Source organism: Castor canadensis, chromosome 4, assembly GCF_047511655.1.
Source record: "Castor canadensis chromosome 4, mCasCan1.hap1v2, whole genome shotgun sequence".
Taxonomy (NCBI): Eukaryota; Metazoa; Chordata; class Mammalia; order Rodentia; family Castoridae; genus Castor; species Castor canadensis.
The window spans coordinates 164,863,213-165,007,391 of record NC_133389.1 but is presented as its reverse complement, the minus strand read 5'-3'; the positions used below and the strand labels follow the sequence as shown (position 1 = coordinate 165,007,391).

General features: G+C 45.0%; 2 protein-coding genes and 1 long non-coding RNA gene across 9 annotated transcripts; 1 reads left to right on the top strand and 2 right to left on the bottom strand.

Moving 5' to 3' along the window:
* Positions 1 to 85,787: 85,787 nt before the first annotated feature.
* Positions 85,788 to 92,954, bottom strand: LOC109701010 (uncharacterized). 6 transcript variants are annotated; one of them, XR_012447379.1, is made up of 8 exons: positions 92,370 to 92,593; positions 92,188 to 92,242; positions 89,735 to 89,758; positions 89,548 to 89,589; positions 89,331 to 89,441; positions 87,223 to 87,363; positions 86,320 to 86,453; positions 85,788 to 86,079 (listed from the first exon to the last, which is right to left on the bottom strand). It is a non-coding gene; the product is annotated as an uncharacterized lncRNA (long non-coding RNA). The 6 variants fall into 6 exon arrangements; XR_012447376.1 differs by lacking the exons at positions 89,331 to 89,441; positions 89,735 to 89,758 and adding an exon at positions 92,776 to 92,954 and having other exon boundaries at positions 92,370 to 92,491; XR_012447378.1 differs by lacking the exon at positions 89,735 to 89,758 and having other exon boundaries at positions 92,370 to 92,591.
* Igfbp5 (insulin like growth factor binding protein 5) lies at positions 89,456 to 110,923 on the top strand. Its single transcript, XM_020186370.2, has 4 exons — positions 89,456 to 90,559; positions 104,500 to 104,729; positions 105,229 to 105,348; positions 106,485 to 110,923. Exons 1-4 carry the CDS (start codon positions 90,226 to 90,228, stop codon positions 106,614 to 106,616), a joined length of 816 nt encoding a protein of 271 aa, XP_020041959.1. The 5' UTR covers positions 89,456 to 90,225; the 3' UTR covers positions 106,617 to 110,923.
* Positions 110,924 to 117,477: 6,554 nt separating this feature from the next.
* Igfbp2 (insulin like growth factor binding protein 2) lies at positions 117,478 to 142,892 on the bottom strand. 2 transcript variants are annotated; one of them, XM_074071679.1, is made up of 4 exons: positions 142,871 to 142,892; positions 120,894 to 121,123; positions 120,287 to 120,427; positions 117,478 to 117,971 (listed from the first exon to the last, which is right to left on the bottom strand). In XM_074071679.1, exons 2-4 carry the CDS (start codon positions 121,065 to 121,067, stop codon positions 117,807 to 117,809), a joined length of 480 nt encoding a protein of 159 aa, XP_073927780.1. In that variant the 5' UTR covers positions 121,068 to 121,123; positions 142,871 to 142,892; the 3' UTR covers positions 117,478 to 117,806. The 2 variants fall into 2 exon arrangements, with proteins under 2 accessions (XP_073927780.1, XP_020041962.1); XM_020186373.2 differs by lacking the exon at positions 142,871 to 142,892 and adding an exon at positions 142,160 to 142,692.
* Between the last annotated feature and the right edge of the window lie 1,287 nt (positions 142,893 to 144,179).

Here is a 144,179-nt window from a genome sequence, read left to right as displayed (position 1 = left end):
TTCAGGAGTATTTGGCAGGTGACTGAACAAACTATGGGCTTTCTGTTGTTGCTGTTTATAAAGTGGGTATCGAGGAGCCATCAAAGAGAAACTGCCAAGAAGTTAACACTTCATGAGTCAGGTAAGAGTCATGTACACAATAATCCTCCCTCTTGGATTTTCTGGAAAAGAGAAGCAAAACTTGTTGAGCTTGAAGGGGGTGCAAGCTCATCTCTCCTGCTAATAAATGTTGGTCCCTTTTATCCCTCTTTAACCCATACTTGCAGATTTCTACGTCTTCCACTTCCCTAGCCTTTTCTTTTCTCTTCCCTGCTTGGTAATTAGATAATTTTGTACAATTTGAGAAATTAGTAGTTGTTACTTATTTATTTCCCCTGGTTTATTTACCATTTTGGGGTTTTGGTTTTTTTGTTTTGTTTTTTGGTAGTACTGAGAGTTGAACTCAGGGCCTTGTCTTGCTAGGCAAGCACTCTGCCATTTAAGCCATACTCTCAGTCCACAATTACTTATTTTCAAAGACTTTCTAAGATAGAAAGAGAAGCCTCATTGTCTCCCACTTTACAAGGAAAGAAAGCACATTGCCTAGGACACATATGGCAGTGGCTGTAATGAATTTGAGTCCAACCTCCTCCCCAGACCCTACCTAGCAACTTACTTCTGAGATGATGAACCCAAGCCTGCTTCGGTCCCTTGGATGCATCCAGCCTAGCACCTGTGCTCTGAGTTTTGTTCCTCCTGCCCTGGATGACACAGAACTGACCTCAATGCTCACTCTGTCACTTTTGTGGAAAGTGGTATTCCATAAGGTTTTAAAGCTGGGTCAGTTAAAGAGGATGGTTAAGGCCCTACGTGGGGCAGCTCTGACCCTATTCTTGATGTAACCACAATACTCGAAATTTGCAAAAATGTTGAAGTTCTAAGGCAGGTTATTTGGTAGCTCTTCAATTCTTCCCTCTCTCTTCAACATCAGCTGAGCACATACCTCTCGTGCTCTTATTCCACCATAGTGTCAAGCTCTCTTCCAAGTACAGACACATGTAGGAAATCACTTCCTCATCCTGGGTAATCAACCCATCTTTTCTCCACTATCCAAACACCACTTGATACATTCTATATATGTATGAAAATAGCATAATAAAACCTACTTAGAATTGTTAAAGGGGGAGGTAAAGGAAGGGGTAAGAAAGAGTAATATAGATAGAATGAATTTGATCAAAGTACATTATATGCATGTATGTAAATGCTTCATGTAATGAATTTATGGTAATCGTTTTTTAAAATACCACTTGAATTTCTACTTCTTCCACCAGTGTTTCCAAACATATTGCTTTTCCCTCAACTTTCCAAAGCACTAGTTTATGCCAGATCTCTCGTTCTTGCCTCATCCTTCCAATACTTACAACTCAGTCACGCATTTCCTACAGTAGTGGGCATACTGGGTGGCTTGCATTTGTCCTTCCAAGTTCTCTCCCCAACCTCCCCCATCCTGCTCAGAGCCTCAGGAGTCAGCCATGTAGACCATGTCAAGGGGCTCCCTTACCCTATGGCATTTCTTTGTATCTGGCCATGGGGAGGCACCATTTGGAGGTCAAAGAGAATGAAGAAGGTGAAGTCTGAGAATTAATTCCCCCAACTTGCTGATCATTTGGACTCCTCTACAAAAGGTTGCAGTCCCTATCACCTGGTCCTCTTCATAGATTCACTGCATTCGTTTCCTGTAGCAGCTGTAACAAATCACTACAAACTTGGTGGCTTAAAAACAATAGGAATTTTTTTCTTAACAGTTCTGGGAAACCAGAAATCTAGAATCAAGGTGTTAGCAGGGCCATGTTTCCCCTGGAAGCTCTGAGGAAGAATCTATTCTCTGTCTCCTTCAGCTTTTGGTGGAGGTCAGCATTTCTTGACTTGTGGCCTCATCACTCCAATCTGTCTCTGTGATTGGTCATTTTGCCTTCTTGGCTTTTGTCGATTCAACTCCCCCTCTGTCTTCTCACTGTACTTGTCACTGGATTTAGGGCTCACCTGGATTATCTAGGACACTCCCCTCAAGTCAAGATGCTTAAATTCATTAGCTCTGTAAAGACCTGTTTTTCCAAACAAGGTTCCAATGACTAAACCATGAGCATATCTTGAAGAGGGTAGGAAGCACCTTTGAATCCTCTCTGAGTTCCAGCCACTGTTCTCTCTCCTTGTCGTTGTAGGCCCAAGGGTGGTGATGCCATTTCTGACCCAGAAGCCATGACCTTCCTTTCATTGGGTTCCCTTTATCCTATGAAAGCAATCTCTTCATTAAGTTCTCTTCCAATGATCCAGCTTAAGTGTAAAGTCAGGGTCTGTCAGGTCTCTGACTGATACAGGCATCTTAAGGAGAAAGGCATCAAGGAACAAGCATTCTGGCTGAGGCCACGCAGCCCCTATGGTGACATAAGGGAAGTACAGTTTTTCTGGTGAGAAAGATACAAACCATCAGAACAAGAGCTCTCGGGGAAGGAGCCCAGAATTCAGGAGCAGCATCCCAGCAGGAAGAACTCAGCCTTGTATAGCCATCCCTCCCAGAACTCAGTCACAGATGTGAAATGCAGACATAGAACTAGAATGAGATTAGGTTCCTTTCCGACCCTTTCTGTGATGAGGGATCCAATTAAAATACAGAAGTCCTCCTTTATCAGAGATTTCATTTTCCACACTTTTAGTTATTCATGTTCAGAGAAAAATTTCGAAAATAAACAATTCATAAGTTTTAAGTTGTGTGACATTCTGAGTAGTGTGATGAAATCTCAAGCCATCCCACTCCATCCCACCCTGAATGAACCTTATTCCTCCCTCCAGCATATCCATGCTGTAGACGCTACCCAGCCATCTCAGTTACTGGATTGGCTGTTGTGCCATCATACTGTGTTCAGGTAACCCTTATTTTGCTATAATGGCCCCAAAGCTCAAGAGTAGGAAGTCTGGCAATCCATATATTCCAAACTGAAGCTTGGAATACATCTTAAAACATCTTTTAAGTGAAAAGATGTTTCCTCTCGACTTAATTTCAAAAAATCATACACTGAGGTTGCTATGATCGATGGTACAAAATGAGTCTTCTAACCTTGAAATTGTGAAGAAGGCAAAAGGAATTTGTACCAGAAAACAAGTGAATACAAAACAATAAGATATTTGGAGAGAACCAACTTCATACCCAGACTCCAGTTTCTTTTGGGATTTTTTTAGTGATCTTCCTGGTAAACTCCACCAGCAATCAGCAAATTCTACTAAGGCAACGGAGTTTTGCTCAAATATTTCCATCTCCGTGCATCCTTAGATATAATAATTACAATTGCTATCACTAGACAACCCCATTTATTGACCCCATCTACCCTGCCCCCAAAACTGAGCTAAGCATTATACATGGAATCCACAGGCTGGGAGTAGCAAAGTCTATATGATCCAGCCCCTAACTAAGAGGAATGAACTGATTTTTTTCCCATCTGCAATGGAATGATAGCAAATTTTTCTTGTATTTTTCCTTGCTACTATCCAAAGATCACAGTAAGACAAAGAGAAGCTCAAGAAGAAAGATAGAAACCCGTGTCAGGAAGCCTCCTTTTTCCTAGCCACTGGAAGCTCTGGCTGGAACATTCCTTGCCTCCTGATGCAGGGAGCAGAGATTCTATATCATAGGTTCACTGATAAAATCCTTGGCAAACAGACCAGGTGGGAGTGGGTGGCCCAAGGTAGGATTTTTGGCAGGAGGAATGTAATAGAAAAGAAAGAAACAGGCATGTGTTTCTGGTCCTGTCGAAATACTGTTTGTACTTCCAGCTCCTTCTCTTTCATACCTCACCCAGCCCTATCAGAAGTATTGTATCCCACATCTTTTCTGTGGCTTCATTTTTACAGCAGCAGACAGCACAATACAAGATATTTTGAGAGAAACTCCATTCATATAATTTTCATTACTATAGCATAGTGTTATAATTGTTCTATTCTGATATTAGTCTTTGTTGTTAATCTCTCACTGTGCTAATTTACTAGGTAAATTTACCATAGGTATGTGTGTAAAGAAAGAAACAGTATACAGAAAGAAACATAGTATACTATATGCAGTTTTAGGCATTCACTAGGGGTCTCAGAACATATCCTGCATAGATATAGGGAGACTGCTGTTCTCTTTACCCTGCTATAATTGTTTGTGATAACAATTATAGAGGGCTATCAATCTTTTATGTATAATAATGGTGCATGTGTCTAAAGTAGAGTACAAAAATGTCTATCTTTGCTGTCAAGAAGTAATCCAGGCTGACCTTATAACTTGCTTTGGCCAACAGAATGCAGCCAGAAGCAACATCACCACATGTATTTCAAACCTGGGCCTCCAGAAGTTTTGCATGCTGCCCCTCACTTTCTTGGAACCCTGCCCCTGCCACCTGAACAAGCCTAAGTTCACCTTGGGAGGATGAGTGAGTATGTGCAGAAAGGCTCCTATTACATAGGCTATCATTGGCCAGCCATCTGACCTACCAGCCAGTCCACAAGCACTTGGACAAGCTTAGCCAAGATCAGTGTTGCCTGGTCCAACTCAGCAGGATGGCACTGCTGATTTGCAGACTCCTGGGTGGCAATAAAGAAATGCTGTCTCCTGTCACTAACCTAGGAGGTAGTCTATCATGCAAAAACTAAACTATACAATGTCCAGCGTCAACTATGCGAGTGTCAAAGGGACTGTTAATCTTGGATCTCTCTGTATCCCTCGGTCACTGATAATATTTCTGGAATGATTCAGATTTTCTGCCCAAGCTCATAGAATAGAGTGGCATAAAATGGAATGCCATGGAACTCAGACATTGGTGAAGGGTGGAGCAGGAGCAAAGCACCCCATGCATGCAATAATGTCACTCCTTGGCTCTTCTCCACCTCCCAAGGCACAGGCTTGGGAAAAAGGTTACCTGATCACCACCGCCTTTGTCTGTCAACTCACATCGCACTGGATTAATCCCTGCTCAATTTCTCTCCCACCTGCCCCCACCCCATCCCCAGTCTGGCTGCCCAGATGATGTAAGCAGTAACCAATCTTGCAGCCAGTGCAGTCAGCTGGCTGGCTCACTTCTGTGTCCATTAAGGGAAGGCAGACACTTTAGAAAGAACTGGAAAATATTACTAGTCACCCACTCCACTCAACTCCCCATCCCCCACCTCTGCCCCAGTCCATGCCCCTCAGCGACACACACCCTAACCCCAAGAGACCAGAGCTGGAAAGTCCTGAAGCCAAAGAAAGAAGAAACTGGAATTATAGCCCTGAAAGCCTCATGGGCTGAGCCAAGAGACTTCTTCGGTCATGAGAACCCTGGTAGAGTTCTTCGGGTAGAACATATGCCAGAAGAAGTCTCTTTGGGCATGAGTCCTGCTAGAGAAAACAGATATCTGGAGAGCCCTGCAGTTCCCTTCCCCTATCCCCACACCCTCTGCTCCAGGGACTTGACCAGTTAGTACCAGTGAAATAGGCATTATAGGGTCAGAGTGTCAGCATCAATGGTGGGGAGGGACCACACAGAAAATCCTTATCACAGAGACAGGTGTGTTGGAATATACTTGTTATCCTAGCACCAAGGAGGCTGGGGCAGAAATATCTCAAGTTGGAGGCTAGCGTGGGCTATACAATGAGAAGACCCTGTCTCACAAAAGAAAGAAAAGGAGAGAAGAAGATTCTTCACCACTTATTTGAAGTTGGCATGTTCCCTTACAAGGACACATTGGGACTCAAGGTCGATGACCTGAATAAATATGAGCAGACAGAACCTGGTCTGCTTGCTGAGTTTAGGGTTTTCAAAATGTTCCAATACCTCTATTATTTCTCCCAACATTTAATATAAGTATAGAGAATCTACCATTGAGGAGTCAGCCCTTTCCACCTTGGAAATGTCTGCTTTTGAGCATGCCCCACAAAGATACAGTCACAGCCCAGGCTGGCCCCTCAACAGCTGTGGGGTCTTGCAAGCCCTTTATCTTTCTAGGCCTTGCAAATGAAAATGCATCCCTACCTCACAGAGTTGCGAGGTAAAATAAATTTGATAATGTCAACTAAACCTGGTCACACAATATCTTACAAAAAATAAGTACTGAATAAGAATTCTCTGTACTTTGCACAGTTTTGCTATAAAGATAAAACTTCTCTAAAACATAAAGTTTGTTTTTTTTAAGTTCTGAACAAATGTAAATTGAATGGATGCTTGTAAAAGTTTAGATTTTAAATGTCCCCCAGAGGCCCACTGGTAAAGATTTAGTCACCAGTCTGAGGCACTATGGGGAGGCAGTGAAACCTTTCAGAAGTGGGACCTAGTGGAAGGAAGAGCCCATATTGTAGGTGAGCCCTGCAGGGAATATTAGGACCCCAGACATTCTCTCTCTCTCTCTCTCTCTCTCTCTCTCTCTCTCTCTCTCTCCTCCCTCTTACTCTCCTTCTTGCCTTCCTTTCTTCCTCCTTCCTTGGTTTCTTCCCTTTTTTAATCTTCCTTTTCTGATCACGAAACTGACTTCAGCCATAGAAATATTTACATAAAGAATTTTTTAATATAACAAAAAATAAATTTTCCCATAAAATCTTTGTTCCCTTAGAATTTTTAAAGAAAGTTCTTTAAGGACCTCTCCTTTTATAGAGTACACAGTTCATTCATAGAAACATTGTCAGAATGTTGAAAGATCATGTCACCTGTCACCCTGAGTGCTGCAAGAATTCTGTCCCAGTCCATTCAGTCATGAAGCTGATTCAACTTCTAAAATCCCCTCCACCACCGCCACCACCACCAAAGAGCATTCCACAGCCTTCCTCTTCTTGCCCCATTCCGGTGCTCAAACCCATCTTCCTTCCCCGCCCACCTGCACTCCCTTCCGGAGCACCTGTTGCTACAACAAAGAAAAGCTCAGGGTTGAGGTTTCTGGGTTTGTCCAGGTGATAAACTGAGTCCTTTCAGAAGAGATAATGCCATTTGTTGGTTTAGCTCTTTTCAATCATCAGGGAAGCTCTGGGTGGGGAGAGGCATTCAGAAAGCTTCATGGATATAAAAGGTGATTGTCTTTAAATGGGAGACCTGTCACTAGGCAAAGCATTCTGCCAGCTGACTGGCAGGCAGCCTCAATGCTAAGTGCACCAGGCAGGGTGGGATTTGTGTGGCTCTGGACTCAGGCAGCTGCAGGTCTCGTACAGGGGACAGGCCTTTCTCTGTCCTTCAGAGCTAATGAGAGAGGCCCCAAGTCATACTGCACACGGGACTTTGTCAATCCTGCCTAAGCATGAACAAGTCAGGTTGATGTCAGACTCTTGAAAGTCGGGTCTACAGGGACTCTTCAAAACCCAGATTTGAGAACTGTGGACACAGCCAACTTGAATGCTTAAAGATTGGGGTTCAGCTCAGACTTCTATTAGGCTGGTTTTGTTATTCTTGAGCAAGGATCAGCAAATGTTTCAGGTAAGTGACCAGAGGGTAAATATTTTGGGGTTTGTGGTTGCCTCTGTTGTAGCTACTCAACTCTGCTATTACAGTACAAAGCAGCCATGGGCATAAAAAATAAGCATGGCTGCATTCTAATAAAACTTTATTTTTGGACATGGGAATTCGAATGTCACATCATCTTCATGTGCCATAACATATTATCCCTTTGGGTTTTTTCAACTATTTAAATAAAAAAGTCATTCTTAGTTCATGGTCTGTGAAAAAAACCAAGAGACTAAAGATGGGGATGCAGCTCAGTGGTAAAGTGTATGCTTAGTATGGGTGAGGCCTTGGGTTTGGTCCCAATCACCATTAAAAAAAAAAAGTCGGGAGAATATAAAGGTTTGCCTCATAGTCCATAGTTTGTCAACCTGTTTTAGAAAGTCTTGTTTGGGAATGAAAGAATTATAGTAGGATATTGTCTGATACATTGCTCCACAAAGAGTCTTCAAAGAATAACTATGATTAACAACTTGCATAAACAGTACTTTAATATTAACAAAATCCATCTCTGGTCTTTTTCAAGACCCACTATAAACCAGGCATGGTGATACACACCTGTAATCCCAGCTCTTGGAAACTGGAGGCAGGAAAATCCCAAGTTCAAGGCCAGCCTGGGCTACATAGAGAGACCCTGTCTCAAAAAGCTAAAAACAAAAATCAAAAAAAGAAAAGACCCATTATAACCCTACGAATTAGGTATATGAATATCTAAATGAATTAGGCATATCAATATCTAACTGAGAAAATTAAGGGTCTGACCTGACACAGCCAACAGCATACAGTAACTAGGAAGACCCCAGTTCAACTGCAGTATTCCACCTCAGAAGGCAGAGTTCTTCCCACCACATCCTGGAGGAGCTTAGAGTGGGTGATTGATTTTACCAAGAATTTATGAGGACTTTGGAGGCAGCAGGTGAGGACAGACAACTATGCAATGGCACAGTAGCAGGGAGTCAGGACCTCCTGGTGGCCTCCTGTTTTCTTAAGACTATGAACACACAGGAAACCAATAGGTAGTTTTCCCATCAGGGCTGACCCTACCCAAGGACACAGAATAAGCCAAGTTCCTACAATGGGGTGTGATCAGCCAGCTCTGATCACCATGGCTATTGCCTGGATGCATAAACCTCCAGGAGGTCAGCAGGTTTCTCTGGAGACTCCAAGGTCAGCCCAAGGCTTTTCCTGGATGCCTGACCCAGGAGCATTTCCATGGTAGAGTAAAAATGATACCAGGCACTCCTAAGAGAACGCCCTACCCCCAAAACATTCTTCTACCTATTCGTCACTTCCGCTATATGCCATTGTTTACATAGTCACTTGACACGGGATGCAAGTATGAGTTCCTGTGCCACACTGTGGTCTGACTTTTGACCAATCACTTCCTGTGTCCACAGTTTGTATCTGTAAGATGGAGTAGTCACAACAATGTGGCAAGGTGTTAATGAAAGGATGTAGTTTATGTAGCATCAGATGTTGCAGTAGGATCCCAAGAATGGAGTTTCTTTCTCCTGGAGTCTTCACTTTATGTCTCCTGGTCCATGCTGTTCTGCCTGTCTAGGATGCCTTCCCTCTACTGTCATCTTTCTGGGACATCCTCCCTAACCTTCCACCTGTTATATACACATACCTTCAGGTAATCATGCCCTTACAGGACAATGTGTTGAATTGTCCCCTCCCAAAAAAGACACATTGAAGTCCTAACCCCCAGCACTCAGAATGTAACCTTCTATGGAAACAGGATCTTTGCAAAGATAATAAAGTTAAATGAGGTCATTAGGATGGGCCTTAGTCCAATATGACTGGTGTCCTTATACAAAGGGACAGAGACAAAGAAGATAATGTGAAGACTCACAGGTAGAAGATGACCATGGATGCATCTCAGCCAGGGAACACCAGGGATTGCAGGTCAACACCAGAAGCCAGAGGGCAAGGAGGGAATCTGCCTAGCAGCCTTCAGAGAGAGCATAGATCTGTTGACACCTTGACTTTGGTCTTCTAGCCTCCAGAACTACCAGACAATGCACTTCTGCTGTTTTAAGCCACTCAGTTTTTGGCAGTCCTAGGAAACCAAAACAAGCACGCTCTCATTTGATATATCTCTATTGCACAGAACCTTTATTTCCATGCCTAAATCTTCTGCAAGGTTGCATGCTCATCTCTGCATCCCCAGGGTCTTGATCTGCTGATCTGGTGGGGGGCCTTTGGCCACTGCTCCTTGAACTGAATTAAAATTAATTTGCCCTGCACTCTCTGAGTGCATGTAACAGTTTGTTAGTTTAGTTAAGTCTATAAGAACTTTTTTTTTTCTACTTCATAACCTATAAATGAAGGTTTCAACTAGGAAATGCTCAGTGGTCAGCCCATGGGATCTGCTCCCTCCTGAATTTAGAACTATCTACCCCCAGTTCTTTCTCTTCGCAAGCTGAGCTGGCTGCTGTCTGGACATGGGAAACCCTCAACCTCTGCTTCCCAACTGACCTTCCCATCAACAAATCCTTTCACCTTAATGCAGCCAAGAAAAAGGTGGAATGCTCAAAAGTAACTTTTATCAAGAGAAAAGGGAAGCCAAGGGAAAAGAAGCATAGAAGCAAGCACGTCACATGGCCCAGTGTTCCTATCCTTACATAGGACAAGACCACACACAGGGTACTCGACTCCAGTTCCCATCCCCATGCATGAGCTAGGTGGGACCTTAAACCAAATTGTTCATCATTCTAACAGCCAAGAGAAAGTTTTGTCCTCTGTGTTGCAAAGTCTGATGGGCATTTTAGACACTCCTAGACCTGTCTTCTCGTTCTCTGTCCAGGCATTGTTCCCTTTCCCTCTGGTCTCAGACCCCTTGCAATGCATTTGAGCCCCTCTGTTTCTTCTGCTCTTGGCTCTGCTTTGCTGATATGGAAAGGCACCCTATCCCAATCTAGCTGGACAGTCCTTGCCTTTCCAAATCTCAGCAGTTGCCAGCTCCACAGAGCCCCTCCTTCCATTGGCCCCTTCTCTGTCTCCTGCAATTGCCTGTCACGTGTTCATCAATGATATACTAAGTTTAGGTCTACCTTCAAATGGTTTGTTTTCATCCTAAGTAAAGGAAATGACCTCACCTATTTGTCCAACAAATATGCATTGCTATTATGGGTTGAATCATGTCCCCCAGAAGACTTTGCAGTCTTAACCTCTGATACTTGCAAATGGAACCTAATTTGAAATCTTTGCAAATGATCAAGTTAAAATGAGATCATTAGAGTGGCTCTGAGTCCAATATGACTGGTGTTCTTAAAAAGTGCAAAATTTAGACACATGCACATACAAAGGAAAGACAATGGAGATACAGGAAGAAGACCATCTACCAGCCAAGAGACATCTGTGGCTCCTGGAAGCTAAGAGAAAAGAATGGAACAAATTCTCCTCCACCAGCCCTCGAGAAAACAATTCCTCCAACACCTTGATTTTGGACTTCCAGTCACCATAACTGTAAGGCATCCTATATCTGTTGTTTAAACCACACAACTTTTTGCAGGGGGGTGGTATGGCAGCCCTAAGAAACAAGTACCCACTATGAACCAAGTACCTTCATTCTAAGATCAAAACTTCACATCTTCATGGAGCTCACATTCTAGGAGAAGACAACAGACAGGAAACAAATAAAAGAGCAAAGCATCTATAATATTACAATGGAAAAAAATAAAGCTGAGAAGGGAGTTAGTGTAGGGCAATGAGAAGGGCTGCAGTAGGAAACAGAATGGCCAGGGAGGGACACTCCAAAAAGGTCCTGTTGGAGCAAAGACATGAGAGAGGTAAAGGAAGGACACAAAGAAATGCCCATGAACTTGTAATCCAAGTGAAGGAAGAATACTGGGTGTATTTGTATGACACAGCACCCAGCTGGGGGTCAAGCAGGACTGGAAAAGACAGTTGGAAAGGCCTCTCTGATGGTAGGGCCATTTGGCCTTTGCCTTACAGCTTTAACAGCCTCAATATAAATGTTGATACTCTCACCCGCACAACGAGCTGATTGCAAATCTGAAAAAGACTCTGTCCATGATAACTCTTTATCAATAAATCTGTAATTATCTGGTGAATTGCACAAGTATGTTTCATTTTTGTGCCAGGGTGACAAAAGTGTTAACTCAAAACCACTTGTCATTTAAATTATATCATGATGTTTATATCCTCATTTTGTCATTTTCCCTATTTTCAGTCAGTATCAAAGTCTTCAAAAATAAGATGCAGCCTCTGCCCTGGAGAAGCTGGGGTGTAGCTAGGGAAGAGGGTTGTATAAGCAAATCACTCAGTGGCTGAGTGTGGTGGCAGGCACCTGTCATCCCAGCAGCATAGAAGGCATACACAGGAAGATCATAGTACCGGCTGCCCTTGGCAAAAGCAGGAGACTCTGCCCTGAAAATAACTGAAACTAAAAGGGCTGAGGGTGTCGCTTAAGTTGTAGAGTGCCTGCCTAACAAGCATGAAGCCCTGAGTTCGACCCCTAGGACCACAAAAAAAAAAAAAAAAAGACAAGCATTCGACATAATGTGTAAATACTCTGAGAGGGGCTTAAGAGAGGTCTTTGGAAGACTTTTAACATTCATCCTTTTTTAATTATTTTTCAGTACCAGGGAACTTGAGGCAAAATTCTATATGGACCAGTTGGTCTTAGGCACAATGATACATCCATTACTTGCTCAGGTGTGGATTTAAAGCACAAATCAGTCCCATCTGTGTTCAGTCCCCTCGGCTAAGGGGAGCGTTCCCTTACCCATGATCACTTGGGAGTCACCTTCTTAAAAATAGGCAGGCGCTGTTCAGCCGAGGACAGATGCAAAGTCCTAAGGCATTTCTGTGTAACACATCCAAGAACGCAGCTGTATCCTCTGAGCTGTCTCCAGAGAGCTGCACTCCCAGACTTTGACCAACCTCCCCTTGACCTTGTCATCTCTCCTTTCATTTCATCCTTTCATTCTTCTTCTCACTGCCAAAGTCATCAAGCCATTTCTATAACTTGCCTCCACTTGGTCACCACCCTCCCTGCCCTGACTTACTGTTCCTGCCTGTTGCTGTCTCCAGAAGTCTGGCAGAACCCTGGGCTAAGCCATCAAGCCCATAGGCTTCGTGCTTCAGCGCCTGCTCTCCTTGCTCTGGCTGCTGTGAGTGGCACCATGAACCACATCCTCCTCTGACTTTCCAGATGAGCCCCTCCTCCAGTTCTGCATCCGTCACCACTGTTCTCTTCTTTGGCTTCCCTTTCTTCCTCCCTTTCAATGTGGGCATTTCCTAGAATATAGTCGCTTCTTTTTTACTTGGTTGGTTGGTTGTTTTTGTTTTGCTTGGTTTTGTTTTGTATCATTGTTTTGTTTTGTCTCATGATGTAGCCCAGGCTGGCTTGAAACTCATGATCCTCCTGCCTTAACCTCCCAAGTGATGGTATTATAAGCGTGTGCTACCATGCCGGCCTCTAGTCATTTCTTAATCTACCACTCTCCCTCCCTTGCAAATCTAACTTATTCCCATGGCTTTAATCTTCCATTTTATATCAATTGCTCAAAAACTGTAGCTCCACAAAAACCAAGTATCTACTCATATTTTTGCTACTACAAATCAAATTCAACATGTCTCAACTGAACACACAATCTCACTTTTTAAATCATTCTCTTCTCGTCCTCTAGTCACGCTAACACCACTCTCCTTGTCATCCTGACCTAAAACTTTGTAAAAATATTTGACCCCTCACCTGTCCTAAGTCACCTGTATTCAGCTGGATGCCTCTTTCTGTGAAATCTGCTTCTCGCTGTCCATAGCTGTTTATTCTTACTGCCACTGTCCTCTTTCCCCAGGACTGTATGAGTAGTCATTGCCTGCTCCTCTTGCCACTGCCAGGAGCCCATTGTACACATAGCCCTTTTCCTCCTACATGCTCTGCTTCTATCACCACCAGTTCTTAGCCCAGATATCCTCAGGGAAGTCTTTCTTCCACTCTCGCCACAACCCCACTTGCGGCTGCTCCATCCAGATGTGGTCTTTACTTCCTCTGCCCTTGAACTTGGCTGGACAAGACTGTGTGATGGCCTTGAGGAACAGAGTCAGTAAATAGGATGCTACAGCCCTTCTAAAGCTCTGTGAGGAAAGACTACAGCTTTTTGACTGTCGTGGGCTGTTCACCCTTGGAACCCAGCTACCGTGTTATCAGGAAGTCCAGCCTACAGAGAAAGCCAGAGAGAGTTCTAACAAATAGACACAGCTAAGGACTGAGCTGCCTGGCAGCATCACACGCAGACACCTGAGAAGACAGCCTTCAGCTGAATCCAGGTACCGTCATCAAGTCACCACCAACTTGCAAGTCTTCCAGCTGAAGCCCCAGACATTGGGGAACAGAGAAGCCATGCCTGCTGTCTGCCCAAATCCCTGACACACAGAAAATGTGAGCATGACAAATGAATGCATTGTGCCCCTGGATTTGGGGAGAATTTGTTACAATTTGATAGAAAACCCAACCCATCGTTCCTTCTCTGAATGGTGCCTCCCACTGCCCTAGGATCCAGTCTGAGATCTTTGGCTTGGACTCGAGGCCCTCAACAATCTTTGTCCTTATTTGTCACCCTCTAGAGGAAACAGCTCCTCCTCCCCAGCTTCACCTGCATCCTTTTCCCTTTCTCCATCACTCTGTTCTCATCATACCCATAACTGGAGTAACTCACAGCACAGTCTCACCAAGTTCTCATCACCACTTAGGACTCAGTCATCTACCCCTCTTCCCCAAGCCTCTAGGAAACTCCCAGGTAAAAAGCACCCCCCAACCCCTGGAATGCAGAGCTGTCAGTGTCTAGCTCTATTATTTTTTAAATTATTTTTTAAATGCAAAAACCAGGATCACTGATCTTACAGTCATTTTTAATGAACTGTGCTTTTACTTTCATGAAGCATTTTTAGAAAGAAATTAAAACAAATGCACTCACTTCATGATGTACTTAACCAACAGCGTTCACTACAAAGTATAATCCTAGAAACCTCATAAAGTAAGTCTATTATTATCCCATTTTACAGATGAGGGAACTGAAGCTTAGGAAGATTAAGTAAATTGCCTTCAGTCCTACACTTAATATTTGCTGGAGCTGGGATGCAAACAGATCTTAATCACTGTTTCACCTGGTAATTAAACATGTACTGTCTTGTGTTGTGTTTTCATATTTCATGTTTTCCTTTTATAAATCAGTTCTTCATTACAAAAAGTCATACATGTACATGATAATTTAAAAGTGACAAATAGCACCAAACATGGTAGAAATGTAAGTCTCTCCAAACAAAGACTCTATTCATTCCCCTTTTCTAGAAGCAACCACTGTATTTTGTATGTTTCCAGAAACAGTAGATGCACATAGAAACATCCCTTTAATGGAGTATACTATTTACAACAATTTTTCCTTATAATATCTCCTGATAAGTATTCCATGTTAGCATATCTACCGATCTCTATGTTCTTTTTCTTGGCTGCATAATACTCCATGGCGAGACTGTATTGTGACTTATTTAACAAGTTCTCTGCTGATGAGCTTGTGGTAGCCATAAGCGAGAGAAAAATGGTTGGGAAGGGGGAGGGTTGGATGGAAAACTACAGTAAAATGAGAAGGGACAAGGCGAGACAAGCACTGCTAAAGGAGGAAGTGCCTGGTTCCCAGGTAAAGTGCAAAGAAAAAAGAAAGCTGGACTGGGGAATAGAAGTAAAAACAGAGGAGGCTCTGAATGCATTGTACAAAAGTGAGACCGGGGAGAAGTGAGGGGAAAGTGTTACTGGGCTGGGGGGGTGGTGAAAACTTGCTCTGACCTCTTTCCCAATGACTTCATCATTACCCCTCTGCTCTCTCCTCTCTTGCCAACCCCACCATTTTTATTTTAAAAAAGGACCCCACCCAAAGCAAACAAACATGTTACTATTTATTCATGCAGGAAGGCCTACGGACACAATAGACAGCAGCAGCAGCCTAATTAAATGAAATGGGGTAGGTGTAATTCAAGCCACCTCAGGAAAATATAATCTGCCACCAAAAAAAATTCCCACCGTTCAGACTGCAGGGAAATCAGACCAGCCTCCCTCCAGGTTCCCAAGCAGAAAGGCTGGGATCGGGGCAGCGAGACAAGAGAAGGTCAGTTTCTCGCCAGCAGTCTCCTCCCTCCCCTCTCAGCTCTGTGCACCCCTCTGACCCCCCACACCCCTCTGAGCTTGTTAACTGACGTATCAGAGCTGCTCCCTTTGTGGGCTGGATTGTTTCGCTAATTTGCCCATGGAAAATGGCTCGGTTCAGATTCCAGGTTAAGGCAACCACACACCCTCTGCAAATCCAGGCTTGGGATTGTCACTTCCAGACATACCTGCATCTCTCCTCCCCATCGCTTTCCTCCAAGCCAAGAAGGGACCTCGAGGATGCTCCACATTGGACCCTCTAAAGCTAAGAGAGGGGCATGGCACCAGAAAACTTCTCTACTGCCTTCTCTGAATTTAGACAGGAACTCTGAGAGCCACAGGGTGAGCGTGTCCTGGGTCCCTCTGCCTGAGCACCAAGGCCAAAGGAAACATCTGATTGCATTCTCTCACCAACTGAAGATGGGCTCCAAATTAGACCAGCCTGGTTCAAGCCTCAACTGTACACAATCTGTGCAAGTTTGGGCAAGTTGCTTAATTTCTCTTTGCCTTTAGCTCCTAATCTATAAAATGGGGGAAAAAAAAAATCCCTCTCCCAAATGAGAGCACCCATGTAAGAATTCTTGGCTGCATTGTGAGAATTTGTTCCCTTTCCCTGAAGAAAGAGTCCTCACCCACCCACTCTGGCCTCCCTCCTGTCTTCCCTTCCAGGGTCCAGTGTAAAAGCAAGTGACCTCATGCAAAGGGTGATTTATGGGTACCAAGCAGGCCCCCCACCTGTTCATATCTATTGCCACCACTCGCATGCCAGCTGTCAGAAACACATCACTCATGAGTCATTCTTCAAAGCCCTGAGGGCTTCGAAACCTGTTAGCCTCAGTGGCTGTCAGTCTTAGTCCCTCTCACTTGCAAAGGGGGTCAAGTGTGCTGCTGTTCTGTAATTGTCGCTCTCCTTTGCTGGGGGAGTGCAGGAATCATGGACCACCCTTAAGAACAGAGTCACACTGTGACTGTCTGTCCATTCTTAGCAGGACCAGAGAAGAAGGTCCACCGGCTTGAGGTTAGGATGTCTCTTCCTTCACTCCTCTCCTCCCCAGGTGGAGCTGGTCCCAGTCACTTGACCTTGCTTGAAGCTCTGGTTTCCAGCCATTTCATCACCTCTGGGCCCCTTCTCTGGATCCTCTCCAGGTTTCCCTTAGGCCTCTCGAGCTGCCCGTCAGTCAACACCATCATTCCAATTCCATGCAAATGACTGTACTCAGAGCAAGACAAGGGACTGCAGCTGGTCTGGCCAGGAGAGGCAGAGTATCCTGGGGAGATGACCTCACAAGCCCTCCCCAGGAGCTCTTCCCTTCCCTTTCTGCTTCCATGCATTTCTGGTGCCATCCAGAATTCTCTGGAATCTCTCAAAGTGCTTCCACACTTACTGTTTCCCAAATTCATGGAGTGGGAACAATAACTATCCCTCTAAACACAACTCTGTCCTCTTCTTAATTTCTGCTCTGCTTCATTTCCTAAAATAAGGATTGACTCTTGGTCACAAATACTGAGGAATTCCTACCACCTCCTATTGCAGGCAGCTCCTCTCCCTCCATGGCTGTGCCACTCCCCCCATCTCCCACAACGGCCTGTTTTGTGGTTTCCTGTGTTGCTAATCTAGGCACAAGTCAAGTAGCCTAAAATCCAGTAATGAGAACTTAAGGCTGGTTCCTAAGGGTGTTGGGGGCTCTGTATTTTTGCTTCAACTTTGCAGTTCTTTTTGGAAAATTTCAACTACTCTGATTGGTCTGCACAGTCCTGTTTTTGTTTATGTTTTTTGTTTTGTTGTTATTTTGGCCCCCAAAGAACTTAGCTGATAATTCACAAATGCATCTAACAAACATCCAAGCACCTCTCAGGACCCAGAGATAGAAATGGTTCTTATGCCACCAGACCAGAGACACACCCGTCCTCCCCTTCACACTCTGGCCCCTTGTTTCAATGCGCCTAACTGAAAGTCGGCTCTGAGAAAACCAGCTGTCGTGATTCCATGGCCAGTTACTCAGCAAATGCTAAAAACCTTCACCACCTGGCACAAGGAGGGAGGGAGAGACTGCACCCTGTCTTCCTCCCTCACTTTTTGTTGCTTGATCAGCTGAAGACAGGAAGAAAGCTTCGCAGTACACAGCCAGTGGAGGACCTTGATGAGCAAATAGCTAGCACTCAACAATCCCGTTGCTCCTTCCTGGATGATCAATTCCACAGGCATCCAAAACAAGCTGGAGTGGGAGGAGGAGAGCTTCAGCTGGGCACTGTCTTCTCAGGTAGGACTTGAATTGATGACAAACCAGGAGCAGCCCCAGATGAGCTCAGAGCTTGGCACTGAGCACAACTCAGTCTCCGGTGATAGATTTGTGTGTCTCGTCTTTGATGTTCTCCTTGCCCAGAATAGCCTCTGCCCACCCTACTCCTGCCTCCTACCCACATCCACTGCCCATCTCCAGATCAAAGACTGCTATGGTGAGCAATCCCCGGTCCCCAGATCCAAAAGGCTTTCTGGCACCCCTGAATGCCTGCTCCAAGCACTCTGCTCAGAGCTCTCTGTGGACTCTTACCTCCCACTGCTGCCACAGAGCAGGCCAGCACTCATGATGGCACCCCTCTGGCAGCCACTGAGAGCATAGCTGCCTCTTTCGGCATTTGGAAAGTCAGAGGCACCCTGGCAGGGAGTCAAGACAGGCGGCTGGAAAATGGTGTCTTCCAGGGAAGACAGTCAGGAGGACTGATCTGTACAGCACATAGAGGTTCCAAAACCTCTGGAGAGAAACTAAAGGGAGGAGTGGGTAGATTTCCCAAAGATAAATCAGTAAGAGCAGAGAAATGATAAATACTCTGTGATCCCATTTTCCCCAATCATATATAACCCAGGAAGGTAGTGTTGCATGGAAGGAGTTTGAGACTCCCTCCAGGAATATGGGAAATTCACAAGTTCCAGTTAGATAATCCTCAGATCCTGTCTGAGGTAGAGGGCAGAGCCCAACTCAAGATAAGGAGCTTCAACTGAGGCCAATAGGAAAAGGGGACCAGGAACTAGAGAAAAGGTTAGATCAAAAAAAATTAACCTAGAAGGTAACACCCACGCACAGGAAATCAATGTGAGTCAATGCCCTGTATAGCTATCCTTATCTCAACTAGCAAAACCCTTGTTCCTTCCTATTATTGCTTATACTCTCTCTACAACAAAATTAGAAATAAGGGCAAAATAGTTTCTGCTGGGTATTGAGGGGGGGGAGCGGGAGGGGGGGGAGTGGGTGGTAAGGGAGGGGGTGGGGGCAGGGGGGAGAAATGAACCAAGCCTTGTATGCACATATGAATAATAAAAGAAAAATGAAAAAAAAAAAAAAAAGATAAGGAGCTTCTCATCTGAGAAAGTACAGAATCCTGAAATCAAAGTTAAGCAAACAAAACCAAACACAGATGGCCACAAGAGATGTACCATGGAGGTTGGACTGGTGAACTCCAGCACCAAGCTGCCTGTTTCAGATCCCAATTCTAAAACTGTAACTCTCTATGCCTCAGTTTCCCCACCCACAAAGAAAGGATAATAATACCTACCTCGTCATTTTGTTGCATAGATCAAATGAGTATATATATGTCATTGAACAGCTTTCCTTCACTGTTGTTTTTGTTGTTTTATTGACAAAAATTACCAAAACCAAAGTAGTTACAAGTAGAACTGGGTTGTCAGTGTGGAGACTCAAGAAAGAACTTCCAGGAGGAGTGAGAAAGGAGAGTAGGTTAAGAGATTTGAGAAAATCCCTAAGATATATTCTTAAAAAAAAAAAAGACACAAATATTTAAATATAATACTTTTATGAAAGGAATATTTGTAGAAGTAGACCCTAAAAATTGGTAAGAAGAATTTGGGAAATAAGATGATTAGGAAAAGAAATCTGCTTGTCACTTTAAGTTCTCCTATTTCATATAAGTTTCTGTCATGGATATATGTTTTTTACTTTAGAAAATAAGTAGTCATGTGAGTGAAGAGAAGGATAGATGGATGAATACATGCAAGTTTGCATTCATAAATGGATAGGTGGTGGGTGCTATGGATCGATAGATGGATGGATAGATGGATGGATAGATGGGTAGATAATGAGGAACAATCTAAGTCCACTATTGTGTTTTGGCTTTGGTGTGCCAGCAACTAGAGTGAAAGAGTGAGTCAACCTTGTTTCAATTGCCAGGAACGGTCAGATAGCTTTTTCCTCTTAGTAAATAAAAATAATAGGAACACAAAATTTACATGTGGATCTATTAGAAACCATCTACTCAATCTACCCAACTGCCTCCCCATGCTCACATGTCAGACCATTTATAAAGAAAGAAAGGGCAAGGGAAGGTGACCTGGAGAAGATATAAAAGTAGCACCAGATGGTGGAGTAGGGACAGGAGGTGGTAAGCGGGCCAAGTGCAGAGATAATGTCTGACAAATTGTTTCTCAACTATGCGTTCCCTCAGCACTCCACCTTGGCTCATTCTATCACTGTGACGAGCACTGGGAGGGACAAGAAGTGTCCCCTAGTAGAGAATCTTTCATGAGGATTGAGTACCAAAGTCTCAGGGAAAAGTCTTGTGTGGCCGGATAAGCATTTGATTCCCTCCATTAAAAAAAGCATACCACCTCTCACTAAGCCAGCACAGTCTATTTTAAGCCCAGTGTAGGAAGAGATCCGTTTCTTTGATTGTACAGCCTGTGAAGTGGTTGACCTGTGTTCAGGGGCTGTGATGTAAACACCTTGCATCTGGCAATTTGCTCCCATTGGGGTGCACTTGGGGGTCAGAGAGGCTAGAAGTGGTAACAGGTTGACAGCACTTATCTCCTGCTCATGTCACCACACACATCATTTTAACTTGACCACTCTCTTTGCTACTCTCTTTTAATTACATGTATTTTGGTCCACTTTATTTAATGTGATTCCATAGGTGCTCACTGCCTACAAATGAAATAAAGCACCTAACAAAGACAAGTAGGTAAGCCAGAAACATCATCCCTAGGGAGAAAAGGGCTATTAACATTTAAGGTGCCCTTGAATTTCTACTGCTGGAGTCAGGTGGAACTAGATTACAATAAGCCGTGTCAGGCAGAGACAACTAATGAAATGGCATCTTTTATCACTAAATATGTATGCTAAATGAAATCAGCAAATACTGACCCTTTGAACTGCAAGAACTTGAAGGACTTAGCCAGAGTTGCCCCAAAACCATTCATTCTCCTCCAGGAAGAAAAATGGAGGGAAAAACAAACTGAAAGCACAAAAGAAGTGTCAGGTAGGATCCTAGGATCTGGGTAGAACCACAGACAAAGGCAAGGACAATGGCTCCAAGAAGCACTAATTGAAGCAGCAGACAGGCAGATGAGTACTAACACCAGGCTTTGACACATGGCGCAACAGAAGTGCCAGGAAGAGGTAGTGACTGTCTCCCGAAAGGAGAGCCCAGGGAAGTGACATTTGGTTCAGTCCTTCTTGACTCCTTAACAGTATCTACTTCCGGGACACATCTGGTGCCACTGTAAAGCCATTTCTAGGCTGAGATAAGGAAATTTCTCTCTTGGGAGCTCTCCTAGTCACAGGCTGTCCACTCCTTCTCAGGCCCCAGCCCATTTCATTCTGATTATTTTGGAGAAGGGGAGTCTCACAAACTGTTTTCCCAGGCTGGCCTCTAACCATGATCCTCCCAATCTCAGTCTTTCATGTAGCTAAGATTACAGGTGTGAGTCCCCAGCTCCCAGCTACCTGTCTTCTGTCTTTGATGTGTGTTAAGGCTTAGGTTCCACCGGCCCTTTGTTCTGCTGTTCATCCAGGCAAGAGCACCTCAGGGCATCTTCCCTAGTGCCCTGTAAGCTTTTCCCTTCCTCCAGGCACCCTCCTCCCTGATTTTCATCCCTGAGAGGATGTGAACACATTCAAGCTGGTCCTCACCTCAAAGTTGAAAATGCATTAACTGAGTGGAGAACACCATAGAGACATAGCTTTCCAGGTAAGAGGACTCATGTGGTGTGTAGAAGTGCCAAGATGTGAAACCACATGGATGTTTGGGGGAAAGGAGCTGCTGTGTGGTTGGCACACAGTGTAGATGGCAGAGACTGATTGTCTTTACAAGGAAAATATGACCACCTTGTTCATTAGTGTTGCTAAACCGTCCATATTCCTGCCCTAATCTCACCCCACTCTGACTCTGACTCTGCATGCACACCCCATCAAATAAAGCCTTGGAGTTTGCTGAAATACTTTTGGTGTCAACAAATCATCCTAGAAATGTCAGTATGTCCCTGCTTGAGGGTGCCAGATTTATGCCTTCTCACCTGCCTATCATTCACCAGCTAGTGAGACCATCTCAGTGCCTCTACTATGCCAAGGCCACTCCTGCCTCCAGGCCTTTGCTAATACAGTCCAGAGCCTGGAAAGACAGAGCCTGCTGCTCCACAATTAATCCACCCTTTTGTGACCCACCTCAAATTCTACCTGCTCTGGGAAGCCATGTTTGATGATATTCCAACACTCTTCTCTCACTACCACTGCAAGGAGTTTAGCATTTTTTGTTAACTGTTTTATTAAAATTTAATTCACAGACCCTATGATTCATCCATTTAAGATGTACATTTCAATGATTTCTAATATATTCAGTGTTGTGAAACTATCACCACAATCAATTTTAAACATTTCATCACCCAAAAAGAAACACATAATAGCCCCCTCTTCCCCAACTCTCCCATTCCTTCCTTCTTAACCCTTCAATTTTGTGCAGCCACGAATGTACTTTATGTCTCTACAGATTTGCCTATTGTGGACCTTCCACATAAATGGAAGCATACTGTACGTGGCCTTTCTGCCTGGCTTCTTTCAGTTAGCATAATGTTTTCAAGGCTCATCCATGGTCAGTACTTCATTCATTGTCTGGATAGACCACATCCTATCTGTGTGTCAGCTGATGGATGTTTGAGTTGTTTCTACTTTGGAGCTATTGTAAATAATGCTGCTATGAACATTTGTATACAAGTTTTTGTATAGACATATGTTTCCCATTCCCTTAGTTGCATATACCTAGGAGTGAAATTGCTAGATCTTATGGTAAGGCTATGTTTAACCTTTTGGGAACTGTAAGATTGTTTGCCACTGTAAAAATGTCTGCACCATTTCACATTCCTACCAGCAACGAATGAGGGGCCCAATATTGCCATATCCTCACCAATATTTATTATTGCTGTTTGACTTTTTTTATTAGTGCCACTGTCAGGAGGGTAGAGTGAAAACTCATTGCAATTTTAATTTGCATGTCCCTGCTAGCTCATAATTTTGAGAATCTTTTGTGTGCTTATGGGTCATTTCTGTATGTTTTCTTTGGGTAAATGGGTATCTAGATCCTCTGCCCATTTTTAACTGGGTTATTACTGAGTGATAAGAATCCTTTTTATATTGTAGATATAAGTCCCTTATCAAAAATATGATTTTCAAAATATTTTCTCCCATTCTGCACTTCACCATTTCAGTTTCTTGATGATGTCCTTTAAAGCACAAAATGTTTCAATTTTAATGAGATTCAATTTATCGGCTTTTGACATTTAAGTCTTGTTTATATGCATGGGGTACTTTATCTTGTCCCAACTAGGATAATGATGGGGTTCATGAGCTATGTCCTCCATGTTAAAAGACAGAGTAGAAAGTGAACCAAAAGAAAGCCAACAAGTTAACCGAAACAGTAATAATGTTTTGTGTTTAGGAAGGCATCATTTCATGTTGAGAAAAACAGGGGTCTTAGAGGATATAGATCTAGGTTCAAATGCCAACTCTACCACTTTCTAATTGTATGCTTTGAGCCAAGTGACTTTATCTTCTCTAAACCTTAGTATAACAGATAAATAATAAAATGGGCATCATGGCTGAAAACGGTTATATAACAATTCCTACTTTCCAGGCTTTGGGTGAGGATGAAGACCATACATATGGAGGCTTAGTAGGAGCTAGCGCTTAGCGATAGGTAAAATAATTGCAATTATCTTCTTCTTGGATTTAAATGAACTCTATAGGATAAGCACCAGTTATCAGATGCATTCATAGGCAATGAAGCTTTTGATTTTAAAGATTTGGAATATAGAACCCTAACCTTGAAGATGTTGATTGCAAAAATCCCACAACACAGATTTCATCTAATAAAAGGAATCACTGGATCATCAGTTAAAAAGAGAGAGAGAGAAAAGCTTTCCATTTTATTCAACCTCTTCGCTTTTCAAAGCAGAGGAAAGAGACAACTTGCCCAAAGTCACCAAAGGACTGGAAAGTAGAATTTGCACCCCTTTTCAGTTTCCTAAGGTAGGAGTGTTTTGAAGTACCTTCAGGGTTGGAGAGTATTTTCCCTGGATGGATTATGAATCTGGTCAAACGTGGAAATTCACAAGTATTTTTGTTTTTGAATCTAATTTGATGTTCAGCAAAACAACCGGTGAAATATTGCTGATCTGCACAAAATCCATCTTCTTCCCTCCATAGAAGTCAGAAAGCATTTATTAATAAGCACATACACCTGACACCATGCTGGGTCCTCTGCAGGGGAGATGCCAGGCCCCTGACCTCTGGAAATGACAAGCTCAAGCAAAGGCTGGCTGAGCTACCTCTAGGCAGCCAGGAAGAATGGAGTGAGGGAGAGAGGAGGAGGTGGAGGAGGGACCCAACGCAGAAAAAGAGTGGAGATTCTGGTAAGGATCCATCTGGGAGTCTCCTAAGCTGCCTGGAGGAGGGAGCAAGTCTGCAAATTAATGAATTAGAGTCCTGTTTATAGTTCTCCTTTAATGCTAATCATTTAGCATGAAATGATTAATGGGTTTAAGTGCAACTTTGCCTCTAGACCAAAAAGTGTTCCAAGCTTGAGTTCTGGTTGAACCTGACTCCCTGGAGAGAAATCCATCAAATGCTAAAACTACTTTATTGCTTTTTAGACACCGATGGTGGCCTACAAGACTGAACGTTTTGAAAACATTAGCTTTCAATATAATTGCTAAATCAAAGAACACCCCCACACTCCCACCCACTGCACATTGCACTTCTCGGTATAGACCACACCACCAAGCTCCAGTGCTATTCAGGCAGACCCAGGGTTAATTCACTGAGAGTTGCTGAGACCAAATATATATGCAACTCCCTTCATAGGTGGCCCAGAGGCCTCCTGGTAGGAGGTGTGGTTTGCCAAGAGCAAACTTCAACCCCAAGTTCTGCCTAGTTTGTGAGTATAATTGTGGCAGTAAGAACTCAAAGTCGGTGTGAGTCTGGCAAGAGGAAGGTGGCTTTCTAGCGTCTTACAACTTTAACCTGGAAGGCCTGGGGTTGGGGGGTGGGTCTCTTTTTCCCTCGTCCCTTTACCATTCTTTTTATCTGCACATTTCAGGGTAGGAGGGGATCATAGCTCTTCCTGAAGCTTCACCACTCCTCTTCTCCAGCCTATGAAGTCCCAAAGTTTCCCGACTAGGAAACCCTGTAAAAACCAAAAAGAGAGCGAAACCCCTCCCCCGGAGGAAGGGCTGTTCTAGCCCAAAGGATGCCTGCCCCTCCCCCAGGCCCCGGCGCCTCTTCTCCCCAGGGCCCCCCAGCCGCACCGCCTAACCGCCCGGGGGAACTAAAACAAACAGTCCTTTGGAAAGTCAGTGAAAGGAAAGGGCTGAGTCAGGCCTTCTGTTTAAATAGTCCCCACCTGTTCCCTCGCCCTGCCTCCCCCTGCCCACCCTGTGCCTTCCCCCACTTCCCTTTCTCTTTTCTTTCCTTTTCCCCTTTGTTGCTCATTTTCTAAAGGGCAGAGTTGACAGCTCTCGCCTTGAGCAAAACCAAACAGGGAGCCAGCCAGGAGCCTGGTGCTGCTGACCGGCTCTCTCCACCCCTCCTCCGCCCCTGACCCCCGGCCTCCCACCCCAAGCTGCACGTGGCTGTGTCTGGCCTAGAGGGGAGGGGGAAAGAGGGAGGGGGCAGCCACAGCCTCCAGGTCGCCAGGCGCCTGGCTCCCAGGCCATGGCACAGCGATTCTGCCCAGGCTCCTTCTGCCACATTGGGACAGATGCCTTCGAAGACCATGGATGTGACAAATCACAAAGAAAGGTAGCCAGAGGGGAAGCACACAGAGCCTTTACTGACAGGACCCCTCTGTGGCCCTACAAACTTGATGTGTAAAGATAACATCTTGACATTGGAGGAAATTAATTCATTGCTCATATTCAAAATTGAGGAAAAAGCTTGTTTCCAAAGTGGCACCTTTCACGACACCTGTGAAGCCTTTTAGACCTCCCCTGTACCGCACAGAGTCATCTCTCCAAGTTCACTGATGGCTCAAGTAAGTCTTTTCTTTTTTTTAATTTCAGTTTCTATTTTGAGGAAATTGTAAATTTACATGCAGTTGTAAAAAAAAAATACAGACAGACCCCCTGTCGTTTTTACCCAGTTTCTTCTAGTGGTAACATCCTACGAAACTACACAGCACAACATCACAATTGTGATGTTGATATTTATAGTGAAGCTACAATACATTTCCAGCCCCAGGACCCTCCCGTTGTCCTCATAGAGATACTCCCACTTCCCTTCCTTCAGCCTTGGCACCCACTAATCAGGTCTTCATTTCTATAATTTCGTTATTTCAAGATTGTTTCTGTACATGTTTGTAATAATACAACTACATTATGGAACTTGGGGAAGGAGGGAAAGGAAAAGGGAATGACAGAGCATCAATATATTGTAATACACAACATCTGTGAAGGTAGAGGATATAAGGATATGTATTGAAAGCTGTTGAAAAATGGGGGTGAGAGGTAAGGGAGAGTAATGGAGGGGGTTGAATGGACCAAAATAAAGTATACTCTCAGGAGGGATACATTGAGAAACCACTTTGAACATCAACTTAGATATTAATAACAAAAGACAGAGCTGTAAAATAGGTAGTGTTGTAGGAGGTACTTGTGGGAGGAGGGTGAACAAAGGAGATTAAGGTGAGAGTATATGGTGGATGGATTTCGTGTATTTATACAGAATAGAGCAAAGAAATCTTTTGCAATTGCTTGAAGCGGGGCAGGGAGAAGGTCAAGGTGGAGAGACAGTGGGGTGATCTAACCAATGTACAATATAAGCCTATTTGGAATTGTCATAATGAATCCCCTCCTGTACAACAAATATATCCTAATACAAAATTAATTTAAAAAGAATATTCTATAAATGGAATTGTACAACGTGTAACCTTTTGAGAATGTCATTTTTCATTCGGCGTCATCCTCTAGAGATTGGCCCAAGTGGTTGCTTATATCAATAATTCATTCATTTGATGACCAAGAAGTATTCTACCACAGTTTGGTTAACCATTTATCTGTTAAAGGACTCCTAGGTGTTTTCAGTCTTCAACTATTACAAATAAAGCTATCAACATTTGTATTTGTGTCAAGGTGAGTCTTCATTTCTCTGGGATAAATTACCCAGCAGCCAGTTGCTGGGTCCTATGAGAATTGCAAGTTTAGTAGTGCACCTCTCACAACTTTTCTCTAAAACTACTCCTGACATGCTTCTAGGGGTGTTTTGGACTGGGAGATGAGCAGAGGAGGAATCTGGAAGTAGATGGGGGCCCTGAACACTTTGGTTCATAGAGCTGAATTGCTGTAATACAAACACACCCTGTCCTGTCACACACATTGAAGGTGAACCAGGAACAAGAACAAGTATGGTAGGCAAAATAATGACTCCCCTAAAAGGTGGCTACACCCAGGTTCTGTGAATGTGTTAAATTATACAGCACAGAGGAATGAAGGTTGCAAATAGAATTAAGGTTGCTAAAGAAATGACTTTGAGATGGGCCCCCCGTGTATTCACAGGAACCTTAAAAGTAGAAGGGGACAGAAGTGGATTATCAATGATGGGACTTTGGAAGAAAGCCCCAAAATATACAGTGTAGCTATTTTTAAAGATGGAGGGAAGGGACCATGAACCAAGAAATGAGGCAGCTTCTAGGAGCTGCAAATAAAAAAACAAGAAAATGGATTCTCCCTTCCCACCTCTGGACCTATTGCTCTAGACTCACTGGGCTTTGTCCCATCTCTCCCCCAGGGACCTCTTTCACCATCAAGGACTCTGGGAGCCTCAACCCAGCAAATCCAAACCTGAGCCAGCTTCACCCATTCAAAAGACTAGGAGTAAGTCTGGAAATTTAGAACATGGCCATTTACCAGGATTTTCATTAATAGAAATCATATAGCCTGCTCTGCAAACTCAAGGCAATTGGTAGCTTATTAGCATATTAACAAGCCAGGCTTTTTCCTGGCTTGTCACCCTAGAAAGTGTGAACCTAGAGTGTAGATGAGGAAGATCCAGAGAAGTGATTAACAGGACCCTTTCATGAGGAAGGACAAGACAGGTGACAATTCCCTAAATGATTAGTTCCCACAGAGAAGGGAATCTGAATCCCTTAAGGATTTTTCAACCTCTTCAACTCCATACAAATTACAGTAATTCTATGAGACCTACTGCCTTGAGAGCTTATCTGTGAGAGCATCAATCAATCCTAATCAATCAAACCTAACTAATATGCAAATACAAAACTATGAAACATCTGCCCCCAACACACACACACACTTTAAGTTTGATCCATTATTTTACATCTAGTTAAGCTTTGGCATGAAGCCAAGACTAAAAAGTTGATCTACATTTTAAGTCTCCTCTAATTAATGGTCTCTACCACCTAAGTCCCTCCCCTCACCTGAATATGGCATTTCTCATCCTAAACTGTGTTTTAGTTTTCACAAGGAGCTGTGAAAGAAGAATGAATGGATTGTCATTTCTCAATCCCCACCCCCCACCCCAACTGCAGCCCCTCCGCAAAGAATTCCAGAGATACAACTAAAAAAAAATTTCTGCTGGCCATGAGACTTCTGACACACCATGGATACCTCACTCACTCATTGAACAAATATGTCTTCTGCAAAAGCACAAGAAGTGTCACGGGGTTGGGCCAAAGACGGATGCAACCTGATACTGCAAGCTCCCTGACCAGGTGCTAGAGTAGGCCATCAACAACCCTGACAGACAGATGGGTCAGTGGTTCCCAACCAATGCCTCTGACCTTTGCAGGCCTGCCCAGGATCTGAATATGTGCCTTAGATATTTTTCTGCACCTGAGTATACACACTGGTAGAGCAGTGATGGTCCTATGACCCTTTGAGCCCACCGTATCACATAACTCAGTTTAGAATAGGATTCTCTTATCGTTGGTAAGAGAACAGAGCTGAGTTCCAAAGAAGTGGGCATATTCGGAGGACCATGTGGTACCTCTTGGAGGTCAGAGTAACAAAGGCCTATACTCGTAAGGATCAGCACACTGAAAGGAACCCCAGCAAGTCATGGGGTAGCAGGATGTGTTAATAAATACAGAAACACACTATGGACTGTACTGCTAAAATTACTGACTCGTTAAGGGTTATTAAGTTCTTTTTTTATTATTGTATATTAACTGTAATGAAGAGGTTTTATTGTGATATTTCCATGCATTCTTATAAGGTACTCTGATCAAATTCACTCCCTCTGTTACTCTTTCTTATACCACAGATACAAAAAAGGTTGTAGGGCTGGTGGAGTGGCTCAAGTAGTAGAGCTCGTGCCTAGCAAGAATGAGGTTCTGAGTTCAAACCCAGTGCTACAAAAACAAATAAATAAAATACAGAAAAGTTTGGAAAGTATCAGGTTAGGGACATAACCCAAACCCACTGACTTCACTTAAGCTTTTTTGTGATTTATCTATACCACCTTTGGAAGGTAATAATCACTACACAATGTATTAATGGCTCTCTAAAAAATTTTTTATTTATTAATTAACCACTGTATGCTTCTAGGAATGTTCTCTTCTCATAGGGCAAGTTGAAAATCACATCAAGTTTGGCCCTGTTGCTACCCTGAATACCCTTATAACTGTATGGACATTAACTCCTCAGCCTCCCTATTTTCAGGATAAGAAATTCTCTGAAGATGCAGATGTCAGGTCCTCCATGAGCTAGATCACAGGGTGAACCTCTCTATTATTTCTATTTAAGACTGTGTGTGTGCCACAGTCGTAAGGGGAGCAGAACAGTGGCTTCTGGTTTCATTGTCTCTGCCGAAGCTATGGCATGCTGGCTCTCTCTGCTGCTGCTAATGGCAGCAGTCTGCAAAGACTCTCAATTTCTGTTTTTAGGGCTGCAAAATTCCGATAAAAACTAAGGGACTCTTGCTTGACCCTAAAAGTCAAGGTGAAGCATTTCCCACTTCTCAAATATATGTAATAAATTTAACATATTTTGTTAATTACAAAAGCAATGCAAGTTCACTGTAGAAATTTGGAAAATAGAGAAAAACAAAGAAAACAAAACTCCCTCATATTCTCTGTATGTATCTGTATGTAAATATTTTAACATAGCTGTATCTAACTATATCTAACCTGCCTTCTTACTGTAGAGATAGGACATGAACATTTTGATAAAGACGTTCTTTTTGACCAAACCCTAGCCAGGCTTCTCCAAATCCTGAGACCTTGACCTTGGCATCTGTCCTTGTCAGACCTGTACTGCCCAGCTGCAGCAAGATATTGCTAAGTCACTTGAGAAAGTTGCCCCTACCCTTGATATCTGATGAAATTCTGTATGATCTCCCCTTGGTATCTGATCACCTTGACCTGTCTTCAGCAAGAATCCAGTCAAGTCTCCTTAGCCAGAATCTTCCTTTCCTTCTGATGGTTCCTCTTAGTCATTTTCCATTCGCTGATGTCCTATTGGATCCTGGGCTGTAATTTCCCAGTTCTCTGAGTTGAACACAGAACTGAGCTCAGTTCTATACAAGGTCTCTTTTCCCCTATTGCAATAGTTCTCAATACAATCTGTTTTTATCACTGTCACTACTGTCTAGCTCTTGTTTCCTCTAACAATGTCTCCTATCATTATACAGATCTTCTCCAACTTGATTTTTCATGGCAAGTGACATTCTATCATATGGGTATATCATGATGTATTAAGCCTATCTTTGTTATTGGCTGTTTAGTACATTTTTAATTTTTCACTACTTCAAGCTATCCTCTTAAAAAATATTGCATAGTGAATCATAATCTGTAGTCCATCATGGAGAATCAGTGAGTGACCAAGTGTATGGCAGTCTCACCCTAAAGTCTAGGCCTATATTTAGAACACTGAGAACAAATATCCCATGACTATGATGAAAATCAAGCTGGCCTCCCTGGGGAAAACAAGCCTGGGATTGCCAAACCATGGTCATTTTATTAGCCTGCCTGTTATCTTGAAATGGTCAAACAAGCCTTTGGATTAAGCACACTGTGCTTAAGTCATTCCCAGCTACACAGCTCCCTGACTTTACCAGGCTGGTTCCTCTGTCCTCCTGTGTACTTTCAAAAACATTTCTCTCTGCCTGAAACACCATTGTCCATCCAGAAAACACAACTCAAGTCTTCCCTTCTTGGGGAGAACTTTCCTGACCCACCAAATTGGGGATGGAGCCACCACCCCCAAAGGAATAGATACTCCCTCCCAGGACCTGCCACCCTGTCTGTGTAAGCCAGGCCTTCTCAGACCAGAATGACCTGACAAGGACGTAATCCTGAAAGAGGCTCTTCACTTGCTGTTGTGCCTCGAGGAGCCAGAAATGTACTGATTGTCAGGCAAGGTTTAACCTTAACTGTGACTCTCATCATGGTAAAAAGATTTGATGTGAAATGCAGAGCTCAAATTGGTTCTGCATTCATTTCACTAAAATGGTAACTTTGTCCTATGCAATGCAGCCCCAAGGCTGGAGACTCCTTTATCAGCAGCCAGTTCCCCTCTCTCTGCTCTAGAACAAACCTCAACTTTAGGAAGCAGGCTGTGCAGACATGGCCTTCTGGCCTCCAAGTTGTGCTCATGGTCCCTCCAATCCTTGTCTGTACATCTCCCATCTCCAGCTGTCAAGAGTTTGTTTTGAAAATCTGCTCTAAAAATAAATAAATGAACAAAGCCTTTCTTACTAGCAAACCATGCAAGCAGCTTGGCTCTGTTTGCACAGCCTAGCAGCTTTCTCTCTAATTGAGGCATTAGGATCTCAGACTCCCAGTGTTCTCTGCTACCTGTCTGGAGGATCATTTTAAATTCCTTTTGGCGGGAACGGGAAGTCCCTACTCCTAGGCTTGGCTAGAAATGGATCAATTGTTCATTTCTGAGGACTCATCGCTATCAGGAGCTTTTCTTTTTAACCGCTTCATGCCCACTCGTGGCAGATACCAGAAGTCCTAATCACACTGCCATTTAATTAAGAATTTCCATATCTAGCTGAGCGGATGGCTCACACTTGTAATCCTAGCTACGCAGGAGGCAGAGACCCTATTTTGAAAAAAAAACCATCACAAAAAAAAGAGCTGGTGGAGTGGCTCCAGGTGACTTCAACCCCTAGTACTGCAAAAAAAAAAAAAAAATTTCCACGTTTATGTTGGAGTTCCTGGAGGCCCAGAGCCACATCCTAACTCTTCAAATGCATGGCATTCATACCCCTCAAGATGTGTTTGTTAGATTAGATGAATAAATGAAAGAAGTAGGTAGATTTGTGGAGCATTCTGCAACAGAGAAGCTTGAGTTAATCACACTCCCAAATTCCTCTCTCTCTCTACTGTACTTCTGTCTTTGTGGGGTCACCAGTCATTACAAGTTAATTCCTTTCACCTTTTGGGTTCTTTCTCTGTTCCATTTTCTCACTGCTCCCCATGTCTATCCTCTCCCAAGCCCCCCAAAGTACACAAGATTTAAAGGATCCAATCATCTGTGTAGATAAAGTTTGTTCCTGAGATGATTTCCCAGCCTGGTAAAGTTGCCAGGTTCAGTCAGAGGCTGAAGAAAGACCGTGCAGACTGTGCTGGAATGCAGGAAATAAACAATGCCGAGAACAGGCCAGGCTTCCAGGTTGAGGTCCTTGGAGGACAGTTTCTCTTCAGCTGCCTCTTCCATATCATTTCCTTGAATGGCAGCTCCCTCCTAAAGTTCTCTAGGTCACACATTAGTGAGCCTTCTCTGCTGGGTGCCTGGGTTGCTTCTCACTGTCACCCCACAGCCATCTTTTTCATCAGAAAGCATCACATGATACACAGAAATCTAAGGGTTTATCCTCTGAGAGCAATGACTTTTGTCCATAATGGATCTTAGCAAATATCAGTCAGGTTATGCTCTATAACAAACCACTCCCAAATCTCAGATAATTAAAACAACCCAGGCTTGTTTTATATTTTAACCCTGCAGCACTCAGGACTTCCAGGACCCAAGCCAACAGGGCTGCCACAGCTCAGACATGGTTAGTGTCAAGTAACGAGGAAAAAGGGAACCAGCAGATCAGTTTCACATCAGTTCTTAAACCTAACAGCAAGCAATATCCATCACTTCCCCTCACATTCCACTGGCCAAGACGTGTCAATGGTCACACCTAAATTCAGGTAGATGGAGAAAGGTAAAGCTACTCCTGCCTGTGAACAGCACTAATGACCACCGCCTAGGGTGTCTTCTATAGGGCTGGAGCTCAATTAATCTGTATCTGACAGGGAGAGAAAGCATTTGCTTACCCCTGAGGGCAAGGGTAAAGAGAAGACCCTTATAGAAAGGAAATGAAGCATGCATAGAAACGGCAAATAAGTACTCAGTTGCTTTATGTAAGAGAAAGGTGGACTGGTCCAGGCATTCAGAGTGGGTAGAGAAAGCCTGGGCTCTGTCTTGAGATGGGAAAATAGAAACCAAAGGGACAGGGTTGTAGAAAGAGAGAGAAGAGAAATGGTAGTGGCTAAAGAGAGGCCTAGATGGTTAAAGAGGACGTTTAGAAAGCTTTGTTATGTGCTCTTCTGGCAGCTCCCCCTGCTTCAAGAGCATGACTTGTGGATTTTGAAAGTGACTACATGCTGAGGCTGGTCTTGGGACAAGCACAAAGTGAGGCCAGAGGCTGCCAACAAGACCCAATTACTGTCTGCAGGCCAAAGTCAAGTTTTGTTTTGTTCTATTTTCCTAATCTGACTCCAACTAATCTCTCTTTATCCTCCACTATATTCCAGCTTCTATCCAGGTACATGTGCTGAGCTGAAACCCATTGTCACAGGAGGGCTACTCGGCACCTCCACCCTGTGCTTATCGTCTCACCCACCTCGTAAGCCCTAGCTGCAATCACTCTTCCTCACTTCCCTGCCTCTCAAAGTCCTCCGCTCCTCTCAAGCTTCCTCTCAGAGGTCACCAATTCCCTTAACCCACCAAGCTGAGGCCTTCACCCTCTTTGGCTGTGGTCATCCCCTTCATGAAGGAATGCCACCAAATGGAAACTACTTGTTGACATGCTATCTCCCTTAAAAGATGCTAAGACCCTTGAGGGATAGTTCTTACTTAGCTTAACTTTTTGACTCCAGCTCCCATGACAGAATGGAGCACGAAGTGATGACCCAATAACACTTCTTAGTAATAACAGTGACATAATTAGGGCTGGAGGGAATATGACAGATGACATTAGCAAGACCTTATGTGCGAAGGGCTTAAATGCATCATCATTTTATCTGAACAACCACCTGAGTAAGTATCATTAATTTTATTTTACATATGTAAACTGGAGGCCTCAATAATAAAACCTAGAGGCCCAACCCTAAATCACACAGGTCTGGAGTCACATTGACCTGGGTTTGAGCACTTTCCTCTTCACTTAACTAACAGTGAGCTATTAACCCCAGGAATCAACTGCTTCCCCAAAGTGGTGAGTATGCACCACTTAGCAATCGGGCTGAGCTTTCAGCCTCAGGCTTCCTAACCATCTAGATGGTCTCTAACCCCCTAGGCCCCACATTTCCAGTCTCCCGAGTGTCAGGTCCAGCCATTGGCCCAGCACCAGCTAAGGGAATGTGGACAAGGTTGATGAACACCACCACAGCCTAGGATCATAAAGTCTTCCTGGATGGTCCTTTCCTCCCATCACCACTTCCACCTTGTGATGAAATGAGTCACTAGATAACTGGAGACTTCATGAAGCAGAGGTTCCCCAACCCAGACCCCCAAGCCCACCAGCTGCACCCCTCCTAATGAATGTTTATAGTGTGAAGCCCCTAGGGTTCTGGATGCTGATCGTTACAGCACTTAACCTATGCAGTTGCTGTTAAAAAGCTTGAAGGAGTTGCCTTTGGTCAGCAGCTGCAGGGAGAGGGCCCCAACCATGCTAAGAGCCGGTACTGCAGACGCTGAGGTGGGTTGCTGACCAGAGTCCTGATGAATGAGCTGGACACAAGATGAAGGGAGGCCAGAGAGAGTAGAGCCAAGGTCCAGTGAGCAGAGAGACAGGAGGAACAAGTAGCTCAGACTGTGCCTGGAGAGTCTCTGGGGGGGCAGTGCGGGTTGAGGGGAGGAACAAGGGCCATTTCTGTTTTCAAGGACAAAGTGAAGCAGCTGAGGGCAGCTGCAAAGAAGGAAGGAGTTAAGCCTCCTGACTAGTGTATGGCCAAGTGTGAGAGAAGCCTACATGGCTGACTGGGTAACAGGCCCAAGTTTTCATCTGCTATGTGGCCAAGTCCTTTCTCAAGTAGCCCCCAAGATCATAAGCTAGCATTGTATCACAGCAGCTGGCCACTCTCATTCTCTTTTCCTTCCTCTGGACTCTTCTCTCCCTGTCCCACTCTCCTACTCTGAAGTCACTGTATTAGTGAGAGATTGACAGGCCCCTGGAGGACACTCTAAACCTTCAAACTACTGTCCCTGTACCCACTCACACATATTGTACCCTACGTATTTGCATCTCAATACCCAGAATGCCCTGCCTGTCCACGCCAGAGCCCCTGGACAGCACTTGCCAGCGTCTGGAGCTGGGAGTTGGCAGAGCAGGGTGTGCCGAGGGCAATGTGTTTGCTCTCGTGCCAGCTGAAATTGGGAATGAGTTGCCCTGCCTGCAGCCATGGTCTCTTTGACAGAGTCCTACTAGCATGGCTTAAGCTGGCACATGGCAAAAAGAAACCCATATTCACTAAGAATCCACTTTTATAGCCATCTGACCAGCTTCCAAGGTCCCCACACTGCTTAGCAAGTCCACCCACCAGCACTGTATTTCACATTCCTGCTCGCCCCATTCCACAACCCAAGAGTGTGACCTCTGCTTACCATCATGGTTGCAAGAGAACCTTCTCAAACTGAGGTGGGGGGAGTTTTCTGAGCCACCCTCCATAATTTCAGGGTACAACAGCTTCCTCTTTGGGTTCAGAAAGGGCAAGCAACTTGCCAAACATCACACAGTCATGATAAGACTCCAGCCTCCTTCCCAGTGTCTTGGAGTTCCTCCAAGCAACTGCTTAAGAGGTGTCAGTTCATAGGTTCAGAGAATAATTAAGGGAAAGCCAATGATGCCAGGTCAGGAAAGAAGAGAGAGCCAACCACTGGGTAGAAGTAAGCACCAGGGAAATATCCAAGGGAAAAAAACAAGGAATGATGGTTAATGTGGATGGGGAAAAAGAGATATCGAAGATAAAGAAGAAAAGGAAGAAACAACAAACAAAACCCCACCTCCCTGTTCAACATCACCCAAAAATGGCTTCTTTTATGCAGAGTAAATTACGTGGATTTGCTCCAGCTCCTATAGAAACATCAAGCACTATTCCTGACTTAGGCACATATTTAAGAACTCAAGAATTCATTCATTCAGCTAAACCTACTGTACTCACTATGTGTCTGGTGCCATTGTGGTAACTGGGGACATACATTGACTGCATTTGTCAAGGTGGCCAGTCAGCCCCTTTCCTTTCTACCATATTTGAATGGCTGCTTTCCAGATGTTGGGAGTGCACCCCGAGTCATCCATGTTCCCTCTTCAGGGCAGCAGCAGCCCTAATGGCACCTGGATGAAAGTGGATTCTGGAGCCACACTGCTTGCATTCAAAAGCAGGCTCTGCTGCTCCCCAACTTGGGAATTTGGGGCAAGGGCCTCCCTAGCTTCTTCATCTGCAAAACAGAGCAAATACCAGGACTCCCTTCCTGGAGCTGAGATGAGAACTGAGTGAGTTAGCACATGTAATGCTCTGACAGTGGCTGATGCATATTAAGCACTCCATAAACATTAGCTATTGTTGCAACTGATCACATATTAACAAAAGTCACTGCCAAACCCCAGGAAGCACCCAATGGCTAGAGACCTGAGCAAAGCTAAATGGTTTTCTCAGGAAACTAGACCATGTATCTGGACTCCTTGCAGAGGACTCTAAGCAGATAAGTACAGGAAATCAAGCACTTACAACATCTACAGGTCAGGGAGTTAACTTGACTATTAAATGGCATTTGGTACTAACTTGGGAGAATTTCAAATTTGAACATATGTGTAAAAGGCCTGCTCCCTCCCTAGCTCCCAGCCACTGCAATGCTGGGGACAGAGGACAGGTGACATGGGCAGAGTCACAGAGAGATTTGGAGAGAGTGCTCTGGCCCAAAACCAGGAAAGGCAGAGGTCCTGATATGAGGTCAGTGTAACCCTAGCTCTTGAGAAAGGTGATAGGTAGCCATAGCTGAATTTCCACAACCTCAACACCACCCTCTCCTTGGTGTCTTCCCACATGCCCTCCCCCATCCCACCCCCCAGAGTGGGGTCAAAAGACAGAAGGATTTGGAGCACTGAGTCCCAAGTCTTAGGAAAACTCCTTTCTCTGTTCCCCCGGATTAGAAGATTAGGAGGAGAACAAAGGAGCAATTCACCAGTGGATTCTGCAATTCTCCCACGTCCAACTCAGCAACCACAGAGTTCCCACCATCTCAAGTGGCTAGAAAGAAGGTTGAGACCAGCTGGCTGGCCTCAAACAGTGCCTTTGTGCAGACGCCCCTCCCAGAGGCACTGTTCCACCTCCCTACGTGTGCAGAAGGGAGTGAGTGTGTAACTGTGTATGTGCGTATGTGTGTTTACATTTGTGGGGGTTGCTTAGGGGAAAAATCAGAGGTAAAGGAGATAAGTACTGAACCAGAAAATCTCCCACAGATCTCCTATTCAGAAAAATGCATGATTTCTACCCAGTCTTCCTAAATGCAGAGACAGACAATGGTCAGGAAGGATGACAGCTGTATGACGGTACAACCTAACCCATCTCCAAAAGAAACACACTGCAAGACATCCATTTATAAATTCCTGGAAAATTGAGGGATGACATCAGGACAGTTTCATAATAGGTACAATTTTGGTATATTTTTTCCAATTTTCTTCCCTATGCATCTTTTTACATATATACAAGTGTTATCATACAAGTCACACTTTCTCGACATTGCGATGTCATTTTTTTTCTTGCATTGTACCAAAAGCATTTTTCTGTCTTCTACACATTCTTCCCATCCAGGCTGATTATTAGATGAAGCCCAGTTTGAAGCTGTTGAAGAAGTTCAACATGATTCACAACTGGAAAGAAGACTGAAGTCACCATGTTTAAGCTCCTGCAAGGCCACTTCCAAATACAATATAAAAGGCAGTCTTTTCCATCGTTTTATGGTCCAAATAAAATAAGAGGAAATCAAAGAAAACTGAAGCTGTGAGGACATTTTTGCTGACTATAATAATAATTATAAATGATTAAAGTTCCCTGGATCTCTCTGTTCAGGGTGAATTATGGTCAATTCTTCCTAGATGCCAAGAGATACACAAAATGTGGCTGCTCTTACTGAAAACATTTAGTATTTGACAATACTTAATGGTTCTTCTCTTTGACTCCTGACTTCCACTGAAAAGTGAATTGACACATGTTCCCATGTCCCAGAGCCATACCCTCCCACCTCCTAAACATGCACAGCTTCCCTTCCTCACTTTCCCAAGCTTGGCATGCTCTAAGTGAGTAGCCTTAAGGGGGTCCTAAAAATATTGCTTTATCTCTGGGATTGGAGGTTTATTGGAAAAATGTAACTTATAGGAAGTGCTAACATCTTCTGTTTCTGCCGATACTTAGTTTCTACCTTCCTATTTTCTACAGAGAGATGCCAGAATAAACTTTAATGCTACATCTAAAGCAGAAGAATTGCATTGGGTAAACAAGGAAGAGTTGTTCTTAGATAAGACAGGTATTGCTTTGTCGAGGAATATCTCTGGAGAGGTGAAGGTCCACGTGAGGTCAGATGGTCCCTATGGAACAATCTTCCAACCTTAGATTGGAGGGCTAACACATCTTGCCACTCAACTTTGCTTCTGGTCCATAGGGCAGGGAAAGATTTACTAAGACCAAGAGGGAGAGGAATCTACCCTTCCTCATCTCTAGCCTCCACAGAGATATCAGCTGTCACCAGCTGGATCTAAAAAGATAAAAAACAAACAAAACCCTGTGCCTGTGGAATCTTAAAGGAGCAACCTACCAGTTGCTTTGGTATGGTCTTTCCATAACCTACAGAACACAGGGAAAAGAAAGATGGAAGTGAACCAAACAGGACTAGTAGCCACAATTTGGAAGGAAAAGAGCTGCTTCTCTTCAAGGTCAGTTGTCTAAATTGCAGGGAGGAAAATGAGGAATTGTTTTCATGGTTATGCAGTTATAGCTGGAGGTTTCAGGAACTGACTGGTGCCATCAGTTATTGGTGCTCTCCCCCTCTCTTCTTTGGAGAACCCTTCCTAACTCTGCTTTAGCTTCCTATCTGAGTTCTCAGGGCCTTCACTCAGCTGCCCATAAGGAAGTATCCTCCTGCCTAAGGATTGACAGGTGCTGGGGAGTTGGAGGAGGGCATTAAGCAGGATAGAATCATTTAATAAATGCTCATGCCAAATTAAAGAGTAAAACCAATGTGATTTCTTACTCACAGACCAACAAGAACCACAAAGATACAGTGTTCCAAGTCCTAAGCGTTGGTAAGTGAAAAATGGATGTTGTTAGAAGGAGTTGATAATTCTTTCAAGCAATTTTTCTGAAATTCCTAACATCTATGGCTTGGATATAGTTTTTCTCTCGAAAGTTCACATGATAGAACTTTGGTCTCCAATGTTGAGGTGGTAGAACCTTTAAGAGTAGAGTCTAGTGGAGAGTGGTTAAGTCATTAGGGTGTCACCCTCCGAAGAGATTAATGTAGCTCTTCCAGGACCCAGGTTAGGTTGTTATACAAAGAGAAGACTGAACGCTCCCTGGTCTCAGGCTTCCTATCTCACCCTGTGATCTCACTCTCTCACACATGCTCCCACCATGATGTCATCTACCATGTTGTGATGCAGAGAGATGGGCCTCATGGGAGCCAAGCAGATGGTGTTGTCATAATCTTGAATCTCTAGAACTCTGAGATAAATAAGCCTCTTTTCTTTATAACGTACACAGTCAGAGATTTTGTTATAGAAATGAAAAACTGATTAATATACCTCAAAGATTGTCTTGAAAATTCCTTCCTTTGCAGATGAAGACATCCAGGTTGTCAACCTAGATGGATTGCCCAAAGTAATGTGGCAAGTCAGGGCCAGAACTTGGGCTGCAGGTACTATCTTCTGAATCCAGATCTAGAGTTCTTTGCATTACTCCCAGCTGTCACTCATGGTGCATGTAAGCCTCTCTTCTCACCCCACCCCACCCCCAGCCTCACAGGGATTGCCCTCTCCCACACACATCCCACTTTCAGTGAGGATGATTTCCCATTACAGCTGCCCTGGGTGCTAAGAGATGGCCTGATGCCACAAGGTAGAGAAGCATACATAAAGGCAAGACAGCAACCACAGAGGCTTCTAGGGAAAGTCTTTGGGGGAAAATAAATGGCTGGGAAATAAAGGAAGAGCGATGACCTCAAAACATTCAGAATGGGAGCTATGGATATAGCTCAATGGTAGAATGCTTGTCTGTATGCACAAGGCCCAGGGTTCAATCCCTGGCACTGCAAGAAAAACAAATTCAGAATAGAAAAATTTAGAAGTCTATAGTGCTATCAGAGGAAAATCTAAGAAAGTTCTGCTATAGGCAGTCATTAGGCACAAACTTTTGTGCTCTCTACACCAAATCTTCCTTCCTTCTGCCTTTTTCTCTCACACACCAAACTCCTCTTGTTTTGTGAGTAACATTTGAACAAATCTAATGAGCATATCCACAGTGAGGCAGAGTGAGCTGATTGAAAATTCTGTCAGATTCCACAGTATATTAGAGCCAAAAGGAACCAGAGCATAACACTGACAACACAACCTGGAAAAATTAATTTTAAAAAATTAACATCTAGAAGCTAAGTAATAAACATCACCATCACTTACACTGCAATCTAAATAAACAATGCAAATCGAAGCCCTTAACAGCCTGCCAGGCAAATTGTGAGCTTTCAGAAGTAACTTGGGAGTCACTTCTGACTCCCTGTCCCTTCTCCGGAAAACTTGACCTACGTACGAATTTACAGGACTTGGTCAGATATTATTTCTTACAAATATCCTTACAGGACACTCTGCCACAGCTTCATCTAAGCCCACCCTTTGGCCACCCCAAGTATTTGGAACCTTGTCCTTTCTAAGGGGTCACTGTACTGCACTGGGTGCATTATCCCCATGATGATCTGCAGAAAGGCTCTCCTGCATTTTGAAGTGTGGTCTGCAGCCCCAGGAAGCATTGCCTCACCTCCAAGTTGACTGCTTGGATTCAGGTCTTCCACATGCCCTCAAGCAGCTGCTCCAAGTCTCTGTGTCCTTAATGCCTCCCTCCTTCAGGAACCTTACTCTCCTTCCCATAGGAAGAGGTCTCAGTTTTCTAACTCAGTCCTTTTTACCTGTCTCAGGTAGAGCTTTATGGTCAGTCTCAGCATTCTGGTCACCACTCAATCTCAGACACAAGAAAGGCCTTCGGTCACATGCGCAAGAGTGACTCTTGGATCCTCTGGTTCTCCTAACAGTGAGAGCTGTCCTAAGACAGTCAGTGGGAATGAGAAGAGGCAGTTTAAACCACATTGGATAAAGGCTCTTGCCCCACCCTTACAGTCAATGGTACCCATCATTATATAAGCATTAGATTTCCTTGGAGCTGTCTCCTGTGAACAGGCAGCCCCGAGAAGGGCTGCACTGGAGTTTACTTGCTATTCCAACTAATCAAAAGACTACCAATAAACTGCAGCATGCCCCAGATCTCACAGGTTCACTCTGATGCATGCATTCTCAATAGAGGCAAGATTGCTGTGAAATTGGATCATGGGGTGAAACATCTTAGCTCTTACAATGATTCGTGGTCTCTAAAGCTTCACAGTACATGAACAGACATAGAGTATATGGGGTAGGAGGGGAGAGGATAAAAAAATCAATGTCTACAAAGAGTCCTTACAGGAGTGATAATGAAAAAAGTTGACAAACACTGCTCTAAGGAGGGAAACAGGGGTGGGGGAAAGTTGCCAATCTTTATTTCTATGAAAATTATTATTATTATTATTATCATCATCATCATCATTATCACTGCCACCATCATCATAATTAAAATATGTGATACCCCTCCCCTAAGTTAATCCTCCTGACAATCTTAAGGGATAGGCACTATTACATTCATTTAAGATGACGAAACCAAGCCTTAGAGGTATTGTCCAAGGCCACACAGCTAGTAGCTGGCGAAGACATGATTCCACCTCAATCCTGTCTGACTCTGAAGTTCATTGTCTCAATCCTCCTGCATGGTGAGCTCAGTAAACAGGAGGTTAGCAGCAGAGTATTCTAAATTCTACCATCTACTCTATCAACCAAAGTCCAAGTCCAAGACTGCAAAGATCAGTCAGGTTCTGTGAAAGAACAAAAGATAGGCAAAGATCTAGGGAAACTGGATTGGGTTGAGTAGGGGATGAGAAGGAGGTAGACCTTCCAATCCTTGAGTCTGCCTCTTTTCCTGGTCTAGGAGTGCCAAGCCATTGGCACCCAGAGCCTAGAACCTGGGGCACAGAGAGCAATGAAAGGGAGGTGGGCACTGGTATGTGCTCAGCCACCGCTGCTGAAACTCCAACGTGGGGCTGCAGCCAAGCCCAGGAGATGGGCTGACCTCTATACAAACAACATTTCTCCGGGTGGTGCTTCTGCAAATATAAACATGGGCTCACCATGCGATGGGTTCAGCCAGTTCATGTAAACACCAAAGGGAGAAAAGAAGTCAAGGAAAAAATATGTTCCACAGGCCAGAGGAGGGTATGTAGCTTTGTGACTCTGAGAAAGCAAAATTGAGAGCTACAGGGTTCAGAATCCCCTGGTTCTGCTGCAGAATCACAAAGGCTCTTCCAGACCTCTGCACAGGGAGCCTTGACCCTCCTCACAATGTGGATAACCTTTTGTCAGGGGCAGCAGAGCCGCGTGTGTGATTGACCTTTCCTCTACAAGAAGGATCAGAAGCACATCGGGCTGGACTTTCATAGTCCTGAAGCAGCAGAGCCAACAGATACCAGAATTTCCTCACTGCCAATTGTCTTCTCAGAAGAAAGGTACCCCAAGTCATCTGCCTGAGCTTAGGAACAGCCGCTCTGCGTGGAGGCAGGAAGGTGGATAGAATGAACTTGGAAGAAATAGCACACCCGTCCTGCCTGCCCCTATTCCCCGACTCTGTTGTTTGTGCTGCCAAAGAGGATGCATCTCCCTGCTACCCCACATTATCTGTGAAGATGGCAGAGCAGCCTCTGTTGTTTTTGTAAATTATCCACACTGTGCTTGTAGGAAAAGGCAGCTCTCTAGAACACTTGCAAACACTATGCTCTCTTGTTCCAGAAAGTCTTGACAGAATTTCTTTCTTTCTTTCTCTCCTCTCTCTCTCTTTCTCTCTCTCTCTCTCTCTCTCTCTCTCTCTCTCTCTCTCGCTTTTCAAGGGACCATTGGCCACTGGGCCCCATAGACAGTAGGAGACAGGATACCCTGTGTTGCTCTCTGGGTCTCCCCAGTGTTTCCAGATGAAACCACAGAACTCTGAGGAGGCACAACAGTCAGGGTCAGCAGAGTCTCTCACTGTGAACCAAAGCAGGAGAAACTGATGCCTCTCCAGCCACACCCATTAGGTAGAATTCATCCAGGCAGTCTCAGCCTCCTGGGGCTCATAGGGCATCAGAAAGGTCATTTGGCCCACCTGAATAGAAGAGGGACAAGGGGCAGGCACAGCCTAGAGGAGACTCGAAGAAATATGGGTGGTATAAAGAGGGAATAAGGATGGGTAAGTTTCAATGTATTAGCAAGAACAAACGCTATATACCTTATTTTACCCATTTACTTACCTAATAGCACAGGTCAACATTCAGGATGCTCCTTATGGTCCAAATCAATAAGAGGTAAATTTCAGGACAATAGAAGATATTTGGGAGCAATCCAGTCCATAGACTCTAGCTCCACCACACCTTACCTATGTGACCTTGGCAAGTCATTCCATACCTGGGTTTTAAAATGGGATTAATAATAGTTCATATCTCCTAAAGCAGTTATGAGAATTAAATGAGTTAATATTTGTGAAGCACTTAGCACAGTGCCTGGCAGATAGCAGGCACTGTTAGCATTTGTTAAGCAAACACAGGCTCAAATGAATTTGCCTGGTATTCAGTGCCAAAGGGCTCCTCTCCCTATTCTTCTTTTATTCATTCATTTATTTACCTAATAAATATTTACTGAATGCCTACTATATGTCAAGCTCTGTGTTAGTATTACAGCTATAAAAATGAGCAAAAACAACCACAGTTGCCCACCATTGGAACCTCACGTCTGAATGTCCTTTTAATTGGCCTTTCTTCCAAGTTCCTCCAAACCAGTTCAACCCAGATCAAATCTTGTTTAAGGGCACACACCTCTGAATGCAGGATCCAGAAAAGGAAAATTATTTGTGGCTTTGCAGCTGTCCCAATGTTCATATGCAGGAGAGAAAGTTTCTAGAGTTACCAGAATGAGCCTCCGTGTTCACAATGTACATGATGTACACCACGTGTAGGGGATGGCAGGACCAGTACATTGTCTGATGTACCTGTTCCAGCTCTAACAGGCTTTCCTCTACTGCAGAGGCTAGACCCCCAAAATTGCATTACTCAGGTGCCCACAAGGCTAAGGTTTAGGGGTGGATGGGCTGTTCCTTGAGAATAAAGTCTAAGATTAAGATGCTGCTCCCAGGTGCAGGAAAAAAAAAAAGAAAAACGGAGTAGGAAGATAGCAAGGAGTAACTTACTAGCAAAGCAGAAATACACCTCAAGATGAACAGTTTGGACAATGACCAACTGCCTCGAAGCTATTAAGTCTTGGGATTTTTTATCAACTAAAGGAGCAGTGTCACTAAGTGATATAAAATTGGAACCCTCTGCTTGTGGCCCTCTCTAAATGATTTGGCAACTGCACAGTACCTGACCATCTATGGGAAGCAATACGCCAGTACTTCTGAGAAGATAAGGACAGGCGCCTGTGCATTGGATCCTCTTTGCCCTTTCTGGTTAGCACTGCCAATGGAAGGTCATTTAATGGTCATTACAGCCCTCAAGTTGCATGAGTGACCTTCATATGGGAAGTGTGCTCAGTAAAAAGATATAGGGTCTTTATCTTAACCACGCATCCCAGACATTAGGCCGTCTGAGGCTTCATGATTAGGCCTCCATGAAAGGAGAACAGAATCTTGTCACCTGGGACAATTCCTCGTTCCTTCTCATGTCTGCCTAGCTGCCTACAATAACAGCTTAGGGTGTGATTTGACTCCTTTTAGCCAGATTCACTCATTCAAGACTCTGATTTGGAATCAAGTTAGAGGACTGATATGCACTGTTCATTTGGCCAAAGATGATTGGAGCAGAGGCAGGTGGGCCTGGAGCAGCTATCTGTGGCTGTGACTCCTGCTTCAGCAGGTCCAGTGCTTCACAGTATTTGGGGGTCTCATTTATAGAATCTTTCTCTTCAGCTGTCTCAGTTGGTTCGTGGTGTATCTATATGCTTCATAAATCCCTTTCAACCTCCACAAACTGGAGTGGATCACGCTGTCTACAGCTAGAAGTGGGAGAACTCCAAGAAGAGCTAACCACTCCAGCAATCTAACTATGATTAATAACAAAGCCTTTATTTCCTAAGGTACAGGGAAAGAAGAAACGTAGTTTCCTTCTTATTTGGCCAGGAACAAGAGCAGGGCCAGGAGTGAGAATTCAACCAGCAACTCCTTGGCATTTTTCTTCATAGCTGGCTTTCCCCATTCACTAGGCTGAGAAAACATCTGGAATATTTTGGCTCCAGAGGTCATGATGAAATCCTAAAGGAAGAGATGAGTACAGCACTACATTCTTAACTACTCTCGCCCTGTCATGCAGGACCTCTCTTAAGCACACCCAGTGTGTCCCTGTCCTAGGGCCTTTGTCCTTGCTGTCCTTTCTGCTAGGAAGTGACTTTCTATCACTTTTCCCTATTCTATCTAATCTTCATCACAGATCAATTATTTTATTGACCGATCTGCTTATGTGTTTGTTATCCTTTCTTCCTCCATGAGAGCTTCAGCTTTTGAGGTCAAGCGCTCTGGTTTATTCACACAGGATGCTTCCAATGTAGAGCAGACCTGGCAAATAATAGAGACTTAAAACAAATTTGTTAACTGACTAACTTGTTCACTGACTCTAATTCCTTCCTAAGGACAGAGACTTGTTTGAGTCAATCAAAAAGGCCCAGTAGACAGACAGAGATGAATTAAATTCAAAGTACATCTCGAGAACAGAAGGGACTCATGGGTTAAAACATGGAGATCAATGGCAGGGAAATCCTTCTCCCCTGAGAAATTAATAAGTTAAATCAGATGGAAATAAATTTAATCTTCTCCTTCGCTGCTTATTATCCTAATTGGTTTAATTTTGTGGCAACTTCTCAGCATTCTCACAATGAAAAGCAACTCATGTTTCATTGGAAGCCCAGAAAGTAATTATCTTGTGGTTTTATTCTAATTCACTAACAAACACTCTTTGGCTTCAAGGACCCCTGAGAGTGAAGAAGTAAATAATGAAGATTAAAAAATTCTTTTTCCATTCCTTATGCTTATTGAAAATTTAAAACTATGATAGAGATAATTAGTCCTGACAATTATTGTCTGAAATTTAAAAAGTACTTTGTGTACCATGTGAAATGTAAATAAATAAATGCAAACACCTAAATACAACTGGCCATATTATATGTTCACCTGTAACTGGTTTCAAATATTGTTGAATGCAGCCTTGGCTTTATTCCAAAACTGGAGAAATCAAATTCTTTCTGATTATCCTAACTTGGACATAAATTCTCCCCAGGGCTTAACCCACATCTAGGGTACTTTGTATCTTCAGAATGGTTTTTCAAAAGATAAAAATTTAAAAAGGTCAAGGAGCTTCTAGCCAACTTCAATTTCTTTCTAGCAAGAGAGACCTTTGTTTTCTGCTTACTATTTATTGGAGAAAAGTCCAATTTGTCCTTAAATCTCCCTCAACTCCTTTCCTGCTTCCTCTCTCTACTTGCTGCCCCTCCACCCTCAGACAGAAAGTCAGAATTAGGCAAAGTTTTTCAGACTCTTGAGAATTCTAAGCCAAGAGGCATCTATAAATGTGCACAGAGTCACTCTAGCACTCCCAGGAAATGCCTGCATGGGTACACAGTCCTGTTAAGAAAGGCACTGGTGACAGCCCTTTGACACAAACTTAACGGGCAAGGACACTATTTAAACAGCAAGAATGCTAGTTTCAAAAGTCAGGCAGAGTGAGTCTGTACCATGTTTACATTCCTCATTGTAACCAAAATTATCTGCAAGATGCTTTGAAAGTCCTGAACAAAGTAACAAATCAGAGACCAGCACAATTGCCATCAGAAGGAAAAGGTACTGGAAACAGTCCCTGAGGGGCATAAGTGACTCCTTCTGTACTGGTGCCCTTTTCACTCTCAAGTTGCCCATAGGAGCCTCTCTGTCTCAGGGCTCTGAAGTTTAATCCTCCACTTTCCAAGCAGAGGGGCAAACTTCCCACGAGTCCATTCATCCAAACAGATGTGGACAGTTTGGTTTTACAAAGAGAGCTAGAGAAGCAGAGGAATGGGGGACTGGAGAGTATGGAAGGGTAAAGGATGCCACTCATAAAGTCCGGCTCTGAAAGAACACACTAGGCCCATAGTTCCATGACATCCATATTTTCTCATGTCTCTCATTCAGTCTGTATGATATATCTACATGTGGTAAGGCCTCCGTTTTGCACAACTGCTACCTCCTCGCCTCAATCCCTTCCTTCTTTCTTGATGGTTCCTTGGGCTTGAAGAAGCCCATCTAATTAGTGGTAAGGATTAGACACAATGTTAAAATGTGTCCAAAAAGGTTGGGACCAACATGAACATGCCAACTCCTCATTTTCCAAGTATCACATTGGTAAAGGGAACTCCAGAGGGAGGTAGTGGAGAACCCAACTCAAACTAGATGAAACAATAGTCTTCTTCTGTCACTAGCAATGCAGAGGTGGGGTGGCTTTCAACAATGGCACATCAGCAATGACACTCCAAGGCCCCACAATCTTTTCCTCTCTCCACCCTTCTATCCACAACTTCCATATTGTTCCTCACGGCTGCAAGAGGCTCCAAAAAATTTTCACACTCAACAAGAGAAAGTTCTGCCCCTGCCATGCGATATAAATCCTCCCATAATCTAATCTGATTAGGCTAATTTGGGTCACTTAGATGACCTATAACTGTTACCAGATTAGACCTGTGGTTTTCAAACTTCTCTTAAAATTCTAAAAATTATTGAAGATTCCAGAGAGATTTTATTCAGGTGGGTTGTATTTATTCATATGTATTATATCAGAAATTAATACTAGGAAGCTTTTTAATATTTATCAAGTCACATAAAGTAATAATAACCTCATTTGATATTGACAATGTGTTTGTTTTGAAAAATACTACATTTTGAGAAGAATTTAGTGAGAAGTGTGGCATTGTTCCACAGTTTTGCAAATCTCTTTATTTCTAGTTTAATAGAAGACAGCTGGGTTCTCATTTCTGCCTCTGTATTCAATCTGCTGCAATATCACATGACAACCAGCCATGGTTGTCTGGAAAATTTCAGTGTACCTTCAAGAATGAATGAAAGTGAAAAGGGCAAATAATAACTTAGTATGGAAGTAGTTTTGAACCCCGCCCCAACCCGCCCCAGACCCTTTGCAGTTACTTGAGGCTTCACTCTAGGCGAGTTGGCTTAGCATAATCGGGATTGCTCTCTGGACAGGAGAACAAACTGGATCCTGTTGAAAGTGGGAAGGGGTACTGGGTTTTAGTAGTAGCCAACAGCATCTCCTTCAAGGTACTAAAAACATGTAGGACTGAAGATGTAGCTCAGTGGTGGAGCACTTGCCTTGCATGCACAGGGCCCTGGGTTCAATCCCCACCTCTGCAAAACAAAACAGAACAAAAACAAAAACAGATTTTAAAAAAAACTGCCATATACTACCTCCTACATTTCATTTTAAAAGATCATTTTGATATCAAAAATATAGGATGAACACAATTTCATGATAAAAAAGTAGTGGTTTCCGAACTGGAGGTGTGGCCTAAGCAGTAAACTGCTTGCTTTACAAGCATGAGGCCCTGAGTTCAAACCCCAGGGCCACCAGAACAAAAAACAGTAGTGGTTTTGATTAACTATGTATCATTATAGGAAAAACTAACACTGGTTGAACATAGAGGAGAGGAAGAAGAATGCATATGTGTAGATGGTCTCTGGCTTGAGAAGTAGGGGAATGAAGATGACTTTTAACAAAACAGAAACAGACAGTAGCCTTCATACTATCCTGTGCCTTCCGTGGCTGCAGCCTCAAGCTTTCTCCCTATTAAATTACAAACACAAAACACAAGAAACCTGCATTTAGAGAAGAATCTTCAAAAGTATTTTTAATGGCAATGTAGTATTCCACCATACAGATGCACTACCATGTAATTATAATTACATGCAAGTGAAAAAAAAGCAAGACACCAAACAGGGTATGAAGGATGATTCCAGTTTAGGGGGGTCTAACTTGGTGCATTGGTATGAGTACATGCATGTGTATAAACTGACACAGGAGAGATAAAATGAGACCCCAGGGATGTGCTCGGTCAGGGTCTGGCTCTTTTGACTAGTTTAACTGAGTGCAGCTGCTAACTCTGCCAGCTGATGAGCTTTTGACAAGATAGGGGGATACTTAAGGGCCTGGTGGCTGTGGTGGGAGGGGAAGAGAGACTAGACAGGATCGTACAATCTCTACTAAGAATAACACTTTGGAGGAAGCTTATGGATGTTTAAAGTATGGCCAAGGATTTACTGTGTACTACTGCAAACATCTCCATCACCTCCCAGGAAGGCCTAGCATTACTCAGTAATGCTCAGGGATTGGTTTTGGATGCAGATGGTCTTCCTGATGACACAGAACAAGAACCACAGAGGCGACTGAGGAAGCTTAGTTATTTGTGAGTATAATAGCTAATCTAGATTGGTTGAGAAACACCTAGGAGAGTAGTAACCTCTGACCCTGTTTGTGAGAGCATTTCCATAGACAATTAGGCTTTGACCTAACAAATGGTTTTGTCCATTAATGGGTTCAATTGTAATATACCGTTAGGAGGCAGTGGAACTGTAGAAGGTAGGGCCTGATTAGAGGAAGTATGCAACTGGGTGTGTCCTCAGGAGCTGTGTCTTTTCCTGACCTCTTCTTGTTCCTGCCTATCTGCCATGATGTGAGCTGCTCTGCACACCCTCCCTGCACGACGGGCGGAGACCTCCAAAACCGTGAGCCAAAATAAACCTTTCCTCCCTTGAAGTTGTTTCTGACAGGTGTTTGGTCACAACAATGATAAAACTGACTGATACAATTAGAAAACAATAACAAAGATGATAATAATACTAATAACTTTTATTTCTTGACCACAGACTATGAACCAGGAAATACTCTAAGAATTTTACATGTATTAATCACTACATCTTCACAATTAAGGAATAAGTATTATGACTATCCATATTTCACAGATTGTGCAACTGTGGCAGAGAGTTCGTCACTGGGACAAAAGTCACAGAGCTGTCATCTGGATTAGCTCCTGGCTCGGAGATTTTTCTTTCAGCCTCCACCCTACTATGCCTCTCAGTAAATGAAGGAATATGCCTGCTAGAAACAAGAACAAAACCTCAGCCACAGAGTCTCTGAGGCATGAGACTGTGAATGATTTCTGTTTCCTTCTTTATGAATTTCCTTTATCTCCCAAATTTACTATAGTGAGCAGGGATTACCTTTATTACTTATTTATTTAGATTTTAATTTAATTTATTGTTAGAATATATCAATTGTACAAAGGGGTTTCATTGTGATATTTACAATATGCATATAATGTACTTTGACCAAACTCACTCTTTCTTAACCCCACTTCCTTTTTAACAAGTTTTGGTCGGTTTCATTATGCTATTTTTATACATATACATAATGTTCTTCTGTAATATTCACCCCCAACACCAACACCCTCTACTTTCTCCCTACCCCATCAGATTCCCTCCTTTTACAATCATGCCATATTAATTTCTTTTAGGTCTAGATTCAACATATGAGCAAAAAACATGGTATTTTCTTTCTGAGCTTAACTTATCTTGCTCAACATGATAATCTCCAGTTCCATCCATTTTTCTGCAAACAACATAATTTCATACCTCTTTGTGGCTGAATAATACTCCACTGTGTATGCAAACCACATTTCCTTTATCTATTCATCAGTTTATAATAATGTAAAAACACAATGAAAGTTTGAAAAGAATTTTATGAATCACCAATTACGTAGACATCAGTTACAACTAAGCAGAGCATGCACAAAAGATCTCTCTTGGAAGGAGTTTCCATTTGAATAAATAATAAATTCATAAATGGAAAGAAAGAGATTTCTCATTAGCAAGCAGGTTGAAAATTGTAAGAAGAAAGAGGAACTTGAAGTCATTCCACCACCTGCCAGTACCTAGACATAATTGCTGTGCTCCTGTTGTGGTTTGGATCCCCATGATAAAGCCCCAGCCTGTGGCACTATTGGGAGATGGTGGAAACTTTAGGAGGCAGGCCTAGTGAAAGGAAGTGAGGTCACTGGGGGCGTGCCCTTGAAGGGGATACTGAACTCTGGCCTATTTCTTTCCATCTCCTTGTTTCCCAGCTGCCATGAGGTGAGCAGCTCTGTTCTGCCACACACTCCTATCATGAGGTTCTGCCTCAACTCAGGCCCCAAAACAATGGAGCCAACTGACCATGGACTGTAGCCTCTGAAACAGTGAGCCAAAATAAATCATCCCTCACTTTAAGTTGATTTATCTCAGGTGTTTGTCACAGCAATGGAAATCTGACTAGCACGGTTTACCAAAGGAGCTTTCTGGAAAGAAGGGAATTTGGGGGATGGAGACTTCCAAATGTAATCTTACCCTATCTGTAATGAGATCATACTTTGTGTGATACAGGGTGGGGCCAGGTGACCTGCTGAATAGTGGGTAGCAGTTTATATGCAGTGAAAGCCTAAAAAATTTAAGTCTTGGCCTTGTCCATGTCAGTACCCTCCATGGTGCATACTCAATAAATGTTTAATTAATATGATGTTCATTTCCACAGATGACCTACAAAGAAGGAAAGAATTAAAACTGCCCCCAAGGAGGAAGTTTGGGAGGACATCCTAACTCTGAAACATGTGAAACCAAACCGCAGGGCTCCAGAAAGACTGAATCTGCCTCCCTGGAGATATTTCCCAGCATGACAGACTTCTGTCAGCATTAAATATGTGAAGAAGCAGAGGAATGGCCTCAGTGACTCTCAGTGACCTTAGTGCCCTGGGAAGAAGCAGCACACCCTAGTTAAAAACAAGCATGAAGAAACATCTCTAGTCCTGAGGTCAGGTCCCAGTTTCTAGGGGTTTTTAGAATTTCAGGGCATAATAGAACTTCAGGGACCTCATTGACCTGCAGATCCTACCACAGTGTTACCATCTGGTAACCTAACCTCCAGTCTGCTTCTGAGCATACCAGGACTGAAGGGTCTTACTAATCCCTAAAAACTCCCTCTTACTGACAGCTCCTTAGTAAGATACTAAGTAAGCCCTTCTGAAAATGTCATTCACATGAAGGACTAATGCCTTGATTTATCCCAGGATGTAGAATCTGGTTGATATTCAAGGTATAACATTCACAAGTCTCCACTCAGCCCTCTCTTGTATCCACTGGGACCACAGCCTCTCATCAGAATAACCCAAACCCCCTCAGTGAGTGCTTGTTGGGGACTTTTGATTCATTTCCTCAAGCAGCAATATTTCCAAATGAGACAAAACACCACTAACTCTGTGAATCAACTAAATCTCTAACTTTTCTGAGGCTCCATTTCCTCGTCTACAAAATGAGAAAATTAGATTAGTTGATCTCTCAGTGAAATCTAATCTAAGACCAACACTGCAATCCTGCAATTACTCTTACTAGTTATTGGCAAGTGGGCAGAAAGGAGGTACACAGGATTTTTGTGGGAGTCAAACCTACGCTCCAGGTAGAACTAGCCTTGACAAAGGCTGGAAATGGAACAGTGGGTGTATTTGCACTTGAGGGTTGGACAGCTGCCCAAGGGTGCAGGTACCCAGAGTGAGGTCATGTTTTGCTTCAGAACATGCTCACCTGCCCAACATGGCTGAGGTCAAGGTACTCAGAGCTCTTACTTAAGCCATAGCTGCAGAAAGCATGCCCTAGAACACAGATCCCTAGCAGAGGGCCTCCCCTTAGGCCTCTAGTACTCAGCATGGAAATCAGTACCTACCACATGCTAAAATATCTGTTGAAGATACTGTATGAGACAGCTCTGGTGGAGAAACCTATTCTGATTGGGTTTATGGATCTGCAAGTGGGAAAAGATCGAGAACTTACAACCAGTTTTTTAATTCCAATATATGGATGGTTTGTTGAAGCCATGGGTGGGAATATTCTGTTTGGGGGCAGTATAAGCATCATAAAGTCATACAAGTTTCTTTGGTTAGGATTAAAAAGAATTAACACTGGAAGATTTGGGGGAAAAAAAGGCAAATTACACAAATAAAAGCAAAATCCATTTGGGGAAATAGAGATTATTTTCTGAGCTGATATAGGTGGCTCACAGAATCAGAGGAAAAGAGGGTCTTCAAGTTTGAAAGGCCAGATCCAAAGCAGTCAGAATATTTGTAGAGCAAGGGGAAAAAACATTGTGGGGCTGGAGGCACGTCTCAAGTTGTAGAGCACCTGCCTAACAAGCAGGAGGCCCTGACTTCAATCCCCAGTACCAGGCAAAAAAAAACCCACAAAGCCATATTGTGATCAGGAGCCCTCTCATCCTGCTTATTCACTTCAACTAAGTCCCAGAGGAGAAAATGCAGCTGGCATGCCTTGGGGTAGGGAGGCACCTGTGCTTAGACAAGAACAGGTCACCTTTATTGATCACTCATGGGAAATTCTGTCACATGAAAGTAGAGTGGCATTATCAGAAAAAAAGAAAATATATGCTGAGCACCCAATAACCAATATCCTTTATCATTATGGAGTTTTACCAAGCCATCAGAAAGAAAGTGTTGGAACAGGTGACCCAAGGTGGCTATGCAGTCTCTCCTTTTGTAATTTCTAAGAAAAATCGTTTGCAAATCCCTTCCTGAGATTTTTTTTAAAACGGAACATGGCCTGGGAATAGGAGAAAAAGTCAGTAACATCTTTAGTTGTTCTTTCTAAATGTATAAGGATAGACATTTCAGAAGAACCAAGTGTTTGAAATTGTCTATTAGTGTATCTTTTTTGTGTGAGAGTGGGAAATCATGCTGTTGCATTTTTCGCTTTGTGGTGATCAGAAGGCAGGGGCATAATGGGGTGAGCTGTTGGAATAAGCAGCTTCAGGCTTAATGGGCAATGTCTAATTTATGTACAGATGTGTTCAGTGCTGCAGGTGCGCATGTCAAGATAAGCATCTAGGCGTGTGGACTGCTGCGGGCAAGTTGCCCTGCCGTTGGAGCACCTGGGATTACAGACTTGGAAAAGGACTCCCCATGCAAACAGCTGTCAGGAATGATGGATGCTGAGGTCTCAGGTAGGAGGAGGGCCTGAGCTCTGGGAACCTGTTGGAACTTAGTTCCATTCTCTTCATCCTTGACTCTCAGGGACTGGTGGTTGATAGTTCTTTCCAGGATGACTAGAGGACATCTAAGCCAAGACACTAAAGAAGAACAATTTAGGAATATTGGGGGTGGGAAGGAGTGGAAAAAGGAAGAGGCGGATAATAGTAGAGAAATGTAATGGGGCAGAGACCCAATGGGGGAAACCACAAGGTGATTTTGCATGTCAGAAAAGAAACAAGATGGTTTTCCTTTGAAACTATTATTGGACAAGTAATTCTGTTTTCCAAATGTAGCACTCATTGCCCTTCTCCCTCTTTTCAAAGCTGGAGAGTCTTTTAATAGTCTTCCCAATTTTTTGTTTCCCATTTAAAACCTAAAGGAGATTGGCAAATAAACATTCAAAATGTTAAGACCCACTGATACTATGTCCCCAAGTTTTGAAATAAATAACAGCAGTCTTCAGTCCTTACCAGATTGGAAGACATTTTTACATATACAATCTCACCTGGTTGTCACATCGGCCTGTGAAATAGATAGTATAGGCATTTTTTTTCAAAGATAAGAAAATGGTAATAGAGAAAATTAAAGTATAGGCATCTTTTTCAAAGATAAGAAAATGGTAATAGAGAAAATTAAAGTGTGTTCAGAAGGATGTAGATGGTGAGGAGCAAAGCAGAGAGGTGAATCCCAATCTTCTTTGTGCAAACTCAAGTTCTCTCCACGATACCACACTGCCTAAAATCTGTGTCCCTCACTGCTGACCAGAGGCAATCATGATTAACACTTGAGCAGAGGAAAGGAGGCCTAAACACCAGGGCTACTTCTCAGGATGGACCCCACTTCAGATGCTCCTCTGGTAGCGGGGTACCATCCCACCCGTCAATTCCACAACCATGCACAGAGCCAGTGAAACACAACTGTGTTGGACTGTGGCTGCCTCTTCTACCTTACTGTGTAGCACTTGGAATTTGGGTGGAGTGTGTCCCACCCCCAACTCCAAAGACAGTCTCAGAAGGGTCTAAACCAACCAAATAACCCCATCAATTCACCCCAAGAATTGGCCCAGGGATGAACAAAAACCCAAATTAATCCAATCAGCCCAAGCATTCCCCTGGGAGTCACAGTGATAGGTACAAGTAGACCCAATGAGAGTTAAGCACAGGACGGGCAACTTTCTAGATTGGTGACTGTTGCAGTCACACATGGCCTTGCATTTACGAGAGCTCCATAATCAATTTAATATCCTGGCTTTTCCTTCTTGAAATTCTTCATAATTTCAATGTGAGGAACCTCGCATTTTTCTTTCACATTGGCCCCATAAATGACATAACCTATTATGTGCAGGACTTTAGCTTGTTGGTTGACAGTGGGCAAGAACAAGGATGCACGTAGTCATGACCACTGTAGAGTACCATCTTACAACCATGAGATAAGCCAACCATGGGACTAAGCCAACATTTCAAGGAAAAAAGCACTCAGAGATCATGGGGCTCTGGCATCCTGGTTGAGCCACCCCTAAAGTTTCCCATGCAGTTGGACTTCTTGGTTTTACAAGCTAAGATGTCCTCTTCTTGTTTTAAGCAAATTTCAGGCAAATTTTCTACTATTTGCAATGGAACTCATTCAAATTGATACAATGACTAAGGTCAGTTGTCAGTGCAACAACTTAAGACACTTAAAGCCTTATCTACAGGGCAGGAAGGAATGACCTCTGCCACCTCCATGACATATTCTGTACTCCAGTCCCATTTGCTCTATAAAATTTGTTCTACCCACTCACTGTAACCCCTATAGGTCAACCCTCCTTCTCAACCAAATCAACATGTTTTTTTGATCACTTGCTTAGGATTTGCTCAGCTCTGAGCTGGGCTGAACATTTATGTGCCAATAGTGTCAATTTATTGTACCATTTGGAGCTGGACAGGACTTATGAGATTGAGTACAACAGCCCTTTCTTTCCAAATGGGGACAAAGCCCATAGGGAAACTGACGTGCCCAGGGACACCCAGGGGGCCAAGACTGATCTTCCAACCCCCAGCTGTCTCCACCATACTCTGAGTCAGACCCACCCAGGTATTTCTACCTTTAAAAATTAAGATATTTTTACCCCTACAAAAGTTGAAGAAGACACAGTAGCCCTGCCAGTGGTAAAGAGCAGTACATAAAACTCCTTCCACCATCACCAAGACTTAGCCTTCACTGGACATTTACAAATGCCAGAATCTTCCCTCTGTCCTGTCGTGATAAAAACTGCTTTTAACAAATCCTGTTGGAATTTAATCATTTGTACTGTGGTATTTAACTATGTGGAATCACATCTTGAGTTCTTCCACTTACTAACTCAAATCTTAGGCAAGCTTTTTTCAATATCTCTATGGCTCAGTTTCCTCCTCAGGAAAGCAGGATGATAGCTCCTCCCTCAGAAGGGAGTAGGAAGGATGAACAAGTTCATGAATATAAAGCATGGGAACAGGCCATGCATATAGTAAACGCTTAATACAAGTTAGCTGTTATTAACCCAGTACCAATGGCCCACACTTGTAATCCTAGCTATTTGGGAGGCTGAGATTGGGAGGATCACAGTTGGAGTCCAGCCTAGACAAATAATTCACAAGACCCCCATCTCCAAAATAACCAGACCAAAGTGGACTAGTGGTGTGGCTCAAGCAGTAGTGTGCCAGCTTTGCCAGCACGAAGCCCTGAGTTCAAACCCTAGTCCCACCAAAAACCAAAAAAGTTAGCTGTTATCAAAGGAGGAGTTTTTTAGGCCCCAGGCCCAAACTCCAGGTGTTCCACATGTCAAGTCTGGTCACATGCCCCTATAAGCCAAATAAAGAAACAGAGATATGGTAAAGGGCAGAAAAAGGGGATTTCTTTTGTGGCACGGGCAGCCATGGGAAGAAAGCACTTCAGTCCACCTTCAGCCATCATCAGGGTACACATATGAGCTTTAGGTATAAACAGACAAAGAATTTGGGTAGGGAAATGTAAGAATAAATGGTTAAACAGTCCCAGTCACAGGTGCAGACTGGCTGTCCTTGTTTGGGATGGGTTTGGGAGAAATTGTTATTGTTTTAGCAATCCGGTCTGGATAAACAGATCACTGTTGGCCAGTACTGTCCTGAGGAGGCTTTGCTATTTTCTTCCTTGAGGGCAGTTTCCGCCATCCATCCTTGTAAGCAAGTTATCAATCATTCCTGTCCTTCCTAAATTCCAAGGTGATTACCAACTGATGTGCAGAGAGAACAGCTCAGAACAAAGAACACAGATACAAAATGGAGGCTGGAATGCCAAGCTTTTCTCCTGCTTTTAGTTAATTTATGGGTCCAAGTAAGGGATCAGTGCTTTTCATCAAAGCCAGCTTTTATGAACTTGTTGCATTATTACCATCCTCAGACTCTCCCTACCATATTGCTTGTGGGTTATCAAGTACATTGCTCCTGGTTATTAAGTGGATCTTAGTTGTTTGCGGATGCATGCTTTGTCCTCTCCCGAAAGCCTCTTCACAGCAGAAACCATGTCACAACTGAATTATGTCTTCTACAATACCTACGATGGGGCTCTGTCTGTACTCAGTGATTATACTCAGCAAAGTTTTAATTCATTGATCCACCTCCTCCTCTCCATCAGCTTCAGAAAAGCCTTGCTTCTGGTTTGCAAGATGTAGGAGCCAAGCCAGGCACCAGTGGCTCACACTTGTAATCCTAGCTGCTCAGGAGGCAGAGATCAGGAAGATCACTGTTAGAAGCCAGCTCAGGCAAATAGTTCTCAAGGCTCTATCTCAAAAAAACACATCACTAAAAAGGACTGGTGGAGTGGCTCAAGGTGTAGGCCCTGAGTTCAAACCCCGGTACCAAAAAAAAAAGAAAAATGCAGATGCCAACCAGTTAAACTTAAAATTGGCCAGGGTGGGAGTGTGACTCAGTGGCAGAGCACTAAACATAGCACACACACCCCAAAAAAATCTTTTAAAAATAGCCAGTTAAGGGAAAGTTCCAGACTCTCTTCAAGGTGCATGGGGGAGAGGGGGGAAGTTGGAGTTAAGATAACTGTTCTTTGTACCAAACACAGGTAGGATCAAAAAGAACAGGACTCAATTATATCTGAAGAGATTTTAGTTAGACATCATCAAGAGCTATCTGTATTGTGACTCTGGCAAACTTTCAAAGAAGGTTCTGGTGTTTTATGAAGAAAAGGTGGAGCCTGCTTTATTCCTTATGTGGTTAACATGAGGTTCTCACAGTCAAGTGGACAGACAGACATCTAGTGTTCTTGTGCAGGACTGGTGTCAATGCCCTGCAAAGACACCAGAGTCCTGGGACCTGAAACCTGGAGATCAGCACCTCACATCCCATCATATGCACCTGGACCCTGTTATCTAGGTCACAGAAGCTGTGACCAAGGCTACCTCTTTCTTTGCAGGGTGCAACAGGAGGGAGTGGTTTCGGGGCCAGGGAGGCAGGGATAAAGTTGTGAGGAATTAATGACATCATTTCTCTACAGAAATCTGAGCTCCTTGGGAGAAAGGTGTGGTGTAAATACCTGGCATTATTATGGTGAATCAGAATTTCTCCCCTTTCAATCCTTTCTACACCTTAGCACTCTTCATGATGAACCATTTCTAGGAAAAGAGAGCAGGAGACTTGAGAGATGATTTCCCAACCCAGTACAGTGTTTTGGGTCCCTTCAACAAAGCTTCCCAAACTTTTTTCCTTTCAGGGATCAAACGTCTCAGAGTAGCCAGGCACCATTCTGTCTAAACAGGAAACTCCCTATCCCTGACCCCAATCTTCCCTCTTTTTCCTCCCCTGTTTTATTTACCCTTTGACCTTATCATAAAATAAATATTTAATCTCATTTATTACCTGAAAATTATCTATATTTATTCCCTTTATTTAGTGGCAGTTACTTAAAAACAAAACAGCACTAGGTCAAACAATCAATGTGTTTGACTTTTCTACTTGAGTAGTCTTTTTTAATATTTAATTGAAGTAAAATTACTAATTTTTGCCCCAAACACCCTACAAATTTCCCAGGCCCTCTGTTTTTGGTCCTTCCTTCCCACCATATCTCTTCTCTGTCTGGCAAAATCCTACATTAAAAGCCTATTGCTGATGCCCCTCGTTTGTGACACTTCCCTGAGAGTTCCTCCCACCCTCTGCAGGCTGCACCAGCCTCTCTTCAATGTGCTCCCAGAATGCTTTGGGTGGATCTTGCATGGTCTTATCACAGCATGTGATTCTCTGAGTTCCTCTGAGAGCAATCAGTGGAGTTCTTCAAGCATGACTCTGGAATCACACTACCTGGCTTCACATACAGTCTATGATTTTCTAGTTTTGAGACCCCAGGCAAGTCTCATAGCTTTGCTCTGGGCCAGTGTTCCCATTTGATTAGCTTTTGCTTCTTAAGTTTCTGACTTTTAAGCAATACAATGCAATCCCTGGGGGATGGATATATAAGGAAGAAAAAGGACTAAAACAGAAGCATAAATAAAGATGGAGCTGGAGGAAATTAGAAGAAAGAGGGAGAAAAAGAGGAAGGCTTTTTTAAAAGGAAAGAAAGCATCATTTAAGAGTGGCGCATGCTGCAAACTCACAGTTGCTATGGGCTCAGGCTTGGGTAGGGGTTGATGTGTCAGCTACCATTTTGTTCCTTTATGCAAGGTCTCAGGCTGAAGCTCCAGGGCAGTGGCAGGATGAGGCATGAGCAGGCAGGTTCCATCCATCTGTCCTGGCACAGTGCAAAGTTTGCCTCTCAGGCAGAACCAGGTTTTGAGTCTAACCCACCCCTCCTCTACTGAGCCAGACCTGCTTAGCTTCAGGCTAGAAGAAGCCTATAGCTGTAGAACTTGGGCATCAACCTATCCTTTAACACACAAGTCAGACCACGCCACACCCTTGCTCTCATTGTTCCACTGGCTTTTCTGGTCATCAGGATATAGTCCAAAGGCCTTACTGTAGCTCTGGTCCCCCAAAACTTCTCTGTATTCTGTTCCTACCTGTCCTCCTCACTGTTTCTCAAATACACCACACAGATTCCCCTCTCATGGCATTGTACATGCTGCTCCTTTTCTGAGGATACACTCCTCCAGATAAATGCATGACCAGATCCCTCCTTCCATTCAGGTCTCTGTCAAATGTTGCCTCTGGGGAAATGTCTTTTGTGACCTGTTTATGGATGGTGGGCCAGCCACTCTCACCCACTTACCCTGCTGATTTAACCTTCATCACATTCATCTGACCTTACTTCTGTTCCCTATTTGCTTGCTGCTATGTTTAGTTTTGTCTTCCCCTGCTCTTGGTGTGCCCTGTGATTATAGAAACTGCATTTTGTTCATTGCTGCATCATCGGTGTTTGGCACATAGTAAGTGCTCAGAAAATAATTGTTAAGTAGAAGATGGAAGGAAAGACTCCAAGTCCCTCATTCTCAGAAAAGCTCCTAGGGTCCAGAGCAGAAAGAGCTGGTCCACTGTCAATTTGGCAGCTCAGGTATAGCAGATCCTGAATTTGCCCACATCATTGGCTCCCAGATGGAAGCTTTTGGTGCCAATTCATGCTAATTATGACCTAGGAAAGATCCCCTTACCCCCCCCCCAACTCATCTCCACATACCCTAGGATGGAGTCTACACAGGAATCTTAACCACAGAAAGCCCAATATATGAGGGCACCCTGTTCGCAGGTTGTTTCTGTCCTATTCCTGAGTCTCATCTCATCTCTCTCTCCCTTCTTACCTCTGACCCATTCTGAATATGAATGAAAAGGTGTTTTGACACACCAGGGCAAGATGAGTGCAGGCTGAGAGTGACCAGTCATGAACTTTGACCACAGGGGTAGGACAAGAGCCCCCTGGATTTAGATAAAGTGGTACTAGAAGACAGAAGGAATCCCTAACAACAAAGGACAGTCAGGACTGGAATGAGTGTACAGGGTTATAAAACATCAGAGTCCTGCAGAGATAAGAGAAAGTCACAGCTATTCATTTATGTCACATCCATTCAATCATTTGGCACATATTTATTGAGTGTCAACTAGAGTGCCACCAGTTTTAGTGCTAGTCTCAGGACAAGTGCTTGGGCAAGATGACCTGGTTGGCCTCTCATGAGCCCAAAGAGCCTGAGACCCCTTGTCTCAAACAACCTCTTTCCAGAAAACTTCTTCAACTGAAGTGCTCAACACCAGGACAGGAAGAATCCAACAAAGTCACATAAGTCAATCTTCTTCCTCCTCTCTGCTCTGCTTTAGTGACTTTGATAATAATGATGCATCTAGCATCAAGTCATGAATGCTGGGATACCTGGGGCCTCCATGGCTCATTTTGTCCCTCACCTTGACCCTAAGAGTAAGCTATACTTCCTTACTTCCTTTGTTGCAAATGTGGGTCATTTTTAGAGAATTTTCCAGCATAATTCATTCCACAGTCTCCTGTGTACAACATTAAGTAACCAGCAGCTCTCCATCATCAGGCTTCTTCTGAAGTCTAACCTCAAATTTTCCTACTCTATCTTTTTAAGTTCCTTTTTAAAATTAATCTCATTGATTCATCATAGACAATTCCCTGGCTATCTGACCACCTTCTGCACCATTTACAAAGAATACATTTAACAATTGGGGTGAGGATGTAGATCTGTGGTAGAGCACTTACCTACCATCTCCAGTACTGCCAAAGAGGAAGGATGGAAGGAAGGAAGGAAGGAAGGAAAAGAGAGAGAAACAAGCAAATGAACAAATAATCAGTCAGCAAATATGCATTGGCTATCAAACATATGCAAAAATCTATGGTTACTTTAGGAAGAAGTACAAAGAGAAGGCAAATGGAAGAATGGTGGGTTTGAAAACAGAGATCTAGGTTGACAATCCCAGCTTTTGATACTTGGCTCACTAAGGGCAAATCCTCTTTCTTGTCTCTGGTTTATCATTTGGGAAAAGAAATGAGCAATTCATGCTCTATCCATCTCACTGGGTTATTGTGAGGATCAATAAAAATTATAAATGAACAGGTGCTTTACAAACTGTAAAATTCCTTAGAAATGTGAGTTAGATGAAATATGGTATATGGAAAAATAATGAACTCAAAGCCACAGGGTTAAGCCAGGCCCAAGGGCTGATTTTATCACTTAATTCCCCTGGGACTTTGAGCAAGTCACACAACCTTAATTTCCTTATCTGTAAAAATGGCTTGTTGTAAAAATTGAGGTACCAAGCAGATAGATCCTCCATCTGTATCTGTTCATTCATTTGCAGTGAGGAGGGGACAGCAATGCATGCAAGTGAAGCAAGAAGAAATTAGAGTAGCAATGAATGCCTTGGTCTGACCATGCTTGAAGGGTCTGCCTGAGCAGTAATGAAAAATGAAACTGGAGGAACTGTGAAGAAGGAAGGGGGAGGGGAAGGGACAGACTAAGAAGTTTAGGCTCCAGAGAGCCATTTAAGGATCCATTGAGGGTTTTAAAGCAGGAAAATAATAGATGACATGCCTGCTGAGGGAAGTGGCTCAGGAATGGGGCATATTCTGAGTTGGAATACTCTGTACTCTAGGGCCAGAGGCTATCCTGCTGGGATGGAATGTGTGTGTGTGTGTGTGTGTGTGTGTGTGTGTGTGTGTGTGTGAGAGTGAGCCAAGGCCTGACTAGCACCAACTTTGGCATAGCCAGAGCTCAGAGCAAAACCCGATTTCTAGAATTTGAGCCTCATATTAATTATCTTTAGGTACATAACAAATTGTTTCAAGAATTAGTGACTAAACACAAGAATAAACATATATTAGCTCATGGTACCTGCAGAATAGAGATTTGAAAATGCCCTAGCTGGATAGTTTGGACTCCAGGTCTCCCACAAAGTTGAAGTGAAGATGTTGGCTGGGTTTGCAATCTCTCGTGGCCTGAAGGGGTTGGAGATGAGGGGAGTGGATCTACTTCCAGGGTGGCTCAATCACATGACTAGAAAATTGATGCTCGTTGTGGGCAGGGGGTGTCAGCTACTTAGCACATGAACTTCTCCATAGGACTGCTTGAGAGCCTTCATAACGTGATCTTTGTCCCCAGATTGAGTGTCCAAGAGCAAGCAAGGCAAAAGTTGAAATGTCTTCTTTGACCCTTTTTTTTTTTTTTTTTTTTTTTTTTTTGGTGGGACTGGGGTTTGAATGCAGAGCTTTGCTCTTACAAAGCAGGCACACTACCTCTTGAACCACACCTTCAGTCCTACAATGTCTTCTTTATGTCATTAATGTTTTTAGACTTAAACTCAGAAGACATATACCACCACTTCATGGCCTTGTACACTGACCAACACAGATAGTGTGGAAGGGGTCTACATAAGACAGTAATCAGCAAGAATTGGAGACCATCTTAGAGGTTTGTTGCCATGGCAGGGAGAGAATGATATTGAATAGAATAATCTTGGAGCCAAACAGACTTGGGTTCAAATGTCACTTCCTGTGACCTTTTCCGTAAAATGGGAATAAATATAACAGTACTAGCATCATAGGAGGGTTGTAAGAAGTCAGCCAGGTGACACACACAGAACACTCAGTCCAGCTCTAGGAATGGGACCATGTTTGGTATGTGCAGCTTTGTTTGCTGGTACAGTGGACAAGAAGGTGAAAGGCACCAACCATCCCTGTGGTAAGATGAATAATGCCCCCTATCCCTGCCAACGTATCCACGTCTTAATCCCTGGAATTTTTAAGGAGGTTATTCAGTAAAAAGGACTCTGCAAACATAAACCTAGGATTCTGAGATGGGGAGATTATCCTGGATTATCTAATTGGGCCCGATAATGTAATCTCAAGGGCCCTCATAAGAGGTAGGAACTAGAGACACAGAGGGGGAAATCTATGTGATGACAGAAGCAGAGGTCAGAGTGATGGGGCCAGGAGCCAAGAAGCCAAGATATGTCAGCAGCTTGAAACTGAAAAAGAGCAAGGAACAGATTCTTCCCTGGAGCCTCAAAAAAGAACCATTCCGTAGACACCATGATTTTAGGCTCACTTCTAACCTCAAAATAGTAAGAAAATAAATTTGTTCTATTTTTATCCACTAAATTCATAATAATTTTGTTATAGCAGCAAAAGGAAAGAAATGCAATCCTTTGAGGGTACTGACCCCTGGAGCCAATAGAAGAGACTAGATGAGGAGAAAAAGGATAAAGGGGGAGAAAGAGGCAAGAGAGGGAGAAGGTGCACACTACTGAACTGCTTCATGGACAACCCATCACCCTCTTGCAAGACAGAGTGGCAGCCCTGATTGTCTAGGCTCTGGAGCTATCTGAGTGAAAAGAATGGGTTCAGGACCCAAATGCAAATGCAGATAGAAAGTAAAGGGTAACAGTGAGTTTGAAAAACTTCAAACTCATTGGCCAGGCCTATGGACTTGACAAAAAGTACAATTATACTGACTGGTTCCCGATGACCTTGGTGACCCTGCTTCAACTCAGCATTCCGCAAACTTCCTTCTCCCCTCAGAAAAAGGACAGAGAAAAGGACCAAGAAACCATCTTTGGAAACCTGGGAAAGGCTGAAAGGAGGGGGAAAGAAGGAGGCACTGGTGAGGAGCTGGCCACTGACAGCTTGTAAAGAAAACATTTGTAGGCAGAAAAATGTCCTAAACTCTGTCACTTTCTGTTTTGTGACACCAAGAAATCAGGCCTCACCTTCTCCATCTGCCAAACGAGATTGTTATAAGGATTACACATGTGAATACACAACAGGAATACAGCAAATAATAATAAATGTTAGTTACTATTATTGGGGTCAATTTCACGTAGAAAGTGTTTCTTAAGTGTTTCCTATGTATAAGGCAATATAGATGCTAGATAGGTAAGAGACAGTCTTGGTTCTTCATGAGTTTTTGAGGGGACATTTTAGGGGAAACAGGCAGGTTTTCATGGGTTATACAGAATAGGCTAGAGCATCCTGAGATTACAGGGTTGGAGGAAGACAGATTTTATCCACATGGCCACTTTGAGAGTGTTAGCCAGATGTAAGGAAAGTAAGCAAAGAAAGTCTGCTCTTTCCTTTTCCACAACACCATGTTCCCAGTGATAAAACAACTGTGCTCATTTGGTGCTAAGATATCAATAAAATGATCCACATAGCAATGTCCCCATGAATATCACCACTAGCTCTTATTAGGAAGAACCCAAGCTTGGGAATCAATCATCCAGCTCTTTAGTCCAACTCTGACTGGTACACTCACATGCTGTCTCATCTGAAGAACGAGCACCCTTACTTGCAGACTTGCTGTGAAGATGAGAGCTAGTACGCAGAATGTGCTTAAAACTCCATAGACTCTCCATAAAAGAGAGGTATGGTTATTGGTCAGGCTCAGCTGCAGGGAGAAGCCCCTCACAACAGATGAAAATTAAATGACACTGAAGAATATCTCTCTTCCCCCTTGGCTTTGGCTGTTCGCCTGCCTAGCACTGCTCAGGTGTATGGTGCTGACTCTTACTCCATGCCAGACGTAGTTGATTGGATAAGTAAGAGAAGAGCAATTGCTGTCTGAGCCGCAGTGACAGCCAGAGCACCCACAGGATCATCTGCTCCTATATACAGCCACCTCCAGTGCCCCATCTCCAAGAGCTGTACCTACTGCTTACAGCTGAAGTTCTCTTTGGCACGGGATCTTAGCCTCTCCTGCTGCAATCCAGCTCTGAGTACAGAAAGAAGGCAGATGTGCCCTGTCACCAATAAAACTCACAATGGCAATAATGACAGCAGCTTATGTCTGTGCTCATTGTGTGCCACGGTCTATGCTGAGCAGTCCTCTCAAGGAGGTAATGTTATCATTATATGCCTTTGCTGGATTAGTAGACTGAGACATAGAGAAGTGAAGTAACTTGCTGCAGATGGTAAGCAGAGAATTGGGACTTGAATCTAGTCATCTGATTTTGGGAGCCCTGCTCTTCTCCATTAGGCAATGCAGACATACTGCATGTTGAACCTACACGTGGTATAAGAAAATCTTCCTCTTAGATGACCGTAGCTTCCACAATGGAAGAGGCAGCAAGAGCCCACATGGCAACTCTGGGTAGGATCCAATCAGACTGCCCTTGGCCTTGTACAAGCCTGGCCCCCTCCTTCCTCCTTTAGCCCCTTTATCCACTGCCCCCAACAAGACCTCTGAGGAGCTGGCCCCCAAATCACCAATAGAGAGAAACCTGCTTCAGCCCAGCCCTTCCAGCATCTCCAGGCCAGCTCCTAGGAACAGGCTTCTTGGCTGAGGAAACTAAAAACTTTTAAAGTTTTCACAAGCTCCCTCCCGGGCAGGGAATTAAAACAAGAAAACCGAGAGAGGAGGAGCCATGGAGAACCAAGCTTTCCCCGAACACTGAGCCAGTCTAACACGTCCTGAGGACTGGAGTGCAACAAGTTGCAACTCACCAAGAGTTCTTCCCCTCCAGCTGCGTCAACTAATTAGAGAAAGTTAAAAGGCATGGTTCAAACTTTTGGTGACAATGCAAAATGCATTGAGAGAAAATCTCTCAATCTCCTTTCTCGCTCTTCTCCATTCCTTCTCTCCTTCTCTTCCTCTTCTAGTTCCTGGCAATGTGCTCCCATGGGTAGGAATAGGTTAGTAGAGTGACCTGCACACACTACAAGAACCTTTCAGAGGTCATAGAATGAAATCTCTGCCTCTTTACAAAAAAACATTGCTCACCCATCAGCATCCTTGAGAAAAGATAAACAAATGGCATGGATGTCTCTTCCATGACATGCTTTCAAAAGTGATGTTTACCTCCACTGTACAGAGAAGGCTTACTGATCCATGAAGGCACAAAGAAGCCATGATTATCCATTAAGCCAGGCATGGTGGCATATGTCTGTAATGCCAGCTACTCAGGAGAATCACAAGTTCAAGGCCAGCCCAGGCAAAGGTCTCCAAAACAAAATAAAAACAAAAGGCTTGGGGGGGCATAGCTCCAGTGGGAGAGCACTTGCCTGGAATGCCCAAGACTCTGAGTTCAATCCCGAACTGGAAAAAAAAGCAGATAACATACTATCAATAAAATTATTGATTGTAAATAATTGACATTCCCAAAGATTATATCTGAAGGTCTTCATGAATGGCAAAATTTAAGAAAATGGAAATATCAGGGACAATCTAATCTAATCTACATCAGCATAGGTTTAAGGAAGGGCTGTCCAGCTGGAGGCTGACATCCCATCACTGTACAAATGAGAACACTGAGGCCAAAGAGTTATCATGCTTTACCTGTGGCCCTTAGCTAGACGGGAGTTAAAGGTGTGACAAAGAGAAGAAATGCCTTAGCAGAGTCTACCGAGAGCTGGATGGTGCCAGTAAATGGGAGGCCCAGGGAAGCTGGCAGATGTCCTGCCCCCCACTCAAGTCCTCCAGCTTGACCAAACCCAAGTTTTCCAGGATCTGGAGCCAGTATCTTGTTGGAGTCTGGGTAAATTAGACACAGGAGGGGCTGAATAGCCTCTCCCTGACCCATGAGGCCCCTTACTAAAGGAGAATGTGTGCTCCAGGATTTAGAAACAGGACCCGCTCATCCCCAGATAAGGTGCCCAAGAAAGAGGAGATTGATTGCTTGCCTGGGCACGACAGGATCACTTGGTTCCACAGTACGAGTCCTACCATGCAAACCGGGAGAACTTGCCAGAGTTGGAAACCTGTAACCAGCCTGCTTCCTCACTCCTGCCCTACACTTAACACTACTTAATCCTGGTTGAGTTCTCTGACAACTAGCGTCAAATGTTGGCAGATCTGTCTTGAACAGAAACATCTAGACACCAGCATTCCAGACCAACCAAAGAGCTCTGGGCAATCATTTGGACTTCACTGTTACCTACAATGCTGCTCTCTCTCTCTTCCTCCTCTGGGACCTCCCCTGAGGCTAAAAGCCCTGGTTTACCACTCCCTCTGCACAGTCCAGAGCCAGCTGCACTCTGTGGAGTCTTCATCCCTAGACCTGCCGAGGACTGACTCAAGCCCTGCCAGACTCCCCTGAGTCCTAGCCCAAAGCCTTTGCTTGCCGCACCCACAAAGCCCTTGCTGGATGCCCCCTTCACACAATAAAACTTCTACAATTTATTTTTTCCCAACCACACCTAAGCTTCTGTCTTTGTATTTTATCTCCTTCTTGTCTCATCAATGAGGAGAAAGAAAGTGTGATGAGAGCAGTCCTAAATAACGATAGAAAAAAAGACCTACATACTGCTCTAAAAATCATGGCTAGCTCATTTTTCCAAATAACCTAGGGGGAAATTTAATTAAGAAGATCAATTGGTCAAGTTTCGGGAGAGCCTTAGAATTTTCCAACAATCCCTCAAAGACTTGAGAAATGTTTGGAAATAGACAGTTAATAATTGTGCAATCTTATACGCTAATAAAAATGTGAAAAAAAATTATGCAATCATCCAAAAAACAAAGAAAATTAAAACACTGAAATGGCCTCTGACCCAGACAGTGATTCCTTTGAAGATACAGATACACTGTTGACATACATCCTCTTGGTACTTAGCTTCCTACATGCAAACATATCACATAACACCTCCACACAAACCTGAAGTTACCAGGGATCATAACCACCTCAGAATGAGGTACCAATCAAGGGAAAATACAAGACACCCAGTTAAATTTGAATCTTAGATTTAAAAAAAGCAAATAAGCTTTTCATATAAGTACTGTATCTTAAATATTGAATGGGACTTATATATACTAAAATCTGTTATTTATCTGAAACCCAAATTTAACTGGACATCCTAGATACCATGAGGCTTCCCTAGCCCTAGGGCATCTATCTTTCGGTCTCTGAAGAGGGATTCTCACTGTGACACTCTCCTGAGGAACTTGAACTTTGATCATTGTGAATTTTTCCTGTCTACATATAGTCATCTGAAATGGCCCAGTGTTGAGGATCTAGAAAGTAACAGACTTTTTTCAGGCTTTTCACCATCTGCCTGGCTCCCAGTCTCACTCAGGAATGTAATTCATGACTCAAAGGACAAGGGGGAAGGGGTGTTCAAACCCACAAAATGTCAAAGACCTTTGGCATCCCGAAAGGTTATTATCTCACCCATTCTAAGTTCTTTCTCCACTGCTAGTCCTGAGAGAGGAAGTCTGGGTTCAGGAAGAGCTGAAATTATTGGCTTTTGTAAAAAATTTAATTCCCAGTTGCTAGAAAAAAGTCAAAGAAATGATTCTGATTGCTTCTTCTGGCTTCTAAGGTAACATCACAGAGATTTCCTGGACAGTGGTGGTACTGTTAGCAGATCTGCTGCTAAAGGACTAGAAGAGTGTTTTGTGTCTATAATGAATGGCCCTTGACCCTGTATTCCATACAGACACCATGACCATAGGGGGAGTATCTTAGGACATCTCAAAATCCTTGCCTTGCTCACAGCCTGGAGAGCTGTGCACCCTTCAAATTGATGGGTTCTTTCTTAGCAGAGAAGAGAGATGATCTCCCAAGTCCCCAGGAGAGCTCCTGAAAGCATCTCTCTTGGGGCTTCCCCCTTCCTGGGCATGTGTGCACAAGACTCCCTCACATTTCTGACTCTGTCTGACTCTAGCTGGCAGCTTGGCAGTGAGCCTGTGATGGTAGGGAAGAAGGTATTCTCCCAGGGGTTCCAAAGCAACTCAGCTTATCCTTGTCCCAATAGCCCAACTTCCCAAGACTTCTCAGATCCAACAACCACCCCAACTGGCCCTTTCTTCACATTTATGAAAAAGAATCTAATTTGTCCAGCCTCACCCATCAGTGAACCTTCTGGGTCTGCCAATGCATCAGTCTCTGTGATAAGGCAGGGAGGGTTTGAGGCACTGAGGCTCATTATGCATAAACTGAGGCAGGACAGGCAATAACCAGCACACCTGTACAAAAGGTGGAAAAGAATGCATTGAGAGGGGAAGTCAAGGCTTTCTTTAAGACAGAGACCACTCTCTGGGCTGGGGCTGTGGGTCAAATTGTAGAGTGCCTGACTAATAAGCATAAGGCATTAAGTTCAAACTCTAGTACTGCCAGAAAAATAAAGGGGTGGGAGGAGAGAAACAGGGATAGAGACACAGACAGAGACAAAGAGAGAAGGAGAGAAAGAGAGAGAGAGAGAGAGAGAGAATTGGAGTTCTAGGTCAAAGGTCATGTCCATTTATTGGGCAGTATGATAAGTATTTAACAGATATCCTATTTCAGACTCCCTCCAGCTCTCTGGGCTAAATTATCTCTCTATCGTAGGAAAGAAAACTAAGGTCAAAGCACTGTGAGTGGAGTTCCTTTTATCCAACTCAGGTCTGTATGACTTCTGTCCTACTAGTATGTTTTCAGTCAGCCGTGGAACAAGGTTCCCCTCTGCAAATAGAGTCAAATGAATTGCAGCATTAAAGGGCAACCTACACTCCAAATCACTCTAAATAAGGAAGAATAGGAAGGCAGGGAGGGCTAGAGGGAGGAAAATGATTTGTTTTTCCCTGAGTAAATAGGAGAGTTGAAAGGTGGAAGAAGTTTGACCCGCCTGAGAACCCCAGGCAGAGGCAAAAGGTGGCAGAGGAAAATGGAATCCAAGGCCAGAGAAAAGCACACACTTTCAAGTAGTGATTTTGTTGTTGTTGTTCTTTGTTTCTGCAGCAGAAGTGCCTATTTACAAACAACCTGCAGTTGCTCCAGCAACAGACAGAACGAGGGCCCCGCAAGACCTTTGCAGGTCGAGTGTTTTCTATTCCCCCTACTCTCCAACATTTGTATTGTGAAGGAAGAGGGACAGAGGCCTGCCCAGACACACCACTCAGAAGCCACTGCAGAAACCCACATTCCACTTGAACTGGAAGGGAAGTCAAAGCCAGGCATGGTGGAACAGGTGCAAGGGACACCATAGGCTCTGCCCAGTTATGCCTGAAGGCAGTGAGGGTGGCAGAGAGCAAAATCAAGCCCTGAAGAGGATTCACAAGGAAAGGAAGAAGACCAAGAACAAAAAGGAATACTCAAAACTACAACACACACACACACACACACACACACACACACACACACACACACACACACAAGACCCAGAAAGAAATATAAGCAGAGAGAGAAACAGAGACCAGGGAGAGAAAGGAGAGCTGCCTTGTTTATTCTCATGAAGGACATCTGGATTTCTCAGTGAGATTCTGACTTGGGTCTTTTCCTCATTTTCCAGCTGGACAGAATGGTGAAATGCCTGGCAGGAGAGGTGCTATGAGTCAGCCACAGATTGGAGCTCAGTCCCTCTGCCCCTCTGCTCTACTCTTGCCAGACCACACAGCCTCCCTCTTTGTCCTGCCAAGCTGGCTTAGCTCACCATCCAGGTAACATACTTCAAAGGCACCAGGGTGAGCTGGGGTGGGCTGGGCCAGCCTCAGGACAGGAGAAGATTCCAAAAGGCTCCGGCCCAAACACTCCTCATCAACTTTCTTGAATGTCTTTCTCCCACCTCCTTCACTCTCCTCACACTTTGAATAACCCTTGGAAGTCAGAAGTGGAAAACCCAGTTTTTCACTGAGCCTGTCAACCTTTTCTGCACTGCAGGTCTGTTATTAGGAGGCTGACCAGATGTCAGCCAATGTCGAAGCACAGCCCTATAACACGCATCTATATGTTCTTCCCTGGAGTTTGTCATACTCTCTAGGACAATCAGAAAGACTTGGGGGATAGGGGTAAAGGACCAGAAAAATAGGACATCTATCAAGGTGTGTATATTGTAGCGATGCCGTTGGGTTTGGGTCTTATAGGTCCCAGACTAGTTACCTGCATCTTTCTTAAGACATCATCCTTGTGTCACTTCGTGGTAACATGTGTCCAGTCTCCCATGGAGGACTAAAGGTTGCTGTAATCAGGCAACATGTTTATCTTTGATTCTCTGGAGCACAAAGTAAAGCACAGTTTCTAGTGTGAAAATGATCTCATTCAATGTTTGCTAACACCGTTCACTTTCAAGTGGCATCCTCTGACTTGTCTGAAACACTACAGAACTTGAGAATCATGAAAATAACATGATGCTCCTCCTCTCCCAAGCTCTTTCTTAACAAGTACATTATTGCACGAATTTTAGCATTAGTCCAAAAATTCAGAGCCCAAGAATCATGTAGGATCCAAGTGCAATCTTGAACACATTATTTAGCCCCTGGAACAATGTTACTTTAAAGAACTTTCTGCTGGACTGGGGAAGTAAAGTTTTAATTTTATTCAGTTTTAATTAATTCTAACTCAAATGGTCACGTGTCTAGTCATTAGTATATTGGACTGTACCAACCTACAAAACCGCCTCATTTTTCAAAGGAATTTAGGCTAAGAACAGATTGCTGAGAGGGTTAAATGAGATCATTTCTGTAAAATGGGTGGTGCATTGCTTGACATATTTTAGGCACTGGTGGATAAAGGTCATTCAGTATGTTGTTTTTGTTAATGGTATTAGTATGGCCATCATTGCTATCATCCAAGTTGTAGTCAAAAAAGAATTTAGAACTCTTCCAGTTCAGCCCTATTAGAGTATTGGTTAAAAATCTGAGGATAAAACTATCATTGGTCTGTCAAGCATTGTGGTAATAGGGTCCACCTCTAACTTCAGGTCATAGCTGTTGACAAGCCTGCAAACCTAGCAAACACCTGTGACCAGCTAAGGGGAGACTACATCATGCTTGGGAAGTTCTTCACAGTTGAAAAAATATTAACTTACCAAAGAACGAAGCAAGGCCATTGCTAGCAATGATGGCAAAAACAAGGCTGGTGAAGTGGCTCAAGTGGTAAGAGTGCCTATCTAGCTAGTGTGAAGCCTGAGTTCAAACTCCAGTATGGTAAAAGAAAAAAAAAAAAAAGATGGCAAGGAACAATCCCTGTGAATTTTGGCGTATTCCCTCACTTAACTGGAAGAATCCTGGGTCTACTGTATGTAAACAGATACTTCAGAAGTTTTTGGTAACTGACCAAACAAAAGTAGATGGAAAGATGAAAGATTACAATGAAAAAGTGCACCAGTGTAACATAATAACAAAAAGACAACCCAATTTTTAAAAGGGCCATGGAAGCTGGACAGCATGATTTATGTCTACAATCTTAGCTACTCAGGAGGCAGACATTGGGAGATTCTAATTCAAGGCCAACCTGGGCAAAAAGTTCATGAGAGCCCATCTCAACCAATAAAAGTGTGGATGTGGTGGCACATAGGCACATGCCTGTCATCCTAGCTATGCAGGAGACCTAAATAGGAAGATGATGGTCCAGGTCAGCCCCAGCATAAAAAACAAGACCCTATTCCAAAAATAACAACAGCAAAAAAGTTTGGAGACCTGGCTCAAGTGGTAGAGCACCTACCCTACCTGGCAAAGGCAAAGTCCCGAGTTCAAACTCTAGTCTCACCAAAAGAAGAGGAAGAGAGCAATAGGTCTGAACAGACATCTTTCTGAAGAAGATGCACAAATCGCCAATAAATACATAAAAAATGCTTAGCAGGCAAACGCAAATCACAATCACAATGGGTTACTGTGTCCCACACAGTAAGATGACTATTATCAAAAAAGTCAGTGTAGGTATCTCCACTCCTATTCAACATAGTACTGGAATTCCTAGCCAGAGCAATTAGGCAAGAAGAAGGAATAAAAGGAATACAAATAGGTAAAGAAACTGTCAAAATATCCCTATTTGCAGACGACATGATCCTATACCTTAAAGACCCAAAAAACTCTACTCAGAAGCTTCTAGACATCATCAATAGCTATAGCAAGGTAGCAGGATATAAAATCAACATAGAAAAATCATTAGCATTTCTATACACCAACAATGAGCAAACGGAAAAAGAATGTATGAAAACAATTCCATTTACAATAGCCTCAAACAAAATCAAATACCTAGGTGTAAACCTAACAAAAGATGTGAAAGACCTCTACAAGGAAAACTATACACTTCTGAAGAAAGAGATTGAGGAAGACTATAGAAAGTGGAGAGATCTCCCATGCTCATGGATTGGTAGAATCAACATAGTAAAAATGTCGATACTCCCCAAAGTAATCTACATGTTTAATGCAATTCCCATCAAAATTCCAATGACATTCATTAAAGAGATTGAAAAATCTACTGTGAAATTTATATGGAAACACAAGAGGCCATGAATAGCCAAGGCAATACTCAGTCAAAAGAACAATGCAGGAGGTATCACAATACCTGACTTCAAACTATATTACAAAGCAATAACAATAAAAACAGCATGGTACTGGCACAAAAACAGACATGAAGACCAGTGGAACAGAATAGAGGATCCAGATATGAAGCCACACAACTATGAGCAACTTATCTTTGACAAAGGAGCTAAAAATATACGATGGAGAAATAGCAGCCTCTTCAACAAAAACTTCTGGGAAAACTGGTTAGCAGTCTGCAAAAAACTGAAACTAGATCCATGTATATCACCCTATACCAAGATTAACTCAAAATGGATCAAGGATCTTAATATCAGACCCCAAACTCTTAAGTTGATACAAGAAAGAGTAGGAAATACTCTGGAGTTAGTAGGTATAGGTAAGAACTTTCTCAATGAAACCCCAGCAGCACAGCAACTAAGAGATAGCATAGATAAATGGGACCTCATAAAACTAAAAAGCTTCTGTTCATCAAAAGAAATGGTCTCTAAACTGAAGAGAACACCCACAGAGTGGGAGAAAATATTTGCCAATTATACATCAGACAAAGGACTGATAACCAGAATATACAGGGAACTTAAAAAATTAAATTCTCCCAAAACTAATGAACCAATAAAGAAATGGGCAAGTGAACTAAACAGAACTTTCTCAAAAGAAGAAATTCAAATGGCCAGAAAACACATGAAAAAATGCTCACCATCTCTAGCAATAAAGGAAATGCAAATTAAAACCACACTAAGATTCCACCTCACCCCTGTTAGAATAGCCATCATTAGCAACACCACCAATAACAGGTGTTGGCGAGGATGCGGGGAAAAAGGAACCCTCTTACACTGTTGGTGGGAATGTAGACTAGTACAACCACTCTGGAAAAAAATTTGGAGGCTACTTAAAAAGCTGGACATCGATCTACCATTTGATCCAGCAATACCACTCTTGGGGATATACCCAAAAGACTGTTACTCCAGAGGCACCTGCACATCCATGTTTATTGCGGCACTATTCACAACAGCCAAGTTATGGAAACAGCCAAGATGCCCCCAGCACTGACGAATGGATTAAGAAAATGTGGTATCTATACACAATGGAATTTTATGCAGCCATGAAGAAGAACAAAATGTTATCATTCGCTGGTAAATGGATGGAATTGGAGAACATCATTCTGAGTGAGGTTAGCCTGGCTCAAAAGACCAAAAATCGTATGTTCTCCCTCATATGTGGACATTAGATCAAGGGCAAACACAACAATGGGATTGGACTATGAGCACATGATAAAAGCGAGAGCACACAAGGGAGGGGTGAGGATAGGTAAGACACCTACAAAACTAGCTAGCATTTGTTGCCCTTACGCAGAGAAACTAAAGCAGATACCTTAAAAGCAACTGAGGCCAATAGGAAAAGGGGACCAGGAACTAGAGAAAAGGTGAGATCAAAAAGAATTAACCTAGAAGGTAACACCCACGCACAGGAAATCAATGTGAGTCAATGCCCTGTATAGCTATCCTTATCTCAACCAGCAAAACCCCTTGTTCCTTCCTATTATTGCTTATACTCTCTCTACAACAAAATTAGAGATAAGGGCAAAATAGTTTCTGCTGGGTATTGAGGGGGGGGGAGCGGGAGGGGGCGGAGTGGGTGGTAAGGGAGGGGGTGGGGGCAGGGGGGAGAAATGAATCAAGCCTTGTATGCACATATGAATAATAAAAGAAAAATTTAAAAAAATGAAAAAAAAAAAAAAAAGAAATGACCCAAGCCTTGTATGAAAAAAAAAAAAAAAAAAAGTCAGTGTAGGGAAGAATGTGAACAATTGGAGCCCTCCTATACTACTCCAGGAAATGTACAAGGGTGCAGCTACTTTGGAAAATAGTCTAACAGTTCCTCAAAGAGTTAAACATAGTGTTAGTTACCATATGAACCATTCCTAGGTATATCATCCAAGAGAAATGAAAATATATGTTCACACAAAAACTTGTATACAAGCATTCATAGCAGCATTCTCAATAACTGAAATGTAGAAACAACCCAAATTTCCACCAAGTGATAAATGGGAAAACAAAATATGGTCTATACAATGGAATATTATTAAGCCATAAAAATGATTGATGGTATACTGATTCATTCTACATGGCTGAAACTTGAAAAAATGTTAAGTGAAAGAAGTCAGACAACATAATACCATATGTTATATGATCCATTATAAGAAAACTACTGAACAGACAAATTCATACAGACAGAAAGAATATTCCTCATTGCTTAGACTGGGGACATTAAGGAGATTGTGAGGAGAAAGCTAAAAGGCTCAGAGTTTCTTATTGAGGAGGCATAACATCTTAAAATTGATGATGGTGATTGTACAACTCTATAAATTACTGAAAGTCGTTGAATTATGTTCTTTAAATAGGTGGATTACATGTCTTGTGAATAATTACATTTCTGTAAGGCTGTGACTTTAAAAAGTACCCTAGATTTCTCAAATGGCATATGTTTCTCTTCCTGTTGTTGTCAACGAAATGCAGCTAAAAAAAGCCCATCTACTTACAACCCTACTGAGGAAAGTCGAGAAAGGAAATAGCAAATCCATTTGTGTTTCTTTTGGCTTCTTGGTTGATTGGAATTTGGGCACTGGCCACTAATATGAGAGTTCAGGTAAAAATGTACCCCAAGACAGCTGACTGTCTATTTAAAACCATGCCTGTAAGAACAACAGTTCTTACCTGGGTACAGGGACCACTTGGAGAGTCTGATGAAAACCATACTCACTGTCCACTCCCTGTCCCGTGTATGCAGGTAGTGTAAAGTAGTATCTCTCTCCCCTCCCCTCCCTTCCCTTCCCCTACTCTCTTCTTTCTTCCCCTCCCTCTTTCTCTCTCTCCTCCCCTTTCTCTCTCTGTCTGTCTTATACACAAACGCACAGGGGCAACATTCAGAATCAACTCTAAGGTCTTTACAGATGGCCTGGAATATAAACATGGATATCTAAAGTCTTGTTCTGAAGGCTTAAAGGATAGCAACATCATGCAGAGGTCGGGAGAGGTGACATGGAAAGCTGCCACCAGCGGTTATATGATCTGTACCCAACATACTTCTAACGCTAACACACCACTGCCTCCCTCACCCATGTGTGCTGACACCTCTGTAGGTTCTTTCCCTTCTTTGTTCCCAGTACCCTCTGTCTCTCTCTTTCTTTTGACCCTCAGTCCTTCTTTCCCACTTTTTCTCTTTTCTCATAATTTGTGCCAGAGAATATTCTTTTAGAATTCATTGTTCTTATTGAATATAGAACCAAAAATGATTAAAGTATCTTCCCCAGCCACTTCCAGATCATAATCATAAGAATACTTCATATAAATCCATGAAAATCTAAATGAATTTACTTATATGTGGTTCTCAACTCATTTTCCTAAATGCTGGACAAAAGCATCACAGTTGTGTCAGCATCACCACTGGCTCTTATCAACCTTGTGTCAAATTCTCTGGGCTCCTGTCTTACGTGCAGCGTTTGGCTGCATGCTAAGAGCATGGACTAGGTCTTATATGGTATGCATATAATCACCAGTCCAGAACAAAAGCACCTGTCCTCAAATGTTGAAATTAAAAGTATCTCCTCCTTTCTGGGCTATCCTCTTGTTTCCTTACAAGCCTTGGGCACAGATGATCTTCCTGCTGGATAGTGAGGAGAAAGAAGTGCAGCTTCAGAACATGCTGCATACCTCCCAGCAGCTGGTAAGGAAAGGGTTGGATTCAGAGGTATGAGGTCACTATGCTCCTGCCAGCTACCTTCTTCCAAAATTCTGCTTTGGAGTTGGCTTGGCAGACCCTGGGCCTGGCAAGCACATGGTTCTCGGAGAGCATCCCAAACACCTGAATCTACCTCTGCATGCTTTTCTGGTGTTTGGGCTAAGCCATATCTAGACAGTTCCAGGAGTCTGTGCTCCTACCCAGTCTGGCCCAGATGTTTCAAATGCTTATTTCCCCACACAGGTCCCCATCTCTTCCCACCTTGACATGAGGACAAGCTCTTGACTTCTTTCACCATGAAAAAATCAAACAGGTGCCCTTCACCCCCTCTTTTCTCTCCAGCCCCACCTCTCTGCTTTCTTGGGCAACTCAGGGAAGGACGTGGCTGGCTATCTACCCAGAAACAAGGCCCCTCTCGCCACACCAAAATATATCTCTTCAGTTCACTTCTTAGGCCACTACCTTCCTTCACTTATTCTCTCTCATCACCAGTTTCTCCACTTTCCCCTCTACTTTGCAGAAAACAAAGTTTATCTGTATTAGTCAGGATTCTCCAGAGAAATAGAACTGATAGGATAGATAGATAGATAGATAGATAGATAGATAGATAGATAGATAGACGAATGGATGGATACATACATATATACATATGAGAACATTTATTAGAAAAACTGGCTCATGTGAGTATGGAGGCCAGGAAAACCAAAGGTGTAATTCAGTCCAAAGCCAAATGCCTGAGAACTGCAGTTGGGAATGTAGGAGTGTTTTGGCATAATCCCCAGATTCTAAGGGGAGCCACAAGCTCTGATGTCCAAAGACAGGAAAAGATGGGTGTCCCCACTCAGGAAGAGACAGAGCAAAACACCCACTCTTTCTCACCTTCTTGTTCTTTTTGTTCCTCAATGGATTGCATGATGTCCCCCACTTTGGTAAGAACAGATCTTTTCTCAGTTCAGTGACTCAAATGCTAATCGCTGCCCAAAACACCCTCACAGACACACCAGAAATGTTTTACCTGCTATCTGAGTGTCCTTTAACCCAGTCAAGTTGACACGTAACATTAACTATCACAGCTATCTGCCAGCCACTGTGCATCTCCCTTTTCTCTTTGAAGTGCAATCTGAATATGGTTGGTCTGTGCTGATGACTCATGTGGCAGCTTTCGTGACTGTGTTCCCAGCAGTCCATCCACTGCCCCTCTCCTGAATTTGGACCTCAGCAACTGTCACTCATCATACTAAATCAGGCAGTGGCTTCTTCAAGCAATCTTATAGATTAGCACAGTGTTCATTATGTAGACTGTCAACTCAAACTGCCTAAAATCATAGCCCAACTCTTCTTCCTAGTTGTGTGGCCTTGAGTCAGTGCTTCAGGTTCTTCAATTATAAAGTGAAGTTAATAAATGTGTTTCCCTTATAAGGTTGTAATAACAATCAAATAAAATACCTCATGTCAAGTGGTTAGCATATAATAAGCTTTCAATAAAAATTGGCAAGCAGTGTTAATATTGCACTTTTCTTTCTTCTCTTAAAGAGTCCTAGATTCAAGAAAACAGGGACTCAGGCCCCAGTTCCTCCTTTCTTTTTCCTAATTCTTCTGTCCATACCTCTTGATGGTTATTTCTTTTCATCTCTTTGAACAATAACTTCGTTACTCAGACCTAGAGACCCTTCTCTGCGTGGTACATTCACTCTGGGAGTTGATGTTTTTGCAAGATTCCCACATCTGTGTCTCTAGCCCTGCTCTGTCCAGCCCTGCTGTCTTCTCTGTGCCCAGGGTGCTTCACTCAGATGTACCCACTCCATTCATTTTTTTCTTTGTGCTTCCTTAGCCCAGATCATCTGCCACCCACCCCATCCTGTCAGATATCCAAACTCTGGAGCCTCAAGGTCATTCAACTTCCACTGATCTCCTTTCCCAAATACTCACTTTAATTGGTCACCAAATTCCTTCTCTGTAGTTGTAAGGGGAGTCATCTATCTCCCTACTTACTGCTAAGGAATGTTTCAGGTCAATTTTGAGGTTGTAAAGAGAAAGATCACTGTAAATCTAACATTGTACCTGAAGCTGAAGAGCCATGTTTGCATTATATAGTCATGCATCATTTAACCGTGGAGATACATTCTGAGAAAGGCATTGTCAAGCAATTTTGTTGTGTGAACATCATAGAGTGTACTTATATAATCCTAGGTGGTATAGCCTACTATACACCCAAGGTGTATGTATATATGGGTGTATATGTGCATATACAACACACTATTGTGTGTGTGTGTGTGTGTGTGTGTGTGTGTGTAGCCCATTGCTCCTAGGACCATGACAGAGAAAACAACATGAGATTAAATCAAACACAAGAGAAAATGATGCAATCAAGAGACGGTAAACATAAAATGTTTAAAACTTTTGCTAGCATAGCATGCCATACTGCTTCACAATACAATTTTTTAAATATAACTTCACTCTAACAATAAAAAATATAGTAAATACATAAAGCGATAACTTAGCCATTTATTATCAGCCTCAAATACTGTGTACTATTCATAGTTATATTGCTTTACTTTTATACAACTGGCAGCATAGTAGGTTTGTTTATGCTAGCTAGCATCACCAAAAACACGAGTTAGTGTGGTGCACTACCCTTTCAGGATAGGCAATAGGAATGTTTTAGCTCCATCAAAATTTTATGGGACTGCTGTCATATATGCAGTCCCTCATTGACTGAAACACTGTTACGTAGCACATGGCTGCTTTTTAAATTCTGTCTGTGGGAATGGAGTAAGTAAATGGAGCTGTGTGGTCAGGGTATGTTGGCCATGGAGGGATGTTGTTCAAACTGAAGGATGGGCTCTTGGGAGTTCAATTGTATTATTCTATCTATACTTGTGTTTGCTTGAAATGCTCTACAATATATGAATTTTAAATAAAATTGAATAACCAGTCAAATCATTTTTAAAAAACGATGGGGAAGGGGAAGCCAGTGCTATCCTTATGGTTCCAATGGTAAATAAGTGAGCAGTGAATTTTAATTTCCTTCCTTGAACCCTTGTTTCCTGGTCCCAGTGGAGCCTGCATCCTTCCTGCTTCTTGCTGGGGGCTGTCTGCATTGCAACCCCTGAGAAAAGAGGCAGATGGGTAGATAAATACATACATACAAGGATGATGACAGTATGATCGGTAACTATGTATGTGATTTCAATTTTGTTTTTGTTTTTTGATGCGGTGGAGGATTAGGTCCAAAGACCACAACAGAGTTACTTACCATATGACAATTTATCTGTGGGTCTCTAGCAGGCAGAGCATGACTCCCTGCATTTCACATTCCAGTTCCTGCCAGAGTCCATGATTAAGCAACTCCTAACACATTGTCAAACCAGGAGCTATCTGACCCAGGTGGTCACATCTTACCTGCTTTCACAGTGGCTGTGAACTTGGGATTCATTGCATTAGATGAAGAAGCTGCATCACCCTTTCTGGACCAAATAAAGCCCTTCTACTGCCCCAGTCCATAGCTCCTCATTTTGACTTTGACTTTCAACCCCTAGAGTTAATATTGACACCACTGGTTTCTTCCCCTTCATTCCAAACTCCCAGTCCTGGCCACTATTCAGCCCTTGGAAGTGCCCAGAGTGGACTCCAACTATTTCCAATACAGACACCTCCTCCACCTGTGTGATTGGATCTCTAGTGGCCTCAGGGATAAAGAGATATAAAAGACTTAATAATCATCAAGAAGAGAAATTACAATGTTTGGTTTCTTTTGCTTTTAATAATTTGGTGATCTAGAAGAGATAACAAGGGAGAGAGATAGCCTGGCTACTAAGTAATCAAAAAACAAAAAAGGGGAGGGAGAAAGGAAAGAAACAGACTATTCTTTTACCCACAAACATTTGCAAGTATCTCCTGTGTGTCTGTTGCTATTCTAGGCGTGGGGCAACAAGAACATGGTGAACACAGAAGCCAAACTGCCTCCTCTCAAGGCACTTTCTTGCTAGACATACTCATTGCCTGCAAAGAACATAGGAATAGAGATGCAGATCTGACAAGTCTGGCAATAAAAATACCCATGTAAGATGGGCATAGTGGTTCATGTCTATAATCTCAGCACTTGGGAGGTTGCGGCAGAAGGACTGTGAGTTTGAGGTCAGCCTGGGTTACATAGTGAGATACTGTTTAAAAAAAAAAATACCCATGAAGGTGATTAAAGAGAACATTGTGACTAATAATAACTGCTTGAGAGGTTACTGTGCATTATGGATCAAATTGTGTCTCACCCTCTCCCCAGAATTCATATGTTGAACTACCCCAGTACCTCAGAATGCACCCCTATGCACTTAGAAATAAGGTACTTAACAGATATAATTGCTAAGATGTGGTGATAATGGAGTAGAGTGGACTCTTAAACCAATATGATGGGTATCCTCATAAAAGGAAAATGTGGACACTCAGAGAATCCCGCATGAAGATTGGACTTATGCTGCTTATGCTACAAGCCAAGGAACTACCAGAAGCTAGGGCGGTCCTGAAACATATCTTCCAGCACCTTCAGAGGGAGCATGGCCCTGCTAGCTCCTTGATCTTGTATTTATAGCCTCTAGAACTGTGAGACTGTAAGATTCTCTGTGTTTTAAGATACTCAGTTTGGGATACTTTGTTTTGGCAGCTTGAGCAAACTAATATACTACATAATAGGTATGGGTTTGGAGTGCTGTATGCTTTACATAGATTATCTCATTTAGCCCTAACAACAACCCAGTAATAGGTACTATATCCATTTTTCAGAAGAACAGGTCAAATAATTTGTTCAAAGATAAGTTGCTTTAATCAGAAAAGAACAGTAGTATTCAAAGCTGAGATTCAGGAAAATTCTCACTCCACATTCAACCTACACCAAGTAGGTAAATACCACATTTTCTCCTCTTCAATCCTTGCTCCAAATACATGTTATCTCTTTGGCTGGCTTGTTGAAGATGTCTCCATCCCATGATTGGTGGTCAAATGGTTCATTTGCCTGTTCAAAGTCTGCAGAAACTGGTCATTATAAATCATATATTATCTATACACAGTACCTTCTACCTCCTCCAATATACCTCTGATATACCCACACACACATACACACAGCAGCCATAATAGTACAGACTGTTCATGTTAGGTACATGTGTTTAGTTAGACTTGTCCCTCAGTTGGATGAAGATTCCTTATCTCAGCCTGTGAGTGTCCAGCCTAGAAGGGAGCTCTCTGAGGATAGGTCCTGAGCCTGTTTAAAAGCTACTAATTGCCCAGTTAAGTTGAGTAAGTCCGCAGTCTTATCAGCAGGCCAAGAGCTGGAGCAGAATCTCTGCAGAGAAACTTCCTGGAATTCTAGATAGGTGAGTGGTCTGGGAAAATGTGAACTCAACATTGGGTTCATGACAAATGTTTGTATTCCTTGTATTGTTTAGGAGGGGACATCTGTGACCCTGGATGAGAGAAGCAGTCATTGAATACCATTTATGTTGTCCTTGAATATGGAGCTATCCTGGATAAGAGGAAAATACAGTGACAATGGTTTATAGATATATTCTCTGAGAGCTTTATGGGAGTGTGCACTTGTTTGTGTGTTTCATTTTACCAGTAATTGTGAAAATTAAATGTATTTTAGTTCATCTGGATGACTATCTTTTAAGCTAACCGTGGAAGACATTTTCCATTTTTAGAGACATCACAGCTAAGTCACATCACTAGCATTGCTACATGTTAGCAGTCTAAAGAGTAGAAGTGGCCTTGATCCTGAGATCATGTGAAAGCGCTGAGTGAAGGCTGGGTAACACATTGCCATGTCACAAAAGTGAAGGTTTTGTGGTAGGGTTTTGTTTGTTTTGTTTTGTTTTTGCAAGTGATTTAAGGAATTTTCATGGGGAATTTTGATTATACCCAATTTTTGTACTGCAAGCTGACTTTAAAACTAACCACCATGTAAGACATGATTCCACTGTAGTTTAAAAAGTAGTGGAAGAATTAAATCACCAAGGACATCAAACGTGTGCATGCCAAACTCAAAAACATTGCACTGTAACAGTTAAACCATAATCACAGCAGAAGTATTAATCTATTTTCAGCAAAGCATGAGTCTAACACCAACCAACACACTAAACTCATGTTGTCATTGTGCATTTTGTTGGGTTGGTAGCTTTGGTTGACTTTATTTACATTTCTGTTGGGTTTTACCGTGACATATAAGCATGTAGAATTTAGACTTTAGTAGGTTTGCACAAATCTAGGTTATATTACAATTAACATATTTTAAGTCCAACAATAAGAGTCTGTTGGAATTTATTTTAAGAATCCAAAATCTGTATCTTATAACAATTTTCTGATGACTAGGAGAAAGGTGGCTTGAGGCAAGTCATCTTTTTCTAATTTACACAAATTTGCCCTGTGTGCTAGTAGCAGTAAGCTAAGTTTTACCTCCTCTCCCGCTGAACTGTGATGAAACCTAGATTCTACCAGGCACCGTGATTTTATTTGGCCTTGTCACAGTTCAAGTGCATCATATTCAACCTACATCAGGCAGTTAAGACTCTGTCCTTCTCTTCTTATTCCATTTTCCCACCTACCTCTTCTCCCTCCCTTCTTCATCTGGACTTACCCCTCTGTCTTTTAAATCACAACAAATCACTTTTCCTGGGTAATCTCATTTTCCAAAATTAACACAGCTTCTGAGCTGTCCATTGTAGGAACATGCCAGATCCCGTGATCCAGGAAGACAGGAGGGCTCCAACCCGAAACTGTATTTATGGAGCTCTCTCTGTTCTGCCCTATCTGTCTGGATCTGCTCCAGAGCCACCTAAACATCAATTCGTAAAACTATTAACTTGTATACTGCTCACACAGGGGTACAAATCACTCTGAGTCACAGTTAGCTCCTGCTCCTTTATAACAGTCAGCCTCAGGGTCAATTTAGACTCTAGTTAAATTGCCACTGCACTAAGCCCCACTACAAAATTTTAACCCTAAAGCAACACATGATTTGACCCTCAAATCATCCTACCTCTTTTCATAAGAAACTTCACAGAAAGCCATTGTACAGAAAGGATGCAGAGCTATTTGAAGAGTGTCTACTCATGCCAAGACAAGAGGACAGGATAGCACGGGACAGGTGATCTATCAACAAAATCCCAGAATGTTCACGTGTGTTAAATGAGTATGGAAAGTACAAGAAATCTACAATTGTTCCCTGAATGTGTACAACAGATGAACATTTTAAACTCTTTTTTATTTATTGTTTATTCATTTATTCACATGTGCATACATTGTTTAGGCCATTTCTCCCCCCTGCCCCCTCTTTCTTCCCCCCACCCCTCTTGCTTCCAGGCAGAACCTGTTCTGCCCTCTTCTCCAATTTTGTTGAAAGAGAAAACATGAGCGATAATAAGACGTAGCCGAACATTTTAAACTTTAAACATCAGAGAAGTTTTAAGACATCTGTCCATGACCCCAAGTCATCAAGTTCTGAGCTGGCATGCCTTGCTCCAAGGGAAATCATCGTGAATGCAGCTGTTGGTAGGACTTGGATGATTGTGCAGCTCAGGCTGATGTCACTGTGGCGTGAGTGGCAGCATGGAAACTGGGGTGGCATAGAAGTGGACCCTAGAAGTGGACAGAGTGTCAGTATACAGTATGGCCCTCCATCCAAGCTTTTGCTTCCTTCACACCCCCAGCCCCATTGTTAAATTCTTACACCAGCGTCTGCTTCTTCCCTACATGAAAGGAGGCGTGTTTTCAAGGATGTATCTATTCTGCCACCTAGCCCTCAGGAGCGTCACTACACTAAAGCTGCCTTGAGCAACTGGGTCTGCACAGACCTCAGTCCTGCTGAGCTTTACTTACCTGGGGAGGAACCTGAGGGCTGGATTGTTGGTTTTTTTGTTTTGTCTTGTTTTGTTTTGTTTTTAAGGTCACGCTGTACTTTAGCTTGGGACACAGATGAGACAGTAGCATTATGCCTGATGTGTGCTGGTCTCCTGGAAAAGGACTGAAGTCAACATCATAAGTCTTGAAAAAAATGCTACAAATAAGCTTGTCTGAAATACTGGTGAGAGTAACACATAGCAGAGAGTCTAGCTCCCTAAAAGGTATTTTTCCTCTCCAAGCAGGAGAATCCATAAACTTTATGTTCTACTAAGAAATCATGCTTCTCCAAACCGTGTTATCAGGCATCATTTTTGCCTCGGAAATGACTTTGAAGCTCACAGAAAACGATCATGAGTAGCACTTGTAAACTTCATAAAATAAAAGTGCTCTGTTTCTTTTGAAATTTGTCCAGATAAAGAATACAAATCCTTCACTCAATTGCATTTTTCAAAACTTGGTTTCGATAGGCAGTCAACCTTTTAAAGGAAAGAAGAGGGCGATCCCTAGGGAAATGGGGTCACAAATGGATGCCATTAAACTTCCTACTTCTCCAAGAAAGATGTGGCTAAAGGCATCAAAAGCTCAGCTATGGCAGAGGAGGAAGGCTTGTGGCAGTGAAAAAGCAGCAAGGGAGGTCTCTAGGTTGGGAACCTGGCCTGAGACATTTGAATCTGGCAAGAATAAAGGAGCCCCTCCCAGTGAAACTCCATATAAACTCTCTACCCAAGCAATCTTCTACACGCAACTGTGATGAGATATAGGCCTTAAGCCTGGGGGAGGGGAATGAGCTCAAGAGAGGTCCACAGGCATCCCGACCACCCAACACCCTTGTCCTCCACTGTCATATACTAATTGTGGCCTCTTCCGTGCAAAACTCACCCGGCCAGTCCCCTATCTTTGGACAGAATCACTGTAGACAATCCCAGATGCTAAGGATTCTTCTTTCTCTTGTGGCTTTTGGAGAAGCCCACTCCCTCAGGTGTCCTTGGACAGTACGGCCAATCCCTGAATTCCTCCTGCCTAAGTCCATTTGAAAGCAGAGATAAAGAATGGTTGCTTAACAATGACAGTGTTACAAAGTGACTTCTCTCCCTGGCCCCTCTCCCAAGGACCATCTCCCAGCACATTCTCTTCTCTCTGCCTTTCTCATCTTCTTATATTTGTCTTCATGCCTGGTATTTTCCAGTCACTGGAAGTCAGCTGGACAAAAAGAGTGTCACTGGAGTCCATCTTCTGAGAACATGGTGACTAGAACTAAGCAACTCATATTTCTTTGGAAGGAGGACCCATTTTCCCCCTTATCTCAAGGACACCAGTGTGCCAGCTGAACAGTGGAGGAATGGATCACACACTGCTCTGCCACTCTTCTAGTCTGAACTTGGCACGAATGAGAAAACAACACTTAATCTCCCTAACTTCTAAAATATTTACACCAGATTTTTGAATATTAATTTGCTCCCTGTTTTACCAACAGACAGAGGGGAGAAGCAATTGGAAGCAGCCTTGCTGCTTTTTTTTTTTTAATCATTACACACAGTTCCTCCTCCCTCTTCCAGCCAACACCTAAAACCCCTTTGGCAATAGGTGCAAAAACACAACTTTTAACTTTGGGCTTGTTTTAAAATGTGCCTTTTGGCAAAGAGATAAGGAGAAGATAGATGGGGATCTGGGGGTGTGAACAGCAACAAGTGAGATGATCCTGAAATCAAACTAGCAAGAGAAATATTTTCTTAAAACCAGTCCTCCAGAAAGAGTTCTTATCATAGATAAGGGTGCAGTCTAGTGGTAAACTTCATGAAATGCAGCCCCTTCTCCAATGGAAGGTTAGAGCACTTAGCAAGAAAGGAAGAGAAATGTAAAAGGGGTAACAGTCCCACCCCAAGTACTCCCCAAAGAGGCAGTGACAACTGGTCATTCTTTCTGACTTGCATGTGCAGACCACCGCCTGCCCACCATCTTCCTTCTTTCAAGGCTTTGGGTTTTTTTTCATTTTTCTAAAGAAAGAAGGAGTCCCATAGTCCAATAGACTGACTGAGCTTTCAAGTGTCATGATGTTTCTGGTCCGGTGGTCCTGTCACCTCATATCCCAGAGATGTATCTGTTTGCACCCATTAATCTTAGGACAAGATCTTGCCTGGTCTGGCACCCATTCCCTCCAGGAACGGCCCTGCCCAACAGAAATAGCCCTTGAAAGCAACATGAATGGTACCACTGCAGTCCACCTTCCTTCCATCTAAAACTCCACATAAGGACACCTTAGGACACGAGGCAAAGTTTACAGACTCAAGTGCCCGTCACTTGCACCCAGCAGTGTTGCTTAGATGGATGTCCCTTTCTGCAAGTACACACAAACACACACACACACACACACACACACACACACAGAGCTTCCCTGGCCAACAATGTAGATGAAGGAAAGTGACCACTGATTGACCATATGACCAAATACAGTCACTGCACCACCAACAAAAAAAACACCCTTGATTAAATCCCTGTCCCCAGGGCTTCCTGATTAGCTTCCTTTTTTTTTTTCCCCCACCTTTCTTTTTAATTCACCACCCATCACTGGCCATCATACATTATTGGTCCCACAAACACACATATACACACCTCTTACATGATAACAGACACTAGCTAACAGTTGTTTTCCAAAGGTTGGGAAGAATTTCTTGGGCACGGTGTAAATCCAGTAGACTAATAAGAAAATATGACTCCCTCAGCCCATGTCCTGGCTAGTTAAGGGATAGGAGGGGGGAGACAGAGTCCCTCTCATTGTGTTCACCCTGCTCTGAAGACTTCTCTCTTCCATTCGTCCCTCCACCTCCTCCCCCTCCACGCAACTCCAGCCTGTCCCCGAAGCCCCTTTCTCACATTCCGGGGAGAGGAGGGTGCTGTTCAGGGAGCGAAGGGGAGCCCCCGTGTGTCTAGAAGGCCTCTCCCCACCCCCACCCCGTGTGAGTTTGTGCTGCAAAGCTTGGCATCCTTGCCTGGGTTGGGTGTTGGGGAGCTCAAATTGCAGCTACAAACTGGCTGACAGCCAGGGGCCGTCTATTTAAAAGCGCCTGCTCGACCGGAGCCCGCAGTCTCTTTGGAAACTTCTGCCGGGGGGGGGGAAAGGCTAGAAAAGAGCTGCAAAGCTGTGTGGGCTTTTTCCCCCTTTTTTTTTTTCTTCTTCTTTTTTTTTTTTTTTCTCTTTTTCATTACCTCCTCCTGGGTTTGCACCCTTCTCCGGACTTCACGCAGAACCTGCGAATTTCGAAGAGGTGGTGGCACAGTGGGAGAAAAAAGGTGCTAGTTAGGATTTGGGTTTGGTGTGGTTTTTTATTATTATTATTATCTCTTGATTTCAACATTTTCTCCCACCCTCTCTGCTGCCTCCAACGTCTCTTACCTTTTCCGCCGCAGCGGCGCGCCGCTGGAGGGTTAGAAAGGAGCGAGGTGTATCTTAGATTTTAAGCAAAAATTTTTAATTCAAACCCATTTTTCTTCTTCCCCCCCACACACCTCCTTCTCCACAGCCTCCGCGTTCATTATTTCGGTGGTTGCTTTGGGGTGAGCAGTTTTGTGGCTTTTCCCCCCATGCAATTCTGACCAAATCCCGCTTGGGGGTTTCGCCAGCCTCAGCTCACTCTACGTGCACCTGGCGCGGCTCTTTCCCCCCCAACCTGTTGCAAGTCTTTAATCCTTGCAATTGGGACTTGCTTGCAGACTCCTCAATTCTCTTTCTCTCCCTTCATTTTGCAAGTTTCTGGGGGAGGGCACCTGCTCTACCTACCAGAGATTTAAAAAAAAAAAAAAAATCTCGAGGCGCGCTCTTGGCCCCTTTCTCCCCGCACTCTCGCTCTCCTGCCCCGCCCCGAGGTAAAGAGAGACTCGGAGAAGATGGTGCTCACCACGATCCTCCTGCTGCTGGCCGCCTATGCGGGGCCCGCCCAGGGCCTGGGCTCTTTCGTGCACTGCGAGCCCTGCGACGAGAAAGCTCTCTCCATGTGCCCCCCCAGTCCCCTGGGCTGCGAGCTGGTCAAAGAGCCGGGCTGCGGCTGTTGCATGACTTGCGCCCTGGCGGAGGGGCAGTCGTGCGGCGTCTACACTGAGCGCTGCGCCCAGGGGTTGCGCTGTCTCCCCCGGCAGGACGAGGAGAAGCCGCTGCACGCCCTGCTGCACGGCCGCGGGGTCTGCCTCAACGAGAAGAGCTACCGCGAGCAAGCCAAGATCGGTGAGCGAGCGCAGTGTGCCAGATACACGGCGCCCGGGCGGGGAACGCGGGACGGGATGGGCCCGCGCACTTTGCGCAGCAAGTGGCTTAGAGCCTGGTGTAACCTGGGAGTAGTCGGGGTGGGTCCTTGCACCTCGGATTTAGAGCTCTGGCGGATCCTGCTACCTTGGGCTGCCGTCTAACTAAGCCTTTCCCAGTTTTCGCTCCTTCTTACCCCTGCCTCCACCATACGCGATCCCCACCATCATCACCTCATTGGAACACTGACTCTGAGCTCCTATTCGGTCTTCAGGTCCAAACTCTCTGGTACCCAATATTCAGTCTAAAAGAGTGAATGTTACATTACCAACTCCCTCCTCCACTCCACCCCCATACTTTTTTTTTTTTTCTGAACTTGAAAAGAAAAATCTCTTTGTTAAAACATTGTTTTAATTGGGGCCTAGAGAGGCGTTACTATCTTCTGGGTTAATTCTACCTTTGTCCCTCCAAGACCCCCCCCCGCCCGTTTCCCACCCCCTGTGCCTTCAGACATCTATCCCTCCACCCCCTACTTGGGCGCACGTGAGCGCGCACGTCCCCCCACCCCACCTTGGTAGCTAATGCCTTCTGAGTGGGGGCCTTAAGGCCCCTCCCACGTCCACACACATTGCTTTTGACTGGGTATGATTGATTGTGGTAGATGGTAAAACACGTTAAACTACAAAATGCCAAGGTTTTTTTCCTCAGGAAGAGAAGAAATACTTCAGGAGCGCTGGGGTAAGGCATGGGGTGGGGGTAGGAAAGAAGGGTTTGCGTTCTATGCTGAATGTTCCTCCCAGAATCTACTCCCCACTCCCCATCCTTTTTTCTTTTCTTTTTTTTTTTTCTTTTTTTCCGCCTTTTGATTCAGTTTTTACCTAGAATGAAGGGTGGACTAGAGGTAAAGTGATGGGGGATTCAGACATAGCAACTTCCCAGACTATGCTGATCCCTCCTATCCCGCCCCCCTCCACTCCACCCTAGCCCCCAGCCCTTCTCCCTCAGTCACTCAAACCAGATCACAACTGGGTGTGGCATAAATGCGTGAGGGGCCCTGGAAATGCAGAATGCAAAATTCAAGGGACTGAGACTGAAAGGCCCTGCCCCAGGCGCCTCCCCTCCGTTTACCCCGCCCCCGGTTGCCCCGCCCCCAAATTCTAGGCGCCTGGAGTCTAGGGTTTAAATGATTGACAGAGCTACTTAGAACGTTGTGCCTCTTAAATCAGATTTCTTTTGGGAGTTACCTTATCTTAAATACACATTTTATTACATATACTTAAATATATATATACATACTTAAATATATATATATATTTTTTTTAAGTTTAACAAACCATACACAAAAAGTGTGGGTTCTGAGGCATTAATTCGGTTATTGATTCTCTCCTAAAGGTGTTCGGACTTAGCTACATGTTGTTTTTATTTATTTATTTAAGTGGTACTGGAGTTTAATAGATGTTTATTTGGTTTAATTTCTTACTGGGACAAGGCCATTAGCCCCACCTTTCGCCCTCCATTACTCACGATCACCCCAACATGAGTTTTCTTAAATGAGCACTATTATGTAGAGAGAAGGGCGCCGGCGCTTGCCAACATGCAGGAAAGCTTGCCTGAGCTCAGCCTCGATTCCCGCGAACTGCAGGTTTTGACCATCGTTGGTGGTTCCTGCATGAAAGGGGCGGAGCAGTGGGGAATTTGGGGGACATTGCAAGCCCATAAGTCCCAGACACCGATTTACGGTTATTTTTACTAAGATTTTGCCCCCCTCCTCGAAAAGGTATGAATTGATTACCTGGCTCAGAAGCTAGCTCTCTAGATAACAATCCGGTCACATCAAAATTGTGGAAGTTATCACGCGGCAGCAACCTGTTCCCACTTTAATTGCCCAGCGGTGTGGTTGATGCACTGTAGCTCCTATGGAAGGTGTGCGCGCACGGCGCACGCGCGCGCAATTGCTGGGCCGGCAAAGCAGGCGCGTCCAACTTCCCGGTCCAACCTACTCCGCGCGCGCACACACGGACACATACACACTTTTTGTCACACACACACACGCACTTTTTGTCACACACGCACTTTTTGTCACACACACACGCACTTTTTGTCACACACACACGCACTTTTTGTCCCACACACACGCACCTTTTGTCCCACATCAGATCCCCTTTAGAATTCTCTGCAGCCCTATCTTCATCCCCCACCTCAGGATATCTTTGAGCCAACTCGAAGTCCGAGGCAACCTCCTCTCCTCGCCCCTGCCCCAGCCGCACACTTCTCGCCGACCCTACCCCGCCTAGGGCAGGTGCCTGGCAGGCTGCAGTTGCGGGTTGGCTGTGCTCTGCCCGGACCCAGGCTAGCGCCTTCCTCCCGGACAGACCAAATGAGACTGGGAGCTGCTGGAGAAGGCCTTTGAGCTAGAGAGCCGTTGGGTGGGGCCCAGAAAAGTTAGAGATATTTCAGAGATCGTTCTTAAGGAGAGGAAAATAAACAGCGAGACGTGAAGAGGGTGCCTTTCAATCCTTAAGCCAAAATTCCTGGTCTCCAATCCACCTACCTCGCCCACCCGCCCCCCCACTCCCACCCACCCCTACCACCAAAATCTGTACAGTGCTTGTAAGAATTTATCGTTCTCCCGCAGTTGATCATAAATATATATAAATATATACATACATATACATATTTATACATATATACGTATATACATAGGCACACACATACATGTTTATGTAAAAACGTGTAATATAATGCACATATACAGTATTATACATTTATATAATGTACAACCAAAAAGTATATATTATTTATTATTTATATTATATAACACCCCCCCATAAAAAGTCATTTCTGGAATCAGAAATGGGGAGGGAGCGGAGGAGAGTGATGTGGCAGGCCGCCAAAGCTTCCGGGAGGGAGAGCAGGGCTGTGAAGACTGGTGTTGTGCTGGGCTGTTGCTGAGCAACGGGAGAGGGAGTAGTTAGAGGGAGCCTGGTGCTGGAGTCCGCGCCTGGCCCTGCGTTTTATTTTGGCCAGTTCAGAGGCAGAGATAGATATAGAAACAGGGTGGTGTGTGCGAGCCTGGAGGGAGGTGAGGGACAGGAGTTCTTTATCGGGCCAACCTCAATAAATACCAGTGAGCTGAAGCTGGCCAATAAAGGCCCAGGCTTTGCTCTGGATATTGTTTGGGGAAGGGCCTTGTGGCCTTGTGAGCTAGAGCCCCACTTACTCAAGGGAGTCTGAGAAGTCTTTCCTGGCCTGGCAGAGACATAAAGGTTGAGACATAGGGAGAAGTTCTGGATTTCAGCCCTGTCATTGAGAAATAAGAGGCAAAGAGGGACAGAAAATATGCTTCTGGGAAAGCAAGGAGAGAAAGAAAAAAAAAAACATTACCTAAATGAAAATGAATCCGGCCTTTGCTTGTTTGAGGGGTTTGGCCTCCATCACCCTGGCTTCAACTCCAAGCCTGGTCCAAATGCCATGCTGAAGTCAATTTCCAGAGTAAGGTTTATTGGCCAAATTTATGTCTGGGTTGAACAAGATCGTGGAAAACTGAAGGAGCCAGATTCCTTTCTCACCCGCACTCCCTCCCTTTGAAACAAGTCTTTGAGAGCCGGCTGTGCCTGAGCCAACCAAAACGGAATTGGGAAGACAAGGGATGGTGCTTTAACTTGACTTTTCTTGCCTTTTTCCCCATCTTTCCCTGCTTTCTGCTGTGTCAGCTCAGCCCAGAAGAAGGAGCACAGCTGGCACAGTAAGAGCTCCTCTTTTTTTTTCCCCATTTCTCTTTTTCCTCTTAGTACTCTCCCCTCCCCTCCCACCTCCCCCCATCTCTACCCCCAACTCTAAGGCATCCCCTGAGGGCAGGAGTCTTAAGTCTGAGCAGCTGTGAGTTAGTCCTGGGGCTTGAGCTGGCTTTGAGTAGGCAGGTGGGCCTGCAGCTGCAGGGGAGGACCAAGCTGACCCTCCAGCCAGAGGTCACCTCGAGGGTTAGAGCAAAGGGCATGGGAGCAGCCATCCAGAAGCTCTGGTCCCTTAACGCAGGGAGGAGGAATGAGAGGGAAGGGGAGAGAAGATTTGTCCAGTTTTCACTTTGTACCTGAGCTATTCCTATGCAACTTGGAGATATTTAATGTGTAGAAAATAAAACTGAAGAACAGATCACTGCCCTCCAAAGCCGCTACATACAGAATCTAAATGAATTCTATAAACACTCCCACCAAGAGACTAGAACAGAAAGAGAGGCCAGAGAATGGTTGCCCAGAGAGACAAGTAGGCAAGGGCAGGGAGTGGGTGTTTAGTTTTGGTTTTGCATTTTTACCACAGTTGGTGCAAAGGGTGTAATTCCTGGAGACCATTCTTAAGTTTCAATCTGGGTATTCTATTCAAAGCAATAAGATTGATTATATATCTGCAGAAGTAAATAAACAAACAAACAAGAAGACCAGTGTAGGCTTCTACTTCCCTCCTCACACTATCCAGAGAACTCCCCTTTTGCCTTCAGTTCCATTTCTTTCCATGATTTCTGTTATGTCATTTATTTATTTATTTCATATTAATCCTGAGGAGTGACTAGAAATGTCTCTGAGTGGAGAAATGGCCTTTCCTGCCAGGCCACTCAGCTTAGCTCTGTCCTAGAATTGTCTAGATACTGGCCAAAAAAAATGTTAAAGCTGGAAGGAAAGTACAGCAGTCATCACAGTCAAGACCCTCACTTCACCAGCAAGGACACTGAGGAAATCACTTGCCCAAGAAAAGGGACAGGGTTAGGGGCAGAGACAGCACTCAAAATCAGCTTCTCCTTAGGATCCCAGCCCTCCATTCCACCATTCATGGCTCATTCACTAGTCAGTAGGAGCCCTTGCCCAGGGTCTGCTCTAACCTGCCATCAGGCCTTTAGCCAACATTGCCAGATGCTCCCACCCCATGGTGGTTGGTTGTAAAAATGAAAGAATAGCCCCTCACTTGGAGGTGCTCTGTTTCATGGGCAGGAGAGTGAAGACTCTTATTCTCTCATTTATTTCTGTCCCTTTTTCTACACAGTCTTGCAAACAGGACTGGCTTAGGCCAGTTGTTTGGTCAGGGAAGAGGGAAAGAAGGGCATGAAGGAATGGTGTTCAGCCCAGCCTCCAGGTCCATGTGCCAAACTCCATTTCCTGAAGACAAGGAGCTCTCCTGATGTGGGCAGGCAGGCTTTTGCCTCCCCTTGGCTACACAGCAGTGTCTCATCTTTGCAGAGAACACAATACCACTGTAGTCTGCTTCCCAAGGCAACTTGCCTCCACAGCACAGGCCTCCCTGTGCTGGCAAGGAGGATGACCAGATCTAGGTAGGGTTGGGTGACAGAGATGACTGGGGGATTGCTGCATCAGAAGGACAGACAGGGAACCATCTGCCCAAAAGCTGATGAAGAAGAGAGCCACCTGTTTGTGAACACATGCAGGTATGTCCAGATACTTCTGCAGAGAGGGGAGATATGCTTATAGGTTATAGCAGGAAGCTCAGGCTTTCTGAGGCCACGCCAAGAGCAATCCTAACCTATCTTGGAGGCTGAGGCAGCTCCTTCCTTCGGTAATGCTTAAAAAGGAGGCAGATACCAAGAGCCCCTCTTCCAACAGGTTGGACCCGCCATCTTAACCCTTAGGTTTCAACTAAATAGTTCACCTTCCCCTGCACATACTGGGGCTTGAACTCAGGGCCCTGAGCTTACTAGGCTGGTGCTCTACCACTTGAGCCATGCCCTCAGTCTTTGTTATTTTTTTCAAATAGGGTTTTTCACTTTTTGCCTAGAGTTGACCTCAGACCTTGATCCTCCTGTCTCTGCTGCCTGAGTAGCTGAAATAAAATTACAGGCATAAACCACCACTCCCAGCCCTAGTTTATCTTATTTTTGATCCCTCAGCCTAAACCTTCAGATGTGATCTTTCCCTTGCCAAATTCTGAAGTAAGGTCCCACTGAATTTGCACTCAGACCTAGGCCTCAGATGACCTCTGTTGGTTCTTGGGGTTGTTTTATATGAGTTCCAGTTATTTGAACCATCCAGAACATACCATTGGGACCATTACATCCCTTTGTCACTCCGCCAAAGACAAGTCTCCTAGCTCCTTTAGAATAGCACATCCAACTGTAATATCATACACAGAATTTTTAATTTCTAGTGGCCACAATTTTATAAAGGTAAACAGATGAAAAATAAATTCAGCAATATATTTCAACATAAATACATCCAAAATCTCATTTCAGCATGTACTCAAATGTAATGAGGTAGCTTACACTGTTTCTTAAATGTTAAGTCTTTGAAATCTAGTGTGCATTTTACACTTGCAGCACATCTGGAAATACTTCATAAAATTTACAGTTGAAAAGGTAGATTCACGTACCATAGTTGTTCCAAACACACTTCAATTTTCATCAATAACCAAACTAAGTATCTTTCTAAATTTTGAGTTGTAAGATCATTAAGATTAAATGAATCTTAAAATTCAGTTCCTCAGTTTCACTAGTCATATTTCAAGTGTTTGGTAACCACATGTTCAGTGACCACCAACTTGAACAGCACAAAGCCACCAGCAAGCCCGTCCCTCACCTGAGAAGGGAATCCCTTAGTCCATTACCCCTTCTTGCCCCAAAGAGTCAATAAAGAAGAGTTTGAGGTTTCATTGACAGACAGGACTCCCTTGTTTGATTCCTAGCAGTATCCCTCTTAGGAAGTCATGGAAGTGCTACCTGCTCCCTGCTGCCCCCTTCTGGTCATCCAGGAGTTTGTAATGTGAATGGGTCTTAAATGGAAATGTGACCAAGCCAGAAACGGTTGTTTGGTGTATGGGGAACAGATATAGACAGTTCTACTGAGCACGTTCCTCAGTCCACAACTCCTGGACTGTGGATTCTTATCTTGGGAGTTGTGCATCAGTATGTCTTTCTTATGTCTACATTTACCACCAGCCACTCCCAGGGACCAACAAATACACACCAAAACCATGGCCCTGAATCCTAATTTGATTTCAGAAAAAAAAGAGACTTTGTTTACCTCTGTTCCTACACAGTGGGGTATGTGTAAGTGGGAGTTCATCCTTACACGCTGTGGATGTCACCAGCTTGACATTTGCTACATACACACTGTGAAGGGTGCTGGGTCCCTTTTCTTGTCCATCTTTAGGGAAAGACACCCAATGTCCTTAATTCAGCGTAAAGGAGTGGAATTACCCAGAAAGGAGAACTCCCAGGGTGATTGGGGCTCCAAGTGGAGCTTAGAGCATCGTGCAAAGTCCTTCTCACCCAGGGTTGCAGTTAATTGCCCCAGAGAAGAGAGAAGAAATATCACTTTCTGACAACCCTTTCTGATGTCAAATGAGCCTTACATCTTGTGGTCTAGAAGTAGACATCTGTCAGCCAGGTACCAAGCAACCAAAAATTTAGTTGATTAGAATTAAAGAGATAAGAGACAATAGAGGCCTACAAAGACAGAGACCTGTGCTAAGAGTTAATTAACATGTATGGGCTTATTTAATCCTCATAATAACCATAGGGAGAAGGAGCTATTATCACACTCCTTATAACTGGTGAGAAAACCCAAACAGAGAGGAAGAAGAAACCCCAATCAAAGTAAATCAGCGCCAAGGTTTATTGAGTCAATGTTAACTGCCCATCTTCCTCTCAGGAAAGGCAGCTGAAGGCCAAGAGCAACACAGCTTATTATAGCTACTCAGTAGTGGAGCTGGGATTCGAACCCCATTAGTCTGGCTCCTGATTCTGAACATTTACCCACCGTGCTATCTGATGCATGCAGGATATAAAGGGCTTGCATTCCCATCTTAGCCAACTTTGCTGTTGTTCTAGAACACTTAACCATTTCCAGTTTCCTGGTCTAAATGGGGGTCGTAGAGGAACCCAGCTGGGTATATGCAGCCCTCACTGTTCACTCTTCTCCACTCCCCTATTGTGGCCCTTCTGGCCCCTCTTCTCCTTGGGATCACAGTTGTTTGGATTTGTTTCCTTCTTGGACGGTCAGCACTTGTTTCTGTCTCAACTTGTAGTTCTGGTTAAAATGAACCCAGGAAGATGGGCACAGTGGTGCACACCTGGAATCCCAGCACTCAGGAGGCTGAGGCAGGAGATCTTGAATTTGAGACCAGCCTGGGCTACATAGTGACACCCTGTCTCAACTAAACACCCAGGACACTCACACCTGTTACTGATGGTAAAGGAAAAGAAAAACTATGTCTTCCATGAGACACTAGTGCCAGACAGATGCTAGTCAGGGCTGGAACTGGTAGACAGAGAGACAGTTGCAGCTCCCCTGAGAGGCTCCACAGTCCCTCCTTACCACCCCTGTGCCCTTTCTCTTTATGCATACGCACAGACACACAGTGCAATTGAGTTAATTAGCATCCATAGCTGGGAAACAGACTTCAGGAGACTGAGACATGTCTTACATTTTTTTAAACAGTGAGCCGCTGGTCCCTTTTCTCCCACAAGCCTTGCGTTGCAGCCAAAGCAGGAGACTGCTTGTTGGCTGGGAAACAGCAAGGCAGGGAGCAGGGCTGTGAAGCTTCCAGCCTAGCCTTACTATTTTCGTCTGTACCCAGGCGTGGATCAGTGCCCTGGACCAGCGCTGTCCAGTAGAACTTTCTGCAATGATGAAAGTGTTCTATATCTGCACTGTCCAGCACAGTAGCTACCAATCCCATGTCATGACAGAACACTTGAAATGTGACTAGAATAACCAAGGACTCTTTTTTTGTTTGTTTGGTGGGACTCTGGCTTGAACTCAGGGCTTCAAGCTTGCAAAGCAGGCCCTCTACTGCTTGAGCCACACCTCCTGGCCATTTTGCTCTGGTTATTTTGGAGATGGGGGAGTCTCTCGAACTATTTGCCCCAGCTGTCCTGGAACCACGACCCACCCAATCTCAGCCTCCCAAGTAGCTAGGATTATAGGCCTGAGCCAACTGCACCTGGCCTCAAGGACTCAGATTTTAATTTTGTTGAATATTTATTAATTTAAATAGCCATATTGGCTCCTCACTGCTGTATTAGACAGCACTACCTTAGACCAAAGAGGAGCCCCGTAGATCTGGGATACCTATTTCTTTCCTGCCCTGGTTTTGCTCATTCCTTGCTTCCCTATGTCTCTCTAGAGCAGGGTGATTCTGCTTCAAGGCAGGGACATGCATGAAATGATCTTTCAAGGCATCCGATGCTCTCTAGCTTGTGCAATCTTATATTGCAAAAATACTTCTAGACTCATTTCTCTTTGCCTCTTGGGAAAATTCATTTGTGTATTTAAAAAATATTTACTGAATACCACCGAGGAGACAATACATGGCAAAGCTTTGGCCATAAGAAGTTGACTATTTACAGTCCACAAGGAGCTGGAACGAGTGCTAGAGAAAACCCGACTGCCATTTGTGTTTTTCATAGGGAGATTCTTGGCATCCCCATCTTGTCTTCTGACTAGAAAAAGATTGGAGAGCCTGGCCAGGTGGCACAAACCCATAATACCACCACTTGGAAGGCTAAGGCAGGAAGATCATGAGTTTGAGGCCAACCTGGGCTACGTGGCAAGACCCTGCCTCAGAAAGAGAGAGAGGGGAAGGGATTGAAGACTCCTCAGGTGGAGGTGGGCTGACAAAGCCCTTCACTCTTCCAGAGCTTGAATTCCAAGTATGCCTTAATATTTTTAACTTCTGTAGGTCAAGTCACAATATCTAAGCCACCAAGGTTTCTCTTATGTTTGATTATGAGGTCCAGGAGAATGGGAAACTAACACCACCCATAAACAAGATGTTGACATGCCACAACGTTACTAAGAGCTACAGGGTGGAAGGTGAGATTTCAGGTCTCCACCTGGACCCATCCATTGCTCTTAGTAGGAGGCTTCCTAGAACTCATACAAGAGAGCCGCAGTGGCCACAGGGCGGCCTTGGAGAAGGCCATGAAGCTTGGACAGGGTGTGGACATTGTGCAGTGGTTCTGTGTGCAGTACTGCCCACCCTGCAATGCCTCTGGGCCACAGCAAATGAGTGCATGCTCAGATACTCCCTGTGCTTGCTGGGACACGGAGAAGAGCGCAGTCCTTGAATGTAACTATGTGGATATTATAGCATCTGTGTGAACAGAGAGCTGAGCCCTGGCAGGGTACAGGCAGGGAAAGCCAACTGGAAGGACTAAGGCTAGATGCCATAGCAGACTCAGAGCCCACCCCCCACACAAATAGCAGGATAATAGGAGAGTCCTTCCTTGAGAGAGAGAGAAAGATCCGGGGTGTTCCTCCCTTCCTGAGTCACTTTCTATTTGCAGATTAAAGAAACACAAATGAGCCATGTCCCCCTCTCCTCTAACCCCTGCACCTGCTTTCTCCATTCTCCCAGCATCCCTCACTTGTCTATCTCCCTGAGTCTTCAAATATGTTCTGGAGACACATAAAAACAGAGAAAAAGATGGCAGTGATCAAAAAATTAGGAGAGGGAGTAATCCGAATGCCAGACTTTAAAATTGCTTACTCCCTTAATAAAATTAAAAAAAAAAAAAGAAGAACGAGCCCAGGTTGTGTGGCTCTGTCTCCTGCGCCATCTACCGGCCACCTGGAGGTATTGACCTGCTTGTCAATTTCCAGAGCCCACTGTAAATTTACTTTGCAGTTCAAGTGTAGAGCAAGCTTCACTAGGAAGTGCTTCCTTGTATCCCACCTAAATCCCCTCCACAACCTGGGTTCATTTTCTCTTGGTGAAATAGCTCAGGAATAGGCAGTAATTCGTGCCCTCTTATTTCATCTAAAACTTAAACCTGTCCAAAGTTGAAAGTCTATTTATGATTCAGCCACAAAGCAGCTGAGTAGGGTTAGCTGGCTCTGGCATTCCAGCTCTAGTCTTGCTTTCCAGTCCTTTAATCTTCGTGGCTCTACACTGGCTGTTGTCCAAGTTTCCACTGTCTCTCTGGAGTCTACAGGTGACCACAAGACCTGATTAGTGTCTTTGATACTCGACTCTCCTGCTGCCTAAGTAAGTCCCATGGGGTTAAGTGGCACCGAGACCCAGGAGGCACATCAAACTTTAAGCCTACCCTTCAGAAGCAGCCAAAGAGAGAAGGGGAGGGGTGGGGTGCCCTCAGAAACCCCACTTCAGTGTGGCCAAGGGTTTGCCTTAAAGAAAGATACCAGTAGCTGGGCACTGGTGGCTCATGCCTGTAATCCCAGCTACTTGGAAGGCAGAAATCAGGAGGATTGTGGTTTGAAGCCAACCCCCGGGGCAAATAGTTTGTGAAGTCCTATCTTGAAAATACCCAAAACAAAAAAATGGGCTGGTGGAGTGGCTCAAGTGGTAGAGCACCTGCCTAGCAACCATGAGGCTGAGTTCAAATCCCGGTTCTGCCAAAAAAAAAAAAAGAAAGATAACAGATTTTATGTTTTGTTTGCTGATATCATCACTTGAACACTTTCCAAGAAAAGACTAAAAGAGGTCAAAATATCAAAATAAACTTGTCCCAAGGCTTATTGAACACAGCCCCATCCTGTCAGGAAGGGTGACTCAAGGTTAAGGCTGCCAAGGTACTTAGAAAAGTCCTAAAGGTGAAGGGTCTTGATGTAGAGAAGACATGATACATGGAAGAGCACCATGTTTCCATAGCCTTAAAGGCCAGCGAGAAAGAACAAGTTGAGAGGACAGCAGAAAGATGACACCTTTGCTCAAAGGGACAGAGCTCCCCTTCCCCACCAGAGTTCTCCTCCCCCCCACACATACACAAATAGGTAGCTAGAGGAGGATGGGATGGGCATCCCCATCCCAGATGTCTTTAAGAACTTGAAATTGCATACATTGCAATGCCATCAGGCTTTCATGACCACCTTTTTCTGCCTTCTCCCCTATTCCAGCAGCACCCCACTGCTTTTCAGGACGAGGGCACCTGCTGATGCCCAGAGAGGCTGAGAAGTGACACAAGTTACCCAGTGAGACAGGCCGGAAACCCTCCTGTGCCCCATACCCTTCTCCCCCAGACTGAGCCTCAGGTTGGGTCTGTTACTGGATGGCAGAACCTCGCCCTTGCATTTTCACTAAGTCCCCAAACCAGCCATGGTCCTCCTGTATCCCCACCTCCAATCTAACCTGTCCAGCAACCAACAAAGTCATTTCCCCCAAGATGTGTTCCTTTAGCCAGTCCCTAGTATCCTGTATTCCATCACATCAGACAAATCTGGCACTTTGGCTTAGTCACCACAGCAGGTATACTGCTAATGAACAGAGTCAGGGCACTGGGGAAGAGGGGAAGAGGCCAGAATGGAGGACTGGTGGTAAACTTGGTTCATGAAGGGCCTGCCTACAGCTCTTCCACGTGCTATCCCTTCATTATCTTCATTACTTTCCTTCCTCTCCTGTGAATAAAATCCCAATTGCACCAACCACTAGGATTGCTACAAAGCCTTGGAGGCTTTGTCAAGGAGAAACAGGTGCTCAGGTGCTTCCTGTCACTCGCCATCCTGACCAAATTCGATCAGGTCTCCAAATGTCTCCTTTCATGTGTTCCTAAATTTTTACTGGGCTGAAAGCCCAAAAGTCAAGTTCTATGCCTCTCAGGCTACATACAACAGTGTCTTTCCCAAAGGCTCTCATCTTTACTATGTCCCTTCATCCTGACCTCAAATTCTTCCCTCTTCTTTTATTTCCCATCTCAGATGCCTATCCATTACCATTCCTGGGGACTTCTGGGAGAATGGAGTAGGATTCTTCCTTCACTCTATTTATTGGGGCTACACAAGGCCCTATTTCCTTTTTGAGTACTTGAAAAGAAAAGGCTGGGGATGTAGCTCAGTGGTAGAGCACTTACCTAGCATGTGCGAGGCCCTGAGATCCACTCCCAGCCCCAAGACCCACCCCCTCCCCACACAAAGAGGGCAGTGAAGTCTGGGCCTCCCTCTCCCACCTGTCTCCATACCTAGTTTCACTGTGGGCCATCCTAACCACACCCTGCCCACCTGGGAACAGTAACCTACGTCTTCTCAGTCTAGGTCCACTAAGGCTGTGGGGTCAGGGAGATTAAATTAGAAAGGACAGTACTTATGAGAAAAGAATTTACTGGATTTCTGTGGACTGGAAAGGGCTGGGCAGATGGGATTAACAATCAACAGATACAAGAACAAAGTCCTACCTCTCTAAAGGTCACAAGTCAGCTAAGTATAGATTGTCACCAGGTCATTCCTATATATAACTGCTCTAGCCCAAGCCAACTGTCAGCCTGTCTCAGACTGGAGCTCAGTAATGTTCCAGCCTTCCAGCGTCTGGAGCACAACACAAAGCCACTTCTGAGTCAGAGCGGGAAGCAAGGCCTCTAGATTCCATCTGCCTCCACCCTGACCACCTCCAGGCCCCACATTTTGACTGTCCTGTCTTCCATTTCCCCCTCTCCTGCTCCTTATCATGATCTCTACCACGTGCTTCTCCTCCCCCTGGTTCCCTAGGTCCAAATGGGTCTCAAAGCCCAGCACAAAGAAAGCACAAAGGCCTTACTGGGAGGACAGACTTGGCCACCCTTGTCCATGTCAGGCTGTCCCCTATTTCCATACCTTGGCCTAGATCTCAGGGTTCTTACATCTCAACAACTGCCCCAACCACCATCTCATCTACTAATCCATTCCCCTTGGCTACTAAACTGCTCTCCATAAACCATTTCTTTGCCCTTCCTTCTTCCTGCCCTCAGAAGATTCTCCTTCTCTGTGAAGTCTTCCTACCTACACTTCATCATGTAGAAACTTCCCAGCCCTTCAATGAACATTGATTTTCCTCCCCTGGATCTTGTTCTCTGGATTCCTCCAGTCAGCTGAGCTCCAGGAGAGCTGAGACCTTGTCTGCCTCAGCCTCTATTACTCCTCTCACCCTAAACCTTCCAACCCTGGGCTTCCAGCTCTCAGACATTAATCCTCCGACCCTTCTCCCTTCAGAGAGAGATTCTCGTGAGCACGAGGAGCCCACCACCTCTGAGATGGCTGAGGAGACCTACTCCCCCAAGATCTTCCGGCCCAAGCATACTCGCATCTCCGAGCTGAAGGCTGAGGCCGTGAAGAAGGACCGCAGGAAGAAGCTGACCCAGTCCAAGTTTGTAGGGGGTGCTGAGAACACTGCCCACCCCCGGGTCATCACTGCACCTGAAATGAGACAGGAATCAGAGCAGGTGAGTCTCAGGAATTCTCTCCCTAAGCCACCACCCCAACATCTGACTTTTTCCTGCATCTACAGGGACATCTGTGGCATCAGGAGTTGTGTAGACCAGATCTAGCAAAGGACAAACTGCTTAACACAGTAACTCACATCAGGGTTTTGGAAGATCATTTTTGGAGCTTGTACTTATCAGAACCAAGAGTTGTCCAAGTGAGTGGAATAGAAATGCCCATTCAAGGAAAGTAAATGCCAGCACAGTGACCACACCAGATTTATGACCCCTATAGCTACGTCCAGTCCTCAGAAAAGGTTGAACATCCGTCTACAGTATCTGAAGACCCAGGCCTCTGGTCTTCATTACTCAGCAGGATAAAAAGCTGAGGTGGGTCACTTGGAAGACAAACAGGAAAATAGAACTCGCCTGGCCACATTCCCCAGACACACAACCTGGGTCACACCTCTGCGTAGCCCCCTTGGTCCTGCCAGGCCTTTCATCTCTCCTGTCCTCACAGGGCCCCTGCCGCAGACACATGGAGGCTTCCCTGCAGGAACTCAAGGCCAGCCCAAGAATGGTGCCTCGTGCTGTGTACCTGCCCAACTGTGACCGCAAAGGATTCTACAAAAGAAAGCAGGTACATTTCCTACCCCATGCTTCCAAGATCAAACAGCTGCAGACATCTGCCAGGGAAATTCTACCATGGGCAAGTGCCTGAGATTTCCACCATTAATGATTTAGTGTTTCCCAAATGTGCAATATCCATTCACATATCACAATCATGACTTTTCTTATTCCCTCCTGTACTATAATCTACCGAACTTTTCATGGCTACACCTTGTCTACGTGGATTCACTGAAAGAGGGAACTGTAACAATGAGTCACATCCTGTGTTGTTTGTGCTTCTCTCTCTCTTTCTCTCTCTCTCTCTCTCTCTCTCTCTCTCTCTCTCTCTCTCTCTCTCTCACACACACACACACACACACACACACACATACACACACAGGACTCTAAAACATATTTTCTCCATGTACTGTCAGAAATCATTTCATGTCACTTCAGAGCCAGGCTCCACAACCCTACTTTCAGACAACTAGTAATTCTTAGCCTATGGCAGTGGTTCCCAAACTACCAAGGCTTAAGAACCACCTGGAGGGCTTGCTAGAGTTTCTGATTGGCAGATCTGAGGTGAGCTCAAAAGGTTTTGCATTTCTAACAAGTTCCCAGGCGACCCTGACACTGCCTAAAGCAGACCCCTAGTCGAAATTAACAGTTAAGAGCCAGACTGCCTTAGGGTACATCTTGGCTCAGCCACTTCATCTGTGTCTCCTTGACCCAGATACTTAAAATGCCTTCAGTTCCTCAGGTAAAATGGGGACCAGCAATACCCACTGCTCTCAGCTGTGAGGAGTCAGTAACTCATATTTGTAAAGAACTTAGAATAGCTCCTGCGACTTGACCCGTGCTAAGCAGTGTCTGGAACACAAGTATGCCTCTTATTACAATGGTCATGACCATGGTTATCAGATCATGTCCCTCCCTTGAGGATCCCTGGAAAATACCCAGTTGGAGAATCCAAAATGGGTAACATAAAACAGGGATTGTAGGAGCTACCCAAGGGCAAGCTGAAATGGGTCTCCAGAACCCCCAAGGATTGAGTGTGGCCCCTGAACTCTTTAGGGATGAGAGTCTGTCATGGGGTGGAGAAGAGGTAGGGCAGACAGAAGCAAGGCTTCAGTACAGCTGTCTCACTGCCTGTCCCCCCACCCCCAGTGCAAGCCTTCTCGTGGCCGCAAACGTGGCATCTGCTGGTGTGTGGACAAGTACGGAATGAAGCTGCCAGGCATGGAGTACGTTGACGGGGACTTTCAGTGTCACACCTTCGACAGCAGCAACATTGAGTGATGCGTCCCTTCCCCTTCCTTTCCCCCTCCCACCCCCAGCCCCAACTCCAGGCAGCGCCTCCCTCCTCCCCAGGACGCCACTCATTTCATCTCATTTAAGGGAAAATATATATATTTTTTTTTTGAGGAAACTGAGGACCTCGGAATCTCTAGCAAGGGCTCAACTTTGAAAATGGCAACAACAGAGATGCAAAAGGAAAAGGAGACCCCTTACCCCTTGACAATGGTTTTCTTTTTTGAGACAAGTTAAATGAACAGAGAAGGGAAGAGAGAAAGAGAATGAGGGAGAGGAGAGAAGAAGGCATTGGTGTGGAAGAGAAAGAACAATGGAGAAGGTTAGGAAGAGAGGAACGCAGGCAAGAAGGAAAGGGTACCAGGACCAGAGCTGAATCCATACTTTGTGTCCAGCTCTGGCTTGGTATGGGGAGAGGATGGGGCACTAGAAGGTGTGGCCTAAGATATGGCATTCAGTGATAGTCTTGGAGGTTTTCCCAGCCTTGATTGGTCAGGGGGAGAAAGGAAAAGACAAAACATGTCAGTACCTCTCTTAGGTTTACCTCTTCTTTCAGCTGGAATGAGGACCTTCCTCCTGTCCCTTCTCTCCTCTTACCCTAGTGGAGTGTTTTCTCTACCCCAAATTTATAAAGACTAAATGCATTCCATTCCTCTGAAAACAAAGCAAATTCAGAATTGAGTGGTGTTAGATTGGTTTTCCTAAGCAGATAATTAAAAATTAAATATGTCTGCGTATTTCACTCCTCATGCAGGTTTTTAGAAATCAACGCATATCCCAGATTGAAAAGACTTGTTCTTCCAGAGTGACAAAAAAATATGCTGAAACATATGGTTTCAGCCCCTGGGTTGATCCAATACACAACTAGCACAGAGCCTGTATGGAGGAGGATAGGCTGAAAAACAAAACAAAACAAACAAAAAAAAAAGATGGGCTTGTATTTATCCACAAGGCTCCATATAGTCGTATATAGGCATATAAATTCACTTTATTTCTTTTTCTCTTTCTTTCTTTCAAAGGCTTGCATTACCTGTTCAAAGTAGTTCGTATGGTGTATTGAGAAGCTTCTTCATCCTAGGCAAACGAGGAAAATTCATATTTTCCTAATATCACCCATAGCAACCAGCTTTATTTAGGCATGAGCCATAAACTCAGCTCTTTATGGGGCAGCGTTGGATCTTTTAATGATTCCCCACCTGCATCCTACCTACTCACCAGGCCAGGTAACTGCCTGCACCATGCTGCCCAGCTCATTCCATTTCAGCCTTCAAACCCTCAGGAAGGAACTGTCTCTGGACACCATACCAAATGAGCCCAAAAGGTCCAAGTTTGATCCACTGCTCCTGCCCTAGCCTTTTCCTTTCATCTGGATAGACCTGCTAAGCCTCTCCCACTCTCCAGGCTGACAAAGCAGGAGAGACACTGACATGAGGGATGTCAAAGAGGGAGGTGGTGGAAAAAAGTTTCAATAGGGGAAAACAGTAGATGGACCAGAGGGACAGAGGGCTGGAGGAACAAAAATGGCAGTAGAAAGAGGGAAAGCCAATAGAACTTTCCTTGGGTTCCCTACCTTATAAATCCCTCTGGGATTCAAGAGGAAAGAGAGAGGAAAATGGGGAACTGGTTTGTAAGGTAGAAGTGTAAGGTAGAATCCAGGCCATAGAGCCAGGGAAGTTGGGTAATTTTAAGTAGGCTGTAGACTTGAGAAGCTGAATGGGAACAAGGATCAGTAGGCCTGCCATGCATTTAAAGGGCAAGACAGTGTGCTCAGATGCCCCACCTTCAGCCCACCATGAGGGACGTGAGGGCAAAGAGTATTTCAAGCTCTTCTTCCACTCTGGCTGGCCCATGGTTTTTCCTGGGGGTGGAGGATGAAAGGAAGACCTAAGACAACCTGGGAATGGAAACTCCTAGGGTTCTGTCATTTGCAAGCCAGATACTGATCCAAGAAAAATCCCATTCTTCACTGACTTCTTCAACAAAGGGGTGACCTTGGGACTATTCCTAAAACTGATAATAGACTGCCAGGACAGGGGGCTTGAACACTGGTAAAGGAAGCCCTTTGTTGCTATGGACACAGTTCTCTCCGCTCTTTCCTGATGGCATAGCACAGTGGAAACTATCAACAACACTGAACCTGGGCCAACAGAGGGACAGCAAAGAAGCAAATGTACTTCAACTCACAGGAGATATATTGCCATGGAGCTTGGGGGATGTCTCCTATCCCCCCACAGAACAGTTGGCTGGGGATGGGAGAGGTGGTTGATCTTCATGAGACAAAGGGCCTGATGGGGATGGCAGCTGTGAGGACTTATTGGACCTGCCAGGTCAGCGCACCCCATCTCTGCACAACTGTCCCTACAGCCCTGACTCACACTTCTCTATGTCTTAGGCCAGTATCCTGAATCTCTTCCATGATCCTCTTCTTTCTGCCATTTTTTATTTGGATCTTGGCAGTTTATCTGTCAAGTGGATACTGGGGTGTCATTCCCCCTAAGAAAAGACTGAGCCAAGAACTCCTTCCTCACCCCCGCCTCTCCAAGGACCGGACTGATTCTCGAGAGAGGTACTCTCTTTATCCCATTGTTTGCTCAACCTTGAGCTGGCCTCTGCCCTTTCATGGGCTCTTTGCTGTCAGCCACAGGTGGTTTTTAACCCCCTGCCAGACACTTGGGGCTTCCCAAGTGCCTCCTAACCCAAACCTGTGAGTCTCTCTATTGCGTGCAGGGAGTGCAGCTAGGCAGCTGGCCTCTCCCTAGAGGAAGCTGGACCTTCATGGCCAGCTGGAACTAAACCTCCCAAATAGAAGGCATAGCTGAGGTGAGAGTGAGGAGACCACAGGAAAGGAATACTGTCTTTCCCATGGCAGGGGGAGGGAAAGCAGGCTTGCAATGCTGTATATCCTGAGTGGGGAGCTCCCCAGCTCCAGGCTGGCCTTTGGCCAACTATCTGCTCCCCTTGAGGCCTTGGACTCGGAGGTTATCTATGGCCTCAGGTCTAAATGCTGCCTGCCCCAATTCCCAGCTCCACAGAAGGCCTCTTTTTATTCCCTTGTGACTCATGCCTCAGAGCAGTGGAAAAGATACCTCTGTCTTCCCCTACTACTGCCAGCCAGGCCTAGCCAGGACTGGTTCTCCTTCCCCAGCCCACCTGGACCCATCCAGGCAAAGTAGGGTACCTGGGGAGGAGGAGACTCAAATGTTTCTTCGACAGCCAGGCCTAGACAAACAGGTCTGGGTACATCAGCCCCATATGGGGGAGGAAGAGAGGCTCAGGAGGCCCTCTGTGGTCACTCCTCTTCTCCCTTGCCCCCTTTTCCCATCACCACCTCTGTCTCCATAGTAACCTCCTCTGGGGGAGGTGAGCCTTAACCATCCTTGTCCCTTGACCCAGTTCCTTAGCAGCGACAAGCCCTCTTGGGGGCAGCACCCTCTCCACACATGGATTCAGACCCCTAGAGGGCTCTGGTTCAGAACCAGAACTTGAGAGAAGAGTGGGCCAAGGAGAAGAAGCCCTCTAGTCTTGGAGAGGAACTTTCTGGCTTCTAAGAGAAAGGAAGCTAAGTACTGAAAGATGGCAGGACAGGAGAATGGGGTTTGACCAACCAACAACCTGGGTGTTGTACTGTCTTTATTTTTAAAACCACTAAAGTGCAAGAGTTATTTTGCACTGTTTCTCCACCTTTTTTTTTCTTTTAGGTTTTTGTTTTTTTTAAAGCATACTTTCTTGGTTTCCTAATGGCGTATCTACTTAGTTAGTTTCACTGACTCTGGCCTCCTCTCCTTAAATCCTTCCGGATGGGGAAAGGAAGGTGGAGGGTCAGAGGGGAAGGGGTCCACAGCCACCCTGTATCCATTCACCCCACTTCTCTGGTCCCTGGTCACCAGCCTCAGCCCCATCACCACCACCAACACCACCGTCACACAGTAGCCCTGTCGTATGGATAGCACAGTTGTCAGACAAGATTCCTTCAGATTCCGAGTTGCCTACCGGTTGTTTTGTTTTTGTTTTTATTTTTTTTAAGACAGCAATAACCACAGCACATATTACTGTAGTTCTTTATAGTGTTACATACAGACATACCATAGCTCTGTTCTCTCCTCTTTTTCGTTTTCAACTTTAAAAAAAAAAATGCTCATAATCTTTACTGGTGAAAAAGATGAAAAAATAAACCAACAAACAAAACCAGTTTGTGGGACAAAAAAAAGCAGAAAAAAAAAAAATCACATGAATGCGAAAGAGCTCTGCTCCTGTTTAGTATTTTGTACTTAAGGAAATAAAAAAGAAAAAAACCAGAGGATCTCACGTTTTATTAAAAAAAGTGAAGATTGCTGTATACTATTTATTCAACTTATAATTTATGTTACTCGTTGATCTTTGTCTTTTGTGGTGGCAAAGCATTTATTTAATAAAGTTATGCATTCAGTTAGCCTGCGTCGGCTTCCTCCAGGGGCTCAGGGAAGCAGGTAGAGGGCAAGGCAAGCATCCAGGTCTCTCCATAGGCTAAAACCAGACCAGAAGGAGAGAGGACCCAAGCCTGGGCGTGTCCTCCAGAGAAACCCCTGCGTGGAGGACAGCCGCTCCTTGCAGATGAGCCCTCCCCCCAGAAGCTGGGCACTCCCTTCCCTCATTCAAAAGCCAATTCCTTGATTTCTCAGTGCCCTCTTGCCATAGGTACAAACTTACAGGGCTATTTAGAGGACCCAGGGAGCCGACATACACAAAGCACTTAGAATTGTGAGCACTCATACAAGTCCAGCTACCATTGTGACTGTTACTACTATTGTTATCATTTAATCTCAGTCCCTGCTACTGAATAAAGGAGTCTTAAATCTGCCCTTAAATTATGAGCCTCTTCTCTTGGGAGAGGATTTTTAAGAAAGGAATTTCTAGAATGTTCCTCAGTCCTTTATTCCAGTGCCTTGTATGCTCTTAATTCCTGAGCCTGGGAACCCTGAACCAAGGTGAATCCTACTTCTGGCTCCTACCCAACACCACACTGGTGTTTGTGCCTGGGAAAAAGAAAAATTATGAAATGGCCCCTCTGGTTTCAACCACACCCTCCTCCTGCCTCGGTCTCTCAGTGACTTTCCTCCTCCATAGGCCCTTTCTGACCTGGGACTCTTGCCCTAGTTCTCCACAGCTCCTCTTCATTTCACAGAGCCTAGGGTAGCACCCTGCCCCTTGAGTACCCCACCACTAGACACTACAGGTCTCCTGGGCTGTCGGCACAGCCTGGGAGGTGGAGGTGTTGGTGCCTCCACTCTGCCCAGCTCAACACTGAGGCTCTCAGAAGCCCTGGTGTTCTGCCCTATGAGTCACATGCCAAGTGTGGTCATTGGGGACATCCCTGCTTGCCAAGAGGTCAGCCCTCTCTATGCACACGTCCTTTGGGAGTCGCTGAAACTCTTCCCTGAGTCATCTCAGTACCAGGTTTCCTCAAGTACACAAAGCAGTCTGTCCAGTCAAAGAGGCCTGAATACTGTATTTTAGATGCCTGGTCACCAAGTCCCTGCCCTTCAATCACCTGAAGCTTGTGCCCAGCAGCAAAGGTAAAAACAGAGGATGTTTTAAAGGCACAATAGACAGTGCAGAGAGGAAATGGGTGCCTTCTCCCCAGGGGTTTTGAGTGGGGGAACAAGAAAATGAACCTGTGGATGGCCCACCACGTGCGCCACTCACCCAGGACAGCCTCCTTGCTCCTCCGGAAGCTGCTCACCCTCCTGTTTCCCACCCAATGCCTACAGGGGACATGAGCCAGGATTCTTCTCTGTGCTCTTCTTCATTGGGCTCCAATCCCCAGAGCCTCATGACCTAATCCCACTTTGCATTCCCTCACCCAAGGCCTCCTCCTGATCTCTATAATCCTCGTCTTCTAACTGCCTGCAGCCCGTGGTCACTTGGCAATCTGGCTCTTGGATATTCCACTCCATGTTCTGCCACAACTCTGCACAATTCATGGCTGGAGGGACAACCCATACAGCACCTTATGGATAATGCAATTTGCCTGTGACACTTGCAGTCTGGACTGGGACCTGGGATCTGCAGGTCACCCACCCTTACCCCTAGCATATGGCAGCTGGCCAGAGACCACAGGGCTCTGTTACCCTCCTCTGAGTCTTGGGATCCTTAAGGATTCTACACCTAAAATCTGAAAATTCAACGCTCCCAGTCCAATCCAAGTCTGTGAGAGAAAGAACTGCAAAGTCAGCATTTTACCTAATAAAGAGTGAGAGTTTTTGGTCCCCCCAGTGTACTTTTTAATCCATCAGCCCTCTCTGCTCTGCCTCTGTCCCAGAGGAGATCAGGGACATCTCTCTGCCTCTGTTTGTCTGGGTCTCACCTACTGGGCAGCAGCACCCCCACCCTGGATAAGCCTCACCTTCTAATTTGTCACTCTGGCACAATACTACTGATCTCTGCTGAAGAACATTCCTTGGTCCTATGGGCCAATGTCTCCCGAGAATCTGTAGGCTTCAATCCTGCCTGGAAAGGCTATAGGAATCCCTGTTGGGTCATCTCCCTCTCACTTCTTCTCATGTCCTCCACACATTGATTTTACCACCTCTCCTGACTCCTGGCAAATGGTCTTGCCTTCTCCCCATCAGAGAAAACCAGAGAACTCCCTCTTCTTCCTATCCCAATCCCCACAAAAGTACCACATAGTTTCCTGTTATGCTCTTTCCCTCCATGTCAGTCCTCCTCTGTTTCCAAATCCAAAGTGGCAACTCCCTTCTTTTGCTCTCCCTACTGGCTGACCCCATCCCAGTCACCATCCCATCTTCCTCTGCAATTGGGAGAGGAAAGAGGGAGAGAAGGCATGCAAGTGAACAATAGCTTGCAGGCAGAAGTGATGGGTGATAGGGCTTGACATGGTGTGGTTCTGCACCCCAGTAATGCCAGCACTTGGGAGACTGAGGCAAGAAGACCACAAGTTTGAGGCTAGCTTAGGCGACATAGCAAGGGTGTGTCAAAAAAAAAAAAAAGTGACGGGGACTCAATCATAAATTGGATGTTAGGGTAAGGCTAAGGGGTAAGGCAAGAACATCGTCTCCACCTAGATTGCCTGAACAAACTCAAATTCAAATGTCCCCAGATTAACTCCTCTTGTCAACTCAGGTACTTTGCCTCTCACTGTACCTTATACGTTATAAAGTTCAAGTTCAATGACAATGAAACTCATCTTCCACCAAGCTATCCTCCTTCCTTCTTTCTCCCCTTTGTCCTCCTTTCCCTGTTCCCACTCCTGTCTCAGAGAATGGCGCTGCCATCCAACCAAACCCCCAGACATCAGTCCTGACCCCTCATCTAGCCCCACATCCAATAAGCTGCCAACACATCTAATGAATCCTAGGAATCAGCGGTCTCATTGACAATTCTTGAACCAGCCCCTCTATCTCCCTAGCCCTAGTTCAGGTCATGCTCAAGTCTCACTGAATGCGGCAATTCTTCCCTTGGAAACACCTTACCTCTCCTCTCCATGCCTTGCCCTCCCTGCTAGTCTTTCAGTCATAGTTTACTTTCTAATCACAGATCTAATCATGCCCACCCTTGGCCTAAATTCCTTCCTACTTATCTCCCAGCTTTCAGTTCAAAGTCTAAACCCCTCAGCAACACACCCACACCCTTCCTGCTTGGGCCCCCCTCTGCCTTCCAGCAACCTCTGGTCACATGTATCCTCAACCATGAGCAAGTCTCCAAGTTCACTGTGCAGCTCAGGACTGAAGGCTTCACACATACTGCTGCCTCTAAATGGACCACACACACACACACACACACGGATATACAGATACATACGCCTCCAATCCATTCTCCTAACGTCTACTTCTTTCTTGTAACTCTGCCTTCACACCCTTTCTAAGATACCTTCCATAGCAGCACACGTGGTCTTCCTCCTATTTGCACCCACTGGCGGGCACTCCTCCCCCCATCATATCAAAAGATGGTCATCACTGATCCATGAGGCTATTTTCCTTCATTGGAATGTCATCCCTGAGGAACAAGGACCTTAATAATCCCTTTCATCTCCTTATCCTACCACTAGGCTAGATACAGTGATAATTACATTTAGGCAGCACTTACTACACAACAGAAATAACTTTATATTCTGAGTCATACTTTGAGACAGAAATTATTCCAATACTTAAGGATAAAACAAATGAGATTCATGGACATTAGAAATATGATCAAAGTATATTATATACATGTGTGGAAATATCAAATGAAATTCCTTAAACTATACAATTAATATGTGCTAATAAAAAATGTGTACATACTCAAGAGGCAGAGATCAGGAGGATGGTGGTTAGAAGCCAACCCAGACAAATAGTACGGAAAAACCCATCACAAAAAAGGGCTGGCAGAGTGGCTCAAGCTGTAAGAGCGCCTGCCTAGCAAGCGTGAGTCCCTGAGTTCAAACCCCAGTGCCGCCAAAAAGAAAAAGAAACTTAGTACAAAGTCTTATAAGGAGTAGAGTCCAGATTCTGCTTGCCAGTGGCCCTGGCTCTTAACTTATCGTATGTAGCTAGTACTCAAAACACAGCCACTACAGCAGAGATTCCCCCCAGACTCAGAGGGCATAAGAAAAAGACCAGCTTCATTGGCATGTACCTGTACAGTCACAAAAGGCTCCAGGCTTGGTGTAATGCCTTCTTGAAATTCTTAATTGCTGAACAAAGGGCTTCATATTTTCATTTTGCCCTGGGCCCTACAAATTAAATCACCAGTCTTATGTAAGAATCACACAGGAGGTTTATGTAAATGAAGAGTTTCAGATCCCTTACTGAGCTCCTAACTCAGAAGGCTGGAGAATCCGCACTATTAGGAAGCATCCCCATTGTGGGAATTCCCGGTTCCTAGGTCCACCTCTCAGGAAGTAAGACTCTCCCAGGCCCACAGTGAGTTCAGCTGCAGTTCCCCCTACCACCACACAGAGGCAGTAAGCCCCAGGGTTTGTCAATAGCCAGGCCTAAATTTTCCAAGCAGTCAGTTCCCGGTGACTTACTAGCCACCTTGAAGATCCCTACTCAGCTAGCCATCTGCACATGAAGGCAGTTTCACTTCTAGGTCATGCTGTCTGTCAGTGTGATTCTTGTAGCTAGAGTCAGAGTAGAGGTGCTGTTCATACACTGTAAAAGTCCCTTCTCCTGTGGGCAAAGGATGTGAAATTGCCAGAGAGGCTGTTACATCCCTGGGAGCCTTCCCCAGAATATTCTGAGAGTAGCAAGGTGGCTACTTTGGGGCCCATGGCCCGGCTGCGGGCTAACCTTGCAGGGGCCCCAGAAGAACCTCCCCCATTCTGTGCAGTGCTCTAGTTTTGAAAACACTTGACACCCACACTCTCCCACAGACACCACTGTTACTTGAAGCTGAAAATACCCTCATCAGCCAAAGGAGGAAAAATTCATCTCAGGGAGGACATGACACAGCCCCAGGCAATACCATAGTAAGTGATGGGACAATCCAAACCCAGGTAAGTCCAACTCTAGGATAGGCAGGTTGTCTAGCCTCATCCCTGGCTCTACATCAGAATAACCAAGAACCTTAAAAGAGAACAAACTCTGCCTGAGCTGCTCCCACACCAACTAAGGCTAGAGGCTCTGTGGATGAGAACCTGGTGTCAGCCTTCTAGGCCCCTACGGACCCAAGAGTTAATCAGCAGCATGGGATACTCCAGTCCACGCAGTAGCCAGCTGCTAGCTATTCGCTATAGCAGCTGAGGGGACAGAGGAGTTGGGTGGTGGGAGCACATATCAATTGGATGGAAGGCAATCAGATCCCATGTAGAGACTGACCCATCCATACCCAAAGGGCTCCAACCTCTCTAAGTGCCACATCCTGCTTCTGCCAGCAGGGGACAGCATAACTCAGGGTGAGCAGGGGCCCTAGCCAAGGGATGCTGAAGGTTGGGCACCTCTGGGACCTTTCTCTGTAAAGTAAAACTAATTGTGTCATTTTCATGACTTCATGAGAATTAACTGAACAAATGTACTTCCAGGGTAGCCGGACACACATTGGCCTTGGCCTGGTACAGCCTAAAATCCACCTACCTAGCAGGGGTCTGTTCTTTGGGATCTAGTTTTCTTGCACTGCAAGTAAGCTTATGGGCCTGGCCAAGGCCCTAGCAAGTCCTCCTCGGCCTCTGCAGACTTGCCAAATGGGAGGTGGGAAGTGGGCAGGGTAAAGCCACCAGAGACAGTACAGATGCACCACGGAGAAGGTAGTACTGGGGAGGTCAGGCTCAGGACCAGCTGAGGAAGAGGGGACATGAACCTTAAAATGTTGTGCCTTCCTCTTCCCATGGCCCACTGCAAAGGATAGGGGGCCCTCTCTGGGCTTCACTAGAAGTTTAGGAGCATCAGTCATGTGGGCCCCTCAGAGCAGCTCTGAATTCTCAGAGGTGACACCTTTGCGAATAAACCAGTCAACAGTGGCCCCACTCTTTCCCTTGGGGCCCAGTTGAAATATCTTCTCCTGGGCAGAATATCTTCTCCCATTTTCAATGTTTCTCATTTCCTAGCCCTTACTGCAGTGTCATCTGGTTTGGTTTTGTTTTTGGTTTGCTTCTCTGTTGGTTCTCCTTCACCATCCATCCTATGCCTGAGAAGGGCCAGCTAGGAGCCTAGGGGGACCTGGAGCCTCCCTGATGAGATTCCTGGGCTGTCCTGTTAGGATCTGTATGCAAGAGGCTGCAGGTCCTCATGCCTCATCCTCCTTGCTCCCATCTACAGTGGGAAACAGTACCTTTCCCATTTTCCCAGGAGTTGGGGCAAGCTGGGCAGGAGGAGGTCAGCAACCCTCCAGGGCTCTTTCCCAGGGAGGCCCCAAAAACCCAGGCAAGACACACACATTATTTTTCCTTCCTTTAATCTTAAACAAAAGAGACACAGGGGTTCAAAAATAAAAATTTCTTTTCCTCCCCTCCCAAACCTGTACCTAGCTCCCCTAGTACCACCTCCCCTTCCTCCCCAGGGGAAGCAGAAAGGGACAATATAGGCATCTCCAGCTGGGGAGGGGAGGGCAGGGCAGGGCAGCAGGGTGCCGGGCTCAGTGCTGGCCTCTTTCCAAATATAAATACATGTGTCAAATCTCCTAGGAAATCCTCCCCACCCTCCACCCAAGCACCCTCTGTTTCTGCTGGTGTTAGGGGTGGGGGAGCCAGGCACCAGCTGCTGTGGTTTACTGCACCCGCTGGGCATGAGCCCCACCAGCCTCTTGCTGCTCATTGTAGAAGAGATGGCACTCTGGGTCCCCGCGGATGGTGGGGGCTCCCTGGATCAGCTTCCCAGTGTTGGGGTTCACACACCAGCACTCGCCACGCTGTCCATTCAGAGACATCTTGCACTGAGAAGAGAGAGAGAGAGAGAATTTGAGGACATCCCTTGTAGCCAGTTACCTTCACTCAAACCAGGGTTTACTGAGCTGCTACCCTGTGCTGAGCTAGCACTGCACGGTGTCCCTGCTCAACCTTGAGTGTGCATTGGAAGTCTTGTTCAAATGCAGATTCATTCAGTAGTCGGGGGTAGCCCTGAAATTCTGCATGACTGACAAGCTGCAAAGTGATATTGATGTTGCTGGCCCAGGAACCACTCCCATCAGCAAGGCTGTTGGAGGCACCCAAAGACAAAGACTCAGCTCCACCCTCAAAGAGGTCCCATCTAGTTGGGGACCCAGTATGCTGGAATTTGACTACAGTGTAAGGTGAAAACTCTCGTATCAGAATAAGTAAGACTGTGCACCAACACATACTTGGTGTAAACGATACATACGCCAAACATTCAGTTTAAATGTAACACATACCTTCACATATCGCTCACACCCACCTTGTGAATTAGGTTACCATTATTATCCTCACTTTACACGACATGACTAAAGCAGAGACTGATTAAATAACTTGCCCATGGTCACACAAGCAAAGCTGAGATTTGAACTCAGGCATTCTCATCTAGAATCCCCCACTCTTATCCATAGAACTAATTAATTAGTATTTACAAATCACTTTAGTTATCCATAGGTAGAGTGGACAACCTGCTTTTCATTAGGAGAGAGAACGATTTCTTCTTCTGGGCGCCAAATGAAGAAATTGGCTTACATTTGGAGGGTAGACATCCAATCAAACAGTTTTTAATACTAAAGTAATATTTAGAGGGGCAAGATGCCCACACAGTGAAGGAAGTGAGGAAGTAAAACCCCAAAAGGATGAGCAAAGCCCTGTACCCAATCTTCTGGTTCCACACATTCACCCTTCAAGTCAACCCTGGCCACCCATTAGGGTTACCAAAAAAGCTTTTAGCCCCTATTGCCCACAAAGCACCACAGATCCAGAGGATCTGAATCCCCAGGGTGAGTCCTGGAGTTCATATTTTTTAAATCTCCCTGGACAATCCTAGTGTGCAGCCAGGACTGAGAACCTCTGCGTTGCTGGAGACCACACTGTCTCTCCTCCTTCTCACAAGAAAAGCACACACTCTTCTTCCCCTCTATAAGGGGTGATGAAGTAGAAGATAGGGGTGGGATAAGCAAAAGAACAACCCATCAATGTTTTGATTTTGTTTATGTGTTTTGTTTTGGGTTTGGGGGTTTTGTTTGTTTGTTTGTTTTGACAGTACTGGGGCTTGAACACAGGACCTTGCTCTTGCTAGGCAGGCACTGTAACAATTGAGCAAACTCCAAGCCCAGAACTTAGGAAGCATCGCTGTGCTTCCTCTAGGACTTGAATCCAGGATTCCATCAATGTTTAAGAACTACAAAGTGTATGGCTATGTGACAAGTATTTATAATCTCAAGGGGGAAAAACTGCACAGGCACATTGATGAAGAAATGGGCAGGCAAAGGGCTCCTAGGGGGTTTCTTAAACTTCCTTAACTTTCTCCAGTGTACTTAGAATGATGATACCACTCTTAGAAATGTTCCCAATGGTGTTTCTCGGTCCCCAATTCTCCATTCCCTGAGATCCCTGAAAACTAGATTGGCTACTTTGCCAATGGCTTAAATTGGTGATTCTGAGAGTATGGTTCATGGACCACATGAAGGCTTGTTAGAAATGCAAACTCCTGGGACTGGAGGTATAGCCCAGTGGTAGAAAACTTACCTTGCATATGTGAGGCCCTGTGTTCAATCCCCAGCAGCACATGAAAAAAAATTTTTAAAGAAATGCAAAATTTTGGTCCCTAAGGGTAAATGACAAGTGTCTGGAGGTGGGCCCAGGAATTAGCTCTCAGTAAAAACCAAGATGTAAGTAATTGGTGGAGTGGCTCAAGTGGTAGAGAGCCTGTCTAGCAAGTGAGAGGCCCTGAGTTCAAACCCTAGTACCACCAAGAAAAAAAAAAAAAAAAGATGCATTAACTTAAACCCACTTCTCCAGGAGGCCCCCTCCTAACCTGCATACTAAACATGGCTGGCAGTTGGCTAGGAGTGAAAAGTCAGTCCTGAGAAGAGTCAGTCCTGACCTGCCTGAGGCCAGGGAGGGAAGCCCCACCCTCTCTGGCCTGGCAGCTGGCACTACCAGCCCACTGACCCATCATTAAGGAAGGCTGCATCCCAGCTCAGCACTCAGACCTCAGAGAATTACAGGTAGGTGGGACAGGAACAAGGCATACCAGAGCCTGGTTCTGAGGAGGAGCTGGGGCTGTAGGTGCCAAGTTGGCACCCACACTCACCTGTTTGAGGTTGTACAGGCCATGTTTGTCACAGTTGGGAATATGTAAGGAGTAGAGGTGCTCCAGAGGGCCCCGATCATCTGGAAGGCGCATGGTGGAGATTCGCTCCAAGACCTGGTCCAATTCCTGCTGGCAGGGGGTCTGCAAGCAGACAGGCACAGAGGACAGATGTAGAGACAATAATGGGCCCACAAAACACTGGTGCTGAATGTGGCCTCAGAAAGTAGCCATTCATGGGAAAGGGACTCTCACGTATGCCTATCAGCTTTCATGCAGCTAGCAGATAGGACCAGTGACAATCAGCCTGGTGATTAGGTGGTACCTAATCCACTCTTAACAAAAGTTAAATGGAAGTGAATTTTCACTCCTTTCCTTGATTGTGACAATGGCCTTAATGGAAGAGACTTCAAGAAACCATATGTCCTGTCCATTTTGCTGCCAGAGTGCTGAGTAGCCAAAAAGTCATTGAACATCAGTGGCGGCATAGGGAGAAAACATGACTTCCTTACAGGTGACAAAGTGCATAGGTCAGAGTAAGATACCCTCCCTAGTTGTGAGACTCCCTTTCTACCTCCTCCCCTCTCAGCAGACCCAGCCCCCCACTGACCCTGGCAGGTGGTGGACGCAGCTTCTTGGGCTCCTCCAGTCCAAGGTGGTGTTTTCCACCTTTGCCCATCTGTCGGTGCTGCTCGGTGACCTTCTCCCGGAACACAGCCAGCTCCTTCATGCCTGATTTGAGGGGCTTCCGGCCAGCACTGCTGCCTCCTCCCAACATGTTCATGGTCCCATCCACATGGTTCTCTCCCAGGCCTCCCTCAGAGTGGTCATCACCATTGTCTGCAGAGACAGGAAGGAAGAGAGGACGCACTCCTGGTCCATTTTCCCATGGAGATGGGCCCTCTTGATAACAGGAGGATGGAAATGATGAGTAATGGTTAGGATGGAGATGACCGACACCTTAAGAGGTCAGCTACACACTAGGACCCACGTTTAGCTATCCATAACATAAGGTAATGGATTATCCATTTCAGTCACACAGTGACAGTCTTAGGTGGGTGCTGTTAGCACCCTCCCTCAACTTTTATAGAGAAATTGAGGTTCACAGAGCCCAAGATCACAAACCATATATATATATTGGGGAGTGGGGGACAGTACTGCTGGAGTTTGAGCTCAGGGCCTCATGTTTGCTAGGCAGGCTCTCTACCACTTGAGCCACTCTGCCAGCCCAATCGCAAACCTGCTAAGTGATAAATCCAGGATTTGAACTCAAGCTGTGTGATCCAGAGAAATGACAGGGATGCCTCCTCTATTCTGCCCCCATCCTATGAGGTCAGGACAGAACAAAGGAACACAGAAGGATGAAGGCATCCACAAGGCCTTCACATGGAATATGAGCAAGTCAATCCTGGTGTCAACCAATACCCCCAGATTCAGCCACCACTAATCCCAAATTTAAGTTCTTTGTTATTTATGGTCTGACTGGTGCAGATTAGGTGAGTTTTTAAAAATTCCTGCCACAAAGATCACTGGGCCATGGCCTGAATGGCAAAGCAATGCAAGGTGGAGAATCACCTGCCAGCCAAAACCAATCTCCAGCATTTCCATCACTCTTCATTTGCCAATCTGCCCTCACAGAGATGTTCCTATACTGCTTTGCTACTATGTTACTCAAGAACTACCCTACTGACTCTTGTTTCCAAGTCTATCTGTGCACTTCACCCCATTACACTAAGAACTCCAAGAACAGGAACTATGACTCCCTTCACTTTGTAGTTTCAGCTGCTCTTGGTGCATCACCTCATCAAGATGTCTAGCCAAGGAGAATCCATTCAGAATTTCTTTAACCTCTTGTGTGCACAACCCAGCCAGAGAGAACCTTGAGTTCAGCCCAGCTACCACGATGTCATCCTTGACTGAGGCATGTCCATCCGGGGGAGGGTGAGAGGACAGGAAGCATGTAGCAAAGCTTTAACAAGAAAGGCAAGTCCCTGCCTGCTCTGGAAGGACAGGATGTCATCACCCAACTCCAGCCCCTTGTAGACACATGCAGGGCAGAGCTCCAGACCATGTCACCCAGAGCCATGAACCTGCAGGTCCCAACAAGATCTGGGTGGGGGCAGGGGGCGGGGGAGGGGTTTCAACAAATCTTGCATTTTCTCCTTAAAGTCTTACAGTCCTGATCACAAAATGGAATGATTCTTAAAATATTTCTCTTAAAATATTTGAGGTGAGGTACCCAGTAAGTAGTGCTTCGGAATTCACTACCCTTCAGAATTCAGGCAGTGTGGCACTGAGCAGTGCTGTATTTTGGAAAGAGTCAGTGGTAATGCCATCTCCCTCTGCATTGTTGTGAACTGAGCGGTATTTAGCTAAAGGAGAGGAGGCATCTCTTCCATGTCAAGTACAGGAGTGGTTACAGGGGTTATGGCAGCACCTGCTGTCAAGGGCTGTCCCATACAGTCCCCAGCATCCAGAAGCATCCAGTAGAGGTCTGCCCCATCCCTTCTCACTGGGCCTGATATCTGGCTGGTTCTCACTGGTTTCAGCAGCATCTAGGGTTCCTGGCTGAGGGAAGCACACTCGGGTTAACCCTCAGCTCTGCCATTTTCTCTACCAGCTGTGTTTCCCTGTACATAACCTCTTCATGCCTCTGCTTTCCTAAATGACTGGAAAATGACAGTTCTTTCCTCACAGAACTGTAGAGGGCATGTTGTAGGTAAAGCAGTTAAAATACAACTTGGAACACAAACTATCCATTATCCATTATCCCTTCTATAACGATGACACTGATGACAACAATGATGAACACCGCTCCGGATATCTACTAATTCAGCAATGAAGAACTTGACCAAGAGCCAGAAAGCAAAGGAGTACAAGACTGAGCATCATAATAGTTGTTACTATGTCTGTTCATTTTAAACTCTTGGCATTTTCATCACAAGACTGAGGGAGAACCACCACACTAAGAACCTTGGTGGTTCACAACACTACTGCTCCAGTAAGTCTGCTTTCTGAATATTTGGTATCCAATCCAGTGGTGAACGAAATTAAAAGGAGATGGGATACATGTAGACAGTGGAAAGTAGTATCAAGGATCAGGGAGGAAAGAGGACACTAAAAAAAAAAAAATGCTAAGAATTCTGGAGACTTTTCATTCATGACAAACAATTCCACACCTATTGACAACCCTGAGAACTTCCATGTCTTATAGCTCCATTACTGATCATGATGACCTTGGGATATCAGAAAGGGGAAGAGGGAAAGTATTCAACATTAAGAAAGATTTCTGTCCAAAAGTACTTTAGAAAAAGTAAGACTTAAAGTATGTAAATACATAAAATTTCTGAAACCCAGAAAAATCTTTCTAGAATGGCTATCTCCCCAGGGGCACTGGGTAGCCTGGGTTTCACCATAAATCAAAAAAGATTAAATCCCATTCCAGCAGCCCCACTACCACAGCAGGGGAAGGGTAAGGATTTAGCATTGGATCCAGGCTGGGGAGGAGTCCTGTTCTACCAAGATTTAATGAGATTCAGGTGCCAGCCCCAAACTCCTCCCCCACTTGTCCTCCCTGTCTGCTCCTTGAGGTGGGGAACAGCAGAAATCCAAAGGCTCCAGAAGTAGGTCAAATCTCCCTGCTCAGCTACCTGCCAGGTTCCCCAGAATGGGGATACTGAGTCACCCCATCATGCAGCACACTTTCCCTGTACCACCAGGTCCTCACAGGTTACCCTCTGGGACTGGGCCATACAGCTGGGGCCAATCATAAAGAACACTGCCCTTGCCTTCTTTAGATAAGACACTGAGGTGCAGGACAGAAGGCTGGGGGAGAAAGGCTTGGGAAAGTCAGATGGGCCAAACCTGAGAAATAAACCTGAGTGCTGACACAAGCTCTCCAACTTCTTAGAACTGATGTTAGAAGCATCATACAGATTCTGGCACAGTAGGGGCCACTGATCCCCATTCTCACCTCACTCCAGTCCTGCTGCTGCCACTTCCAGACCTGCTTCTCTGCACCTGGACTTGGGTGGGGGGATCTCACACTCCTTGCCTTTCTCCCATTACAGACACAGCAGGAAGAGGAGAACAAAATGGCTAGAAAGACCCCAATGGCATTTCATCTTCCCAGCCACCCAGGATCAAAGTGAGAAAGACAAAATGGAAGACAGCGTCCAAGCCCTGTGTACCCAAAATCTCCCTTGGTATCACCTCTCTTCACAGCGCCCTGCCCCACTGGCCAACAGAAGCAGGAATCATTTCCCAAGACCTTCACAACACTTCCAGGCTGGAGACCATGTTCTGCTCACATGGTAATTAAAGAGGACAGGGACTAAGCAGGTGTGATGGTACACCAGGGAAAGCTGAGGCTAGAGAATTGAGCTCGAGGCCAACCTGGACTAAATAGCAAGATTCTCATCTGAGAGGGCGCTGGGAATCTGTTAGCAAAACACTGTCACCATTTCTGGAAACTTCCTCTGTGTGAGCATGAAGCCTGTGACTTTCAGAAGCTCACCTGGCCCTGTCCTGGTAGAAAGAGGCTGTCTGCCCACCCTGAGGCTTGGGTTAAGTCAGCCAGTCTCCACTATGGCTTTAATTACATGTTCCCCAGTTGAAGAAGGGAAGAAAGGTATTCACATGTAGTCCTATCATGATGCTTCTGGAAAGGTTCCACCTGCCCAACCCTGGGGCCTGTGACATCATCCAGAATAAAGGTCTCAGTAATTCTTTGTCATAGGGAACTGTACTATGCATTGTATGTTGAGTAGCATCCCTGGCCTCTATCATCTAGAATGAGACAACCAAAAATGTCTCATACAACACCAAGTAGCACAGAGGAGGTAAAACTGACCCAGTGTTCACTGTTCTGGAGTAAGTTCTTATCCAATGGCCTGGACTTCCCAGCCCAGTGCTGTCATGACACCAGGACCTATACAATGCTGATCTAGCTTAACTAGGCACTCCTGCAGTGGCTAAGACCTCTCCACCACCCTTGCATTCCCAGCCATACAGGTCCACAGCTTCTTGGGTTGAGGTGCAGTGATCTTCCCTGGCCACCCTAGAGCCTGCTGTCTCATCTTCTCCAAGCCCTCTTGGGCACTTTTATCATAGATAATGGCCAAAGAAACATCCCTTGGCTGAGTCCTCCAGGTCAGCCTAACATCTAATGCTCAGAAGCCCTCTGCCAACTGTGGAAATATATTTGAAGGGAGGGTTGCACAGAGAGCTGGGGATGTGCATCAAGCGGGAGAGCCCTTGCCTAGCAAGCATGAAGCCCTGGGTTCAATCCCCAGCACCAGGAAAAAAGAAAAAAGATATGAGGAGTACACACAGATAAACGTGCACTCAGCCCTGGAGACTCTACAGGATCTACATGTCTGGTAGACACAGTGGTCCTGTGTCTACCCTACAGCAGACACAGTGTTTAGGAGCCTAGAAAATGTTTTCTTTTATACTAAAATCAGAAGAAAAAAAATAAACATTCAAGTCAAAAAGTTTTAATAAATGATACTGATTTATTTTTTAATAAAACAGCTGTGATATGATTTTCAAATGCTTTTGTGGAAGGGCTCACCAAGACAGAAACGTCTATAGCCCATGATTGTCACAATGTGACCCTCAGTGGTTCCAGGTCCCAGAACACAGGGGCCAGCCTTCTCTCCTGGAAGAATAGAGTTGACTTCCTGTCCTAAGATGTCCCCAACTTCCCGAAGGTAAAGGTCAGTTTGTCCACCCTCACAGAGGTCAACTGGATTACAGAGTATGTTCCATTCATTTATTGATCTCACCACTGCCAACAAACAAGCCAATAACATGAGGAAATCTATGGGCTTGGTTTGATCACACAGGCTCTTTTTAAAGGTAGTAGAGGCAGGGTATGGTGGTGTATGCTTTTAATGCCAGCACTCAGAAGGTGGAGGCAGGAGGATCCCAAGTTCCAGGCAACCTGGACTACATAGAAAGATCCTACCTCAAGGAACCAAAAAAAGGGATGGCTAGGGCTAGGGCTCAAATGATAGAGCACTTGTCTTGCAAACATAAGGCCCTGAAAAAAAACGGTTTTTGTTTTTTTCTTTTTTTCTTAATTTCTTTTATTCATGTGCATACCATGTTTGGGTCATTTCTCCCCCTAGTGTTTGCATTTCCTCTTTTTCTTCTTTTTTTTTTTAATTCACATATGCATACATATTGGGTCATTTCTCACACCCTGCAAAAAAATGTTTTTAATTAAAATTAAAATAAAGGTGGTTACAACACTCATTTCTTTCTCTGGAACAGGCTTCAGGACCCAAGTCCAATTGCTAGCTCTTGAAGTCAAAGCCCAGGGAAAGGAAATGCAAAGTTGACTGGGTAGAAATCAGAAAGGACTATGGGCCGAGCAAAGCCTTGATGCCTTGTCAGTATTCCCAGCCAAAGCCAGTCAAGAATTCAAATCCCAAAGTCCGATTTACTAAGTCTGAATCCAGCTTTTCAGCACAGGACTAACTTGTCCTTAAGCAACGTGTGCCTCCATTGCTCATCTGTAAGAAGGGGTCTAATGGCGTCCAGCTCCAATGGGCTGCTAGGAGGATCCCAAGAGGTGGTGCATGTGTATACAGTAAGTGCTTAACAACACTGTAGGAGCATCCATCGGAGTTCTTAGCTCCTTCCATTTCTTTCCCACCAGCCCTCCACCTCAGTTGGATAAGAATATCCCTGATACCAACTTCTTTCTATCCATTTTCTTATAGGTTATGGGAGTGATCAGCAAGAAAGCATTCCAGATGTGTAATTCCAACTAGAGGTAGAATTTTCCCTCAGAACAAAAATGCCAAGTGGCATCCTTTGCTGCCTAAGGGAGTAAGGTCCAGAATAATATTTATTCGGCAGCCACATATATTCAGCTAAGCAGGACACAGTGCAGAGGTCACTATAAGAAGTAGTTCTTTGCAACTCAAATGATATAGTTGGAAAAGGATTCAGGCTTAGAGAAAATTGAGAGACTTGCAAGGCCCCTGAAGGGACTTGGGAGACTTCTCTGTATGGATTGACAAATATTAGCTCTTCTCTTCTAAACAGCAACTGAGCAACACTGAAGCAGGAAATTTCACTATAATATAAAGAAGAGAGAGCTTTTCCAAAGAGAAGAGAGACAATAAACAATCCCAGTGTCCCTGAGTGGAGGTCTTGAAGAGCAAGGAGGCTCCATTCCTGCCTTAGTTATGTATTGTCACATCTTTCTACCTTACACACCTGGAGATGAGAAAGGCAGTTAAAATGAGAGAAATGGATCAGTTGTGCCACTTTAAAGGTGGCAAACCTGAGGCTCAGGACAGCCATCTGGATCTGAGGAGGCCAATACCTTCCCCGCCATCACTAGACATGCTAAAAAGGGATGGGGAGACCTTTCCCCCAAACCATCCTGCATCTTCCTAGTAGCTCAACATGTCTCCCCTCCTTTTCTTTTATTCTGAAGAAACCCTAACCATTCTCCAGCCTTCTCCTCCTATCTCATGATTGTCTTGAAATTTAAGAGCTGGAGGCACCACGGAGATGATCTAATTCAGCCCTGGGCCTACCACTGCCTCCAGTTGGTTCACTTCCTTCCACAGGTACTGGCATTCCAGGTTCTTCAAGAATTGCTACTGAATATTGGACCAGAGGAATGAATGCTGGCTGCTTTTCCTGATTTCACCTTGCCTGGCACAGAATTCACAGGGCCCCTTCATTATCAATTTCTCCCAAAATGCACTTAACCTTGACATATGCTGGGCAAAGAATAAATAATAATCCTCCCCCTCCTCCTTCTCCCCACACGACTTCTCCATTAATATCCATGGTAGTGGACAATCCATTAACAAATTTAAATGGGGAAAGGAAACAAAAGCCTTGAATTCTAGCCTTGCCACTTACATTCATCCATCAATTTGGCAAAACCCTTTAATCTTTTTCAAGTCTGCAAAATGGGGAAAATCATCTTATGTAAATGATGAGTACTATTTAAACAGTATACAGTTTCATTATTATACTGCGTCAGACTCTCATTGTGGGCCAAATCAAGCTTTAGAATGAGCTATTTCTTAAATGGGTAATGAACACTAGGTAGGGGGAGGGTGATAACTCACCTGCAGAATGGTCAAATGCATGAAAAAATAAGTAAGAGAGTTCCTCAACACTATCTATTTGCATATTTCTTCTAAAGCTTGATTTTGTTGGATGTAAATTCCATGTTTTATTTTTTAACTTTTTGCAGTGCTGGGGATTGAACCCAGGACCTCACACATGCTCGGCAAGGTCTCTACCACTGAGATAGCCCTCTCTTCTTAAATTTTACTTATTTATTTATTTATTTATTTGTGAAAGGGATCCTTGTTGCCTCAGATGGGAGTTTGGAATAGGAGATTTCGGTTTGGTTTGGTTTGGTTTTGTTCTGGGGATCAAACCCAGGGCTTTGCATGCACTGAGAAATGTCTTCTGCCCAGTTATTTAAACTCTGTATGTTGCCAAATATCAAAGCTCTCTGCCATTTGATTAAAGTCCCTGGGCAAGATTGGATTTGCCTAAATTCACTTTATTTACAGAATTTACAGGTGAGAAGGAAGAAAGGAAGGAAGAAAAAAAGGAGGGAGGGGCACTGGTTCCTAAGTGCCTAGCACGCAAGGGTTAACTTGCTGACACACCCAGAAAACAGCATTTGTTGGACAGATTCGAAGCCAGTCTCTTTGGATGGCTGGTGGTAGCCACCAAATTCCATATATGTGGCCATTATGTTCCAAAACACAGTCACTGACTGGCTGGGTTTAATCACTCTGGCCATGCTGCAGGGAGGGAGGCAGAAGTTAGAAAAGGGATTCTATTTGTCATGTTTTTAGCTAAACTTTAACTGGAGAACCTTAGTCTCTCTATGTGAGTGACACTGTGTCTCTCCCACCTTTTTTCAAAAGGTCAGAGGTGGCAGGTGACAGGCAGCAATGTCCTATGGCACTGAAGTTCTGAATAGTGTACAAGGGTGTCTGTCCTGGTATGGGCTAGCCTCAGGACACACTATAACTTAGCAAATGACCACCTCAGCTGGTAGATCCCCTACTCTATTTGCAGACACCCACCTCCATTCCAAACTCCCTTCCCATTCCTTCCCACTCTCTGGGGCCCTGCTCCCTGAAAGGAGTCAGCCAAACAAAGCCTAGCATCTCTCAAATGCCACTGTCTCTCAGCTGCCACAACATTCTAGGACAACTCAACTCATCTTTGGCCAGCGGACCATTTGTTCCATGATAAGTGGCCCCTCCTCTCTGAATCCCCCTTGTGGAAGGAAATGGCTTTGTCCATGTTACACATCCACAGGTCCCCTCACTCATCCAGGGACCATCTTGCAGCTACCACAGGCCTATCACTCAGCTGACTACTGATGAGCTCTGAAAACTGTCAAGTGAAAAGCCAAGTAAGCACATGTCACCACTCTTGTACAGTAAAAAAAAAAACAAAACAAAACCAAAACAAAACACCTACAGGAGACAATGGAGCAGGAAAGGCAAAGTGCTGACCACCTAGCCAACAATCCCCTCTCTACCTGGACTTTCTAACACTGACTCTTGAATAGTTCTAATGTGGCAGGAACAGCAGTGCTGGCCTGAAGGCCAGAGGACCAAGGTGCCAACTTAGACTTTACCATTCCTGGGGCTCTGAGTGATGTTAGGTAGGGTGTTGAGCTGGTTTGACTTTGGTGCACTTATCTGTAAGTTAGACCAAGCCAATGATTTTCAAACAAAGCTGTCCTCAAGAGATCATCTGAAGAGCTTGCTAAAAATAGTCCTGAACCGAGAAAGCCCTGGTGAGACACAGCAAGCCTGGACAAGGAAGGGTCAAGGAACCTATACTGTGAACAAGACTCCTCAAACTCTGACATTTCCAGAGCCCCATTACTTTGTAATTCTCTCTTCTGCCCAGGTTTCATGAAAAACTTAGTAAGGAGAGAAAAATGCCTTTTTGAAAAAAGAGATACAGCCTCGAGTCAGGTGCAGTGGCTCACACCTATAATCCCAGATACTTGGGAGTCTGAGATCTGAAGGATCACAGCTCAAAGCCAGCCCAGGCAAAAAATTAGCAATACCCCATCTCCACCAATAAGACTAGATATGGTAGTGTGTGCCTGTCATCCCAGCTACTCAGCAGGCATAAGTAGGAAGATCTTGGTCCAAGCCAACCTCGAGCAAAATCCCAAGACCCTATCTGAAATATAATTAAAGCAAAAAGTGCTGGGGGCATGACTCAAGTGGTAGAGTGCTTGTCTAGCAAGCACAAGGCCTGAGAGAGATACAGCCTTATGTATATACTTCAAAAAGACCTGGCCTCACAAGCTCTTTCGCCCCATTGGTTGGTGAGTCTATAAACAGACACATAGGCATGCTTGGACACATGCAAAGGGACCCTTCTTGGCCAGGCATCACGGAGATTTCTAGAGCATGCCCCCACACTGCCATCTCATCTCGGGCTCCCCTAGAGTGAAGAGAAATAGCACAGCCTCTCCAGAGCCTCCCTGCCTGTGCATACTCTAAAGGGCTGCTTTATAAACACCAGGGTCATTCCTGGAATTGCAAAGACCTGGGGAGGGTCAGGGCTGAGGCAGACAGTTTGAGAAAACAAAAACATGCTCGAATTCAGCCCAGGTCCTCTGGGACTCTGACAGCCAAGCTGGCTTTGAAGAGCCAGAGAAACTGATATCAAGATGGCAAACAGCACTATCAGCTTTCACTCCTTCCCATGGGTCCTGAACATTTCTCCTCGTACTCAACTCAAGCCATTTGGGAATGGCAAGGTGACCTAGTTGCTGAAGGCCCAAGTACGTACAGTATGCATCAGTACAAATTTGGACCAGAGGCTATTGTAACAGAATACACTTGACCCTGAAATTCTACTTGTCTCTACATGTGCACAATGCACATGCATAGAAACATTCATTACAGCACTGTCAGCAACCTGACTTGAAAGTGTTTCAACAGGTGAACAGATAAATACAATCAGTCAGTAGATAACAATGGAATAACACACAGCAGTTAGAAAAACTAGCTCTTACCTACGTATATCAACATGAGTAGATCTTAAAAACCTAATGTTGACAGAGAACGTGAAACTTTCTACACACATTTTCAATTTGTTTTCAGAGAAAACTTGAACAATATTAGTCATCCATCATATTTGCATATGCATATAAATGCAAATTTATACATATTGGTCATCTGTCATCTATGTTTATACAAATCTGTTTAGTTAGGGTAAATACTAAGTACTGCATGGTAACAAAATATTAACCAGTAGGCTGGAACTGGTATATTTTTCTTAGTTCATTTTTGCATTTTAAAATTTTTCTTTTAAAAAAGTCATCTCTCAAGGCTGATCCTCTCTGAGGGTATGCCTCAAATGGTAGAATGCACACATGAGGCCCTGGGTTCAATCTCTAGCCATGCAAAAATAAATAAATAAGTCATTTCTGCTATCTACCCCTCACCTTCCTTATAGAACAAGGGAACGGTAAACTTGTAGTGACCCTTGAACCCTACTAGCTGGAAGATGACTGAAGAACTGTAACATGGCAGATTTCAACACCACTTTCATTGGCTAATACAATATTCCCAGCGTCACTTGCCTACCACTAGGAGCCTTGCCATGAGCTCCTCACCATTTCTCTGACACAAAGAGCTGAGAAATGAATCAGGCTAAAGACCTAAAAACAGTGGAAGAGGTCATTGACTCAAAAGGGCAAGATGAAGGAAGGAAGATGGCTCAGGCCTGAGAATGGAAAGCCAAGTGTCAAGCTCATCCTGGAGCAGCCCAAGGATGGGGGGTACAGAGATACAGAGTGATGGAGGTGTCCATGGGCCAGTAATACCCAGTAGAAAGGAAATCGCTGTTCTGTCTCCCCAAGAGCCAAAAAGACAACAGCCTTAAATAAACTAAAACAAGAGTAATCCAGGTTAGAAGTTACCCAAGAGTTTCATGGGAAAGAACAAAAACAGATGACAAAATGCGCATGGGCAGAAATCAGATGACTTCCCCTGGCAAAATTGAGGGGGGAACCATTTGAGGAGGGAAGAAAATGGACAATGTGGTCACCAAGTTTCCAAAGACTATTTGATTCAGTAGATGAAAGATATCACTGGGCAAACACCCTAGTAATTCACTTCTACTTCCTTTCCCAGGAAGGAGTCCATCAGCAAAAAAGCAGTGAGTCTGTGATTTCTCTTCCTCCTCTGAAGGATGGAAACTTCTTGAAGACACAAGTTTAGTCTTACCTTCTAGAGCCTTAGAACTGATACTTAATCAAAGGAAGACAGGAAGGGAGAGATTCTGTGTGCTCAATTTGCTTTTCTGGAAGGAAGGTAATGTGCTTTCTTCTTCCAAGACTGAGGAAGCAGATACATGTCCAATTTGATTCTCCTACTTCTGTAACATTATTCACCATAAAGGGACCTCATTACTTCACATCAAGATCTTCCAGAGCCTTGGTCAAAAGGCTGAGAAACTTGTTTATTAAATGTAGATACATCTCTTCTGACTTCGTTTCTTGTTGGATAATTATTCAACTTTGTAAATGCTTTAGTATTGAAAGCATGCACTACAGGTGGTATGACAGCTTTTTATACAGTGAGTTTGCACAGAGTAGGTTCTCAATCAGTATTTAAACATTAGAAAAGCTGGTCATGCTAAGAGCAACCCACCACCTGGCCTACAGTATCTTCTTATTCATTCTTTCTCTCATTATTCTGGCCTCTCCATCATCTAGGCCCTTTAGCAGCAAGAGTGGCTAGAGGTACTGAGAAGCAGTGAGCAGATGACGTGGGGAGGAAGGACAGTTGCCTCTCCTAGGACCCATATTCAAACCACCATCCTTGCACTTGGTTCTAAAGATGTGATCCCTCAGCACAGCTCCCATAGGGCTACAAACTGACCTTTGCAATCTCTCCCATCACCTTCCCTTTCAGCTGGCCTCTTCTCGATCCCTAACACTGCTTCCAGATACTCCAGCCTGACACACTGAATGCCAAGGATGCATTTAAAACCTGCAACGATGTCCAGGATTGCCAGCCACACTCTCAAACCAGCACAAGAAGTGCACTGAATATAAATAAGTGTCTTTAAATAGGTCACCATGTTTTGCTCTTTCTTCAACTAAAAGTTCGCTGATTGTGTCTGATCTAATACTGCATCACATCCATCACCTTTCTTGGCTATGCACTCTTGGTTTAAGAGACAGCAAACTAAACTAGAGACAACCAGCAGAGCATCAAGCAAGAATTTCCACTTCTGGGGTATAAACGGGCCATGGTTAGCAATCGAGGTATTGGCAGAACCTTAGTAATGGCTGTGACTACCCACTAGAAACCCTCAACCATTGACACCACACTCTGGATTCACTGAAGGCTTTCCAAAGCAAAGGGCAGCTAAACACTTAACCACACCTCTAACAATATCCTTAAAATTACCAATCAGAAAACAGGGAACAGGCATTTATTTGCCTTTCTCTTGACCTCTGTGTTGAGATCAGGTACAGAAGAAGGGATCAGAATGTGTCATTTGATTATCTGAGTTTCTGTGCTGAGTGGTTTATTTACACAACTTTGTTTTATCATCAAGCAATCACATGAGGTCGATAATTTTTTATTCCCTCTCACACTTGATAATCTTGAGCCATGGAGTTGGGAGGCCAACTGCACAAAGTCACGTAGCCAGTGGTGGAGAGAAAGGTGAAGGAAAACTCAGGTTGTTTTCCTTCATAGCTCTTAACCTATCAGAATGGTATATGTAAAGAAAGATTAAACAAGTCATTTTAACCCCAGAGCTTCATTTCTGCTGACCCCTTCTCTCTAGAATCCCCATCTTCTCAGAGAAGAAGGCAACCTGTTCCACCCAATCCCAAAACCCTTTATGACCCAGTAAACCCAGTCCACCAGATCCTGCCTGACACACCTTCCACCACTGTTGCTACAGAAATCACCCCAGTGTTATCAGGCAGTCACAGTCCTAGGGGCTAGGTGGAGGGTCCAGGGGGACTGCCATTTTCTCTTTCTCTTTGCTTCAGGCACTTTTGAAAGCAGGTTCACCATCCAGAAGTAACTTGGCACCTCCATTCTGAAGTAAAGACAATATACCTAAAAGAAACTTCCTGGAGAGTTGCATAAAGGAATATTTTTGAGAAGTTATGCCTTAATTACTGCCTCCCAGGGAAAAGGAGCTTTTCTCTATAATTCACTGCTTTCGTGCATGTGTAAGTCTGATGGAATGGAGCACTGGAATGAGAATCCAGAGACCTGTGCTTGCCTTGGCACTCAAACCTGAATGCAGCCTTGATTTCTTCGTGTGACAACCGCAGAGAATCATCAGGCTAAAACTGAGCTGGTGGGGAGAGGGGAGGAGCAAGAAACAGTGGGCTCTTTGGTGGCAGATGTGTAGAACAAAGCAATTTTCGTGGTCGTTGTAGTCATTTACCCTTTGAGGTAACACCCTTTGCCTACTGCCAACAAATCCGCATCCCCCCCACAGACTAGGATTCCTCGAGCTGGAAGCCCCCCATCTTTTTAACTCCTCATCATGATGATGAACAAGCTCCTCTTGTCCCCCACCCCAACACCAACTGACAAGGGCTTCAGTGGCCTAGTCCTCCTCCCCTCTTCGACTCCCTGGCTCCACTCAGTTCCTTGAACTAAGCACAGGCTGACACACCTATAGCTGTCCACTAATTAGAAACCTCCCCAGGCTTCACTCTGGGCCAACTTCACCAGGGCCCATGGGCCAATTCCTGTGCCCGACAGCTGGAGGTTTGCCAGCCCCTGCCCCCTTCTCCCCAGTCTTCACTCCTGCCCTGCTTCCCCACACAGCCAGGAAGGGATGTGGGGCTGGCAGCCAAAAGGGCTCCAAGGCTTCCAAGTTCCCCCTCCCCCCAAAAAAGAAGGCTAATGAAAAAATTCCTGACTGCAGTTGACGGCAGGCATTTCTTTCTGGAGGAGCTGGCTTTCTGAGCAAGGTCTAATGCTTGACTGACAATGCAGGCTGAGCCAGCCCAGATCTTCCCTGGCTTTGTTAAAGAACAGAGGTGGAGGGGTTGTAGCTAAGGAGAGGGAGGAGCATTGTGGGGAGGCCCATTCTCCACTTGCAAAAAAACTTGTCACATCTCACATATTCTGTTCATCATGGGGTACAGTATTCCAAAACCTAAAATCCCACAAGGATCCCTGGACCTCCTGGTCAGAGTCTAAGGGGACCATCCATCCCAAACCCGCAGTGACAAATACTATGCTTTGTCTCCACTGTCCTGGGCTTCACCCTTAGGTATATGACAACCCCAAATAGAAACATCTACCTTCCTTACTCTCCTTGGGCCCCACTTCCACCAGATGTCAAAATCCAGAGTAATCACCACTGTGCACACACAGGCAGCCACTCAAGAGGGCTTTCTGGGGCTCCCAGTACTCAGAAACCCTCCCCAACCAAGATACCCATAGAGGGTCCTTACCCCCCTTCAAAGTGAAAGGCCGCTCCCCCTTTCGGCAGTGAGGTCAGTTCTGGAGACAATGTAATAAGAAAGCGTCATTTTGGAAAGAACATCTAATTTCTTTGCCAGAATCCCGGTCAACTTTCTGGAATCCTAGGCTCAGAGAGGCCGGATCTGAAAGCCCAATTTTACTGCTTCCTGGGATCTTTGCTGGCTTTGACCACCGCACTTTCTTGAACTTACCATACATACTAAGAGTCAGGACCACTTCAGTTAGTACCTGACCCTCTTGAGAAGCCTGGATCCTTTAAGGGTCACCTGTAGTGAGGCCTTCACCTACCCCTACTCTCCCCATCCCATATGTGCCCCTGGTACGGTATTCTCTAGTTCTCCAGGCCCCAACAAATGGAAGGTTGAATCTCCCCAGATTGGCTGGTCGGAAGGCAGGGCTCAGCCCAGTCACCTACTTGTGAATTGCCAAGCTGGTAAAAGAACACAAGTATCGAAGCTCTGAGGTCAGCTCTGTCCTCCTAGTCCCCAGCGCCCTCCCCTCGAACACACACACACACACACACACACACACACGCACGCACGCACAACATGAACTGTGAACTACATCCCAAGAATAGTCAGTCCCAGACATTAGACATGGGCCCAAAGAGCATCAATTGACTAACTCATCCATAAAAAATGCAAGCCTGCTGATCTCAAACCGTTTATTTATTGTCAGCTGGGTTTATATTGCATTTAAAGTACACTTTCATACACTTTCCACAAAGGGCCTCACTACAGCCGCAGGAAGTCAAGTCAGAGAGGTATGAACATTTTCCCTTTATAGGTAAAGAGAGGGAAACCAAGTGACTCACGACCAAGAGTGTTTAGTTGTGTATGTATTAACTAGTTTGACACCCACCCACCCAAGTACAACCCAATGGAGTTGGTAAAGGACACAGTGGAGTTGGTAATGTGGATTTCTGATTTACAGATAAGGAAAGTGAGGCTCATGAAAATAAACCTCTTTGCCTTTAGGGACTAGCAGCTGTCCTGACTTGTTCAGTTTGGCCTTCATCTTAAGGGCTAGTGAAGTGTCAGAGAAATGTCACTTGCCAAGATTAAAGCAGTTAACATGTGAAGAACCTATGCACCAGGCACTTTTCATGATCACGACTGATCTATCACACCATCAAACCTGGCCTCTGAAGGCCTCTGCTCAGCATGAAAGTTTTGAGACTTGTCTGCTTTGGAACCAGGTCAACTTGACAGCAAAGGCCAGGCTACTGCCATCATCAGTTGCTCTCTACCAGCTCTTTCTCTCTAGAGACCATGTGACCCTACCGTTTTCCTTGTCTAACCAATGCATGCTGGCCGCTTACAGTTTTTAAGTTTCCCCAATTTTAGGATTTGAGTCTCTCAAGAATGAAGTGAATTGAGATAACCAAAATCTGACAACAGCTCAACCCCTTGCTTAGCTTAGCCATGGAGGCAAAGGGCTAAGAGGGCAAGTAGATGCCAGGTGAGTCTCTCCTTATTTATCCATACCTCCACTGAGCCTGTGTCCAAACCTGGGAGACAAGGATGCAAAAACCTTCCTCCCCTCAAGGGAATGGTCAAGACAGTCAGTTCAAAACAGGACAGATGGGGGGTGGGGGAATGACCCGTCTTCTGATGGCTGCCTGCCACCTCAAAAACGCTGGCCAGAGATAACAAGGAGAAGCACAGGGCCTGGAACATCTGCCAGCCACATCCCTGGCTCCCCCGGGGAAGCAAAGCATAACCCCCTCTTCTGTGCCTTCATTTCAGCAAAAGCAGCACTAGGAGAAAAGCGCCTTGTCCCCTCATCCCCTGCCTACAACAGTCCCTTCCTCCAAAGCTCAGCCCCTGCCTACCTGCCCATCAGCCTCCTCATTCAAATATTTTGTTCAACATTCCTGGCCCAGCCTCCCAAGTCACCTATGTGATCTCCCTCTGATTGGCCCATATTTTCCATGTCATTTATTTGAGCCTTGTCCACCTACTTAGCATGCCGCCAGATGTCCCAGGTGGACCAGGAGTGGGAGAAGCATAGGAAGGGAGAGGCATGGAATTGAGAGAACAAGATGGCAAAGGTAGATATGGGTCCCTTCCAAAAAATTGTGTGTGTGTGTGTGTGTGTGTGTGTGTGTGTGTGTGTGTGTGTGTACAGCATGTACGAGGATGTAGCCTATTGATCCTGCTCCTCCCTTGTTCCCTTTATTTTTTTATTTTATTTTTGTGTTTTGTCCATACTGGGGATTGAACTCCAGTGCTTGGCAGGCACTCTCTGCCACATGAGTTCCCTCTAGCATCCCCCACTGTCTTTCCAGCTGTGTACTTACCCCATTCTCCATTCCATTAGCACCAAGTACTTTCAGAACTTCCTCATATCAGTTTTAACAGCAATTAGTCTCATTTTCTATGGCAGAGAATAGCCACACTGAGAACCAACTGGAAGCTTGTCTGCTCACTGGGTTGGAGAACAGGGGTTGTCTCACAGTAAACCCTCAGATGTCTGAAGATGAGTGGATATGCTCCCAGGTACTTGACGGCACTTTTACAGCACTAATGTCCATGGGTCCCCTAACTCAAAGAAATGATTTGCCTGAACATTTTATTTTAAAACTCCATGTAGGCTAACAGCAAGAGCCAACTTTCTTCTCTTTGCCTGCCAGAAAACTCAGCAGCACAATTTGTCCAAGAAGCATTCATAGATAGACCTTCATGATCACAACAGGTGAGTTCTCCCTACATTCTCTCACCTGTTCTGACTCACAGCACCCTTAGTCCTGTCTTTGTAAGGGTTCTGAACTACAACCTTGATGTTGTGTAGGATTTTTTTTTCCTCAAGGTTTCCTCAAATACCTTGTCTAAAGAATTGGGTCATTATCACCACATAAAGGAAACTATAGGTAATGTTTCGGACATATGTAGAAGGTGAGTAGAGAACTTCAGTCAAAAAAGACCCCAGATGCCTACTCTGAGCTACAGCAGCTGGAGGCCAGAGGGAACATGCACTGTATGTGTGCCTCCAAGGCCTGGGCAGACAGAGACACACCCTGATTCGGTGTGGAACTCCAAGACAGGTGTGGAACATGCCCAGACAGGTAACAGGGCATCAGCCCTTCGCCCCCCATCTCCTCCTTACACAGTCCTGCGGATTCTGGCAGGCAGCTTAGCAGAGTTAGTTCAGGGAGTTTGGTCCAGAAAGGGGGAAGGGAGGCGGAAGGTAGTGGTGTTAACAATCAGCAACAGTGGGTCCCACTCATTCCTGAGTCTATTTTACGACTTTGAACTCGGTATGCAAATTTATGCAAGACGAGATGCAAAGCAGTGCTGGGAGCCAGAAGTCCCGTTGTTTTCTCCCCCCTGATTTTTGAAACAGCAATGAGCCACTATAAAACAGGGCCTGCCTTTTTCCCCTTTTTCCCCCTTTCCCCCAGCAACTGTGGATCTGGGGCTTCCCACTCATCACCCACCAGCAAGACGACCTGCCGGTTGGCTCTGGAACTTTGGATGACTGGCACCTTTATATGTGCAGAGGGCCAGAAGGCCACTTGAGCGCCCCGCCCCTCTGCATAATCCCCAGCATTGTAAGGCGGCAGGGAAGGAGACTGGAGAGAGATACAGAACCAGTCCAGCCTGAATTCTGGAAGGACCCTGCCTGGCCCCCTAACTCTGCCATCCCAACTCTTAGGCACTTCTCTACTCACTCCTTATATACCCACATACTTTTAAAACCCAGACTTTATGCAGATCTCAGGGTCCCCATTTAATTTTTCTTCCAGGCCTCCCCACATCTATCCCCCAGTCTGACTTCTCAGTTTCTGTGAACCAACCAGCCCCAGCCCAGCACATTCCCCCTCAATTTAAGCTCATCACCACCCACTTCTACCCTCTGAAGCGCCCACCCCCACCCCATGCATCCGTGCCATCCCCAGGAAGCCAGCAACACAGCCCCTGAGTCCTGGGAACAAAGACAAAAGAGCTAGCAGCAAAGCCGGAACTGCTGGGGTTCGCTGCCTTGAAATAAGAGGGTATGTTTAAAATTCTCAAAAGCAACCTGCTCAAAGAGGAATGCAGGATAGGGAGGGGGGGGGTGCTCATTCTTCAGAGGGGGCAGAAAGAGATGAGCAGATGAAGAGTGGGAGGCAGCAGTGTCAAGGTCTCTGTCTGGGCCATGTGCAGTCTCCACCCTGCCCCCACTCAGATCCCAGCACTCTCCAGGCAGCAAGACCCTAGGTCCTGCCCAGCCCACCACCCTTTCCCACAGGCCCAGAAGCCTCCATCCTTGCCCCCTCTCTTCTTTGCACCCCTACAAGCTCAGGCTGTTCCCCCAGTGCCCTCTCCCCCAACCCTGCTTTCACCCCAACCTCTTTTCCCCGCCCCCTACCTCAGCTTAACATCCTCTTCCAGACTGGGGCACAAGAGAAAAATGCAGGAAGGCATCCAGGCCTTGGGAGAAGGCTGAGGAGGCAGCTGGGGTGAGCTGGTGGGAGGGAGTCCCATAACCAGGCAGAAAATCCGCAGTGACATTCTTCCCATGAACTCACCCCATTGTCCCCCGGCTCCCCTGCCAACTCCCCCACCACCACCACCACCACCACCACCACCACCACCACCACCACCACCACGGCTGCAAGGAAAAGTGGTGGGAGGGGAAAGTAGGAGGGGGACACACGTCCTGCATCTGTCGCCTGCTTGAAAACCCCAAACCTGCTTCAGACACTTGAGAAGCAAGAGAGTTGGATTTCAGGCTTAAGTAAAACGATGAGGAGTGGAAAAAATACACGGTTGTATGGTGAGGAACAAAAAGCACCACACTTTATTAAAATGTTCAAAATCCAAAGGATTCTATGGAGCCTTTGCAAACATTCACCCTGCTGAGGAAGATGTTTAGTTTACCCAAGTTCAGCTCAGAAACTGCACAAAACCTCCCCAGGGTGGGCGGGGGGTGGACCAGAGTTTGCCAAAAGTGATGGGGGAGGAGAACAGGACTGGGGACCAGAGCCTCTGTGGGAGAGGACTTCTCTTTTTCTTTATTATTACTTTCTGAAAGCAACAGGAGGAAAGGGTTAATTCCATGGCAGGCTGGGAGAAAGAAGAAAGGAACAGAGGGGTTCCACTCAGAGGAAGCCCTACCTTCCTCAGTACTCAAGGTCAAAATCTGTGAGTGAAATAGATTTCAACCCTGACCCCTAATTCCATTCCCAAGGAGAGCAGGGGGGAGAAAAAAAAACAATAGCAGACTAGAAGAAGGGAGGGGGCTTACAAAGAAGCTGAGAAGCAACAAGAGTGTTCACACTTTTTCTTTTTACTTCCCGCCCCCCCCCCCCAGTTTGAGAAACTTAGTCAGCCTAACTGGCCTTTTAAGCATCAGCAAGTAGTGGACACATTTCAGCACTGTCTACAAGAGGAAAGAAAATAATTACAGCTTCCTCCAGACCATGGGGGCGAGGTTTTTGTAATTTCTTTTTAGAAGTGAACTCCTTACAGCTTCCTGGTTGTGTCCCCCAAATAACTTTTTGAAAGGGACGAGGGTCCCTTAACAAAGAACCCCAGGTTCCCAGTTCCATGGGATAGGAAGCGGTCCCTGGATTTAAAAGTGGGGGGGAGACGGGATGGGGGGGGAGACGGGGGTGGGGATGTATCACTCACGTAAGAATCATGGCTTTTCCCTGCCCCAGGCTCCTCCTGCCTGCAGACCTGGGGCCCAGATGCTTTACCGCATGGCCCACACCTAGGAATGGAGCTGACGATCCGGCTTAAGTTACACACATTAAACTTGCTAGGGTCGCTTCCCAAATATCCCCAACCCCGTTTTTTGTTTTTTTTGTTTTTCCCATCCAACATTTTGCAAGAGCCCTCTTCGTTCTCTATGCGCAATTCACCCTACAAAGCACCAAGTGCTTCTCAACTCACAACCCCTGAAGAAGAGTCAGTCTCTCCATGCGCCGTTTCCTGCCACTGCCCCCTCCACTGGCACGGGTGGCCTCGGCCTCTCAGCGACGATCCCACTAGAGCTCTTTTATCGGGCCAGATAAGCTTGAAGCTCCTACTCCCACCGATCTGACCAACAACCTCCTCTCCTCAGCAATTCCCACTCCCGAAACACAAATCGGAGTATGTTCCACGCGGGGAAGGTTATGGTAACAAGGACGTCTTTCCTCTCCCCATTTATCCCCCCAAATTAGTAACCAGGGCTCTTCCATTTGCTCTAACTCCAGTCCCCCTCCCCGGGCCTGATTTTCGGGTTCCCGCCCTCAATAATCTCTCTGGATCTGATCAAGGAGTCCCCTCTTTCTCCTCGTCCCGCCGCACTCTCCTTCCGTACGTAACGGCCAGGCTGCCTCCTCCCCTCCAAGTTTCTCCCAACTAGTTATGCCAGCCCGCGTTACCTGCAACCTGCTCGCGGCTGGCACCGTACTCGGTGTCCCGGCGCTTTTCGCAAGTGCCCACGCCCATGACCAGCGACTGCAGGGGCAGCTCGGAGCCGGGGTTGGGGTAGCAGCGCAGCCCTTGGCCGCAGCGCGGGGTGTAGACGCCGCACGTTTCGCCCTCCAGCCGGGCGCACACCGAGCAGCAGCCGCAGCCCGGCTCTCGGACGAGCTGGGCGCAGGGCGCGCGGGCATCGCCCGCCTCCCGAGACACGGCGGCGGGCGGTGCGGCCGGCGGGGGACCGCAAGCAGCCAGGCGCTCGGGTGTGCAGGGTGGGCAGCGGAACAGCACCTCAGCGCGCACCCCGGGGCCACAGCCGCCGGCGCCCAGCAGCAGCAGCAGCAGCAGCAGCGACGGCAAGACCAGCGGCAGCGCGGGGCCGCCCAGTCTCGGCAGCATGTTGGCGGCGAGGAGCGCGACAGCGGCGAGCGAGCGGGCAGGTGGCACGGCCCTACGAGCGCGGGAGCCACCTCCTTTCCTTCTTTCTCCTCCTCCCGCGCCGCAGCCGGGTCCTAAAAAGCCTGCTTCTCCCCGCCCCCTGCCTTCTCCCCTCCCCCTTTGGGAGACCACCCCCTTCCCCGAGCACTCCAGCGCGCGAGCACGTGCTTGCGCACACGCCCACCCGCCTACCCTGCCTTGGTTCTGTGTCCCATGGGTCCCCCGATACTCACTGACCACGTCCCTCCACGCTCCTCTATCCCTGATTCGCCAACTCCTGGAGAGTTAATAATAACTTGCAAGCTTGGGTAGGGTGGCGTGGAGTGAGGAAGAGCCGGAGCTTTTGTCTCCTGTCTATAGTCCAGTTTGGAAAGACTTTGGGCCCTTCCCATGTGGCCAACAAGGAGCTAGCTGCTGGAGAAACACAAAGGCACAGTCTTGACCTTCAAGTACATTTCAGTTCTTACACCAGCTTCCTCCATCCTCGGGATAGCATCCCCTGCTGATAACGTTGCTTGGAACAATGACCTTGAGAGAGTCCTGAAGATGTTCAGACCCTTCTAGACCAGGCTAGCCCCAACCAGCCCCTAAACAGAAGAAAACCCAAAGTGCAATTTCTGGAATCTGCTCCCTTCCCCTCCCCAAATCCTGCCATCTTCACCAAATAATCCTCAAAGACATGGGCCACCATTCACAAATCTGGAGGCTTTTGCTGCTGAAGATATCCCGGTATGCCATACTGCAGGGGACTTGCAAAAGGTACATCAGACTTCCAGGTGTGAGAGAGAGCCCTGGGTCAATTAAAGCTGCCTTCAGGTGGGCACCGGTGACTCACATCTGTAATCCCAGCTACTTGGGAGAATGAAATCTGGAGGACTGTGGTTTGAGGCCAGCTTGGATAAGTAGTTCTCAAGACCCCATCCCTGAAATAGCCAGAGCAAAATAGACTGGAGGTATGACTCAAGCAGTAGGGTACCTGCTTCGCAAGCGTGTAAGCCCCGATTTCAAACCCCAGTCCCACCGAAACAAAACAAACACTCCCTCTAATAAGGCAGGTGAACAAGTACAGCCTCCAGTGTTCTGTTTGATTTAATGAGTCATGTAATCAGGATGTCCCAACCTCATCGTTCCAGCCTGGATTTAATTATTCACCCATCTCCCCAGGTTGTGACTCTACCAAAGACTCTTGTCAGAGAAATTCTCTCAGGAATGGATTACTAACCTCCCTCCAGTCCAGGTTTAATTTTCCAATACCTGGGGCACTACCTTTCCCCACAGACTTCTCCATTCTGTTCTTTCTAAGCAGCTACTTTATTTATCATGTGACCCTGAAGATGAGTTAATTACCTCCAAGAGACAAGTTCTTGATTTTAAGGAACTAAGAAGGGAAGAATTACAGGAAAGAGTTTAGTAAGACAAATTAACTGGAGACTTTGAGGAATGGAATTATTCAGGTGGAGAAGATGTGATGGAAGGGTGAAGTTTGCTGGGTGAGTTGGAATTGAATCTTGGAAAACCACCAGGAAAAATGGAGGATTAGTG

Excerpts from the sequence above, each read along its gene's own strand:
- Igfbp5 (XM_020186370.2), top strand. The coding sequence starts at position 90,226 with ATGGTGCTCACCACGATCCTCCTGCTGCTGGCCGCCTATGCGGGGCCC. Across the intron at positions 90,560-104,499 it reads CCGCGAGCAAGCCAAGATCG|AGAGAGATTCTCGTGAGCAC; the intron begins GTGAGCGAGCGC and ends TTCTCCCTTCAG. Across the intron at positions 104,730-105,228 it reads TGAGACAGGAATCAGAGCAG|GGCCCCTGCCGCAGACACAT; the intron begins GTGAGTCTCAGG and ends CTGTCCTCACAG.
- Igfbp2 (XM_020186373.2), bottom strand. The coding sequence starts at position 142,598 with ATGCTGCCGAGACTGGGCGGCCCCGCGCTGCCGCTGGTCTTGCCGTCG. Across the intron at positions 121,124-142,159 it reads CAGCCGCGAGCAGGTTGCAG|ACAATGGTGATGACCACTCT; the intron begins GTAACGCGGGCT and ends CTGTCTCTGCAG. Across the intron at positions 120,428-120,893 it reads TGCGTCCACCACCTGCCAGG|ACCCCCTGCCAGCAGGAATT; the intron begins GTCAGTGGGGGG and ends GTCTGCTTGCAG.